This window comes from Leuciscus leuciscus, assembly GCF_965113295.1.
Source record: "Leuciscus leuciscus genome assembly, chromosome: 5".
NCBI classification, from domain to species: domain Eukaryota; kingdom Metazoa; phylum Chordata; class Actinopteri; order Cypriniformes; family Leuciscidae; genus Leuciscus; species Leuciscus leuciscus.
In genome coordinates, this window is record NC_138729.1 from 51,638,596 (window position 1) to 51,782,774 (window position 144,179).

Below are 144,179 nucleotides of genomic sequence, written 5' to 3' on the forward strand. Positions count from 1 at the left end.
GTATTTGTTTTAATACATTGTTTTATGTATTATACATTGTTTTAATTTGTTTAATTAATACATTGTTTTGTGCTAAGTATACTACAAATACATTTACATATTTATTTCCTTAATAAAAATACCCTGCAATTGTACTTTTGGAATACCAAACTGGTATACTTACAGTCTGCTAAACTGGAACAACTAATTTCATACTCAATGCACTTTAATTGTGAGGAAATAGTGCTGAGGTCCGAGATGTACTTAAGTATAGTTGATTGTGCTAAAGTGGAACAATTGTAAGTATACTTTAAGTACACTTTAAATATCATGCATTTAAAAACTGATATTATACAGCAATCATACAATCCTTATTAATAATGATATCAAAACACATTTTAGGCATAATATTAAGAAATGTGCAGTGAGAAATAAAGAAATACTCCAAAAGTTGAATTATAATTTTATATCAGTAAGTATTAAGTGATATGTCAATAAATATGTTAATGGATTTACATATACTTTAGTAGCTCTTCAGCAAGCGCTCTCTGTTCTGTCTGTTATATTTGGTGTTGTTTGTCACGTATCTGATCATTATTATGGCGAGTGAGCAGTTAAAAAAATGTGTGCACCCCTGCCCTAGATATATCACGGGTGGGGACACACATCAGTTATGTGTGGACTGTTTGGGAGTGCAGCACGCCCGGGCAGCTCTCAAGGGAGCTGCTTGCGGTCATTGTGAATCACTCCCTATCAGAGTGCTGCGCTCCCGCCTGGCTGTCTTTGATGAGGATGGCCAGGCTCGCGTTCCCCGCGGTTCGGGTGCCGCGTCCGTTGAGGCGGCGCGGCGACTCAGATCGTGGGGTTCGCAAAAGGACCTTGCAGACGAGAATGAGACTGCTGCGGCACCTTCTCATTCTTCGTCTGAAGGTTCTGAAGCCCGTGTTCATGGTGCAGAAGCCCGCGCTGCTCCTTCTTCTGCCCGTGACGAGGGTCCCATGCTTGAGTTGTCTGCTTCCGAGGAAGTGGATGTACTCAGCATCGAGGCGGACGAACGTGATTTAGACTCGCCAGTTCACGTTCCCGCTTATGAGGAGCTCGTTGAGGTTGTGACGCGTGCAGTGTCCAGACTCAACATCAACTGGCCACTTGATAAGCAGGAGGTGCAAAATAAAAGCAAGCTAGATGAGCGCTTCCAGCAGCACCGCTCACAATTGTGGATTATAGCCACGTGGTAGGCGCGAGAGAGTTGGGGTATGGGAAGATGCCGGAGATGGAGGAGGCTCTTGCCAGCTACCTCTCTCCTGAAGCGGCATCATCCCTAAAAGCCACGGTGCTGCCCAGCAAACCATGCAGAAATACCTCTGCATTGGTGGGCAGGGCATATATGGCGGCAGGTCGGGCTGGTTCATGTCTGCACACTATGGCCATCTTGCAGGCATACCAGGCCGACCTATTGAAGGATTTAGATGAGGGCGAGGGACCCACACCTCAAGATATTGCTGAACTTCGAAGAGCCACAGATTTTTTCTCTCCGGCTACTAAGGAGACGGCCCGTGCTATCGTCCACTTCATGTCAGCTCTGGTAGCCACGGACAGGCATCTGTGGCTGAATTTATCAGGTATAAAGGAAAAAGATAAGAGTTTTCTCCCGGATGCGCTGCTCTCGCCTTCTGGCCTGTTCTGGCCGCTCAAAATCTAAATCCTGGAAGGCTGGCCAGAGTGGCCCCCCTAAGCCGTCAACGAGCTCCTCATATCGGCAAGAACAGAAAGAGAGCGTTGCCTCTAGAGCCCCTCCCACAGGAGCCTGGCAACAGAGGAAACGCTCTCACCTGAAGTCATCTAGCCAGAAGGGCGACCTAAGGGACGTCCTTCAGGCGAAGAGGGCTTCGGGAAAGAGGTCCTAACTGGGGTGCTAGGATCTCTGAGGGCTGTTTCCCCCGCATGGAAAGGCAGCCCTCAGGAAATCGATGTCGGTTTCCCGCCGTCCACGACGCTTCGGGCCACATTAATTTCCAGCGAACGCACACGGTGTCGTTCGTCCCAAAAATTTGTAAACGAGCATCGATTATGGTCACAAAGTCAGTCTCAGCTAATTCCTGCCGGTCTTCCCCTTCAGGTGGTCGAGAACAGTGCTCGAAAAATACCCGAGGCCAGCCTCGAGAGGCTGGTTCCCTTAGTAGATTTTGTAGAAGCGTGGCAACGTCTTCCCAATGTATCTGCATGGGTCCTGTGTATAATAAAAATAGGGTACAGACTGCAGTTTGGTCACCGCCCCCCCAAGTTTGCTGGGGTGGTACAGACTGCAGTGGTTCCAGAGCAGGCTCAGGGTAATGGAACAAGAAGTACACTCTCTGCTGATCAAAGAGGCCATAGAACGTGTTCCTCCTCCAGACAGGGAGTCCGGGTTTTACAGCCGGTACTTTATAGTTCCAAAAAAGGATGGAGGGTTAAGACCGATTTTAGATCTGATGCACTTGAATCGTTCTCTGAGGAGGTTCAGGTTCAAGATGCTCACTATTCCCACCATTGTGAATCAAATCAGATCCGATGACTGGTTTGTCACGATATATCTAAAATACGCTTATTTCCATGTCTCCATCCTTCCATGTCACAGGAGATTCCTGAGGTTCGCTTTCGGGGGCAAAGCGTACCAATATCAGGTTCTTCCGTTCGGCCTAGCACTCTCTCCCCGCACCAAGTGTATGGATGGAGCTCTGGCTCCACTGAGGCTTCATATATCTCCCGTACGTATCGAGTCCATCCAAGCCATGGTGTCCGGGTTAAAGCTAGACCAGGCCATCACTGTAAAGCAATTTCAAAGACTGCTGGGCCTAATGGCAGCGGAATCCAACATAATACCTTTGGGCCTTCTACACATGAGGCCCCTTCAGTGGTGTCTGAAAGCCAAGGGGTTTTCCCCGAGGGGAAATCCGTTCCGTACAATCAGGGTCACGCGCAAATGCCTTCGTTCCCTATTAATATGGAAGAAACCTTGGTCCCTGTCCCAAGGGCCAGTGTTAGGAGCGTCATGTTGCCGGAAAACAGTTTCGACAGACACCTCCCTCACTGGCTGGGGCGCGGCCATGGAAGGCCGCTTTGTCAGGGGTCTGTGGCAGGACCATCATCGCTCTTGGCATATAAATTGCCTAGAGATGTTGGCTGTGTTCAGAGCTTTGAGGATCTTCCTCCCAGACATCAAAGGCTACCATGTCTTGATACGGTCAGACAATACGTCGGTGGTCGCTTATCTGAATCGACAGGGGGGTCTCAGATCGCACCCTCTATACAAACTGGTGCATCAGATTCTCTTCTGGTCCCAGAGCAATGTATGTCCCGGGGGTTCAGAATCAGGGAGCAGACATCCTGTCGAGACAGGGGCTGAGGCCCGGGTAATGGAGACTTCACCTGGATGTGGTGAGGTTGATATGGAAGAGGTTTGGACCTATGGAAGTGGACCTGTTTGCGTCTCAAGAGACGTCCCACTGTCCACTGTGGTTTTCCCTATCACATCCAGCTCCACTGGGGTTGGATGCCATGGTACAAGCGTGGCCGAGGCTACGCATGTACGCTTTTCCCCCAATCGCTCTGCTCCCGGGAGTTCTGTAGAGGGTCCGTCGAGAGGGAGTCAGTCTACTCCTAGTAGCCCCGTTTTGGCCGGCCCGAGTATGGTTCTCAGACATAATAGCACTCCTGATAGGTCCGCCATGGCAGATTCCCCTGAGGAGGGATCTGTTGTCTCAGGCGGAAGGCACGATATTCCACCCTCGCCAAGAGATGTGGAAGTTGTGGGTATGGCCCCTGAGGGGGTACAGTACCTAGATGCCGGCCTTTCAGCTGGAGTGGTCGAGACCATACTTGGCTCCAGAGCTCCTTCTACGAGGAGATTGTATGGCCTAAAGTGGAATGTGTTTTCCACTTGGTGTAGAGAACATGAGTTAGACTCAGTTAACTGCCCAGTGGCTTCAGTTCTGGAATTCCTTCAAGATAATTTCTCTGCTGGTCTCACCCCTTCCACACTTAAGGTGTACGTGGCTGCCATTGCGGCTTTCCATGCACCACTAAGTGATGGGCCGCTGGGGAGGAACCAGCTGGTCAAACGTTTTCTCCGTGGTACATGGAGGATGAGACCGACAACCAGGACCAGAGTTGCTGCATTGGATCTGGCGGTGGTTCTTGAAGGGTTATCCATGGCCCCCTTCGAACCACTTCAGTCGGCTTCACCTAAGGATTTGACGTTTAAGATGGCATTTCTCTTAGCCATTACCTCGCTTAAGAGGGTGGGAGATCTCCAAGCCCTGGCAGTTTCGCCAGCTTGCTTGGAGTTTGCTCCGGGAGGAGTTAAGGCCATCTTGCATCCGAGACCTGGCTATGTGCCCAAGGTGCCTTACAACGTGGCAAGGTCTATCGTCCTGCAGGCATTTCATCCTCCACCACATGTGTCGGCAGAAGAAGAGAGACTCCACGTGCTTTGTCCTGTCAGAGCACTGAGTTTTTACCTTGAGAGGTCCTCTTCTTGGAGGAGGTCGGACCAACTGTTAGTGTGTTTTGGGTCACCTAAGAAGGGGCTCCCTGCATCCAAGCAAACAATCAGTAACTGGATTATACAGGCTGTTGTCTCGGCTTACCAGGTGCACAATCTGCCTTCACCTTTGGCCATAAGGGCTCATTCCACTAGAGGCATGGCTTCCTCTAGGGCCCTCTACTCGGGGCTGCCCCTCCAGGAGATCTGTGAGGCAGCCGGTTGGGCTACCCCACACACTTTTATCAGATTTTATAGTCTGCACCTCCCTAACACGCCCAGTGCGCAGGTGGGTATTTGTTCCCCAAAGAGTCGTTTTTAACGACGCAGTGCGAGTTCCCTCGAAAGGGAACGTCTCGGGTTACGTCTGTAACCCTTGTTCCCTGAGAAGGGAACGAGACACTGCGTCGCCTTGCCACGCCCCTTCATGCCTGGGAGCGGCTTGCTTCATCACGAGGCTAACGCGTGTGTGTGCTGGTGTCTATTTATACTTCCGGGTATGCCGTCACATGTTACGTCATGACGCAACACCAATCAGGATTGGAATAGTTTCATTCATACTTCAGAGGCGCACGCTCAGGGAGCGTCCCCAAAGAGTCGTTTTTAACAACGCAGTGTCTCGTTCAAAAAACAAGAAAGAAAACCATTTAAAAATAAAAGCATGGGTTTTCATCTAACCATATTTATTTATAATACCTGAGTGCTGTCCGTTAGCATTTATCTCAGAGGGGATTTCTCATCTTGACGATTTTGGTGAATACTTTAAATTTAAACTTGAAATGTCTGTCTAACCCTTTTAATCAAACAATAATGGGCTGTTTTTCTACTGCAGACGGTGAGGGAAGCTGCTGAGACGTGCGGGAAACTAAACATCCCTTTCCCTGAGCTCAGCATTCCCAATGGACACTCAGAGAAACCGAAGGACTTCTATGTGTTCAAAGGCCAAAACACTCCAACCGTGATCCACGTCCCTCTCTTTAATGTGGTCAACTGTGGAGGCAAGTTATGATCTTACAATGTCCTGAATAAAACTGAAATATCAACTGTGTTCTGATTTAAGTGTGTTAATGTTTCATCAGATAAAATTGAGGAATGGAGGAATAAATATACCACTATACAAGGTTCTTACAGCGCTAAGATGATCACTGATCTTATGGAGGTCGCTGGAAAAAACATCACAAACAACAAAGATAATCTGCTGGAAGAGATTCGTCAGGCAATGAAAAACACAAAAGATGAATAATAAATATCAGTGGTGTGCAGCGTTCTGAAACAAGGCGGTAGAGTCCTCAATTTTTGTTTTAATGTAAATTCCAGTTACACTTAATGTGGACACATTTTTGACGCATGTGAAATGTGCATGAAAACATGCGGACGGAGCAATAAGCCAATCATTATGGGTTTTTTTCTGTTTAATGTTAAATAGTTTTTGCATGTTTCAGTCTGTTCATATAAACAGCTGATCATTAAAGGTGCTGTATGTAACTTTTTCACTCTACTAAAGCATACAAATACCATAATATGTTTGCAGATATTTGGGAAACATGCTAAGTTCACATACTAATTTCTCTGAAAAACACTTCTACAGCCAGTTATTTTACTTTGAAATGTGCGTTTCCAGGCTGGAATGTTTCTTTTTGTTTTGGTCTGTGATACTGCACGTTGCCAGTTTGGCAATTTTCATTGTCCATTGCGCCCATTCCTGTTGCGTGTGCTCAAACTGGCAACCAGAGTGAGCGCCGTCCAGTCTGAGGAGCAGGAGGCGGGAGAAACCACGATCTCTGATATTTTGAATAATACTGCAGTACCTGTTTCGACCACTAGCTGTCATTCTTACATACTGCACCTTTAATAATCAAATCAACCATAACACAGACTGATTTACAACTATGATTGATGATTAAAATATTGTATTACTTTGCTTCTGTTACAATTAATAAATAAATCATTCTCTACAGATATGGTTTTGTCCTGGTCATTTGATAATATTATTATTATTATTAGACTTTATTGTCCACCGTAGTGGAAATTTGTCTTTGACTTCTTCGAACAGAAATACATCAATGACACCACATTTAAACTTACATTAAAATACACACAGTTAAGAGTACGATACTACCACCGTCAACATACAACAACAGAAAATGGAAAACAGCGCAGCCAATTAAAATAAAGTAGGTTTCGACCTACAATAAACACACTTAAAAACTATTTCAGTTTAAATTAAGTTCCTGTATGGCCTGGGGAATAAAAGATCTCTTATAGATGTTCCGGCTCGCCCTTGGGACCCTGAATCTACGGCCGGATGGAAGCAACTCAAACTCTGAGTTTAGTGGGTGTAGGGTGTCTGCTGATATCTGGCTGGCCTTCCTGAGTACTGCCTTATCAAATACATCCCCAAGCTGCCTTTGTGACTTGCCAATCACCTTCCCTGCTGTATTAACAATTTTGGAAAGCTTGTTTTTATCTTTCACATTCAGGTTGCCATACCAAGCTGTTATATTAAACTGTAAAATACTTTCTACAAGGCCCCTATATGCCATCTCAAGAATGTGTTGACTGACCCTATTTTTCTAATTAAACTAGAAAGTTTTATAAAAAAAAAAAATCAGTTTTCTAATTAAAAACAATCGCTGGTTAGCTCTCTTAAAAATACTCTCTGAGTTAACATTAAAACTTAAAGTGCGATCAATGATTGTACCTAAGTACTTAAAGTTTTCGACTACTGCCACAGGCCGGTGTCACGGTTGTTGAATGCATTGTTTTCTTCTTGTCTCGTGTCATTGTTGTTTATGTGTGAGTGGGCGTTGTCCCGCTCACGTGTCCGTCAGCGCTCCAGCTGATCATCATCATCATCAATCACTGTTCACAGCTGCGATTCATTTCCGTTCCTATATATACTCACACCATTCTCTGTTCCAGTGTCGGATTGTTTGTTGATGTCCTGTGACTTGCCGTGTCTGTTTCCCCGTGGAGTTGCCGTGTCTGTGTTCGCCTTGCCTTGTCTTCCTGCCGTTGTGTTCGTCATCCTTGGGTTCACCGCACTCCAGCACCGGGATTGGGATTCACCACTATCACCGCACCAGCGCACCACAGACCATCAAGTCCCTGCCTGAGTCTGAATCGCCGCCTTCCTGTTCTTTCTGTTGTGTGTACTTTGGAGAATAAATTTCACTTTGAGTATCTGCGATTGCTTCCTGTTTATTCTATCATGACAGAACAATCCGACCATTCCATGGAAGCAGCAGGTGGCGCCGCAGCAACGATGGACGACTTTGTTCGTGCAAGTATTCAAAGGATGGACGCTCAGGACCGCCAGCAAGGAGAAGCGGCGCGCGCGATTCAGGCTCTCGTCACGCAGGTGTCCGAGCTGACCCAGCGTTTTCAACAGCTGCAACCTCCCGCTGCGCCAGCCGCACCGCCCGTCCCTCCCACACCACCGATGCCCGCCTCCCAGTCTGAGCCACGCCTCCCGACTCCTGAGCCATACTCTGGTGAGCCTAACTTTTGCCGGCCGTTTTTGACTCGATGCAGCATGCATTTTGCTCTCCAGCCCAGAACCTTTGAGGGAGAGAAATCTAAAGTGGCGTTTGTCCTCACGTTACTGACTGGGAGAGCGGCACTATGGGGGACGGCGGTGTGGGAGAACCAAGAACCATGCTGTTCCTCGTTCCAGGAGCTCTCTCTGGAGATGAGAAGAGTTTTTGACCGCGCGGTTGCGGGGAGAGAGGCTGCCAGGGTCTTGTCTGAACTACGTCAGCGAGAACGATCTGTTTCGGATTATGCCATTGAGTTCAAGACCCTGGTGGCCGAGTGTCGCTGGAACGAGGAAGCGCAGTGGGATAGGTTCCTGCATGGGCTGGCCGACCGCGTCCAGAGGGAGATCTACGCCCTGGACCTGCCCCCCTCACTGAACGGACTCATCGACCTGGCTCTGAGGGTGGACGCCCGATTAGCCCGGGTCGGACCACGCGCTCCACCCAGCCTGCCTCGTGGGGGGGTGGAACATCAATGGTCCAGCGGCATGGACGCGGCCGGTCCCTCCGATCCCGAGCCCATGCAGGTGGGTCGAGCTCGGCTTTCCCGGGAGGAGAGGGAGAGGCGGAGATCCCTTGGCCTTTGCCTGTACTGCGGGGGCACGGGACATTTCGCTAACAACTGCCCGGTAAAAGGCCAAGCCCGATAGTAAGCATGAGGCTACTATCGGGTGGGATCTCCGCCGAAAAGTCCTCATCTACGTCCACCATCCTCCCGGGAAGACTTAGATGGTCTGGTCACGATCATCACTGCACCGCACTGGTGGACTCCGGGGCTGAAGGTAATTTCATGGATCGCACCTTTGCACTGCAGTTTCAAGTCCCACTCAGAACACTTCCCCAGAGAATCACCGTACATGCACTCAATGGACAGTCACTACCTACCATCTCCCAGGCCACCGAGAACATCACGCTCATCACCTCAGGGAATCATGCAGAGACGATATCATTTTTCATCACGGACTCACATCACACACCCATTGTCCTGGGTCACCCCTGGCTCAACCAACACAACCCCCGCATTGACTGGAAACAAAGATCCATATCAGCCTGGAGCGCTGAGTGTCATGAGTCTTGTCTAGTGTCTGCCTGTTCTGTTGTCTCTGTTCCTGTGTTGCAGGAAGAAGCAGTGGATTTATCAAACGTGCCCGTGGAGTACCGTGACCTGAGGGAAGTGTTCAGTAAGTCAAGGGCTGCTTCTCTTCCTCCGCACCGTCCCTACGACTGTGCTATAGATTTACTGTCAGGTAAGTCTCCGCCTAAAGGCAAGATTTATTCACTCTCGGTTCCGGAGAGGGAGGCTATGGAGAAATATATTTCTGATTCTCTAGCATCCGGGTTCATCCAACCTTCCTCATCTCCAGCGGGGGCGGGGTTCTTTTTTGTGGGGAAGAAGGATGAATCGCTGCGACCTTGTATTGATTACCGGGGGCTGAACAACATCACGGTAAAGAATACTTATCCTTTGCCGTTGATGTCTTCAGCCTTCGAGAGGTTGCAGGGAGCATCCATCTTCACAAAACTGGACTTACGTAATGCTTATCATTTGGTCCGTATCAGGAAGGGGGATGAATGGAAGACTGCCTTCAACACCCCTAGGGGGCACTTTGAATACTTGGTCATGCCTTTCGGTTTGTCCAACAGTCCCGCAGTCTTCCAAGCGCTCGTCAATGACGTGCTGTGAGACATGATCGATCAGTTTATTTATGTTTACCTGGATGACATTCTGATCTTTTCCTCGTCTCTCCAGGAACACGTGCAGCACGTCCGACGGGTACTCCAAAGGTTGCTAGAGAATGGGCTTTTTGTCAAGGCGGAGAAATGCGCTTTTCATGCACAGTCGGTCCCTTTCTTAGGACACATCGTGTCGGCTGAGGGTATGCGTATGGATCCTGACAAAGTTAAGGCTGTGGTAGAGTGGCCAAACCCAGATTCCCGTAAGGCCCTACAGAGGTTTCTGGGGTTCGCCAATTTCTACCGGCGTTTTATTCGCAACTTTAGCCAACTAGCCGCACCTCTGACTGCCTTGACCTCCCCCAGAACTGCGTTCAGGTGGTCGGAAGCAGCCGAGACTGCTTTTTCCAACCTCAAGAGCCGCTTTGTTTCGGCTCCCATCTTAATCGCCCCTGATTCCTCACGTCAGTTTGTGGTGGAGGTCGACGCGTCAGAGGTGGGGGTAGGCGCAGTTCTTTCTCAACGCTCACCTTCAGACAACAAGATGCATCCATGCGCGTTTTTATCTCATCGTTTATCACCTGCTGAACAAAATTACGACATTGGCAACAGGGAGTTGTTGGCGGTCAAGCTAGCCTTGGAAGAATGGCGTCATTGGTTAGAGGGGTCCGGGGTACCCTTTATCGTCTGGACGGATCATAAGAATCTGGAGTACATTAGATCCGCCAAGAGGTTGAACTCCAGGCAGGCTCGGTGGGCACTTTTTTTCGGCCGTTTTGATTTTACCCTCTCGTATCGTCCGGGTTCCAAAAACGTCAAACCCGATTCTTTATAGCGTATTTTTGATAGATCCGAACACGCACCTACTCCCGAGCGTATTTTTCCTGAGACCCTAATTATCTCTACGCTCACTTGGGAGGTCGAAGCGAGAGTCAAGAAGGCTCTAGAAGGGGTAACGCCTCCGATCCGTTGCCCATCGAACCGCTTATTTGTGCCGGAGGAACTACGTCCAGACGTTATTCGGTGGGGTCATTGTTCTAGTCTAGCCTGTCATCCAGGAGTTAGTCGCACCCTTTATTTGGTCAAACAACGATTCTGGTGGCCGCTTATGGCTCGCGATGTTCACGATTTTGTTTTGGCTTGCTCAGTTTGTGCTATTGGCAAGTCGTCCAATCGACCCCCAGATGGGTTACTCCAACCGCTGTCGGTGCCTTCGAGACCCTGGTCCCATATCGCACTAGATTTTGTTACCGCCCTCCCACCCTCCCAGGGTAACACGGTAGTTTTAACCGTGGTGGACCGATTCTCGAAGGCAGCCCACTTTGTTCCCTTGCCCAAATTACCTTCAGCCAAGGAGACAGCGGTTGTAGTCGTTAATCACGTCTTTCGGTTACATGGCCTCCCGACAGACGTGGTTTCCGACAGGGGTCCCCAATTTGTGTCCAAATTTTGGCGAGAGTTTTGTAGGTTGCTGGGGGCGACGGTCAGTCTGTCTTCTGGGTTTCACCCCCAGAGCAATGGCCAAACTGAGAGAGCCAACCAAGACCTGGAGAGAACTTTGCGATGTACGGCTGCCAGGAATCCTTCCTCCTGGAGTCAACAACTGCCTATGGTGGAGTACGCCCACAATTCGTTGCCAGTGTCTGCTACGGGCCTATCTCCTTTTGAGTGTAGTATAGGATACCAGCCACCAGTTTTTCCCAGTCTGGAATCCGAAGGCGCGGTCCCCTCTGCTCACGCCTTCGTCCAGAGGTGTCACCACACATGGACAAGAGCCCGTGAGACTCTCCTCCGTGTGCGGGCGCGCACCAAGGCCAAAGCCGATCGCCACCGGTCTAGGCCTCCCGTATACGTCGTCGGTTCCAAAGTGTGGCTTTCTACTAAGAACATTCCGCTCCGCTCCGTATCCAATAAATTGGCTCCTAAATTCATTGGCCCGTTTTCTGTCACCAAAATTGTTAGTCCGGTGGCAGTCCGCCTCAAACTCCCTCCAGTGTACAGGAGAATTCATCCGGTATTCCATGTGTCCAAAATCAAACCCGTTTTTTTTTCCCGTATTAATCCGCCGGCCCCGGTTCCCCCACCGCCGCGTCTCGTAGACGGGGAACCAACCTATTCGGTACGTCGCATCCTGGACTCTAGGCGGAGGGGACGCGGATTCCAGTACCTGGTGGATTGGGAGGGTTACGGTCCGGAGGAGAGAAGTTGGGTTCCGGCTCGTGACATCCTGGATCACTCTCTTATCGATGATTACAATCGACAGGTAAGGGAGTCTGGGAACGCCGTGAGGCGTTCCTAGAGGAGGGGGTACTGTCACGGTTGTTGAATGCATTGTTTTCTTCTTGTCTCGTGTCATTGTTGTTTATGTGTGAGTGGGCGTTGTCCCGCTCACGTGTCCGTCAGCGCTCCAGCTGATCATCATCATCATCAATCACTGTTCACAGCTGCGATTCATTTCCGTTCCTATATATACTCACACCATTCTCTGTTCCAGTGTCGGATTGTTTGTTGATGTCCTGTGACTTGCCGTGTCTGTTTCCCCGTGGAGTTGCCGTGTCTGTGTTCGCCTTGCCTTGTCTTCCTGCCGTTGTGTTCGTCATCCTTGGGTTCACCGCACTCCAGCACCGGGATTGGGATTCACCACTATCACCGCACCAGCGCACCACAGACCATCAAGTCCCTGCCTGAGTCTGAATCGCCGCCTTCCTGTTCTTTCTGTTGTGTGTACTTTGGAGAATAAATATCACTTTGAGTATCTGCGATTGCTTCCTGTTTATTCTATCATGACAGCCGGCTGTTAAATACAACAGGGTTGATGTTACTGGCCCCTCTTGGTTTCGTTTGTATTATAAGTTCTTTTGTTTTAGTCACGTTAATTTCCAATTTAACAGTCTGACACCAGTCCTGCAGTAAAGTGACTTGGCTAAAGTAAGCTTCCTCATGTGCTGCAATATTTTCTGTAAGAAGTCCTACCAAGGCCATGTCATCAGCATATTTAAGTAAACTAACATTGGTGCTGTGCACAGTCATATCATTTATATAAATTGAAAACAACAGAGGTGACAACACACAGCCTTGTGGTGCTCCAGTATTTACAACAAGCTCATCTGAGTAAACCCCATTCATTAAAGGAGAACTTGGTAACTTTTTTAACTTAATAAAACTGTCTAGAAATCATTTGGATGGTTAAACAACCTGTTCTGGTGATATTGGTGACTTTCCCAGCTCCCCCCAGCGTTCCCAGGCGGAAAACCAACCTTGCAACTTGGGGACTACCGTCCCGGCAAGTTAGAAATTGGAAGTCTCGTGATAAGCGAGAACTAGAACGAGAACGAGCGCGAAACACAAATTGCTTTACGGCAATTCGACATAAACACACGCACGTATGATGTATTACCAGATTACCCACCTCGGTAGACATAGCTCCACGCGATACAGTTGGCTTGCTCCGATCAAAACAAACGCACATGAGCAGCGGTAGAGAGGGGGAGGAGGCCGCCGCAAGTGAGTTTTTTACGACTGTGTTGTGAAATATACGCCCCCCCACAGCTGTAGGGGGAGCTCGTGGGGAAAACATGCGACAACAAAAGGGAAAATCAGCGAAGAAGTGACAAGAGTTCGCTAGAGTTACAGAGTTCTCCTTTAAGATTCTCTGAGGGCGGTCAGTTAAGAAACTTCTAATCCAGTGAATGAGCCCACCATTCACATTCATCCTATGAAGTTGTTCTAAAAGAATGTCAATTTGCATAGTATTAAAAGCAGAAGTAAAATCAATAAAAAGAACCCAAGCAAGTGATTTTGGTTGTTGCAAATGTTTAGCTATTTGATTTACAAGAGTAAGAGTTGCGTCCTCTGTGCCCCTGTGTGACCTACTGTATAGGCAAATTGAAGGGGGTCAAGTTGATTCCCAACAGAAGACATAAGGTGGGTGCTGACCACTCTCTCCATACACTTGGCTAAGAGTGGAGTGAGTGCCACTGGTCTAAAGTCTCCAAGGGCTACCTAGCAAACACATTTACGGCAACGTCTGTGGCACGTTGCATTTCTGCTATGGCATCGTCGCTGTCTACGTGCTCGCAACATTGTAACAACGTAGAATTGTAAGACGCGACAGGGCTGTAGCAACGTTGTTGCGCGACATTCAGCAACTGAGAGACGACGTTCTGACAATATTTTTATATGCTGCTATATCCCCCATTTAGCATTTTGTTAGATAAATATATACTTTTTATCGTTTATTGTTTATCTATATTATTATTTAATGGGGCTATCAACACCTGCAAGTGTACACTTTGAAGAGTAAAAATGACAGAAGGTTTCGTTCATTCAACTTTATTAAAACTGCATAATATGGTAATCAAATTGCACTTCCAAAAGTAATACATTTGTGAAAAAAGAAATAAACGAATATACAAATTTATTTTAATAGCGGAAAAATCAAATGACAAACTAAACAGTGCAAGGGAGGCTACATTAATCACATTAGAAATTAAAGTTGTAGGTTGTGTTTGATAGCTGAGGTAGGATAAATTAAACGCAATACTCACGTATCCTTGCTCGATGATGAATGAGAACACAATGAGCCCAACCAGTGTTGCCAACTATTTTCAAAGGAAAGTAGCTAGCTAACGCCTCCCCTAAAAGTCGCTAAATGTCGCTAGATGACGTCATACGTCAATTAGCATATTCATGACGTCAACGCGGCTTACTTGCGTTCTGCCTGCCTAATGTTTTTTTCTCATTAAAATCATGCTCACATACTGTATTTTAATATAATATAATATAATATAATACAATATAATATAGCCGAATGTCCAATAAAGCTGTTCTCATTTACTATATTTTTTTGTCAGACAGAACGAGTAGCTGTTGAATGACTATTTTTTTATATGTGTAAAATGATCTGAATTGAGAGAGTTCAGGAACTGGGTGAAGCACTGTGATAGTGAGTATTACAAGTGATAAGCACAAGTAATAAAATAAAATGGTCAAACTAAATTGTTTACATATAAAACAAAAGATAAGTGATAAGTCCGTGGAAACAACACTGCTCATTCACGTCTGTTCCGTGCTGCTGCTCCTCTCTCAGCCATTCACTGAACAGGGTAGACGCAGAGAGAGGTGTGTGACGGCAAGGAGAACGCAAACCTCGCGCTCTCAGGACTGTGCTGGCAACATTTGGAGGTTACTGAGGTTTGTCCAAAAAGTAGCTAGATTTGTCGCTAGTCGCTATTTTGAAAAAAATTCGCTAAAGGGGTCTGAAAAGTCGCTAAAAATAGCGACAAATGCGCTAAGTTGGCAACACTGAGCCCAACAGGTGGTTGGGATTTAAAAGGCTGATTTTCGCGCTTCAGGGCAGTGACGAGTACATTATGTAGTCCAGTGGTTGTCAAGACACCGTTGGCACAACCTTAAGCAATGGCCCTGAACGATGGTTTAATGTCAACATTGTGACAACGCTGTAACAACCTTCACCACACAACGTAGTTATAGCAACCTTTTGGACATGTTGATAAAACGTTGTTAGAAGGTTGGCTACGTTGTGCCAACGTTCTGTGTTTGCTGGGTATAGCCTTAGAGACTTTAGGCACAGGTATTATTGTGGATTTCTTCCATGAATTTGGAAAAACACCACAATTCAGTAAAATTTTAAACAGCTGAGTGAGAACCCCTTTTAGCTGTTGAGAGCATACCTTTAAAACCCTTCCTTGGAGGCCATCAGGCCCAGGGGCTTTGTTTGGTCTAATTTTAGAGAGACACATGGCCACTTCTTCAGAAAGCTGTATATGTTCATAGCTACCAATCTGATCACAGGTAATACTACAGCCTATTTTTGGGTCTCTCACATCGTATCTTCCATAGAACATGTTTAAATCATTAACAAATTTACCACAATCTGCCACGTTTACACTTTGTTTTTTTCCTTCCCTACCCATTATTGTGTTTAATCCCTCCCATGCTTGTTTTGCATTGCCTGTACAGAATCTTTGTTCAACCTTATTCTTAAAATCTATTTTTGCTGTAAAAACTTTACGCTTAAATTCCTTCTCTTTCTCCTTTACTACATCATTTTCTCCTCTCAAAAATGCAGCCCTTTTCTCATTCAGACACGTTTTAAGATCCTTTGAGAGCCATGGCTTGTTGTTACTAAACACCTGAACTATCTTAGAGGTGATAACAGTTTCTTCACAAAACTTGATATAGCATGTGATTGTGTCTGTCAATTCGTGATGATCAGAGCATGCGTCAAAAAACATGCGCCAATCCGTAGAGTCAAAACAATCTCTGAGCTCCTCCTCCCCATCCTCAGTCCATTGACGTACATTTCCCTTTCGAAGGGAACTCAACAATACGTCATAACGACGCCTGAGGCGTTCCCCATAGCGTCGTTATGACGTATTGTCTCGTTCCCTGTTCTCAGGGAACATAGGTTACATTCGTAACCTGAGATGTTTTCAGGAGTGTTCTTTCACGCCTGACTTTCTGTCTGTATGTTGGAAGGAGATGAATGACGTTGTGATCTGACTTACCAAGAGGAGGGCGACTCACTGCCTTATATGCGTCTGGGATGTTACCGAAGCACTGGTCCAGTATGCGAGTGGGCGTGGTGACATACTGCTGCAGAGTGGGTAGATGAGGTGACAGCTGACATGTGTTGAAATCCCCCAAAATAAAAACCGGCTGATCTGCCGATCGGGAGAGAGCAGCATTGAAGCTGTCAGTTATTATTTCCGCAGCTTCTTTATTGTTAGGCCCTGGAACATAGGCAAGAATGATGGTGATTTGCCCGAACTCCCGCGGAAGGTAAAACGGCCTGATAGATACAGACAGCAGCTCATAGTCTCTAGTGCAGAGTGCTCTTGAGCACTTTGAATTGTGAGGCCCAAGCGCTGTCAATAAACATGCAGAGTCCGCCCCCGATGGATTTTTGAGATGACACCTTATCACGATCTGCTCTTATAACTGTAAATCCCTCCATGTCAATGCATGTGCTGTCCTCGTGAAGCCACGTCTCTGTGAAACAGAGCAAATTACTCCTCCTAAAATCCTCATCAAACCGGAGGCGTGTTGTGATCTCATCCAGTTTATTATTTAATGATCTGACGTTTGACAGAGTTATGATGGGAAGCAGGTGTCTGTTTCCTCGCCTTCTCAACCTGTTACGAATGCCCCCCCTCGAGCCTCTTTTCTTCCTTTTCCTACCTTGGGCTTTTCCATGAGGGGTTGATGATGATACATGATTTAAGTCCACAGACACAGCTTTATTCCGTAGGGCAAGAAGAAAATCCCTCAAGTATGTAATCAATGGCGACGTTCGTATCTGGTGTTCACTTCCCTCATTGTTCCCGGCTAGGGCAAACAGCACAAATGCTCATTATTATGAAACTGATAGTTGTGGTCCTGGATGCTGATTGGACAATCCAGAGTTCCAGTGTACAATCTCATCTCGCGCCGCCATCTAATGAAACCAAGATGGCGGCGCGAGTACATCGCGAGGCTCGCGGTCTCTCCAGATTCTGCAATTTAGCAGTATTTTTCTTGCTCATTTCGGGTCTGTTCGTGCAGAACAGTTGTGCCTTAACATCGTACACCCAAGGTGAGCTTTTGGATATTGGTTTGCGAATTTCCGACAGTTTTATGGACAACCTTCGACTCCTTCCTGAGATCGCCAAAACACCCGAGGCTATGCACTCTGCCCGGCCGGGCGGAAGTGCTCGCAGGCGGCGTCGAGATCGTAAACAAAGGCGGGGGAAGCGCGGAGGACTAAGAGCTAAGCTAAAGCTAACACCACACCGGCTCTCTTTACCCAGCATTTTCCTTGCCAATGTACGGTCGCTGTTGAACAAAATGGAGGAGATTCGACTCAACATCACATACAGCAAGAGACTTTTGAACTGTAATGTTCTAATTTTCACGGAAACATGGTTAAACAGCGGAATACCGGACAACGCTATTGAGCTAGCGGGACGCCATACATTCCGGGCGGATAGAACATTAGATGGCTCCGGTAAGACCAGAGGTGGTGGATTGTGCATTTACATTAACAAAGCTTGGTGCACAAACTCTGCTATTGTTGGGAGACATTGTTCAGCTAACCTTGAGTTTCTCATGGTTAAATGTAGACCGTTTTATCTACCGCGGGAGTTCACTTCCACTATTATAACTGCAGCCTATATTCCCCCGGATGCTGATGCCAAGTTTGCTATGAAAGAACTTCACGCAGCCATCAGTAAACAACAGACCGTTCACCCGGAAGCTGCGTTTATTGTTGCGGGTGATTTTAATCATTCAAACTTAAAGTCAGTGCTACCGAAATTTCACCAGCATGTTTCCTGTCACACCAGAGGAAACAAAACCTTAGACCATGTTTACACAAACATGGCTGGAGCTTACGTCGCGACACCCCTCCCCCACCTGGGACAGTCAGATCACCTTTCTTTGTTCCTCACCCCCAAATATGCACCTCTCATCAATCGCGTGAAGCCATCAGTGAAGACCATCAAGGTGTGGCCTGTGGGGGCAGATTCCTCACTCCAGGAAAGGTTTCTACACACAGACTGGAGTATGTTTGCTTCTCAAGCCACCAGTGGCTCTCACACGGACATTGACTGCTACACCTCCTCTGTACTGGATTATATCAATACCACCATTGACAGTGTTACAACCCAGAAGCAGATCACCACATACCCAAATCAGAAGCCATGGATGAACAGGGAAGTGCGACTCCTATTGAAGACACGCAACACTGCCTTCAGATCAGGAGATGCACAAGCCTATAGCACATCCAGAGCAAATCTGAAAAGGGGCATCAAAGAGGCCAAGCACTGCTACAAGCTTAAGATAGAGGGACACTTTTCCAACGCTGACCCTCGGCGCATGTGGCAGGGCATTCAGGCCATCAGTGACTACAAACCCTCTCACTCCACCCCCGCAGCCACTGATGTCAACTTCCTGAACGAGCTAAATGACTTTTATGCTCGCTTTGAAAGAGACAACAGAGAAACTGCCACCAAGCTCAAATCCTCAGCTGACCACCCGCCGATCACACTCTCCTCCACAGATGTCTGCAATGCACTGAGCAGGATCAGCACGCACAAGGCTGCTGGACCAGACAACATCCCTGGACGCGTACTCAGGGCATGTGCGGAGCAGCTCGCTGGGGTTTTTACAGACATTTTCAACCTGTCTCTTGCCCAAGCAGCTGTACCAACATGCTTTAAATGCACTTCCATTGTGCCAGTGCCAAAACACTCCAGCCCGAAGTGCCTTAACGACTACCGCCCTGTAGCACTCACACCCATCGTAATGAAGTGCTTTGAGCGGCTGGTCCTGGCACACCTAAAAGACTCTCTTCCATCCACATTGGACTCACACCAGTTTGCCTACCGTAGCAATAGGAGCACAGAGGATGCAGTTTCCATGGCACTGCACTCTGTGCTCACACATCTGGACAATAAGAACACTTATGCACGCATGCTGTTTGTTGACTTCAGCTCAGCATTCAACACTGTCATCCCAACTAAGTTAATAGCCAAACTTGGAGACCTGGGCATCAACACCTCCATGTGCAACTGGATTTTGGACTTTTTGACCAACAGACCCCAGAATGTTCGATCAGGCTCCAACTGCTCCACGTCCATCACACTCAACACTGGTGTACCACAGGGCTGTGTGCTAAGCCCGTTTCTCTACTCCCTCTTCACCTCCGACTGCAAGCCTGTGTACGGATCTAATTCCATCGTCAAGTTTGCGGACGACACTACGGTGATTGGTCTCATCAGCAACAACGATGAGACTGCCTATAGGGAGGAGATCAAGCACCTGGCCACATGGTGCACTGAAAATAACCAGCTCCTCAACACCACCAAAACGAAGGAGCTCATCGTGGACTTCAGGAAAGTGTCAAGAGGCACACACGACACCATCCACATCAATGGAATGGCTGTTGAGCGTGTCTCCAGTTTCAAGTTCCTGGGGACCCACATCTCGGCGGACATGACCTGGACAACCAACACCTCCAGCCTGGTCAAGAAGGCTCACCAGCGCCTTTTCTTCCTGAGGACACTGAGGAAGAATCAGCTTTCCTCCACTATCCTGGTGAACTTCTATCGCTGTGCAATAGAAAGCATCCTGACCAACTGTGCTACAGTGTGGTATGGGAGCTGTTCTGTTGCAGAGCGCAAGGCACTGCAGCGGGTGGTGAAAACCGCCCAGCGCATCACTGGGACTCCACTACCTGCCATCGAGCACATCCAGAGGAAACGCTGTCTGCATCGAGCTCGCAGCATCCTTAAGGACTCCTCTCACCCAGCCCACAGACTGTTTTCTCTCCTGCCCTCCGGCAGGCGTTTCAGGTGCCTACGGACCAGGACCAGCAGACTAAAGAACAGTTTTTTCCCCAGAGCTGTCTCTTTATTAAACTCTAACCCTCATTGATCCCACTCCCCTCATATACTGATTGACTCTCCTCTCCCTCCTCACACCTGCCTCCATTTTGTTATTTGCAATACTATAATGTTCATTTGCACTGCTGACTGTTATTATAGAAACAACTGTTTACATATGCATCTTGCACTACTACCTTGACTGGAATATGCTCAATTTGCACTGCCGACTGTTTATTTACAGTACCGACTGTTTACATATACATTTGCAATACCGTACTTTAACTGTAATATGCAATTACTTCCACTGCACTTTCACTCGGATAGCTTCTGTCCAAACTTTATTTGCACTACTTTAAATCCATTGTTATACTGCTCATTTTAGCCTAACTTATACATATATCTATTTGTAAAATTCTGTTTATAGTAATAGCCATCTGTATATTATGCTCACATTCTGTTTATAGTAACACCCATCTGTATATATATTCATAGTACATATCTATCTGTAAAATTCTGTTTATAGTAATAGCCATCTGTATATTATGCTCACATTCTGTTTATAGTAACAGCCATCTGTATATATATTCATAGTACATATCTATCTGTAAAATTCTGTTTATAGTAACAGTCATCTGTATATTATATTCAGTACATATCTATCTGTAAAAATTCTGTTTATAGTAATAGCCATCTGTATATTATATTCAGTACATATCTATCTGTAAAAACTCTGTTTATAGTAATAGCCATCTGTATATTATATTCAGTACATATCTAGCTGTAAATTCTGTTCACAGTAATAGTTATCTGTATATTATATTCATAGGACAAATCTATCTGTAATTTTTTGTTTATAATAGTATTCAACTCTATATTTATTCAGTACATATCCATGTTCTGCACTTATGGAACCACTGTATATCCTGCACTTGCTGCTATTGCACTTCTGGTTAGACCTAAACTGCATTTCGTTGCCTTGTACCTGTACTTGTGTAATAACAATAAAGTTGAATCTAATCTAATCTAATAACTCTCTATAATTTATAGAGAGAGAGAGAGAGAGAGAGAGAGAGAGAGAGAGAGAGAGAATAAACCGGTCGCCCTGCCCCAAACTCACCCCATTGGCTAAATCAATGATACCATTGAAAGTCCACTCGCGTCTCACCTCCCTCTGCCATTGAATGCTACCGCGACAAAGCACGTAAGCGAAAAATGACGTCAGAAAAGCGTCAGCACATTATAATCGGTTATGGTCTATTAATGAACCGATACCGAATCGTCCTCGTCTGCATCGCGATGCATCATAGAAACGATTAATTTTTACACCCCTAATATATATATGTGTATAAATATATATATATATATATAGATGGATTGACCAATCAGCATCCAGCATCAGAACTATCAGTTCTATTACAATCAGCATTTAAGGATAACATTTATTTTCCAGAGGAACAGTTTATTAATAAATTGGAACAGAAGCAAAGTAATACAATATTTTAATAAGCAGTCTCCCAAACTATGTTATTGAGTAAATGTCAAGCATGAAGAAACAGCAGAAACATTTTGAACATATTAAACAGAAATATAATGAAGACATAATATCCCATGCTCTTCTAATGCCACACAAATCACAATTTGTAGAAAAAAAAGAGAAAAAAGCTGATTTATCTTAAGTGTTGATTAAGATAAAACATCTTTTGAATTGTATGCACTGTTAATTTGTATACACTAGAATCTATATGTTCACTAAACTATAAAATCAAATAAAAATTTTTTATTTAAATATAAAAGATAAAATGCATTAAAAAATACAGTAAAAATGTAAACATCTGCATGTATAAATATATAAAATCCAGTTTAATGTTTAGTGATTCATACCATTAAAATAAAAAGAACCTTAAAGTTTCCGTCAGGCACTGTATATTTTAGGGGTTCCATCATGGGACCCTTGTATTAATTTAGTTTTAATTAATTATTTTCATTCATTTTTAATTTTAGTTACATTTTATGCAGCTCATAAAGTTCTAAATAGAATCCCAGTGAACCCTTTTTCTAAGACTGAGGTCATTTATTGTTTCATTTAATGACAATAATAATCAAACATTCATTGTAGACTTTTTTTCTCTTTTTTTTTTTTCTTCAGTGAATTCATGGTAGTGTGTGATTTTTCTTCTGTGTGATTGTGGAAACAGCCGCACTTGGAAGAACATTTTTAATTTGTCTGTTCATTTTTAAACAGTTAATAGCTGTTGTTATGAAAGTAGCACGTGAATAACCATAATCATACATATTTAACTCAAATCACTCAGACATAAAGACATTTGTATATGTCTCTGAAGCAGCCAGAGGAGAAATCTAACGTTAGTTTCCTAATGAAGGATTTAGTCTTTTGCTGCTCTTCTGAGCACTTTTAGCACTTGACATTTAAACAGTTTAGAGTTAGGGTAGGATTAGGGTTTGGTTGAGGGTTAGTTGCATGTAATTATGCATAATTTACTGTTATTACTATGTTAAGTACATGTAACATATTTAACAAGGACACTGTAAAATAAAGTGTTACCAAAAATGATAATGCTCAATGTCAATAGAAAAGTAAGTAAGTAAAGTGAATAAACAGTCATGTTTGGTATCATTTAAAGGTCCCGTTCTTCGTGATCCCATGTTTCAAACTTTAGTTAGTGTGTAACTGATCCGAAACAGCAGACTTGTAGGCTATTAAATAGGAAAAATATTGAAACTCTTTGGTCATTTTGAAAGAAATGCTACTGGACTCGTCAGAATCAATGATCTATGCTAAGCTATGCTAAAAGTGGTACCGTCAGACCCGGAGTTCGGCTGAATGGATTCGAAAACGGTAAAACTCAACTGTTTAACTCTGGGGGAGTTGTAAAATGAGCATATTTCCGAAAAAAGTGGAGTATCCCTTTAAAGCAGCACTCAGTAGCTTCGGGATTTCTTCGCTGTATTCTCGCTTTTTGCTCGCAGGTTTCTCTCTAGAGCTCCCCCACAGCTTCGGAATAGATATTTGACAACACTGTTGTAAAAACTCGTTGGTGATTCTCAGACACCAGAGGCTATAGATCAACGACATCAAAGCAGATGGGACGTTCTTTAAAACGTCTTCTTCATTCGGGTTCAAACAGCGTGAGGGAGCGCAATAATGACAGCATTTTAGCAGATTTCTTTTGGCCGTAAAGCAATTGTTTACATCTCGAGACCTGATATCACGCGAGACTTCCTGACGCAGCGGCCGGCGGCCCGCCGGCTCAAAGTTGCAAGTGCGTATTTTCCGCTCACGGGCACCAGGGGGGTGCGAAACGACCACCATTCAACCCGAAATAAGTAATATAACCATTCCAATGACTCCGAAGCTGTTCAGTTAAGGTAAAAAAAGTTACTTAGTTCACCTTTAATGCACAGGTAAGTCCAAGTCAGTTTAATCACCGAAAAAATTGTTTGTTCAAAAACACTGATTTGTTCACAAACGTAACATCATTACAGGAGAGAGCGTCATTACATTACAAACATAACATCATTATGTTTGCGCTTCACAATTTCTGTATGTTTTGATATGTTCCTTCATGCTTGAATAAGCTGATCATTAATAATCAAATCAACAATAACTCAGATTGGATTAGAATCATGTTTGTCGATTAAAATATTGTATTACTTTGCTTCTGTTCCAATTAAATAAACTCTTCTCTAAAAATACTGTTTTGTCCTGGCCATTTAAAACATACATAACTCTTATTAAATACACAAGACTAATGACTAGACGAAGGACATCTGTGAACAATGAAACAATGAACAAATGAGAACATGACAACACCGAACACATGGCACATGACAGACATGAAACAAAACCAAAACGTGACATAGTACTAATAAACTGAATGTTTTAAATACACAATCAGCAGGTTTATATATTTATCATTAAATCTATTTATTAAACAAAATGTCTAGGAAATAGTTTAAATAAGTGTAAGCAATAATAATAAATACTAGCTTATACACAGTAGCTGTTTTATTAAAAACTCTGGATTGTCCAATCAGCGTCTCAGACCAAAAATATCAGTTTATAACAATGACAAAGAGTATAGAGGCCCAAGAGGCGAAACTCAATAGAACGCTCCATAGCAACAGTTGCCCCCATGACCATTATGGACTGAAAACTGAAGGAAAACGCCGAAAAATAATGGGAGTCAATGGCACTGAACCAACTTAACATAACAAAAACTTAACATAACTTAATTTTTTCTGGCCGTCATATCTAAATCTAAAAACAATTTAAAATACATTAATGAGGATGACCGACGTTAAATGACAGAAAATTTTACGTTTATGTGTTGGTTATGCATGGCCTAATTACCCTTAGGAAAATAGTATTTTGGGATAAAATATTACTATAGAAGGACTATAAGACTACTATAGAAATACTATAGCGGCTCGTATTCCTATAAGATTACTATAATATTTTGTCCCAAAATACTATAAGATTCCTATAGTACTTTTTCGTAAGGGTATGTCCCCCACCGAATCGGCTTCATTAGCCTACCACTTACGGTTTGCAAAGATACAATTATAAAATTACTGCAAACCTTTAATCTATCAATATTTATGTTCTATTATGCATTTTCCTTGTTATATGAATAACAGAAATTCATGAAATAATATATAGGAAGACACACAGTAATAAGATATTTATTCAAATGTTGATTTTGAAATTAGTGAACATCACCATATGATTTGGAAAAATAAATAAAAAAATAAATAAATAAAATTATAAATGAAAATTTCTAAAGACAGTTAATCTCTTACATAGAATATCACACAAATATTAACAACTTGTTTTTTCAACATCTTCAGTGAAAGTGCACACAGTGAACGTTTCAATGGCAAGAATAAAAACAATCTATGAATGTCCTATTACAGGCGGAAAGGTAGGCTACAAAAAAGATGTGCAATCTAGCAAGTGCACACATGAACTATAAACAGTGTCAGTACTAAAATGGAAGTGGTGCCATAAGATCTCAGTAATTAATCAGACACCACCATCTATTATGTGTGCATTTGTGTATGAGACGTTTTTTTGTATTTTTTTCTTTTTGTGAGAGAAGAGGCATTGATTTTGTCATTGACTGGCGCTAACGATTTCAGCAGCTTTCAGTCCATAATGGCGGACGCGCCTCCGCAGCGCCATCTACAGACTGTTACCCATAACACAACAGAGTTTCGCCTCTTGGGCTTCTATACTCTTTGACAATGAGCATTTCTGCCGTTTGCTGTATAATATCAAATGACCAGGACAAAACCTTGTTTATACAGTTTATTAATATAATGGAATAGAAGCAGATTAATATGGTTTCCAAATACAGATTTGTTGCTAAAAGATAATAATTCTAAACATTTTTATTATCCGATTTATTGAATACGACACATTATTGAACAATTACATTGTATGTATTTTCTTAAACAGTAAAACTACACATTCTGAACAGCTATAGTTTTAAGAGGCATATTGATAATTAGTTGACATGCTACCTAACTGATCAACACTTATAGGTATGTATTAGTAATGTATATATCATGACTTGTGCCAGGCTATTGAGCAGAAACTACTGCTGATGTCATTTACAATGCAGTTTTGCAGCCAGGCAGAATGACCATGTGTTGTGACAGAGATGTTGTTTTTGTGCAATTTAGTGGAAAAATGTGTGCATGCCTCCAGCTAAATGTTTAGCATTTGAGTAACCTTTCAATAATTTCTAAAGGTTCTAAATAAACTTTGAAAATTGCTAAATTTGTTTCCAGATGCAAATTTCCCAAAAGGAGAAAAAGTTGTCAGGGTAGCCTGATAAGTTGTTAAATCTAACAACAAAATGACCAAGTTGCAAGCAAAAATATTTGTAACATATGTAGCATATTGTTTAAACAGAAATTACTAACATAATGATATTTCCACACAAATCCCATTTTGCAGAAGTAATGATTATGAAACTATAAAATAACTTCTATGGAGAGCAGTTTAGCCTATATTCTTATTCTCATTTGTTCAATAAAAAAAAAGTACACTGTCAAACAATTGTGCTGTTTACTCTCCATTTCCAGCCATTTCCTTAAAAAATGATTATCAGTGAAATGTTCTCAGTATTTTCTATAGAAAACTGAACCACAATTTTACCACTCTAAATTACAACCTTAACTTTTCTAAAGAAAATTGGCCAATGATTCATTTCGTGCCTTGGACATTCTTTTATTAGTGACCGCAAAAATCTCTTCCACCAGTTTCACTCTGTTGTTTGTGATGTTTTTTCCAGCGACCTCCATAAGACCAGTGATCATCTCAGCGCTGTAAGAACCTTGAAAAGTGGCATATTTGTTCCTCCACTCCTCAATTTTATCTGATGAAACATTAACACACTTAAATCAGAACACAGTTGATATTTCAGTTTTATTCAGGACATTGTAAAATTATAACTTGCCTCCACAGTTGACCACATTAAAGAGAGGGATGTGTATCACGGTTGGAGTGTTTTGGCCTTTGAACACATAGAAGTCCTTCGGTTTCTCTGCGTCTTCATCAGGAATGTTGACCTCCGGGAAAGGGATCTTTAGTTTCTTGCACGTCTCAGCAGCTTCCCTCACTGTCTGTGGTAGAAAAGTATATTGCAGTATAACTTTATTAAAAGGGTTAGAGGAGTTGTGTGAATGGGACATTTCAATGTGGTTGTCAATCCCCAAAACGGACAGTGTTAACATAGCTTTTGGGAATAGCATTTGAGCATTTAAGTAAACACAAAAGAAAACTGACGTCTGAAGTTACCGAAACCATACACAAAAACCCCACAACACATTGTAGACATGCGTTTGCACTGCGTAGAGTGGCACTCTCGCAATGCATGGCCATGTTCATACAGCAGCAGAAGAGACCTTATTCACTGTAGCGCCATCTTTGATTTTTAACTGGAATGAAAGCGAGGCTGTGAGGGATTGACATACATCTCTTCAGTGGGTCATACTGTTATTTAATGTGTTCATATCTTGCCAATGAGTTTCAGACAATATGAACGGTGAAAAAAAAGAAAAGATTTATATATATATATATATAGTAATCAGGGAGTATATCCGTCACAGCCTCGCTTTCAGCCTTTCCTGTCATGGTGGCGCTCTGAATAAGATCTATACGGTTGTATTTTAGTTCTTAAAGGGATAGTTAATCCAAAAATGAAAATTCTGTCTCAACCTCAACTTGTTCCAACCTGCATGAATTTCTTCTGCTGAACACAAAAGAAGATATTTGGAAGAATATCATAACATAGTATGGGGCTAATCAATTGTTTGGTTACCAAAATTCTTCAAAATATCTTCTTTTGTGTTTAGTAGAAGAAAGAAACTGAAACAGGTTTGGAAAAAGTTTCACAGGAGGTTACAGCAAGGCAGACTAAGACGAAGAGTAAAGTTCCAATACAAATTTTAATGAGAATAATACAAATAGCAGCCAGACAGGCAGGGCAACACACACTAAATACAACGGTGACCAGACCAACACTGAGTAAACAAGAGGAACTTAAATACACGTGATGATTAACTAAAAGACGAACATCTGTGATGATAGAGTTAGTGCCCATAGTAACAGATGTGACTAGAGAATACAAACTAAAAGTCTAAAACTAAACAAACTGAACTTAACAGTGACATTACTCCCCCCTCCGGCAGGACGCGACCTAACGCCTTAACTGACAAACGAGCAGAGGGAGGGATGGAGGGGGTTTTGGAGGTGGACGAGGATGTGGTGAAGGGATGGTGACAGAAGGCGGTGACTGGATGGTGACGGACTGTGGTGAAGACAGAAGGATAGTGGCAGATAGACGACGATGATCCCCTGGCGGTAAAGGTGGAGAATGTCCGTTGGCACAGACCCAGAGCTCAGCAGTGCTGACAACCCACAGCGAAGTTGAGGGTGGGAGGATGGGAGCCGATGGAAACGAGCGAAATCGCTGGCACTGGAGACCTAGGCGATGCCGCAGCGATGAGCGTCAGAGGCGGAGCCAGAGTAACCAAGGGCTGGGGCGGAGCTGGTGTGACGGAGGACAGAGGCGACGCCGAAGGAAATGAGGAACCCGCTGCAGCCATTGGGGTGGAGGGGACAGAGCACAGCGGATGTCCCGTAAGTCTGTGGCGGAAGAAGAGTGACGACTAGAGGGTCTCCGGTGTAGCCAAAGGTGGGAGGAGCCGACAGGCCGAGATGGAGTGAAGAGATCCCCGGAGACGGTGCAGGGCTGTAGACATCCGGCAGGGCAGGAGGACTGCCTGAGCTTCGCGTGATGGTGGCAGTAAGAATCTCGACAGAATGATGGTAAGTATGACACAGTCCATGAAATGAATAACTCATAGTTCACACAGTCTTTCGTGCTGTCTAGAAACAGCGATGATGAAGGTACCGGGTGGGATCGGGTGGGATGGGGTGGGGTGGGAGTCAAAACCTCTATATTGAAGTTCTTCAGCCAGTCCAAATTTTCCACATGAACTACTCCCTCGTCCGCTGATGTCGTGGGCTCAAACCCGTGGTCAGATTCAATATGGCACTCCACTTCCGGGGTGAGGGTCAGCTCTGTCCTCTTGTCCTCTGGCTCTGGCTGACGCATTGCGGCGGGCTCACACGATTCTTCTGTGGTTGAAGGTGGTAATTCGGTCTGGCTGTGTCCTGGATCAGGGAAGGACGCTCTCCAGACTCCGGATGGTGTTTGGGAAGTCATCAGGATGATGGTTATTTGCCCCGATCCAGAACAGTGACTTCACGGTTTCGTCGTCTTAAAATGGCAGGTGACGCAAGACGATAAATACATTCAGTAAAATCCAAAAGGTTGTGGCTCATTTGAGCCAACGCATTAACCTTAGCCTATTGTTGTGGGTCCAGTCATCTGTCACGGGAGGTTGCAGGAATGCAGACTAAGGAGAAGAGTTAAGTTCCAGTACAAAGGCAGGGCAAAACACACTAAATGCAACGGTGACCAGACCAACACTGAAGCTGCGTTTACACTGGCACAACAAATCCGATCTTTTACTCACTTCTGACACAGATCGGAATTGGTTGCCCACGTGTAAACACAAAAATCCGATTTTTCCGCATCCGATCTGAGCCACTTCCAAATGTGGTTTTAAATCAGATACATATCCGATATCTGGACATCCGACCATACATATCCGATTCCCGTTTGAATTCCAAGCCACTACAAGGCGAGGACGACACGTTTATTCACAAAGAGAGCTTTTTAATGTTGTTTTATGAGGCAGATGTGCCTGTGTGCGCTCGCTCACAGCTTTATATTGAGGTGGAAACTTTATATTTATCTTTGTAAACAAAACGAAAAAATCTATCTGTAAATACCAAAAATCATTGTTTTGTATCTGTATGTACAATTAATGTAAATACAGATATCAGATAAAAGTCCTGTCTAAAGTGAGTGTAAACAGTCGGGCCAAAAAGTCGGATCTGGTTAAAAGATCGGATCTGTGGATTAAGACTTGCAGTGTAAATGCAGCTGGCAGCTTTCGCGCTTGGCTAGGTGACTAAGAGGAACTTAAATACACGTGATGATTAACTAAAAGAAGAACATCTGTGATGATAGAGTCAGTGCCCATAGTAACAGATGAGTGGCGGGAAAATCAAACAAAGGAAAACACGTGACTAGAGAATACAAACTAAAAGTCCATGAAAACTAAGCAAACTGAACATAACTGTGATGACAAGTTAAGGGTGAGTAAATTACAGAAATTTTTTGGGGGGCGAACTATACCTTTAATACAGTTACATTCTCACACAGTTTATTTACTGGAATGACAACCGCATTCTATAACCAAACTCACGGCCAAACTTTTCTGAACTCACAACTGCATTCTCGGAAAACCTGCGTTGTGTGAATGGAACTGAACTGGAAAACTCGTCTGTCACTTCATACAGTTTAAGACAGCTACTCCGCACTGCACAAACGTCTAGGTCAGTGGTTTTCAACCCGAGTGGGCCTCAGTGATCCTCCAGGGGGGCTGCGAGATAACTTAAAATTAATTTTTAATATTAATACGTCGAATAAAAAAAAAGATAAATTAAATGAATTAAATCAAATTAAATTCAAATTAAAACAAAGCACCACCTTTCTTGTAAGTATTCTGTGATTGTTTCGAAGCAGCCCAAGCCATTTTCATCGCGCTGTGTGAATACAGACTGAGCGGTGACTCAAAACACCCAACCGCTTCATTAACATAGCCAAGATAAAGAGACTGAGAAAAGAAGAAAGAGAGAAGGTGATTGAGATGAGAGGGGAGAGCAGGTAGCCTATTAAAATGTGCCCAGAATGAGATTAACTTTATTACAATGGATTCCTATTTCACACAGATATACTGTACATACTGTATGTTCTTTGCCAAAGACTGTGGAAACTATAAGCTCAATTTAACAACACAAGCACCTATTAAATATATTGCCATTATTATTGTCTGTGTTTGCGCAACTTATATCATTAAGCCAGTAGGTGGTGACAAGTGACTGTCTTCATGAGTGAACAATTGAACCATTAAATGAACAGGGGTGCGTTTCCTAAAAGCATTGTTAGCAAACCATGTTCGCAAGTTCCGTTGTTATCAGCATAGTTCAACAAGTCGGTGTTTCCCGAAACCATAGTTCCAACGAACATTCGCAAACAGCATCGCAAACTTGTGTGTTTGGAACGTCTCGGTTACGTATGTAACCCTCGTTCCCTGACGTTACGTCAGTGACGACGAATGGGGTTTCACTTAGAAAGCCTATCACTTTCGAGTATATAAAACAAGCTAATGGCAATGAACTGCCATGGGTCTGCGGAATTTGCATAGCGTAACTCCACCCCACCTCGTAGGTATATAAGGAAGTACGCCGGCAACATGCAGATATGTCTTTGCTGAGGAGCCGAGACTGAACTCAGGCGTTCCAGCGGTACAGCGGAAGTGGCAGGGAGATGTAACGTCTCCGTTCCCTACTCAGGGAACGAGGGTTACATACGCAACCGAGACGTTCCCTTTCGTGGTCACTACGAGTTACGTCAGTGACGACGAATGGGGTTCCCAGTCTAATCACACCACCTCGGCTGTCTTTCAGTGCCCTGCGTAAGTCTGAGCTCCCTGTCGTGAGGCTAGCACAGACGAAAGACTCCTACTTAACGGGGGGGATGTGTATCGCGATGGTCAATACACATATGACCCGGAAGGGCTGCATATGGAGTATCACAGGGGTGTCCAGCCGCAGGTGGAATTTTTCAACTCCAGGGGTGGCAAGGTGGCTTGCCGAGGGAAAGACATGTGCTCAGAGAGGTTTACAGTGGAAATACACACGTGGGGGTCACCCAGAGTGGGAACCATGCACATGGAGGCACCTAGCCAAGCGCGAAAGCTGCCGGTGGCATAACTCTGGCGTTGGCGTCAACAGCTCTGAAGGAACTCAGGGCCTGCGGGGAGGCTCACCTGAGGAGAATATCGCTCATATCCTGTCCGCGGAGAGGAATGGCGAGCAAGCGAAGACACCTGAGCAGAATCTAGTACAGGCTGGTTGAAACGAGTACATGAGAAGAAACTGGCTCCACTCGGAGATTGTAGAATCTCACGAATGTGTTAGGTGTCGCCCAGCCTGCAGCCAGCAGATATCTGTTAGTGAGGCGCCATGCGCTAGAGCTCAAGAGAAGGCCACACTCCGGGTGGAGTGGGCCTTCACACCAAGGGGGCACGGTCGACCTTGCTGCTGGTATGCCAAAGCCATGGCGTCCACTAATCCAGTGAGACAACCTTTGCTGGGAGAGAGCCTTTCCCTTCAGCTTCCCACCATAAAAGACAAAGAGCTGGTCTAAGGTCATGAAACACTGCGTTCTGTCTACGTAAGCACGGAGGGCGCGTACTGGACAGAGCTGGGTCTGCCTCCTCCGAGGGCAGCGCTTGCAGGTTCACCACCTGATCTCGAAAGGGAGTGGTGGGAACCTTGGGCACATATCCAGGCTGGGGTCTGAGGATCACGTGAGAGTTAGCCGGCCCGAATTCCAGGCACGCTTCGTCAACCGAGAATGCCTGCAGGTCCTCTACCCTCTTGATGGAGGCCAATGCAACTAGGAGCGCTGTCTTAATTGACAGGAACTTAAGCTCCACTGATTGCAGAGGCTCAAAGGGAGCACTCTGCAGGGCAGTTAGCACCACTGAGAGGTTCCACTTCAACACATAGGCCTGTCTCGTGGACGATGCTCTAGTGGAAGTGATGTAGCCACCACCGCTGGTGGTAGGGTACTCAAACCTGCCTTGTCCCGTCCAGGAGCCACATGTGGAGGTTCCAGAGATCAGGACGAGGGTGCCATAGGGTGCCCCGTCCCTGAGAAAGGAGGTCCTTCCTCAGAGGGATTGGCCAGGGAAGTGCTGTCGCGAGGAATACTAGTTCGGGGAACCAGGTCCGGTTGTGCCAATACAGGGCAACCAATATGACCTGCTCCTCGTCCTCCCTGATCTTGCGCAGGGTCTGCATACTTGCGGAGGCCGCGGCCAGCTGTGCGCCAGTGCATCCGTGCTGAGCGTACCCTCGGTCAGGGAATAAAACAGGTCGCAATGGGACGAGTCGTGGGAGGCAAACAGGTCACCTGTGCGTCCCCGAACTGATCCCAAATCAGCTGAACCGACTGGGGATGGAGACTCCATTCTCCAGGGAGAGGTCCCTGTGTTCGCAAATCTGGTCTCGAGAGTGAGCTAGGATCAGCCAGTCGTGAAGACGCGAGGAGACAGGTCTAGCCCGAATGGGAGAACCACGTACTGGTATGCCTGCCCCTCGAAAGCAAACCGTAGGAACGGTCTGTGTTGAGGAAAAATGGAGACATGGAAGTAGGCATCCTTCAGGTCGATCGCTGCAAACCAATCCTGCGGCCGCATGCATTCGAAAATGCGTTTGGCCGTGAGCATCTTGAACGGCATCCAGTGAAGGGAGCGGTTCAAGATGCGCAGGTCCAGGGTTGGTCGTAACCCACCGGATTTCTTGGGTACAATAAAGTAGGGGCTGTAGAAGCCGGACTTCATTTCGGCTGGAGGGACAGTCTCGATCGCACCCTTCGCCAGTAGGGTGGCGACCTCCGCACTCATGACAGGGGCATTGCCACCGACCAGAGATGGGGACTCGAGTTTGAGACTCGGACTCCAGTGCGACTTAAGGCGCACACAGCGTGACTTCAGACTCGACTTGAGACTCGTCCTCGAAACACTTCAGACTCGACTCGGACTCGAGCTGCGGGACTCGTGAACAATATTTATTATTAGGAAACGTCTGACGAGCTCGCTGTTATTCCCCTCCCTCCGTTACCTATAACCTGCCTACGTAACTGCTGCGCGCGGCCACACATGAGAGGACAACAAACATGTCGACTGCACCGGCCGCTGGCTGCTGTGCCATTCATCGTAAGCTTTGGGTTTAAAAACTTCAACAGAGCTGCCAACTGTCACGCATTCACCGTGAGACTCACGCGATTGACACTTTTCACACGCTCTCACGCCTGTAACGTAAACGACTCGGGGTAAATGTGAATTAGCTCAAGAATATAGGGAATATTAATATTTATAACGCATGGTCATAATTCATAAGTCGCATGTACATTTATTTTATCAATTTTCGAGATTACCTTGTTCTGTACTGTCTGATCATTACAGTTAAGAAGGGGTATCCCTTTTAAACTCCACGAAAGTTTTATCTTCTGGCCGCGAATATCAAACTTTCTGAGTTTATGAATTAAAACTACTCAAGGTAGTCAATATCGAGCTTGTAGCTTAGATCTTGAAGTTTCATTGACTTTTATAAGGTGGGTTTTCAAACACAGAGACAATTAAAAGTATAAATGGGTTTATTAATAAAATGGCACACACTAGAGATTATATAAACTACAAACATAAACGTACGTAAAAATGCAAACAAACCAATAAACATTTAACCGAACACAAAAACATGAAATGAAAGAAAGAAAGATATAGAGGGAAGATAGAGGGTAACTTAGTCCACAGACCTAAGACCTAGACACCTGGAACAGCTTTTATAGGAATCAATATACTTGCGAGTGCTCTTTTTGGTCAGGCTGAAGCTGATGCAAGAAGCGAGGATGGTGTCCTGTTTCTGCTGCGTCTTCCGGTGTCGCGGGAAGCTTGAAAGGCTCACTGAATGTGATGTTACCGAGAAAGTTCAGATTCGTCTCCCGGGATGGGAGAGGCTGGAAATCTTAGTTGCAGAGACCGGCAGCTACGACTGGAACATGGGTTCGTTCGATGGAGAAGGCCAGGGCCTCCTTCAGATGTTCCTTGGAGAAGCGCTGCGCCGGGGAGGAGGGTCCAGAGAAGTTGGATGAGTTGGAAGCGGAAGGATGAGAGAAGGAAGAGAAGAGAGAATCTTCCTTTTAACAGACATCTGTTTACGCCCTGTTTTGGGGACAGAGCGAATCAACACTTCTGATTTGTAGCGGGAAGAAGTCTTCTTTGTGTGAAGAAAAACACGCCCCCTTTTACCATATGTCTTATGAGGGAAAGGATTCATACTTAGAAATATGATATTTCCTGGAATCAAATGCATATTATTGTACCTTGCAGTCAAGATTCGTCTCCGTGAGAGGGAGAGGATTACAGAGATATTAATTATGACAGGTAAAGATTGGGGACACATAACGTTACACTTATATGCATAATTACACACAAATAAAGTTTGATTAAACACACAATAAAGTTGTCAGTGTTTCCGTTACGGCAAGTGACGACACTTTGAGAAACATAGGAATACATATCAACATTCAGTGGCTTGTTATGTGGAAGAATATCTGTTTCCAAAGTTCCAGAGTGTGTGTGTGTGTGTGTGTGTGTGTGTGTGTGTGTGTGTGTGTTCTGGAATGCCTTTGAGGCTTGGGTCGTAAAGTTTTATGGTCTGAGTTAGGGTTACAACACTATGGAGTGAATATTCTTTCAATGAATCTTCAGAATTAAAGATTTTACTCTAGCAAAACACACCTCTATTATAAGGCAAAGCTAATCACACACATACATATCGGAAAGTATACATTCAAGAGCCATATTTCTGCATGACGTTGCACTTTAGTGGCTTTCGTGTGTGTGTGTGTGTGTGTGTACGTGTGTGTGTGTTCAGAGCGGGTTTTCTGTTGAGATCGGAATGTCAGTAATGTCTTTGAAGCTCACACTGTCGAGAGGGGGGAAGCGAGTCGTAAACGGGGGTTCAGTTACAGAGTTCGCCAAGTCTGTGGGACTTAGAAAGTGTTTTCACTTTAATTAGTATATAAATTAAAAGCTCAATTTTTTTTACCCATCGAGCCATAGTCGTTACATATCCCCCTTTTTGTTAGATAAAGACCTCGGAAGGACTTTATCGAACAACAAATTAGCGCAATGGTCGATGGCAAGCGGCTGATGACTGAGGACTCAGGTCAAATGAGGTTTAGGCGAGCCCCGGATCGGGACCCCCTTTTTGCGGTTCCATAGGAAACCACCAGACACGGCTTTGTGAGCTTTGCTGTGGCTGCTCACATTTGGTAGGGTCTGGTACAGGGTGAAAGCCAAGACGGGAGTCAGGGCGTGGTCGGTTGCTGTGGAGGTACACAGCGCAGCGTCAGCTGCGGTCCAGGTATGGACACAGGTGAGGTGTTCAGGCTGGGCGGTTGCCCATGCTTGGAGGGACTGTGTTGAGTGCGAGTCCTGCCTTGGTGTTCAGGACTCAGGGTTGCTCTCTCCGTGCGATGCCGGATGCCAGACCTGGTGAGTGTGGCTGCTTTCTCGCGAACCACTGCGGCCTGCATCCTGTTAGAGGCGATAGGGAGAGAGAGAGAGAGAAGGAGAGAAAAAAAAAAAATTCCAGCGATGGAGGTCCTTAGTTGGTTTAGGACAGTCTTTTTGGTTCGCTGAGGTTGGTATGCCACATGCTTTGATGTCCCATGCATGGCTTTTTGGCACATGTGGCGTCATTGTTACGCCTGCCCCCCCCCCTTGTGCTTTGTGGCTTTACGAGCTGTGGCGCTGTGATGGCAACAGGTGCACAATGCGTATTGAAGTCTTGTGAACGCAACATGTGCGTGGTGGCAGACAGCTGTCTGAGGCACTGGTTGTCAGTGAGCTCGGATGGCCTGCGAGGGTGGTGGAGGGGTAAGTGGTGGCATAGGAAAAGTCTGTTCATCAGAGGCCCGCATGACTTTCTTTGTACACAGCGGAGGTAGCGTTTTAGCGGCTCTGAGGCGTGCAGTGTAGTTGGTAAAGTTCGTTTGTGCTGTGTAATCACTGCAATGGTTAGGGTGGGTGGGTGGGTTGTCTGTATGTGGCGCAGACATTGGTTTGGTTACTCAACTGCAGGTCAGTCAGGACCTTGAAGCAGTAGGTGTCAGTGTTCGTTTTCTGTGTCTGTGTCAGACGTGGCTGCACTGTCTTCATCTGTGATGTAAGAAGACTCTGCCTCACCAGTGTTCTGGAGAGAGTGGTTACAGGTTCGACGGTCTGGGCTTGGAGTTCTGGACGGCGGGTGATGCTGGTTCCAGAATCTTTCCGAGCGGTCGGTCCGACGCTTTGGACGGGCACCGTCACAGTCGTGCCGCCACCTGCTGGCCTGGAACGGTGTTGATTCTCTGTGGTAAGGTCTGTGTGCCGACGAAGATCGTCCAGGGCATTTTGAAGTCTTTCAACTTCCTGTTGTAGCGTTGTGTCCGTCTCGTCCTCTTCCTCGGTCAGGAAGATTAGCTGGTCTAGCCGACTCTGTGTGTGGGCTCGGTCCTTCCGGGCTTCTGTGGCCTGGAGCTGTAGTGCGGCTGTCTTTTGCTGCAGGTCGGCGTTGCTCCTTTCGCTGTCCCGGGCCCTGGCGACGAGTTTGAGTGCGAGGTCTCCGAAGATTTTGGACAGCTGCTCGTGGCTGTATGTCTGGGCTGGATCATGGGGCTCGAACTGGCTCAGGTCTGTGTCCCGTTGCTCTTGGCTCGAGCGATGTGGGTCCTGGGGCAGCACGGTCTTTGTTATGTCCCTCAGCCATGCCTCAAGGTCGTCCCAGCGGACTGCAGGACAGGGTGAGCTCGACATCTCGGCTTACTGTTGGCGAGAGAAGCACAGCACACACAAAAAGAGACAAAATGCAAGTTTGTTTTAGGGTCAAATGAGCTATACTCATACGGGCTATGCCGTTTATGAGAATTTCGGGGCTAACTGATGCCGACAGTTAGCTGAGCCAATTTCGTGGGTATGGATGAAACCCACAATAGAAATTTGGACAGGCGGTAGCCTGGGGGTCGTTTTAGCGACGCCCGCTTTGATCGTCACTCTATTATTCAGCTTTTCCTGGGGTCTCTCTTAGGTTCTGTGTCTAAGTGAAATGAAAGAAACAAATCACAACAGAGTGGAGAAAGAGACAAGGTTGAAGGTAGGGAAGATCAGAGGGAAACACAACACAAGGAAGTGAATTGGTCTGCAATGAAATGTCACAAACAATAACACGGGGAGCGTTATTTAAGGAAAATAAATCAAATAAGATAAAATAAAATAAAATAAAGAGGCCTAAGCCTTATTAACACTGCGAGAGTTCCTGATCGGGCCAGGAGATGCGTGGGTTATCGGGACAGGACCTCGAAAGAAAGTGTGTCTTAGAGAGAGAAAGGTGAGTCCAAGCACTTAAAATACACCCGAAGGAATAGCTAGTATTCTGTGGTTCCTAATAAGTGGATGGGTTCTATCAAATTTTAGTTCACCTGGGGTGAATAGAGGTCATCCAGGTGGAAACCAGCGGGCGCGGTCAGACCCTCCGACGGTCCCAACACCAGAAGGAGTGCAGTGTCAGTAACGTCGGACAGATGATCCCCGCCCACCGGAAACCAACCAGTGATGACGTCTCATTCACCACAGTGCACTGACTGAGTCCTGCCAATAGATACACAATGAGGGATTACAATGTTAGACTTAAAGTAAATTAAGGCTTTCTGGTTTCATCAAATTGAGTAAATAGGTATGCAGGAGTCAGAGGCAAAGGCTTTACTAAAATAATGATACAACAAAGGAAATTACGATAATTGGTTGTAATTATCAGAATAACCTACCCCCCCCCCCTTGGAGAGACTGGAGAAAGAGGGAAGAGAAAAATAATTATCAATGAAATAAAATTTGAATAAACAACACAGGTTTGAGACGCAGGCAGAGGAAAAGGCCCCGGCAGTGGGTTTGTGCCACAAGGGTGAGGGCCGTGTTTCCTCTCAGTGGTCCACCTGGTTGAATAGACACAATTTGAAAAATGCAAACTTGTTTAAATTAAAATTCAAATAAGCATGCAATGAGAGGTCCAAAATAATAATAATAAGGAAGGAAAGAAAATTAGAATGATAACAGTGATGTATCAATACTAAAAATAATCAAAACTGAAATTCAGAATGACTTCCTATAATCCTTACAATAACACTGAGGTTATTAGTATGGATCATAAAAATAATCAAACGAAAAGGGGAGCAAGGAGACACTTCAATTGCAGACTGGGGGTTAAACAGATATTGATAAGTCGACCCAAGATCGCCACACGGTGGCGTGCTTCTTCCTAGGTGGCCCTTATCAATGAACTGAGTGACTCAAATCTAAGCTTTAATTCAAAACGTTTTTTTTTTTTTCGAACTTCACTTGAGGTGTGAAAATCAAAACAGAAAAGAGAATTGTCTAACTCCAAATAACATCAGCATAAGCTAAGCTTTGAATGCAGGTAAGTATTTGGGAGCTAGACTCGGGGAAAAGGAGAGAAAATTAAATTGAAAGCAGGTATTATCTTAGAACGCCACGAGATGGCGTAGTTGCGCTCGCGCAGGCTGACGTCAGTGGGAGGCGACGCTCACGCAGGATGACGTCGGTTGGGGGCGCGTAATTTGAGAACTGCCCCAGACTTAGAGGCTGCCCTCTAGTGTTGGTCAGTGGCGTAATTCAGCAGATTTTTTTTTTTGAATCACGTGGTGTTTTGCGCTTCTGTTGCATGCGGAAGACTGACGCGAGTTTCACAACATGTGACTAACAGGAATTACACATTATGCATTACACATTGAGACGGTTTTAGAATAAGAACAGGGATTATCATCTTTTCTTAATTCATAAAACTGGTCTCCAATTTACACATTATATATTATACACATGAGACGGTTTAAAGAAGGAGAACAGGGATTATCATCCGTTTTCTTAATTCATAAAACTGGCCTCCAATTACATATTATACATATAAAACGGTTTACATAACAACAGGTATTAAAACTTCGTGTTTTAATCACTAGAAACTGTGAGCAAACAGGCGTTGAACATCTATTTACTTAAGCTGTGAGCACAACAGGCATCAGAACAGCTGTGAGCAGGACTTATCATCTGCTCATCTCCCATAAGCATTAATCAAAATAGCACTTTTATGATTTTTGCGTAGGTTTACGAAATTGGATCGCGAGGCCAATTTCTGACCAGGAGTTATCGTTAACGTATTAATAAGGCCTATTACGACTGAAAAACTATCAGATTTACGTCTTCGTCCTAAAAGAGATCCTTCGTCTTCATTTAGTCGGTTTAAATCATGTTACATGTATCAACTGCAAAGAGTTTTGCTTCGTCTTTACAGAGACAGATGTAATGTCATGAACTGCAGTTTTAGCAGAGCTGGGCTGGCTTTGTGCCCGCGATCAGCTGGGTGAGTTCGCCTTGGCGACTTATCTCACACTTCAAAACGCGCGTATAGCCTACAATTATTAATACCAATAATACACATTCAACTGAAACTGAATTTGCCCACAAAAATGAAGTTTGAAACTGCCCGCATTCTCCACCATAATAATGTAACGTAAACGACTCGGGGTAAATGTGAATTAGCTCAAGAATATAGGGAATATTAATATTTATAACGCATGGTCATAATTCATAAGTCGCATGTACATTTATTTTATCAATTTTCGAGATTACCTTGTTCTGTACTGTCTGATCATTACAGTTAAGAAGGGGTATCCCTTTTAAACTCCACGAAAGTTTTATCTTCTGGCCGCGAATATCAAACTTTCTGAGTTTATGAATTAAAACTACTCAAGGTAGTCAATATCGAGCTTGTAGCTTAGATCTTGAAGTTTCATTGACTTTTATAAGGTGGGTTTTCAAACACAGAGACAATTAAAAGTATAAATGGGTTTATTAATAAAATGGCACACACTAGAGATTATATAAACTACAAACATAAACGTACGTAAAAATGCAAACAAACCAATAAACATTTAACCGAACACAAAAACATGAAATGAAAGAAAGAAAGATATAGAGGGAAGATAGAGGGTAACTTAGTCCACAGACCTAAGACCTAGACACCTGGAACAGCTTTTATAGGAATCAATATACTTGCGAGTGCTCTTTTTGGTCAGGCTGAAGCTGATGCAAGAAGCGAGGATGGTGTCCTGTTTCTGCTGCGTCTTCCGGTGTCGCGGGAAGCTTGAAAGGCTCACTGAATGTGATGTTACCGAGAAAGTTCAGATTCGTCTCCCGGGATGGGAGAGGCTGGAAATCTTAGTTGCAGAGACCGGCAGCTACGACTGGAACATGGGTTCGTTCGATGGAGAAGGCCAGGGCCTCCTTCAGATGTTCCTTGGAGAAGCGCTGCGCCGGGGAGGAGGGTCCAGAGAAGTTGGATGAGTTGGAAGCGGAAGGATGAGAGAAGGAAGAGAAGAGAGAATCTTCCTTTTAACAGACATCTGTTTACGCCCTGTTTTGGGGACAGAGCGAATCAACACTTCTGATTTGTAGCGGGAAGAAGTCTTCTTTGTGTGAAGAAAAACACGCCCCCTTTTACCATATGTCTTATGAGGGAAAGGATTCATACTTAGAAATATGATATTTCCTGGAATCAAATGCATATTATTGTACCTTGCAGTCAAGATTCGTCTCCGTGAGAGGGAGAGGATTACAGAGATATTAATTATGACAGGTAAAGATTGGGGACACATAACGTTACACTTATATGCATAATTACACACAAATAAAGTTTGATTAAACACACAATAAAGTTGTCAGTGTTTCCGTTACGGCAAGTGACGACACTTTGAGAAACATAGGAATACATATCAACATTCAGTGGCTTGTTATGTGGAAGAATATCTGTTTCCAAAGTTCCAGAGTGTGTGTGTGTGTGTGTGTGTGTGTGTGTGTGTGTGTGTGTGTGTGTGTGTTCTGGAATGCCTTTGAGGCTTGGGTCGTAAAGTTTTATGGTCTGAGTTAGGGTTACAACACTATGGAGTGAATATTCTTTCAATGAATCTTCAGAATTAAAGATTTTACTCTAGCAAAACACACCTCTATTATAAGGCAAAGCTAATCACACACATACATATCGGAAGGTATACATTCAAGAGCCATATTTCTGCATGACGTTGCACTTTAGTGGCTTTCGTGTGTGTGTGTGTGTGTGTGTACGTGTGTGTGTGTTCAGAGCGGGTTTTCTGTTGAGATCGGAATGTCAGTAATGTCTTTGAAGCTCACACTGTCGAGAGGGGGGAAGCGAGTCGTAAACGGGGGTTCAGTTACAGAGTTCGCCAAGTCTGTGGGACTTAGAAAGTGTTTTCACTTTAATTAGTATATAAATTAAAAGCTCAATTTTTTTTACCCATCGAGCCATAGTCGTTACACGCCACACATCCATTTTCTCACGCACAGAAAAATCGCGAAGCAAAGAGGACACGGAGACCGACAGACTAGACAGAGTAGGTTACTTATGATAGAAAAAAATCTCAGCTCTCAAATTCTGTCAATTCTATTACGAAATTCAAACAATAAATACAGTTTTGGCGCTTGTAAATGTGACGTGACATATCCCTAACGGCACGTGAACCGATCCTTTCTACTAGCTAATAGTAAATAAACACGAACGCTGTTGAAAGATACAGTACAACTTACCGAAATGTATATTCCTCATACATGATATCGATCAATCAGTGTTTTTCAGTGTTTTTCATCCACGGAAAGGGGTCAATAAAAGTATATTTTTATAATAGTATATTTCACATAATTTGGTTCATTGCAATAGTGTTTTGCATTTAGCTACAATGTGATGTTTTGCAGTTTTGCACTAAATAGGAGTATGTCAATTTTAGTACTGTAAGTGTAAGGTATAACATTTTTATATATTTGGTCTTATAGCCCTACAGAGCCAGCACAATAGGAGCCAAGGCCTTTCATTATAATTCAGCGACAGACAAGAGAGTCCTTTTTCTTCAGAAACTAAATTTTTGGTCTGTACTGTATGTTCATGCTACAAGGCAAAATACAGATATTAACTTAAAAGTAAAGCATTCTTGGTGTTTTTGTCATGTTGCAATAGCCTGTTTACATTGATTATATACCAAAATCAAAGCTGATACTGTAATAAATAAAGGAGTCATAATAACATATTACATGCTTTGAATTCCTTATATATAGCTATGCAGTGTTCTAAGCAGCCTGGATGGGTCGCTGTACGTGATGCAACACTTATTATAACCACAATAGACTTGAGACTTGACTTGGACTCTAGCTCAAAGACTTGAGACTTGACTTGGACTCTAGCTCAGAGACTTGAGACTTGACTTGGACTCTAGCTCAAAGACTTGAGACTTGTGAGCATCTCTGCCACCGACCATAGTGAAGCGGACTCCTCTGAAGCGGGGAGGAGACCGTGCGAACTGAATCGCGTAGCCGAGCCTGATGGTTCTCGCAACCCAGCAGGACAGCCTGGAAAGCTCTAGCCAGGCTCCCAGGAACTGTACTAGCGGGGTCATGCGAACCACAGATGTACTCTCGGTGGTGCAGCGAGGCAGAATGACCGGCCCAGGCGTGGGTGGCATAGCGGCCCGGTGCGGGGACACGGTCATCAGCCGACGCCCTGCCAGAGGAGGCCAGGGAAGGACCAGCGTTCCACGGGGCGTGCTCTGGCAGGGGTCTGGCGACAGAGGGGGAAGAGAGTGGCGAGGCTCGTGAGCGGCACGCACTGTCATCCGAGAACTCTGTGCACTCAGAGATGGGTGTGTCAGTTGGGAAGGAGCGGCCCTGCTACCGTCTCCTGGAAAGAACTGATCGCCATCTCTGAGCAGCCCGTCTCAGGAGCACCGCTTAGCCTGGTGTTTAGCGGTGCGCGAGGCGCGGGGCGGGAGAGGGCTGTGGTGCCTTCCTGCGGCTTCCTCCACGACGCGGCCTGGATGAAGGCTGCTGCTGGGGCCGTGCGGGAGGGGTGGGAGCCGCGGGAGTGTGCCCTCGGCGGTGAGCGGACTGAGGCACCTTTGCCGACGGCTGGGTGGAGGCAGCAGCGGGGGCAGGACATGTTTTAGAGCCTCAGTCTGCTTCTGGGCAGTCGAGAACTGCTGGCCGCCGAAGAGGCCAGCCTGGGATATAGGGATGTGGAGGAAACGAGTTCGCTCGGCCTCCCGCATATCGGCCAGGTTTGGCCACAGGTGTCTCTCCTGGATCACACATGTGGACATCACCTGACCCAGGGAGTGTGCGGTCACTTTCGTTGCTCGGAGAGCAAAGTCGGTGGCGGCACGCAGCTCATCAAAAAGCCCTGGGTCAGTCCTCCCCTCGTGCATGACCCTGAGCATCTGGGCCTGGTAGACCTGCAGAGTGGCCATGGCATGCAGTGAGACGGCTGCTGCCCCGCGGCTCTATAGGCCTTCGCCACGAGAGTGGAGGAGAACCTACAGGCTTTGGAGGGGTGCTTTCGGTCGCCGCGGGAAGAAGCACTCTGTGGACACAGTTGCATTGCAACAGAGAGTTTCAAGACCTCGTGACCTCCTCATGCACATCCAGGAAGAAAGGTATTGGGGTTGGACGCTGACGGCGGTCAGCAGCCGCACCCAAAAACCAATCGACCAGTCACGAGCGCACAGGGCCGGGTGGCGGGGACCACTCGAGCCCAATGGCTGCGGCTGCCCGGGAAAGCATGGCCGTCAGCTCGGGATCAGACTCGGGCAATGCTGGCACGCCCGAAGGCGGCAGCACAGCCGAATCGTCATCTCCCGAGGACTCCTGCCCACCTTGCGATGCAGCGATTGACATCGTCTCATAATCTGGAGTGCCGAAAGAGACCCGCGGCATCGTCCCTCGGCGTGCCGCGGGTCTCTTTCGGCACTCCAGATTATGAGACGATGTCAATTGGGCAGGGCTCAATCGGGACGCTCTCGGGTTGCGCTGTATGAGATGGGGGTGTGGAGCATGGAAGAGTCGGCGCTTTATTCCACACCGTCACCCTCAGGTCACCCTGGCCACCAGCCGAAGTAACAACTCTCGTGGAGGAGGTAGATCGTGGTGTGGATGAGGGGACTCTCCCTCGAATGAGATCATTGAGTCTCGACTGTAACAGCGCGATGGTCATGTTCCCGCAGTGGGAACTCGTAGTGACCACGAAAGGGAACGACAGCTCTCGACCTGTGGTTAGAAGCAGAGTTTATAGTTTGCATGACATGTGGACTCAATAAATCCTTATCTTGAGCAAAATAAGCAAGCTGACATTCAGTACAACCTGTGTCTTTTATTTAGAATACATACAGATGTCATTTACGTCTTTTATTTTGTCAAGAGATTTAAAGCACCATTTTTGAAGAGTGCGCATGTGCGAACGTGCTCTACTATGTAAGAACGAGCCAATGATTGAGTCTGGAAATAAAGCAAAATAACTGAGAAAAATGAGAAATAGTCCTCAGATGTCATGTCTGTAATTTATATCAAAACATCTAGCGTTAATTCGATCTCAAACAGTTTAATTAAAATAAGTTATTACTCCACCACGTGCGTGAATTAATAAATGTTGATATATAACAGCCCCATACTGTTAAAACTAATCGTGGTGTTGATATATTTTTATACTGCTGACTCTATAGAACAGTGGCATGGAAAACTAACTTTATCGCGCTCCGAGAGCCAAGGCCGCATTAATGCACGGGCTTACCTGGGCTGAAGCCCAGGGGCCTCCCAAGTTCAAGTCAAGTCAAGTTTATTTGTATAGCGCTTTTCACAATACAGATTGTATCAAAGCAGCTTCACAGTATTAAGTTAAAATAATACAACAAAGTTTGTTTCAAGAGGAATTTATTGATTGATAAAATTAAATTAAATATCCCCAAAATATCCCCAACTGAGCAAGCCAAAGACAACAGTGGCAAGGAACCGAAAAACTCCATCAAGTGACCTAATGGTGTCCTAAAACTCCATCAGGTGACCTAATGGAGAAAAAAAACCTTGGGAGAACCCAGGCTCAGTCGGGGGCCAGTTCTCCTCTGGCATTTATGAGCTAGAGGCCGGATTGTAGTTTGAACTGTATGATTATATGAATGCCTGGCTGAAGAGATGCGACTTTAATCTAGTTTTAAACTGGGAGAGCGAGTCTGAGCAACGAACAGTATCAGGAAGACTATTCCAGAGTTTTGGAGCCAAAGTTCAGTTCTGCTGAACTTTTCATGCCCTAGTCGGTACGTGGGAAGCGGTCCTGACACAATGATCGTTGTTTCAGGCGATGTGCTGCGTACCGTATCGATTAGATTCCTGAAGTCTTTCTTCAGAATCTCCGTCTGGCGCAGCCTGATGTCGTTCACTCCCGCGTGCAGGACCACAGTTCCGACGTGCTCGTCACCGTTCAGGATCTCGGGAACGCGAGCAGCGATTTCAGAAACACGAGCACCAGGAAAGCAGTGACTGTGCACCTTACTTTTACCTAACGTAGCGTGTACGTGCCGAACGATGGAATCGCTGATGATCACAGCATCGCGTTCTGTTTCGCGTAGAGGGGAGAAGCGGTTTTGTGTGGATAACTCGAAAACTGGGAGGGTCGGAGAAAGTCTTGGTCTAAACCTGACTCGCGTCTTCCGCTGCGGAACCACCCAGGCTTCGTGGTGGCGTGTTGGAGCCGGAGTGAACGAGACCATGGCTGATTGCGACCGATGCTGAGGAACGCACGGAGTAGACGCGGTCGGAGTCAGCGGGTTAGTAACGTTAAACACTGATTTGTGTGCATCGGCGCGTGATGTTTCAAGAGCCAAACACCGGTCTCTCAGCTCGGCCTGTCTCAATAAAAGGTTGTGGATCTGTTTCTCAACAGCTTCCAGCTCAGACTGCAGTGCGTGAAGCTCAAATGTGTCCTCACCTGCACCAAACGGTAGACTACTTACATCTGATATATTCGCCATTTTAACAGATGGACAGTGAGTTAGCAACGAAGCTACCAGTGATGCTATCAATATTAATACTAATTTATATTATAAGTTTGTTTGTAAGTGAGTGTGGAGAAGACGCGTTCAGCCGTGATCCACGGACGTAACCTTTAAGAGTATGCAGCGTTGGATCACTAATAGGCTTGAGACGCGTCTGCTCAACAGTCCGCGTTGTAACAATGAGGTTTGAGCAGTAGTGCTTCTCAGTGAGGAAAAGTAGAAAATGTTCGTTGTAAGCGAGTTTAAAGAGAAAAATCAAGAATTATAAATCAAATCGATAGAGCTCCAAAAACAACAACGCATTCAGACGCAACGCATGATAATAACAGGACAAGACATTACTCACCGTGTTTGTTGAGTGTTTCTTACTCACCTGAGCTTTTATGAACTCAAAGGCGCGAGCGAAAATAAATAAATAAAAATAGCTGAGCGCACGGGTGGCGAGTTAACAGGCTAGCGAATTACTAGCGTGTTGTGCTAGTAGTAACGGAAGCTAGCGATGTCAGGGTTGGGTAAGCTGTATTTAGTAGTAATATAAACAACTAGAAATTGTAGTAAATGATGGTTCAAAACAAGGAAATACGAGGCTAAGACGGAGCTTACAGCACCGAAGCAAACACACTCACAGCAGGCAGCGAGGCAGACAGGAGCAAAATGAAGTTCAGGGGCCTCCCATGTTCAGGTTCATGATGAGCTGAAATGGTCATATTGTTTTAACTTGTCAGATTTTGTCGCTGTATGTCGCTAGTCGCTTGTGGACGTTGGTAGTGCTTTCGCTCTAATGTTATTGTTATGGTGCGTTCACACCAAACGCGAATAGCGCGTCAGGCGCGAGTGATTTCAATGTTAAGTCAATGCAAAGACGCGTTTACGCACGTCTAGAGGTCCCGCGGCGCGAATGAGGCGTTACGGTGCGTGTCCACTACAGCGGCAAAAGTCCGCTCAGTGCCGCTGGCAACGCTGTAACGTCTCCGCTTTGGGGTGTGTCTGTTGCAAGTGTGTTTAATCTAAGTTTTTTTTCAACACACGGACAGTATAATCATCAGCGATGTACGCGATTACATTTAGAAATAGACAAGCTTTGTTTCCAAATGTACCAAGCAATGATCCTTTCAATTTTATAAACTTTTATAAACCCAGCCAATATAATCACAATTAAACACATCCAAAATAAAATCTTTAACATGTATAAAACAACTGCAAAGCGTCTAATTTGTAAACAAAATGATTTACGCACTAAATCCAGCATAAACTCACTGAGACTGTCGACAGTCGAAAATATCCCGTTACAGTTCAGTAGTAATGATTTCATGAACTTCTTCACTGAGAAAATAGAAAGCATCAGAACCACAATTGTAAACGTTCAATCTTCAATTGCGCCTTATAATTCAGCTTCAATTATCACCCCGCAAGAACAATTACAGTGCTTTACAACTATAGAACAAAAAGAGTTAAATAAACGTATCACTACATCTAAAACAACAACATGTTTATTAGATCCTATACCAACTAAACTACTGAAAGAAGTGTTACCTGTAGTGGAAGAGCCTCTCCTCAATATTATTAACTCGTCTTTATCTTTAGGTCATGTTCCAAGAACATTTAAACTGGCAGTTATAAAACCTCTCATTAAGAAACCATAATTAGATCATAATAATCTAGCAAATTATAGACCCATTTCAAATCTTCCATTTATGTCTAAAATATTAGAAAAAGTGGTGTCCGCTCAACTGGGCTCTTTCTTGCAACAAAATGATATCTATGAAAAGTTTCAGTCTGGATTCAGACCGCATCATAGCACTGAAACTGCGCTCGTTAAAATCACAAATGATTTACTTTTAGCTTCTGACCAAGGCTGTATCTCAATACTAGTTTTACTTGATCTTAGTGCTGCGTTCGATACTATAGATCACACATTACTCTTAGATCGACTACAAAATTATACTGGTGTTCAAGGACAAGCATTAAGCTGGTTCAAATCATACCTATCTGACCGCTACCATTTTGTCTATTTAAATGGAGAAAAATCGATCATAACTCCAGTAAACTATGGAGTGCCCTCTGTTATTCTCAATATATATTATGCCACTTGGAAATATTATAAGGAAACATGGAATTAGTTTCCATTGTTATGCTGATGACACTCAAATATATATTTCATCACGGCCGGATGAAAACGCTAAATTTTCCAAATTGACAGACTGTGTTAAAGATATAAAAGATTGGATGACGCGTAATTTTCTTTTATTAAATCCAGACAAGACAGAGGTAATACTTATCGGTTCAAAAAACCGCCCACAAAACCTTGCACAATACAACTTTAACATCATAGGATGTCCTGTTACTTTATCCTCTACAGTAAAAGACCTGCGTGTTATTCTCGATTGCAACCTGTCTTTTGAAAATCATATTTCATATGTTACAAAAACAGCCTTTTTCCACCTTAGAAACATTGCTAAGCTACGTAATATGCTATCAGTTTCTGATGCAGAAAAGTTAGTTCATGCATTCATGACCTCGAGACTGGATTACTGTAATGCTTTATTAGCTGGTTGTCCTGCATCCTCAATAAACAAGCTACAGTTAGTCCAAAATGCTGCCGCTAGAGTTCTTACGAGATCAAGAAAATATGATCATATAACACCGATTTTATCATCACTGCATTGGTTACCTATAAAGTTCCGTATTAATTATAAGATATTGCTACTGACTTATAAAGCCCTAAACGGCTTAGCTCCAGTCTATTTAACGGATCTTCTATCACCCTATAATCCATCGCGCTCTTTAAGATCACTAAATTCAAGGCTTTTGGTCATACCTAGGATATCCAGAACCACCAAAGGAGGGAGAGCATTTTCACATTTGGCTCCAAAACTCTGGAATAGTCTTCCTGATACTGTTCGTTGCTCAGACTCGCTCTCCCAGTTTAAAACTAGATTAAAGTCGCATCTCTTCAGCCAGGCATTCATATAATCCTACAGTTCAAACTACAATCCGGCCTCTAACTCATAAATGCCAGAGGAGAACTGGCCCCCGACTGAGCCTGGGTTCTCCCAAGGTTTTTTTTTTCTCCATTAGGTCACCTGATGGAGTTTTAGGACACCATTAGGTCACTTGATGGAGTTTTTCGGTTCCTTGCCACTGTTGCCTTTGGCTTGCTCAGTTGGGGATATTTTGGGGATATTTAATTTAATTTTATCAATCAATAAATTCCTCTTGAAACAAACTTTGTTGTATTATTTTAATTTAATACTGTGAAGCTGCTTTGATACAATCTGTATTGTGAAAAGCGCTATACAAATAAACTTGACTTGACTTGACTTCACAGTTTCTTTTCCATGCATCATTTTATTATATCCATGTTTGTGGTTAGTTACAGTAAATCATATAAAACCGTGAAATCGCCCTCGAACTCCTCTGTCTTGCATGCACTGCACTCGAGACGGTGACGGGAGCTGAGCTTCACTGAAAGGCTTCTTTCCTATTGGTTGTCGCTCGCGAAAATCGCTTCTCATTTGCATAAAGTTGAAATTTAGTTGCTGTGTGTGGTTGTTAAATAAAATGTCTTGTGTTTATGTGCTCTGTGATATGTTAATAACAATGTTAAAATTGAAAACAATATTAAAAAAGTTACTATTGTAGGTCTCGAAAGAAATTAATGCATTCTGTGATGTAGATTACCTAGATATTACACTTTTTTTAAAATGAGACTATAAATCGAGGGGATGGGGGGCCTACAAAACCTCTCAGCCCCGGGGCCTTACATTAGGTTAAGGCGGCTCTGCCGAGAGCCCTCTGGTGGTCAGGAATATTTCCGTTGTGTTGCGGCTTTATTTCATGTGAGTTGGGGCTTTATTTCATTGTGTTGCAGCTTATTTCCGTTGAGCCACAACACAACGGTTTAAGTTTGTTGTGTTGTGAACTTATGTTTGCTTTTTAAATTTCGTTGTGTTGTGCACTACTGGGCCACTGTAACTAACCCTTTAAGCTCAAGCAGCGCGATCGAAAAAAAATGCTAACTGCGCCAATTATTGTGCAGAACATACACACTGGAGTCAGTCAGCATTTGGTTACCGTGTTTTTATTGTTGCATGTTTATGTTGAGAAAAACAATCACATGCTTGAGTGAGAAAACAAGCTGCGCTGTGCTGCGAGACGTTTCAGAGACACGGATATCGGTGTGCTAAGCGAAGTTTCTAACAGCACTTTACATTTTCTGTTCTTAAACTGATCAAAAGTAATTCCATTTTGTAAGATCATTTAGTTAGATAATTTTCATCAAAGTAATTCCAACCTTCGCGAGGCAGACGACAACATTATGTGATGAAATACAATCAACTTGTTAACACGCTCCACAGCGCCACCCAGTGGATTTAATTATAACAGCGAGTTAGTGCTGAGTATTTATCATGGATTCACTGCATTTACGGCCGGCAAAGCAACGTAGTAAAATTAAAATAGTATTTTATTTTTCGAATAATAATTAGAGATCGAAAATTTGAATATTCGTGCACCCCCCTAGTGTCTACCATGTGCTGCGGGTTTTCATGTGTGGTATCGGTAACTTGCAACGATGGAGATATGAGCTGTGTGTCATCTGAAGGTTTCAGATCCAGTCTTTAGATCCAAACAGACGCTACTGTAAGATCATTTTGCGGCTCACACACCTGTAAGTAAATGCGGTTGTCAATCCCAAAAAATGACAGTGTGAACATAGTTATTTACAGGAGTGACAACTGCATTCTATGGCTGAGATGTGTGTAAATGTAACCGTATTAAGGACTCATACAGTACTGAGTGACAATCGTATTATGCTGCTGTGTGAATGTGGCCACATTTTAAACTTTTTTTATTTATTTCATAATGGAAATAAGCTCTCCAGGTATTAGGCCTAGAACTCATTAAGATATATGCCACATAAAAATGGCTAAAATGAAAATGGTTTTCTTTCTTGTTTTTACTGTAAATCATGCACAGTGTTTGTAATTACCTGTCAATGTCAAAAATCTATTTTTGTGCCCCACTGAATAAAGTTATACAGGTTTGGAACAACATGAGTGCAAATAAAGGATGATTGAATTTACATTTATAGTGGATCCATTCCTTTAAATCAGATTTTATGAGAGCATTATTATATAGAGAGAATTATATAATACCGTGAAAGGATCACCGTCACTGAAATCCAGGGAAATGATGAGGTCGATGTCTCTCTCTTTTCTCAGCACTGAGAAGTAGGGTGAGTTCAGTAACAGTCCAGCGTCTTCATAGTCTCTCGTCTCACTTTCCATAAGAGCGGCGGGCACTGCTTCATCTGACAGTATTGGAGTGATAGATCACAGTGTGAAATGAGTCTGTTTATTATTCGCACTGAATTGCCAGTTAACAAACGAGTCTGTTCTCACCTTTCATGCCGTAAAGGAAGTTATAGTTCCTGCCCCAGACCCACTGATTCTGCCGGCCAATATCTGTAGTGCCGACAACAAATACACTATTCAGATTAAAGGATTATTCTAAGAATAATCTCTTGATTACTCTAAGGTTCTAATCAAATACCATTTTTGGCTGTATATTTTTTCTCAACGGACAATATGGTTCTTTGGAGATAAAATGTTTCATCATAAGTTCTTCCGTTTTTAACTTTAAACACACAATTTGGTTCCTAAGGAATTAGAAAATAAAAACAACTTGGTGGAAAGCAGTAGTTTCATTTGAAACAGTCACTTGTCACTTGATGCGTCTCACAACCGAAGGGGCCTCCTCTCGGAGATTGCATGTAAATGAAGATGTGTGTAAATGTACGTGTTTTACCAACTTTTTCCAATTTTGAAGTTATTTCTAGCAAGACATTACTATTGAAGCATTTACAATATTTGCTTGCTCTATTTTGTTGTTGATCATTAAAGCATTATGCTGCCTCAGAAGCCTGTCTGAAATCAGTTTTGAGGTAGTATCTTTGTGTGCAAACACTGCCTACAAAGTCATTGCCTGATAGAACTGGCCTCAGAATGCAAAGGCCACCTCTGGTGAAAAGGTTCTTCTTTGACATCAGGCTGTAAATCTCGTTTTGGTTCTGATCACGATCAAAAGTTTTATGGAAACTTATAAAGTACATCTCTGTTGCTTACAAGATGAAAATTATTTGTTGGTTAAAGTGGTTTACAAAATCAAATGAGAAGCAGTACAATATGCAGTTTGCATCATATTAGAGACAATTAAGAAAAAAAGAAAATTAAACTAGGGCCAAAACCTGTAATTGGCTTAAATAAATGGCTGACTGGATCTAGGATGTAAGATTTCAAGTTATCCAGCAGACTTTTCAATCCAGAGAACTCTGTAAAGGAGAAGAGAACATTATTAAAAGGTTAGTTCACCCAAAAATGAAAATTCTGTCAGTAATTACTCTCCCTCATGTTGTTCAACCCCGTAAGACCTTCGTTCATCTTCGGAACACAAATTAAGATTTTTTTGATGAAATCTGAGAGCTGTCTCACTCCTTCATAGGCTGCTAGGTAATTGCATATGCCGGCCCAGAAAGTTAGTAAAGACATCGTTAAAATAGTCCAAGTGACTACAGTCTTTCGGATGAGACGTAAAACCGAGATCCTGACTCTCTGTGGTCATTAAAAATCCCATGGCACTTCTCGTAAAGAGTAGGGGTGTAACCCCGGTGTCCTGGCCACATTCCACTCATTGGCCCTTACCAATCATGGCCTCCTAATAATCCCCTTACATTGAATTGGCTCTATCACTCTCTCTCCTCTCTCCACCTATAGCTGGTGTGTGGTGAGCGCACTGGCGCCGTTGTACTGTGGCTGCCGTCGCATCATCCAAGTGGATGCTACACACTGGTGGTGGTTGAGGAGAGATCCCCTGATATGATTGTAAAGCGCTTTGGGTGTACAGTAGTACATATGAAAGCGCTATATAAATGCTTCATTCATTCATTCATTCATTCATACATACAGTGGCTCAGTGGGTTGTACGTCAGAACATAAGCTCACTATTGGCCGACGCTGATGCTGGCCAATAGTGAGCCTCCGTTCTGACGTACAACGCAGAAGCGCTGCGCTGTTACACTACGTCTACAGCTTAGGAGAACGACATGGAAGAGAAGAGATGGTTGAATAAAGTTGTTATTTTTCTTTTCTTTTTTTTTGCACACAAAAAGTATTCTCGTCGCTTGATAAACTTAAGGTTGAGCCACTGTAGTCACTTGGACTATTTTAACAATGTCTTTACTAATTTTCTGGGCCGGCAGATGCAATTACCTAGCAGCCTATGAAGGAGTGAGAAAACTCTCAGATTTAATCAAATATATATTAATTTGTGTTCCGAAGATGAACGAAAGTTTTACGGGGTTGGAACAACATTTCTGAGTGAACTAACCCTTTAAGTGCTTCTTATCAGACAACATAGAATTCTAGTTTGTATTTTTTTTTTTTCAAAACTGAAATAATGTTACCTTATTAGTATTTCTTATTTATTTAAGAAATTTAAGAAAGACAGTAGTTCTGTCTTTTAAGCAAATTATATCAGTTGCACCTTTTATTTTTTCCCAGATGAATTTGTCATTCTCGTCTTCATCAGCTATAGCGCTGCCACACAGAGCTGCAGAAAACACAGTTAAGTGTTTAAAATAAAAAAAAATAAAAAAAACAGCCTCTATTTAGGCTGTGACTCTACGTGTCCTCACCACATTTTCACACACCTTATTTTGACCCCACTATTTTAATGACACATTAAATATTTTAACTGGATATTCATTTAATTTGTGTTTGTCTCATAATGAGAAGCAGTCTGATGCTGATTATGTAATTTGAGCCCTTAAAATGTTCAGCAGGAATAATTGCCTTTTTGAACATCTCTAATTGTAATGTTATTGTTAATATTTCAGTTTAGAAAATTAGCAGATACTACAGCCCTGATCACAGAGACTATTGATCTATTTTAAACTATTCTCTAATTCAGGTCAATGTACAATAGACCATCTGTATAAAGTAATTTTATATAATAAATATGAATAAACTCTCCTTTAAAACAGAGTTTGTTACCTTGCAGGTACAGCATGTCAATCTCAGGCTGGTCCTTGATCTTACAGCCATTTTCAAACTTGCTGCCAAAGTTGGATGTTTTCACAAACGCTCCAGTGAGGGAATAACCGGCTTCATATGGAGTGATCTCAAACCAGGGGTCTGCAGACAGAAACACATCCATATAACAGCTGACACAAACACAGTAACCGTATGTCTTTCTCTCACACACACACACACACACACACACACACACACACACACACACACACACACACACACACACACACACACACACACACACACACACACACACACACACACACACACACACACAGACCTGCATCATTGTTCTGTTTGCATTGCTTGTCGATCGCTGTGTAGATTGGACACGGGTCTTTACTCTGTTGGTTCCACTGATCTGAGAGTGTGTGTTCATTTATCTGAAGAAAACATTTTTTTGCAGCATCATGTTATAATAAGATGACTGTAAGACATTCAATTTCTTCAATTATCAACAACTTCAAGCGATACAACAATAGGTTACTGTCGTAACCCTGGTTCTCTGAAAGATCGAGTGGAGAGATCCACCTATGGGAAGGGCATCCGTACCTGACCTCTGCAGAAGCATCCAATTGCACCAAGACTGGCTAGACAGACAGAAGCGCGCAGCCAATGCCAGTAAGGCCCATCCCCCTTACCTGAGAGCATATAACGACTGCAAGCGCTGCTATTCTCCAGTAAGTATATACGCTTCTCGTGCGGCAAGCGGGGCAAAGCTGGTAGATCTCTCCACTCGATGTTTCAGAGAACCGGGGTTACGACAGTAACCTATTGTTCTCTTTCATCACCTCGTGTTCGAGATCCACCTATGGGAGAGACATGGACAGCTCCCCGATTGCCCAAAATACTCACAGTGAGGTTCTGAAAGCCAGAGAAGGACGGTCGCCCCAGGGAGGCGGTGCCTGACACGTCCCATAATCATGAACCTGCAATCCTGATGCACACACGACTGCTGTGCACATGCAGGACATGAAACACGTATGCAGCACACACACGATAATAACCCCAGCAACACCAATGTGCATATAAATACACCCAGAATAGGAATGGAAATGCATGCTTGGTGACAGGAATGTGCATGGCCTGCCGGCCTGCTTCCCCCATACCTTCAATGGCGCCACGGCTCGGCATATAACAGAGGGATTATCTCCGCCAGCCATGGTGCTTTGGGCCACCTGGGTGCTATCAGAATGATAGACAGGCCCTGCTCTCTCACCCTGGCCAGTGTGGGAATTAACAGGCACAGGGGAGGAAAAGCATACAGCAGCACTCTGGGCCACGGGTGGGCCAGTGCATCTACCCCGAGGGGTGCGTCCACGTCCTTTAGCGAAAAGAACATAGGACAATGGTAGTTTTCGCGCGAGGCAAATAGATCTACGGTTACCTGTCCGAATCTCATCCATAACATATCCACTATCTGCGGGTGAAGGCGCCAATCTCCGTAGATTGGGTTCCCCTCGATAGAAGATCCGCGCCTCTGTTTAGAATGCCCGGAACATGAGTCGCGCGTAACGACAGGAAAACCCGTCTGCTCCACACCAAAAGCTTGTAAGCTAGAGCGTGAAGTTTCGACGAACGCACGCCGCCCTGACGGTTGATATAAGCAACTGCCGTGGTATTGTCGCAGCATACGAGCACATGATGTCCCTGCAGGCGAGGCAGAAAATGATTCAGAGCTTTCCATACAGTCATAAGCTCTAAATAATTTATGTGCGCTGAACGTAGTCTGCTCAGCCACAGACCATTCACCGTTCTGCCCTCCTGGGTGGCACCCCAGCCTGCAACACTTTCTCCTTCGATTCGGCTATAATGAGCCAATCATCTATGTATGTCAGAATCCTCAGACCTGACATTCTCATGGGAGCTAAGCCCGCCTCCGCACACAAACAGAAGCACCGGGGGCTTAGACTGAGCCCAAACTGCAGAACTGTGAATTCGTAACATGTGCCCTGGTAGGCGAAACGAAGAAACTTCCTATGTGGCGGATAAATGCTTATATGGAAGAAAGCATCTTTCAGGTCGACCAATGTGAACCAGTCGTTCTGTTTTATGGCGCGGGCGAGTGAACCATGAGTTAGCATTCTGAAATTGTATTTACTCAAATGTTTGTTCAACACACGAAGGTCCAAGATAGGGCGGAGAGAGCCTAGCCTGGGGGACGCCAGAGGGCGGGATGGCCTCCTCGTCCTCTGAGACCCCAAGAAGGGCCGTGTCATCCTCATCGCCAAAACCGGCCGGTTCGTCGACGAGCGTGAGGTTGCCCACGAAGATGTCCTCTTCGGGGAAAGCGGGATTGGCCCAAATAAGTGAGGAGGCACCCCGGGAGTCCCTCGGTAGTGTGTCGTTGTCACCGTGTCCCCCATCCGAGTCAGAAAGGCCGAGCTCGGAGCACTGGGTTCGCTGCAACTTTGAGAAGGCGTCGTAAAAGCTTCTTGGGCAGCATAAGGCAATGACTGCAATTTTCCGGGTTCTCCAAGGCTTCTTGAGCGTGTTTAAGGCCCAAGCAGACCACGCAGAATGGGTGAAGGTCCTTAGCGGCGATGAGCGCACCACACGCAGCCGGGCAGGCCCGTGATAGGCTGTTCCCCGGAAAAGCGGCGGGTTTAGACAGCGACATACCGGAGAAGAACTCGTGGAAGAAAAATCCGTGGCGAGCAGCTGTGGAAGGAGGAGCAGGTGAAAAATGGTGAGAGCACGGGCGGCTCCGACTATCGACTGTCACGTCTGGCGGAGGCTGATCAGGCGATATGTCCTCCTGAAGACACGAAGGTGAGCAGCGTAATCCAACCGAACTGTGTCAGTGCAGATATCGCGAGAAGCGAATGTCAACTGGAGAATAGCAGCGCTTGCAGCCGTTATATGCCCCTAGGTAAGGGGGCGGGGCCTTACCTGGCATTGGCTGCGCGCTTCTGTCTGTCTAGCCAGACTTGGTGCAATTGGATGCTTCTGCAGAGGTCAGGTACGTATGCCCTTCCCATAGGTGGATTTCGAACACGAGATGATGAAAGAGAACCTACTCATAAAACCTTTTCTCTGAAAGTTCTCTTTATAAAGTGCCAGTATGGCAATCTGAGGAACACAAAAAGGAGCCTCAAGTATCTTCATTTTACAGTGAGATATTATATATATATATATATATATATATATATATATATATATATATAAATATATAATTAGATTTTAAATGATATCTTCTGCCATCTAAAGTTTGGAATTTTTAACTCTCATCTCTCAGTAGGTTGTTGGTTAAAAATGCATGCATGACATTGTCCACACTATCACTATATTTTCAGTTATAGTTGTAGCTGTGAGTTGAAACATTGTTTATTTCCAGGATAAAAAAAAAGATTTCTAAGACTTTGGACCCCTGTAGCAGAGGTTGATTTTCAACAGTTTGATATCTGATCAATGTTACAGTAGTGTTACAGTATTGTTTCCCTTGAGCTTCAAGGGCAATTCCCATTTTCAACAATCTTTTTAAAATAGTCAACATTAGCACATTTACTCAATATGACCACCCAATTAAGATCATGAAATCATGTAAGTCATGAAGGTTGTCATAAATTGTGTAATAAATTGTTACGGACCTCTTTCACATAATTCGTGATGATCATCGCTGCCCAGATGTCAGTCGAACAGTAGAAGTCTTTACCATGGTAATATTTGTACAGTTTAGAAACTTTAACTCCCAAGCTGACTGCAGGACCGCTGAGTCTCTGGATGATCTTGTCTTTCACAGTCTCTAGTTTGGTGGACCAGTCTAGCTCCTGATATAAGGAGGCCATGCACCTTCAGAAGAACAACATGTGCTCTCATTTATGACATTCAACCTGTGTGTGTGTGTGTGTGTGTGTGTGTGTGTGTGTGTGTGTGTGTGTGTGTGTGTGTGTGTGTGTGTAACCGGTTCTACTCGACCTGCTCCGAGTGGGATTCCAAACGTGGTCTCCGGCGTGTGAGGCGGGCGCGCTAACAAGGAGGCTAAAGACCGCAGCCTCTAGTGTCAGTCATAGGTCAAGAGTGCCTCTTGAGATTAGGGAACTCATTTATTAAAGCAGTAGAGAGTGTCATTCTTGTTTTGTAAAGAAAATGAAAACATTGTATAATGCTGATTGTTTTTTGTTTTATGAGTGTGTTCGTTGGGTGAAACCTTTGCTAGTGTTCGTAGGAAGAATAAGTTGATTTGAGACGTGATCACGTGAATTAAAGGAACACGCTGACTTTTTGGGACTTAGCTTATTCACTGTATCCCCCAGAGTTAGATAAGTCCATACATACCCTTCTCATCTCCGTGCGGCCGTAACTCTGTCTGACTCACCCTCCGCTAGCCTAGCTTAGCACAAAGACTGGAGGTAAACGGCTCCAGCTAGCATACTGCTCCCAATAAGTGACAAAATAACGGCAACATTTTCCTATTTACATGTTGTGATTTGTATAGTCACAGCGTGTACAAATAAGAAGGTCAAATAACTCTGGGGGATACGGGGATTAAGCTAAAGTCCCAAAAAGTCGGTGTGTTTTAGTGCATTTAGTTTTAGTGCATTTAGAATGTGAAATTAACTGCTATGTCAAGCTGAAAGTTGCTTGACAGAGTTCTGAAAAAGTAACCAAACTAAGTATTGATAAATGTGTCCTAGCAATTGTAAAAAAAAAAAAAAAAAAAAAAAAATGTAAAGCACAATAGTTTGTTTTTATTGTGATTATACACAAATAAAAGTAAATCATTGACAGTTTCGACATTTCGGTTTCTCTCAACGCAATTTTGACTTATCTTATATTTTGAAAAATATCTTAAATTACTTAAATTAGGCTACTTTATTTTTTTCTACTTTCTTGAGTATAATTACACTTTTACTTGAGTTGAATAAAAATAAATATTTTATAAATTAACCTTAAATTATACGTCTATCTCTGTAAAGCTGCTTTGAAACAATCTACATTGATAAAAGCGCTATATAAATGAAGATGACTTGACTTGATAAATATATTATACAAATAAAATTTATTTTCCACCAAACATAAAAAGTGCTTTGACAAAGATGCCGACGGAGCAACAGGACGAGCTGGACCATTTCAAATTACTGCGGTGGAGCCAATAACAGACAGGTCTGACTCGGGTGCAAAGCCAATCAAAACTTCCAGTCCAGCTGGGGGGCGGGGCGTTCAAACCGCGCTTTGACAGTCAATCACTAGCGCTTGCATTTTGATCACTGATCTATATAGATTGACTGGATAGCTCATGACGTCATAAACAGTGAAGCCACCGCGCCGCCATATTGGTATTCCCTAGTGAGCACCTGAGACCCGCAGTAATGGATTAAAGGGATAGTTCACTTTGAAATTAATTTTTGGTATGTTTTAGCTTACCTCAAGGGCATCCAAGATGTAGGTGTCTTTTTTTCCGCAGTAGTTTCAATTTTGATATTTTTAGGTCAAACCGTTCTTGTCTGTCAGTCATATAATGCAGGTCTATGGTCACGGTCTCAAAACACAAGCACAGAGTCCAAATTAAAACAATTCCCCGTCGTCCAAATTAAACAATTCCCCATCGTAAGTACACATTGATGGCCTAAGACACGAAACGAGCGGTTTGTGTGAGAAAACGAACAGTATTTATATCGTTTTTACCTCTTATACGCAGACATGTCCGAGTGATCTGATCTGACGTGTACGCAGACTGGTGTAAGTCTGTTTGACGCACCCACCGCTAGCCTAGCTTAGCACAAAGACTGGAGGTAAATGGCTACAGCTAGCATACTAATCCCAATAAGTGACAAAATAACGCTAACATTTTCCTATTTACATGTTGTGATTTGTATAGCCACAGTGTGTACAAATAACAAGGTCATATGAGACACAGACATTTTTTAAACGTTTAAATACTGGGAACTATTTTCTCAGAAGGCGAAGCACTACTACTTGGGCGGAGTGATTAGCGCAGCACCCGAGAAGCGCCGTTCCGTCAACAAAACCAACGTGACTAACTAGCTAGTAGCGAACGTGATTCGTGATCATGGCTGACTTTGAGGAATTGTCAGAGGATTTTTATTTGGTATCAAACCAAGATCCAGAACCATATCGTTTTGAGCCAGAATACACAGACGAGGAGTTACAAACTTTGGAAGCTCATAGACAAGATGCCGAACAGACTGAGGTCGAGGGGAGAATCAGAACGGGAGTAGCCTACTATTTCACAAACAAGGTCACTGTTTCTCAAAAATGAAAACTGCCCATCCCCCCCTCCAATTCATTAGCAAGTTGAAGGCTACAGTCCTGAAAGTTACCATTAGCGCCGCTTATTTGTTACTGGGACGATAGAGCGCGTTTGTGACAACACAATACTAACATTACAGGGGATACATGGAGCCCGGGAACAACTGTAATAGTAGTGAGCACCCTATTCATGTAATAGTGTCACTAAGGTTACATTACATCTAGCTAATGGCACTGTAACAGTAGGCTAGTCATCTAAAAACATAACGGAACACTTACCGCAGCCACAGGTGATCCACTTTGTCCTGTCTTTACTATCGATGGGATGGCCGTATCCTTCAGCACACGTTTCATGGTCCGTGTGGCAAATTCCATTTTTTTAAAATAGTCGTCCTCAGTGAAATGTTCTGAGCAAACGCGATAGTCCTTGATGATGTCTACAGGTGTGTTTGGATCTATATCCAGAGCAAGTAGCCATTGATTCATCAGGTCAGCGTTTTTGGTTGGAATTCTATGAAACATCATGGTATTACCTGGTCTCCCCTGTTTATTGTCGCAGCTCTTTACAATACAGCGAACACCCATGATTGTAAACTTTGCATTTACTATCTAGTAATTGCTGACTCTATTACTCCAACTCTTCGCAAACTCTCTGCTCCTCACCACGGCGCTTCTCGGGTGCTGCGCTAATCACTCCGCCTAAGTAGCAGTGCTTCGCCTTCTGAGAAAATAGTTCCCAGTATTTAAACGTTTAAAAAATGGCTGTGTCTCATATGACCTTGTTATTTGTACACACTGTGACTATACAAATCACAACATGTAAATAGGAAAATGTTGGCGTTATTTTGTCACTTATTGGGATTAGTATGCTAGCTGTAGCCATTTACATCCAGTCTTTGTGCAAAGCTAGGCTAGCGGTGGGTGCGTCAAACAGACTTACAGCACGCACGGAGATGAAAAAGGTATGTATGGACTTAAGCTAAAGTCCCAAAAAGTCGAAGTGTTCCTTTAATTGTGATTATTGCTGCTCTGAGGTTTCTTATAGGCTACTGTTGACTGTTTTATTGTTTTATTTGTTTTTGTTTTTTGAAGAAGCATTACTCTTGCCTCGGAGAAAACAACACGGGAATAGCGACAATTGTGCATATAAATTACTACTTACAGGGCTTGAATTACAACCTGTGGGCAGTTTTTCTACATCCTTTTGTGAATGTCGTTTTACACTTGGATGTTGCACACATAGACAGTAAAAGAAATGGACACAGCTACCCCATTGGATTCAACGGAGAAAAGTGAAGTCAATTAGAAGCACTCACTTCCTGATGGCTGAGTGTACTGCGCAGACTCAAACTGAGCTTGACGACGTAGATGTGACGTGAGTAACCTGTCTGTCTTTCAGTAGCTGTGCCAAGAGAAATCTGAATCATTCCCTTCCGAAACTTGCAGAGACGGAGAGCGTGAGTAAGAGGTGTCCATGAGCTAGGAGCAGGAGCAACTTTTGCTAAGTATTCTGATTAATTATTTTGTCATTTTGCCTCCACGTCCCCCCGATTGCCCGCGAGCTTCTCCTCCTGTCCATACGGTAATTTCTCTACTGTGCGACAGAGAGTCGCGTGGTTGTGACGCAATCATCATTAGCCTATTTTTACAAAAACTGCTTCTACGGGGCCATAACGTAAGATTCAAGGTAATGGAGCCTTTTATACATTTTCGTGTTTCTTTAGAAATAAATAATGGACAAATGGAATCTTTAAACGCCTCAGATGTAAAGTTATTCGTTGTCAATGTGACGCCAAAATGAATGGGAATCATTGGAATGCTAACAGCAGGTGATGGTCTGCTAATCAATGGCGGCGCCCGGGGAAGCTTCAGTTTTTTCTGAAACATTACCCCCTTGGATGCACAGCGGGTCATCTTAAAATTGCCGTCGGAACTACCAGTCTCTGTATAACAGCCGTTGGAGCCCTCTGCTGGTAGGGAATCATAAGATGGCCGCTGGAACACTTCCGGTGGCTTCACTGCCTACTGGCAGTTTAGAACGTCATGAGCTTATGGCATATTACTTAACAATTAGTTAATAGTCATGTGCCTCAACAAGTAAAGTCATAACATAATGTTAACTGAATCATAATAACATAAACATAATTTGCAAATCATTAGTTAATGATTAATTAAAGCAGACAACTGGAAGTTGAAGTACATTGTTTTGACCAACTGTGGTAATTAACGCATTAATTTTCACTTTTTTATAAATTTCACTTTTAGTTAATAAAATAAGTTATTAAGGAATTAATACATTATGACACATTTAATTAATAACAATTCATATATTACTTAATCTATTAATCATTTAGAATCTTTATTAGTTGGTGATGCAGTAATCATTAATTAATGGTTTAGTTCTTCATGAGTCATACATTAACACATGATTATCTGTGCATTAGTTAATGTAAGCATGAATTACAGTTTTTCTCGATTGTTTACACACATTTTCTGGTACTTGAGACACAATGACCACAACATGTAACTCATTCACCAACCCCTGAACCAATTCTGCTAAACTACAAGAACAATTCCTGCTTTACACTCAAATTGCAGTTCTAAAACACACTTTTTTCAAAACACTACACACAATTCACACTGCACTTTTGGCACAATTTTCATGCAGAAAATCTCTTGTTTTCACAAGGAACACACTGCCATTCAAATATGCACACTGACTCATCACATGGGCAAACACCCGTCACACAGTTTTACAGTTATAATCAGAGCTTTAGCATAAAGGGCAACAGGTCAGCTCTTCAGTGGAGCAATGGATGCCAACATTGGATTATTTTTTTTTTTTACTGTAACTGTATACAGTAAATTCTTCTGTTGTTTTGTATGTAGACCACTGTATGTACAACTTTGTGTTGGTTGGGATGTACACTGTGTACATTGTTTTTGTGGGAAAAATAAAATATATTTGTTACCATGTATTTGTGTGTTATGAGTATAAAAACAATATTCTCACATATTTTACAACACACTTATGTATGTACTGTCTGTAGTAAGTGTAACACTGAACAAAAAAAGGCCTAAGTCATTATGATGAATGGAGAAGAAGTGTTTTCCATTCATTATAGTGTTTTACATTGAGCACATCAGTGTTCAACTGGTTCTTATAAATGTCTATTCATTTGATGGTTTGTGTGTGTCATTTGAAAACAAAATACCATTTTGAGAAGAAATAACATTGTTTTGAATGTAAAGTTTCATTTTGCAGGAGAATTGAGGGGTTTTGCCCATTGTGTGTGTTTTTTTGGATTTGTGTGTAGAGTTCTGAGAATATGAGGCATGCTTTCAGAAAATGTGTGTAAACAATCGAGAAAAACTGTAATGCAGATGAGTGCACCTGTATTGTAAAGTGTTACCATTATTTCTTAAGTAGCAATACTTTTACCTAAGTACAGTTTTTAGTACTCTTTCCACCACTGGGCTAATCCTCCAACAGGACCCCGATTTCGGCCTCTCTAAAATTATTTTCCTTGCCGCTTGCCATTCTTAAAGGACAAGTTCGGTATTTTACACTTAAAGCCCTGTTTACAGATCGTATCTGATGAAATAGAACGGTTAAGATTAAAATTTGGACACATGCTCCTGTCCCGAGAATTTTAGGTTTATTTCGCTTTTGTGGACCTATTTTGCCAAACGCGTCACACCCGTGATTCTTCCGTTGAGAGCTTGAATAATAGACACTCCAGCCCAGTTGGTGGCGATAATGCACCTTTGCCAATTGCAAGCAAACCACAGGCATTTCATTGAATACACAGAAGAAGCAGAAGAAGATGCGGCGGAGTAATACCGTAAAGGTGCTGCGGTCTCACAGCACGTCCTATTAAGTCAATGGAGTTGGACAAAAACTACGATAAAACCTGTTGGAATGCATATTTTTCAGCGATTTTTGAGTGAACATATCAGTGAACACCCCTGACCACTCGGTGAGTTTCACGTCTTTGTAAACGAAAGTTTAATGTGTTTTTAGGACGGAATCTTCCAGTGCACATAGACAACCATTGTGGGGGTGGGGGGGTGAAGCGAAATAAACCTAAAATTCTCGGGACAGCAGCATGTGTCCAAATTTTAATCTTAACCGTTCTATTTCATCAGATACGATCTGTAAACAGGGCTTTAAGTGTAAAATACCGAACTTGTCCTTTAAGTAAAGGATTTGGATGTTAATGATATTAATTAGGGGGCATTTACATGTCTGAAACCATTCAGCTGAGCACAATTTCAAGATAATTTGCGATGTATAGAAGACAGGCGTATGCACGTTTTTTTTAACGTTCTTTTTATCGGAATCACATGTACGCACATTTGAGAAGTGATCATGAATCAAATGTAGGACGGTTTCTACGCAAGATTTTATAAATGAGGCCCCAGGGAGCAGGGCCGGAGCGTGCACTTCTGCCGCTCTAGGCGAAAAACATTTGTGCCGCCCCTAGGGCTGGTCCGAATACCATGTTTTGAGCTTCGAAGCTGCGGTAGTAATGAACATCGAATATTCAAAGCTTCGAGAGGGTGCTGTCTGAACATATTATTCTCTCTAATAAAGGCAGGAATCTCTATGTGTCTATATGTCCGTTTGCATTTTGATTATTTCGAGAACCGTTCATCCAATCGACTTCACAAGGGAGTGCAGTGTCGCATTTGGTGGTGCAATATAGATGGACACGCGAGACACGACACGTTCAGAATTAATAAACTTTTAGTAAACTACAGAACACCGCGAGCGGGAAGCGGCGCACCTCAAGCGGGCAGGGCTTATATACTTGACGCACGCTGCACTAGCAATATAAAACGCACACACACATGTCTGTTAAATTAAGCAATACTTTAAGGTAGTCTATATTTTTCTGACTAACAAATTACTGACACAGTAAAGGGTAGATTTAAATAAAGAAAAACAAAATTTAAATAAAGAAAAACACTAAATGTAAAATTTAAATAAAGAAAAAACTCAATTTAAATAAAGAAAAAACCCATTTAAATAAAGAAAAAACTAAATTTAAAATTTAAATAAAGAAAAAACTAAATTTAAAATTTAAATAAAGAAAAAACTAAATTTAAATAAAGTAAAACTCAATTTAAATAAAGAAAAAACCCATTTAAATAAAGAAAAAACTAAATTTAAAATTTAAATAAAGAAAAAACTAAATTTAAATAAAGTAAAACGAAATTTAAATAAAGAAAAACGAAATTTACATAAAGAAAAACGAAATTAAGTTAAATTAAAATCGAGATTAATTTAGATTGATAATAATGGGTAAAAAGGCTAATAGCCTATATTTTGTTTCTATTGTTATATTTTCCACAATGTCAAAGCAACGGAGCTTAACCCAAAACACAAGCTCAGGCATGCACTTCTGTCCATACAAACTCCGCTGTTCTGCGCTCTAGCCAGAGAACACTCCCGTTGCAGGAACACTTTAGGCCAAGAGGAAGCAAATATATACATATACTATATGCGTAGGTGGATGTGATCGGGGATTTTGGCTGTGTAACATTTAAAGCCACTTAAATGAACGAAATGACTCAAATAAAGATTCGTTCATTTTAATGAACGAGATCGAACAAGAGAGTCAGTAAAATTATCCGAACTTCCCATCACTCAGTCATGAGTCATGACTCGTGAGAGCAGGGGGCGGGGCGGGGCGGCGCGGGGCGGCGCAGGGCGGCGCAGCGGCAGCTCAGCAAATCATATAGCCTATTTTGTGAATTGTTCATTCCCGATTGGCACACATTTTGCCGCCCTTACAAAAGTGCCGCTCTAGGCAATTGCCTAGTTCGCCTATATGGACGCGCCGGCCCTGCCAGGGTTTACACGCACAGCTCTTACTAGACAGTTATCTGTGTGTGTGTGAGTGAGTGTATGTAACTGTCTGTGTGTGTGTGAGTGAGTGTATGTAACTGTCTGTGTGTGTGTGTGTGTGTGTGTGTGTGTGTGTGTGTGTGTGTGTGTGAGTGAGTGTGAGTGTGAGTGTGAGTGTGTGTGAGTGTGAGTGTGAGTGTGAGTGCGTGTGTGTGTGTGTGTGTGTGTGTGTGTGTGTGTGTGTACCACGTGGATCCAGAGACTCCGCTCAGATAAAGCACACAGTCCAGAAGACCTGCTTTCTGGAGTTGATCCAGGGATCCCAGCAAACCCACCATGGCTCTTTGACCTCCTCCAGAACCCAGTAATGCAATGTTTGGCACCTCCCTCTGAAATGCATACAGATTGTTTAGCAAACATCTGATGTTCATTGACTATGGAACCATTTGTCAGTCATTTCAAGAAGGCAGAGTATATCTAGACATATATGTAAAGGACACAGTCCAGAAGACCTACTTCAGAGAGTTGATCCAGGGATTCAAGAACACACAGTTTGATTCTTCGTCCAATTTCAAAACCCAATGAATTCCTTTGGATCTCATTCTGAAATGCACACAGATTGTTTTGCAAACATCTGATGTTCACTGGCTATGGAACCATTTGTCAGTAATTTCAAGAAGGCAGAGTACATCTAGACATATATATAAAGGACACAGTCCAGAAGACCTACTTCAGAGAGTTGACACAGGGATTCCTGAACACACAGCTTGACTCTTCGTCCACTTTCAAAAACCAATAAATTCCTTGGGATCTCAATCTGAAATGCACACAGATTGTTTTGCAAACATCTGATGTTCATCAGCTATGGAACCATTTGTCAGTCATTTCAAGTATATCTAGACAGATATATAGGATTCTCAGATAAAGGACACGGTCCAGAAGACCTGCTTTAGGGAGCTGGAGCACTGTAAAAATGAATGGATCCGGGAGGAACCTTTTGGGGTTCTTCACTTTGCCAAACCAAAAGAACCCTCTGTGGATACTCTAGGCACCCTTTCAAGAGGGGCAGTTCTCCGAGGAACCACCCAGGCTTCCTGAGGAACTCTTATTTGAAGCATTGTGTGGAACTGCTTTGGCTGCTTCAGTACACCACTTGTAAACGGTACATAAATCATTAACCCTCAGGTGCTCCTCATTTGGGTGTAGCACTTGTTATCTTCCCGGTCAGAAGTGACCGGACACCTAAAAATGAAACTTCCTCCACCCCAGTAAAACCAATGTAATTTATTTTTGTTCAATATAATTTTTTCAATTAATGCAGTATTTCAGATTAAATATCAGAAAAGTCAGATTAGCACCATCTGTTGATAGAAAACAAAATAAAACATGTCATTTCATGGTGTTACCACTAGAGGTATGTATAGCTCTCTATGGAGAGGCTTGTGAATTCTCTAGTTGTTTTTAGACAAAATTACTTACTTTTAAGATGTGGATTTGAATGTATTTTTTAGAAATTCTCAAATAATACTTTTTGTTAAGGTTTATAAAAAAATTTAAAATAAATTTGATGTGAAGTGTACACGTTTTTGCATTATTATTTCTTCAGTCAAACCTGAATACAGAGAAAGCAAAATTCAATAAAAAATTACAAAAATAAACAGGAATGCTTTATATATTATTATTATGATTAATAATTATATTCATTATATATATATATATATATATGTACAGTATATATATATATATATATATATATATATATATATATATGTATATGTATATATAAATGTAAGGATTCCTGTCTTGTATTCCCCTCGTCTTGTGTGGACTTAAGTTATTTCCTGTTCTGTGCCATGTTTTGTTCTCCTTTGTAAGTTTTTCCGCTTTATTAGTCTCCCAGGTGTTTCTAACCAGCCACGCCCCCTTGTTACCTTGTTATCTTGTTTAGCTTGTCTGCCTCTTTACTTAAACCCTGTGTCTTGTGTTAGTGTTTGTGGGTTCTTGATCTTGATGTTGGTTGTTCTGTTTCCCAGTCCTGTTCCTTAGTCCTAGTCTGGAGTTTGTTTAAATAAATTACCGCTGTATGTGGATTCTGCTTCCTCTTGTTTCAACTGCATCATCACAATATATATATATATATATATATATATATATATATATATTAGTATAATTATTAATTATATTAATTATTATTTATATATTATTATTATAATTACAGCTTAATCCATCTGGATCTGATCTCATTTCAACCTCTTATTTCAGTCTTCTGACGCAATTATGCTGTATGGTAATTGCCCTACCAGTTCATTTGTGTTTATAATTGTGTGTGTGTTTGTGTGTGAGTGGGTGGGTCTGTTTCTCACTATTGATGTTTTAGAGTTTCACCCCTTCATTGCTGAGCACTTTTTTTCTGCATCGTGGCCGATTTGTAGAGAATTTTTGTGTTTTTGTCGATTTCCCATTAATTTCCTATGGTGTTTTTTTTTTTTTTTTTATGACAACTTAGCCTGCTCAAATCATGCTCTCAATTTTTTTGTGTTCACATTCCAAATGCCATTCGTAACATTCCGTGAAATTCTAAACAGAAAATTTTCTGGTCAGAAATGACAGAAGAGTAACATTCTGTGTTCTTTTTTAGGCAAGTTGATGACACTGCATTTTGATGCACTATGTAGCATATTCATATATTACAAGGTTGTTTGGCTTGTCTTTTATTTTTGTAGCTGAGAGTTGAAAACTGTTCATCTTTCGGAAAAACGCCCTGATTGCGTATGCAACCCACCGTTCCCTGAAGGAGGGAACAGAGGACGTAGTCGACGTCGACTGAATGGAGATCACGCTTAGGGAGCCTGTCTTCTTCGTACTACTATTTAATCAAGCCAATTCAACATTGTCGTGCGTGATTACATGCTCCGCCCCGCAGCGTGGGTATAAAAACGGAAGTGGACGCACGCACCAGTTGCTTTTTCCCTGAGGAGCCGAGCGGCCCCCGGAGTCAGCGGTGGTCCAGCAGTAGTGGCAAGGGGATTACATCCTCCATTCCCTCCTTCAGGGAACGGTGGGTTGCACACGTAACCAGGACGTTCCCTTTCAGTCGAGAACGTCAGACGTAGTCGACGTCGACTAAATGGGGATACATATTAAAAACTCCACAAGTGCTGCCACGTTCCAGTGCCTAGACAGAAGCCTCCTGATCCCCCTGCGGAGGCGGAGATTTAAGGCGGAGAAGGGACAGGGCTTTAGGCCAGGGAAGTCATTGCTATTCCTACAGGACCACTGGGAAAGCGTTCCCTGTACATGGAAGGAAGGGACGCTGTGGAAGCTACATCCTGCTCACAGGGAGTTAACGTGGAGAATACACATATGGACTGGGCGAATTGACGGGCAGTACAACATATGGAATATCACTGGGGAGGCTCCAGCCTATAACCGGGGGGGGGGAGCTACTCACCAGACAGTGACGGCAGAAAGCTCTGCCAAGGGAAGACACGGGCTCGCCGTATCGTGGAAGAAAACACATATGTGACACCGTGGGGATCGCAACATATGGACCCAGCCTAGTACAAGTTCCACCAGTGCATACGAGTGGTAGGCCTAGCTTCGGACGCTCCGCCGCAACAGTCGCTGGAGGGTGTGGAGGAACTCAACAGGATTCGGTTTAAGAGGGAATTCTACTGGAGCAAGAATTGCACACGTATCCAGTCCATAGGAGGGGAATGGCGCAGCAAGCCGACACTTTGAACCGGGCTCAAGTGAAACTGGCTTCATGAGAAGGGAGCCCACGAGAAGCAGCGGTTCGACTATAGGTGTTGCCCAGCCCCCAACTCTAGAATATCTGTCAGCGAAGCACTCTGTGTCAACACCTAGGCGGGAGCACACACTCACTTCCGAGGAGCTCACCACCTAAGTGGACACGTGCATCTCGGGATTTTCACCAAGATGAAGGCAGCCACCATTCAGTGGGCCAACCTCGCTTGGAAACAGCCTTCCCTTTCTGCTGATTTCCTTAACAGACAAGAGCTGGTCTGAGGTCCTAAGGCTTGCGTTCTCTTCATGTATAACCGCAATGAAGCGGACGGACAGAGAAAGCCAGGGATGGGTTTGGCTCCTCCGGGGCAGTGCTTGCAGGCTCACCACCTGGTCCCACCTTTAGGGAGAGGTAGGAACCTTGGGCACATATCCAGGCCGTATCAGGTAGTGAGTGTTAGCCGGCCCGAATTCTAGGCACAACTAGTTGACTGAAAGCGAGCAAGTCCCTACCCTAGAGTTCTCAACGGGTCGGGTCGGGGCTCAGGGGCGGTCTCTGCAATGCAGTAGCACCAGAGATAAAGCCCAAGAGGATAAAGAGGGGCACAAGGCAGAATCCTTTGCTCCCTCAGGAACCTCACGATCAAGACGTGCTTCCCATGCTACTGCATCATGATGTGCGTCAATAGAAAAAATAGAGGAAATATAATTTTGAGGGTGGAGGACACAGCCCTACTCCAACCCATCTCACAGGAAAGAAAGCACTGAAATGACCGAATGTCTTTCAGGATCTCCTCACGAAGAGAAGACTCACTCAACGAATAGGTTCCACTTCTATTTGGCGTGAGCAACAGCTCCTCTTAAGGGATGCTCTCGCAGAAGTGATGCTCAACACTAGGTGTGAAGAAAATCACTGAGCTTCAGGAGCATCTCTGCTCAACACCTGAGTGTGATGAAATTCACCGAGCTTCTGAAGCATCTCTGCTCAACACCTGAGTGTGATGAAAATCACTGAACTTGAGCGGGCGCCAAGCGACAATGAATTGCATAGCCGAGTCTGATGGTCACAGTCTGGTCGGGACCAGTTGGGAAGCTTTTTCTGCTTCTAAGAACCAGGCCCAGGCCCAGAAGACCACAGACGTACCCGAGGTGGGGCAGCGAGGTGGAGGACAGGGATGTGAGTGTGCAGTGCAACACTTACCTGCAGAGGTGTAGTGGTAAAAAAAGAGGTGGGTAAACTATAAATTCTGGTGGACCACGACGTGGTCACCCGGTAAGGTTGGCCACTGCCTACCAGTGTATGTGTATCCTGATGACATCGCTATAGGCTATCATTTGATGGTACTACCAAGGGTATCACTGGTTTTTCCCTCATCATAGGTCACACAATCACTATTCAAATCATACATTAATCTAAATTCTTGTTAAAGAGACTCAAGAAGGAATAATATGGTTGAAATCTATAAAGTTTACTAAATGACAAAACAGAGAGAAGAAAAATATTTAGGAGAGATGTAGAGGGAGGCTTATATCCAGGGCTTCCAATGCAATGCACTTGTACATAATGATTAGGGATTTGGGATTATTTTCATAGTCGATTAATCTATTGAATATTTTTTTACAGATTACAGTTTTTTCCAATTGCTAATGTAGCAGGTGCAGATTAATGACAGAAGGATGTATCTGGTGCCACATATTTTAATTTAAAGAAAACTCAGTTTCTGTAATTAACAGAAGAAAGACATTATAAGTTGCACTGTAGTTTCCACAAGTGGTAATGGCTGCCGATTAACAGACGATTTTGCAAAACTTAAAAACAATAAAACAATTTTTTTTTTCATTTGAACACAAAATACACTGCATCATTACAGCTGCCTCAGTTACATAATATACAGTGGTTCTAAACACATAAGTTTAACAGATTATATTCAGATATCCATTTCAAACATCTGGCATTGAATAACAAAAAGATACCTAATCACAACTGCTCACACGCCACGTTAGCCAAACAGAAAAATCACTGACTTAACCAGCTAGCTAAGAGTAGTGCTAGTGTGTGTGTGATGCTAACGGTTTAAACCTTTTAAATGCATTATACTCCTGTATTTGTCTTTTTTACAGAATGTTCAAGTACATTCTCACAGGTGATAAACAAGTAAACAAATACAATATATTGAATTGAACATGGGCTCACATCTCACATGAAGGTATTCTGTATGTAGCCCTGTAGAGGGAAAAGTCTTTAACCTGGTGCAGGCTTGATTCCCTCTGAATCTCAATCTACAGTTGGGTTTCGACATGCTCCCTACATTAAACCAGCTGCCTGTAATGAATAAAAAAAAACCCCACTTTTTTTGCCTCGTTTTAATGATTTCCTGTTGCGGCTGCTATTGAAAAGGCTGAAAATATGCCGTCCCGCCCCTCCGTGTTCGGCGATCAGGTTTCATTCTTGCGCAGCTTGTTTAGTAACTTCACGAGCATGTCTTTTCCACTCTGTGTGTGCGCCGTTCTCTTTGTTCCGTGTGTGTGTGTGTGTGTGTGTGTGTGTGTGTGTGAGTGTGTGTGTGTGTTGGCGCGCTGCGCTCTCTGCTCAATGTTCCGCTCCGTGTTCTGCTCTGTCGTTAACGGCCCAAATGCTCGAATCATGTAGCCTACCGATCACGCGCTGGAAAAGCAAAGTCCGCTCAAATAACGTGAAATTTAGAGGTGGATAAACACAATTTAGGAACAGACACACACATTACAAAAAAAAGGGAGTGGATCGGTGGCCACTCCAAGAGCAACCCCCCCATCCCTGGGTGGCCCGTCCATGTTTCCGCTGTTGCTTACCACCAGGCTTGGCAGCACCTAGAGCGGGCTGGGCAGCCCTCCTGCGGCCGACTCCACGTCGAGACCTGGGTGGAGGCTGCTGCGATGATCCGGCGGGAGTGGAGGCGGCTGTAGGCGGAGGCCCTCGGCAACGGGCAGGCGGAGGATCTGCCCCCGGTGGACGGGTGAAGGCAGCAGCGGGCCGCCGGGGCAGGATGTGCCGGATGGCCTCCGTCTGCCTCTGGGCGGCAGAGAACTGTTGGGCGAAATTCTCCACCGCGTCGCTGAATAACCCAACCTGAGAAATGGGAGAGTCCAGGAATCGAACCTTGTCCGCTTCTCTCATATCAGCCATGTTGAGCCAGAGATGGCATTCCTGGTTCTCAGAAACCAATCATCCAACCGAGACGGTTCGGGACACGGTGGAGGGTTCCACGTGAGCCCTACCGTCTCGGCGGCCTTTTTCAGCATAGCTGTCATCTCTGGATCTGGCTCGGGCAATGCTGGTCTCCCAGAGAGAGGCAGCTCAGCCGAGTTGTCATCTCCAGAGCCCAGCTCCCCTTCTGATGCTGCGATAGACATCCTGTCCTCTGGAGGGGCCCCGAATGAAACGGCTGGTCGGTCCACTACAGAGGGACCAGCACCTTCATCGGGGAGCTCCACTGGTTGCGGTGTCAAAGAGGAGTGAGGGATCCACGGGGCTTTGCCGGGCAGATTACCCCTCACTGTGATCCTCAGATAACCCAGCTCGTACGGCACCCTAGCCCTCCTCTGGGAAGGTAGCCCAGAGGAAAGACTAGGCAGGGCCCAGAGGCAGGGACTGCACCCACGCTTTTGGCGAAGGCGAGTCTCGATCTCAACACCGAGATGGTCATATTCCCGCAATGGGATCATGACTCATTCACGAAAGCTGCCTTAGCGTGCTGTAAGCCCAAACACGCGATACAGCTCTCGTGACCGTCAGAGGGGGACAGAACCTTGGCATCTTGAGAAGGACTCACTCACACCCGTGTTGCTCTTTTAGGAAATGGGACCGTCACCAGTGCCGGAGCACACAGGGAACGACCGCGGCAACACTGAATCAGCGAACTGAAACAGTGAAGCACTCACTTCTCGCCCTCTAACCAACCGTCAAACAAACAAACAAACAGAAATTTTATGGTGTTAAAACAGCATTTGAGAGCTCAAGAAGCTCGCGATCACCGCTGCACTCGCGCTGTGGAAACACCAACACTTGGAGGTCTTCCCGCAAGAACACGGAAACACTCGCTGACACGCTTGCTGTATAATCAGCAGTAACTCTTCAGAGACATCCGATCGGCTCCGAAGTGAAAGGCAACTGGTGCGTGCATCCACTTCCGTGTTTATACCCGCGCTGCGGGGCGGAGCGTGTAATCACGCATGCCAATGTTGAATTGGCTTGATTAAATAGTAGTACGAAGAAGACAGGCTCCCTAAGCGTGTTCTCGACTGAAAGGGAACAGTGTCACTTTTTTACCCAGCCGTCCCATCACAGTGGAGGAAGGACGGGACAAATACTACACCGACCAATCATCCTACTTGTACAACGACTGAACAACAATGGAGTAGTTGGTTGGTTACTGCATTTTTAAATTCAGTAATACTCTTCAAAATAAGATACTAGTGATAAGATACTAGTAACACGTTACTAACTTACGTTTGTGATGTTCGTGGGTCAATTTGATTAACATACACTTTTAAGGCAACTGTACAGACCCAAAATTAATAACATTTCTTGGGTATATTTTGTTATTGTAGTTTTTTTACTACTAATATAAAAATATTTTGGCAGCCACAGATGGTAAAAATGAGTGTATAAAAAATATCTTAAATACTATTTAACCTATGTTTTTTTTTTTTTTTTGCCATTTAGGGCCATGAATATGCATGCACAGTTTCAACACGCCAATGTATAGTGAAATGAGCATGCAGAAATTGTTATACACAGACACATTTACGTTGTGGCAATGTCTGTGGCACGTTGCATTTCTACTATGGCAACATCGCTGCTGTCTACGTGCTCGCAACATTGTAACAACGTAGAATTGTGAGACGCTACAGGGCTGTAGTAGCAACGTTGTTGCGCGACATTCAGCAAAAGCGAGACGACGTTCTGACAGTTTTCTTTTTATGCTAGATTTAGCTATCCCCTATTTAGCATGTTATGTTTTGTGGACCTAACAGTAAATTGATTATAATCAACACCTGCAAGTGTATACTTTGAAGAGTAAGAATGACATAGAAGGTTAGCTAATATAACTTTATAAAAACTGCATATGGTAATCAAATTGCACTTCCAAAACTCATACATTTGTGAAAAACTGAAAAAAAAGAGTAAATATACAAATGTATAGATTTCTTTTAAGTATAATAAAAATAAAAGCAAAGGCAGATCAGAACATTTAATAATCAAAACCGGGTTCTGTACATGGCAGACAGGGATGCGTAGATTAAAGCCGGGTGATAAAGGTCCGTACGCACTTAAGTCGCTGTCTATTCAATAAGTTCTGAAATGTCAATTACTCATTAAAGTCATTTTGGCTTCATTATGGCTTATAACCTTTGGCATAAAGTTAAAATATTTGTCATACCTGACTAGAAGATGTTCAACACTTTTCCTAATGGTAAGGATTAAAGGATATCTTGAAAGCACTATATAAATGCAGTCCATTTACCATTTATCTGAATACTAAAAAAATATAGCTAACGTTATCAGTGCTGGTACTACTCGACCTCAGTGCTGCATTTGACACTGTCGATCATAACATACTTCTTGACAGGCTGGAAAACTGGGTGGGGCTTTCTGGGATAGTCCTAAAATGGTTCAAGTCATACTTAGAAGGGAGAGGTTATTATGTGAGTATAGGAGACCATAAGTCTGAGTGGACATCCATGACATGCGGAGTCCCTCAAGGCTCAATTCTTGCGCCACTCCTGTTCAACCTGTACATGCTCCCCAATGAGCCAAATAATGAGAAAGAACCAAATTGCTTACCACAGCTATGCAGACGACACACAGCTGTACTTAGCCCTATCGCCTAACGATTACAGCCCCATTGACTCCCTGTGCCGATGCATTGATGAAGTCAACAGTTGGATGTGTCAAAACTTTCTTCAGTTAAACAAAGACAAAACTGAAGTCATTACATTTGGAAACAAAGATGAAGTTCTCAAGGTGAACGCATACCTTCACTCTAGGGGTCAAACAACTAAAAATCAAGTCAGGAATCTTGGTGTGACACTAGAGTCAGACCTTAGTTTCAGTAGTCATGTCAAAGCAATAACTAAATCAGCATACTATCATCTCAAAAATATTGCAAGAATTAGATGCTTTGTTTCCAGACAAGACTTAGAGAAACTTGTGCATGCTTTCATCACCAGCAGGGTGGATTATTGTAATGGACTCCTCACTGGCCTTCCCAGAAAGACCATAAGACAGTTGCAGCTCATACAGAACGCTGCCGCTAGGATTCTGAGCAGAACCAGGAAATATGAACATATCACACCAGTCCTCAGGTCTTTACACTGGCTCCCACCAGTCCTCAGGTCTTTACACTGGCTCCCAGTTAGATTTAGGATTGATTTTAAAGTATTATTACTGGTATACAAATCATTCAATGGCCTAGGACCTCAATACATTGCAGATATGCTCACTGAATATAAACCCAACAGATCTCTCAGATCATTAGGATCATATCAGCTAGAAATACCAAGGGTTCACTCTAAGCATGGCGAGTCCGCTTTTTGCTATTATGCCAGCCGCAGCTGGAACCAGCTTCCAGAAGAGATCAGATGTGCTCCTACAGTGGTCACATTCAAATCCAGACTCAAAACACTTCTGTTTAGCTATGCATTTACTGAATGAGCACTGTGCCGCTGTTCGTCCGACTGTTTGTTTTGCTTTTAAAAGTAAGCTCAATGATCAAACTATAGGCAAGGTGACAGAGAGGGTTTTAATTATGGTCAGCAGGGCATTTAAACCCGTAACTGTAAATGCCCACTCAGAAGGTGTAAAAGAAAGTGACAATGTGAAAGTGACGTGTATTAATGTGGGTTTGAAAGTAGAACAGTATTTAAATGACGATATTAAAGTTTTCGTCTGAGAAAGAATGTGAACGCAGTGCTAAAGAAAGTGAAAAGAACGTGCGAGTAAATGAGGGAGAAAAGAAAGTTAAAGGAAAGTTGATAGATGGAAGTTGTAAGAAGATTGAAGGTTAAGGGTCTTAAGGGAATCCTTTTGAAGGAAAGATCTATAATAATATTCTTTTTTATATATTTTTTTTATAAGCACTGTATTTTATTTAATTTTTCTAAACTGTTTTAATTATTCTTATTTCTTTTTATTATTTTAATTTCTTCTATGTAAAGCACTTTCAATTGCCATTGTGTATGAAATGTGCTATATAAATAAACTTGCCTTGCCTAAATGAAGTGCAAAACTCACGTATCCTTGCTCGATGAAGAATAACAACATTTATTTGTTGTATGTCAGAGCCCTTCCTGAAGTTTTTTTCAAGTTTGTGAAAAAACCTGTTTAAATTGTTAATTGTCAGTCCCACTTTGAGCATAGACATTAAATTGATATAAATCTTGAATACTTCAGACCACAAACTCCACCAGTTGGGTTCTCTCAGAGCCAACCGCCTGTCTCAAGTCAGGATAAAGGAGGAGAGTTGGAGGTGGGGCTAGCAACCCCGCACCGTAAAAACAAGCTCACTGCAGAAACGTCAACAACAGAAATAACAGAGATTTGTCCTGGACGAGGAAGGTTCTGCTATTTGAAGAAGCTTGACACAAGGTGGGGAAAGCCATAAGGATGCCACCAAGCCGAATTTCCTTCTTTCGAACAGGAGGATAAATATCAGGCAAGACCACGCAGTTTGCAGAGATGAGGAACAACAACCTGACACTACTAAGTGTAAGTGAAACCAGATGGACGCAGTCAGGCCAGAGGTGACTGAGGACAGGAGAGCTGCTACTGTACTCTGGTCATGAAAACAGCGGTGCACACCACACACAGGGAGTAGGCTTCATGTTGTCCAAACAAGGCGCAGGGGGCACTGACTGGTTGGCAAACGCATGGCTCAAGAATAATTACAGCATCATTTAAAAAGCAAGAAAAAGAAAATCAATCTGAACGTCATCCACTGCTGTCAGGCACTGAAGGCGAAAGACTGCAGCCTCTAGCGTCAGTCGCTAGAGCGCATCTTGAGATCAGAGGAGTGAGGTTTCCTCACGAAGCATCTACTAGCTGGCCTCCGTTACACTCCAACTAATGACAGTGAAGATGAGGATAAAGACCAGTTCTACAGTAGACTGCAGTAGACCCTGGGAATATTCCCAGACAGAGAAATCATTATCCTTATCCATCATTCAAGATTGGATCTGATAACACCGAATATGAGCAAGTCATGGAGACTCATGGACTGGGAACTATTATTGAGAATGCAGAGATATTTGCAACCATGTGTGCAATCAACAACCTGGTCACTGGAGGTAACGTCTTTCCCCACAAACGGATCCACAAGAGCACCTGGGTATCTCCAAACAGCAAGAAAGAAATTCAGATAGATCCTGTCTGTATTAGCAAGAGGATTAGGAGACCCCTGCAGAATGTTAGAGTTAGAAGAGGAGCAGACGTGGTGTCCGACCATCACCTGGTGGTGGCCAGACTGAAGCTGAAACTGAAGAAGAACTGGACTGCCATGGAAGAGTAAAGAGTGAAATATAACATCAGCCTTCTAAAGGATTTCAAAACTGGGGCAGAGTTCGGACTGATGCTCCAGAACAGATTTGAAGTACTGCAGGGAACTGCATGAAGAAGGCAAAATAATCGGTGGATGGCAGCCAGTAAAAGAGGCACCAGAAGTCCAAAAAACAGAAATCAGACAACACCTGCATAAAGAGTGGATTACGGTGGAGACCTCTACCAAGATAGAGGCTAGGAAGAAGAAAGCGGCGGTCAATAGCAGTTGGACTAGAGCAGAAAAACCCAAGGCTCAAATAGATCATGCAAAAGCAAACAAAGCAGTGAAGAGGAGTATCAAGAATGATAAGAAAGACCATGTGAGTAGACTGGCAGCTGAAGCAGAGCAGGCAACACACAACGGCAATGTGAAACAAATGTGTCAGGAAGAGAAGATGGGGCTGGATAGGGCACAGTCTTCGTAAACCATCAACCAATATCAACAGGCAGGCATTGAAGTAGAACCCTTAAGGAAAGCAGAGAAGAGGTCATCCAAGAAACACCTGTCGTCGTGACCTCGAGGCTGACATCACAAAGATGGGCTATACCTGGAACCAGTTGGAAAGAATGGCCAAATACAGATGAATCTGGAGGTCTTTGGTTGGCGGTCCATACCCGGGCAAAGGTGACTGGCATGATTAAGTACTTCGAAGCTCAGACTTAAGTTTGGTATCTCACAGATTATTGTAGAAGTAAAAAAAAAAAAACAGTTATAAAGGTATAGATAGTTATAGAAGTTTCTGAAAATTTAAAATACAAAATATATATATATTTTGATAAAATATATATTTTACAAAACATGTTTAACTCTATATCTAAGAAAATCAAAGCAAAACATCTTAAGTTCTGTGCTAAATTTGAGGTTGATCTAAAATAAATTCACTTTTAAAGATGTTTTGGGCATAGTACCAAACTTTTCCACTAGATGACATCCAGGCTCCACTGGTGACCAGGACTCTTTGATTTCCAAATATGGTTTGAGTTATCTGAACCATATATTTGCTCAATTTGTTTCATGGTCCTTTTTTGGCCCTCTTCCATTGTAACATTGTGGAAAAGAAAACGAGGTTGAGTCACTCCACTCAAAGAGGCTGCTTGCTTGTTTTTGTATTATATCAGGAGGAAAAAAAGATCCAAGTAAACCGCCACCTGTTGCGAGCCACCAGTTACACGTGTGACGAATTATAATTGAAGGAACTGTACTATAATGGGAATGGTTCAGGTGAAGTGAGGGTTTGGTGAGCAAACAGAGTCTCGGTCAGAAGACGTCAGATGATATAGAGTGATGATGGAAGCAAGGAGAAGGCAAGGTTTATTGCAACACCAGTAGTAGTTTATTTATTGTTACGGTTGTCTTTGGTTGAGATGCATGGTTTGTGTGCTGCAAAATTAAATATAAGGAGAGATAACAATTAATTGACAGTTGTCAATCCACATAAATTAAACAATACAAATAAACAAAAGAGATATGAGTTTACTAATCACAACTAAACAGGCTGTTAAAACATGAATCAAACAAACAATCGTCCCACATGGTTCATGGCACATGTCTGGCAAACAAAGAAATCAACCAACAGTGCACATGTTAACAGTTGACAGTAAATCATAAAAAGAAGACAGTCAAATGGAAACAAATTAACTCACGTTAACTGATGAAGACACACACAGTATACATCAGAGTGCCAGGAGAAAGTGCAAAGAGTGAGCCAAGAGGTGTAGAAGCAATTTATAGACAACAGGTGAGGCGGGCGTGGTCAGGTGGCGAGTGGGAAAGTATCTTGGAAAGAGCGAAATGTAGTAGAAAGGGAATGGAATGGCCGGAGTCTTTTCATAGCCGCCCCGGAATTGAGATCAATTCCTCCTGATAAAAAGACTCACTCGTCTACCAGCTCAGGAAGCACCATCAAACGTGACACTGGTCTTGTGTAAATCCGACCGCCAACTTGGACGTCCACTGACCGGACACGACCATCCCTCCCGGTCGTGACGGTGGTGACACGCCCGGTTGGCCAAGAAGCCCGAGGCAGTTGTGGGTCAAAGATTAGAACAGTCTTCCCTACTTCGAGATTCTGGACCTCCCTCAGCCACTTTCCTCTAGGTTGCAGGTTAGGCAAATAGTCACGAATGAATCGTGTCCAGAAGTGGTCAGCTAAAATCTGGCTATGACGCCACTTCCTTCGCCCAAGGAGCTTACTGCTGACAAACATGGCTTGTGGCAGAGAGGCATCACGCCGCCCCATCAGGAGCAAATTGGGAGTGACCGGATCAGGATCCGCAACATTGGAGGAAAGATAACCTAAAGGCTTGGAATTCATGATGCCTTCTACCTCGATCAGGACAGTTTGAAGGACAACTTCAGAGATGGTTTGCTTTCCAAGAATCACTCGCAGGGCATTCTTAACTGATCTGATTTCACGCTCCCAGACTCCACCGAAGTGTGGAGCCCCTGGTGGATTGAAGTTAAATGAAATCTGCTGATCGGCTAAGTGTTCCTGGAGCTTGGGTTCCATCTCCTGGAAGCATTTACTCAGTTCTCTGTCTCCAGCACGGAAGTTTGTTCCTCTGTCTGCCCAGATCTCCAAGGGCTTGCCACGACGGGATATAAAGCGACGGAGAGCTAGAAGAAAGGCATCAACATCCAAACTTCCGAGCAAGTCGAGATGTAAACAACGAGTAGTCAAGCACTTAAAGATGATTCCCCATCGCTTTTCTGTTCTACGGCCCTGGTGGATAACAAAGGGTCCAAAGCAATCTACCCCGGTGGACCAGAATGGTGGTTTAAAGAGACGCAGCCTCGCTGGGGGCAGATCAGCCATCTTCGGTACTTCAGGAGAGGATTTCCATCTCTGACACTCCCGACAGCTGTGCTGATGTTTACGGATAGCTGGTCTTCCTCCCATGATCCAATACTTGCGTCTCAATTCTCCAAAGACCCTCTCTGGGCCCGGATGCAGCAGGGACTCATCATAGTCCTTAATGATGAGCTGCGTAGTAGGATGCTTCGGGTCTAGAATAATTGGGTGAATGATGTCGGGGTCCAAGTCCTGGGATCGACGGAGTCTTCCTCCTACTCTCATCAGCCCCACATCTGGATCCAGTTCAGGAGACAATGAGAGGAGACGACTCTGCCTAGGGAGAGGTTTCCCTTTCTGGAGAGCGTCAAGTTCTTCAGGGAAACATGACGCCTGAGCTTGCCGTAAGATTAAGGTTTCGGCTGCTGCTCCTTTAGAGACTTGGTCTGACTGAGTTCGTGCCTGCTCAGTGGCGACGATTAAGTCACCCCAGTTTTGATACTGGGAGACATCTGGTAAGATACAGGTAGCAGAAACATTCAGACACAGAACAGCTTTCTTCAATTCAGTACTGTCTGCGAGTGGTGATGGTTGGGCAACAGTAGGGGCAACTGGCCAGCAATTTTCAGACTTCTGCAAGAAGAACGGCCCGGCCATCCAGCAGTTGGGTTGAGCCAAATCACTCAGTTTCTTGCCTCGGGTCAGGGCATCCGCTGGGTTGTTTGAGCTGTCGACATATCTCCAGTCATCACTGTCGGTAAGTTCCTGTATTTCTGCGATCCGGGTGCCAACGAAGACCTTATAGTGGCACGACTCGGATTTCAACCAGGTCAGCACCGTTGTGGAGTCACTCCAGAGGATAGTTTGAGCTAACGACAAGGTAAGTTCCGACCTCAAGGTCGTGGCTAACTGTGACCCTAATAAGGCAGCACTCAGTTCAAGTCGGGGTATTGACAACTGTCTCTTCGGTGACACTCTGGAACGGGCCATGATGAAGGCCACATGAATGTGATTTTGATTGTCCTGGACACGCAGATAAGCCACAGCACCATAGGCCCGTTCCGCGGCATCACAGAAGACATGAAGCTCTCGGTATATACCTGACTGGTCCGCACAAGGGGGCACATAACAGCGGGGCAGTCTGATGCTGGGGAGCTCCGACAGTTCCTGTTCCCACTTTAGCCATTGATCTGCTAGTTCGGACGGAGTGATGGGGTCATCCCAACCTTGTTTGAGTTTCCACAAGTCCTGCACCAGCACTTTAGCCCGGGTGGTATAAGGTAAGATGTACCCTAATGGGTCATATTGACTGGCAAGAGTGCGGTAGATGAGACGGAGTGTGGGAATCCTGATTGGCGTCACCCTGTGTTTGTATCCCAGGCTATCAGGAAGGCAGCGCCAACACAAGCCTAGGGTGGATTCTTGAGGATCAACACCCAATTGAGAGAGCCACAAGTCAGTGCTCACAGATCTTGCCTCAGGGGGAAGATGTTCTACCACACTGGAGTCATTACTTGCCCACTGACGGATTTCGAATCCTCCTCGAGACAGTGTGGCGCGAAGTTTGTCCAACAGAGCTTTGGCGGTGGCTGATGTATCAAAGCTCTGCAGACAATTGTCAACATAGAAAGCTCTTAGCACTGAGTTCAACACTTCATGGTCACTCTCAGGGTGCTCCTTCACGTGACGTTGCAGGGCGTAAATGGCGCAGCAAGGACTGCAAGCTGTGCCAAAAGGTAACACTTGCCACTCATAGGTTTTTGGGGGAGTTGTCTTAGCCATAGCTCGCCAGAGAAACCCGAGTAATGGCCGGTCAGCAGGGAGTAGATGCACTTGGTGGAACATAGATTTTATATCACCACTGATGGCCACACTATGTTCACGGAAACGGAGGAGCACACCAAGAAGAGAGGGACCGAGAGTTGGACCAGGAAGAAGACTACAATTCAGGCTGAGACTATGAAGCTGGAAAGAGCAGTTGAACACCAGTCGGTGTTTCCCACTGGCTTGTTTGATAACATGATGTGGGACTAGCCAAGATTCTGACCCTGGCTGGTCATCTTTGGGATCCACCTCCTTCACATACTCCATATCAACGAGCTTCTGAATCTCCTGGTGGTAAATCTCAATTAGATCTGGGTCCTTATTCAATCTGCGCTCGGTTCCCCGGAGCCATGGCAACAAAGTATGGGCTGAGGAGGATAACCTAGGACTATTGGGTGCTCTTAGCAGTGGGGTAGCATACCGCAAGACCTCACCTACTTCTTTGACGGCAGTCTTAGTCTCAAGCAGTTCCAGGCAATAATGGTCTTGTTTAGATCGGGTTACATCCTTCTCCTTACGATGTGGGAAGGAATCCAGTCTCCACAGTCTCTCCACATTCTCCATCAACTCCGCAGTAGCTGGGCAGGATACACGATCACAAATAGTAAACAAAGCTTGTGCATCTGAAGGAGGAGATCGAGGTAAGGCATTGGATGGGCCTTGAACAGCCCATCCCAGGGCAGTATGAATGGCGATAGGTCCCCCATAAAGTCCAATGCGGACAGGCTCTTTGGGCACCAACAAGTGGGAATGATCTGAGCCTATTAGGATTAATGGCCGAGCATGGACAAAGTCCGGTAAGGGTAAGCCTCGCAAGTGGGAATATTCCCTCTGCAGGTCAGAGGCACAACAAGAATGCTCAGCCAAATTGAGGACTGGGGCAGTAAAGGCATTGGCTATATGAAACCTAATCTTCTTCCTCTGGCTCACAGGGGAGATATAACAGGAGATGGTCTCACCACTCATGGGAATTACTTCATGTCGCACGGTTCTGAGATTAAGGGTCTCTTTTGGCCCTGTAAGTTGTAGCTGGGACGCTGCTGAGGTCAGAATGATTGTTCTTTCTGAGCCATCATCGAGTATGGCATACGTCTGCAGCCTCTTCCGGCCATTGATTAATAAGACCGGAACTACCTTCAACATCACCCGAGGAGATCGGTTTTGCTGATCGATGTACAGTGTGTCGTCAATGCAGGGTGCACGGACGAGCACATTGAGAATGTCTGCCGTAGCCAATTTCTCTGGGCTTTGTGGGTGTGTGGCCAGTTGACGTGCAATGCTATGCAGGATGGTGAGATGCAGTTCGTTACAAATGTTGCAAGGCTTTTTTAGGGTGCATTTATCCGGCTTATGGCAGCGGGCACATCTGTAACAACGATCATTCTTCTCTATCCAAGTTTTCAGTTCTGATGGACTGAACTCCTTCACCTTTGGACAGGTTCCCAAGAAGTGGTTGTTATTGTTAAAGTATGGACAAAAAGGTTGGAATTTGGGTTTACCAAGGATGGTCATCCCTTTTCCACGGCCTCCTTGGACACTAGGCTTGTGTTGGCGCTGCCTTCCTGATAGCCTGGGATACAAACACAGGGTGACGCCAATCAGGATTCCCACACTCCGTCTCATCTACCGCACTCTTGCCAGTCAATATGACCCATTAGGGTACATCTTACCTTATACCACCCGGGCTAAAGTGCTGGTGCAGGACTTGTGGAAACTCAAACAAGGTTGGGATGACCCCATCACTCCGTCCGAACTAGCAGATCAATGGCTAAAGTGGGAACAGGAACTGTCGGAGCTCCCCAGCATCAGACTGCCCCGCTGTTATGTGCCCCCTTGTGCGGACCAGTCAGGTATATACCGAGAGCTTCATGTCTTCTGTGATGCCGCGGAACGGGCCTATGGTGCTGTGGCTTATCTGCGTGTCCAGGACAATCAAAATCACATTCATGTGGCCTTCATCATGGCCCGTTCCAGAGTGTCACCGAAGAGACAGTTGTCAATACCCCGACTTGAACTGAGTGCTGCCTTATTAGGGTCACAGTTAGCCACGACCTTGAGGTCGGAACTTACCTTGTCGTTAGCTCAAACTATCCTCTGGAGTGACTCCACAACGGTGCTGACCTGGTTGAAATCCGAGTCGTGCCACTATAAGGTCTTCGTTGGCACCCGGATCGCAGAAATACAGGAACTTACCGACAGTGATGACTGGAGATATGTCGACAGCTCAAACAACCCAGCGGATGCCCTGACCCGAGGCAAGAAACTGAGTGATTTGGCTCAACCCAACTGCTGGATGGCCGGGCCGTTCTTCTTGCAGAAGTCTGAAAATTGCTGGCCAGTTGCCCCTACTGTTGCCCAACCATCACCACTCGCAGACAGTACTGAAATGAAGAAAGCTGTTCTGTGTCTGAATGTTTCTGCTACCTGTATCTTACCAGATGTCTCCCAGTATCAAAACTGGGGTGACTTAATCGTCGCCACTGAGCAGGCACGAACTCAGTCAGACCAAGTCTCTAAAGGAGCAGCAGCCGAAACCTTAATCTTACGGCAAGCTCAGGCGTCATGTTTCCCTGAAGAACTTGACGCTCTCCAGAAAGGGAAACCTCTCCCTAGGCAGAGTCGTCTCCTCTCATTGTCTCCTGAACTGGATCCAGATGTGGGGCTGATGAGAGTAGGAGGAAGACTCCGTCGATCCCAGGACTTGGACCCCGACATCATTCACCCAATTATTCTAGACCCGAAGCATCCTACTACGCAGCTCATCATTAAGGACTATGATGAGTCCCTGCTGCATCCGGGCCCAGAGAGGGTCTTTGGAGAATTGAGACGCAAGTATTGGATCATGGGAGGAAGACCAGCTATCCGTAAACATCAGCACAGCTGTCGGGAGTGTCAGAGATGGAAATCCTCTCCTGAAGTACCGAAGATGGCTGATCTGCCCCCAGCGAGGCTGCGTCTCTTTAAACCACCATTCTGGTCCACCGGGGTAGATTGCTTTGGACCCTTTGTTATCCACCAGGGCCGTAGAACAGAAAAGCGATGGGGAATCATCTTTAAGTGCTTGACTACTCGTTGTTTACATCTCGACTTGCTCGGAAGTTTGGATGTTGATGCCTTTCTTCTAGCTCTCCGTCGCTTTATATCCCGTCGTGGCAAGCCCTTGGAGATCTGGGCAGACAGAGGAACAAACTTCCGTGCTGGAGACAGAGAACTGAGTAAATGCTTCCAGGAGATGGAACCCAAGCTCCAGGAACACTTAGCCGATCAGCAGATTTCATTTAACTTCAATCCACCAGGGGCTCCACACTTCGGTGGAGTCTGGGAGCGTGAAATCAGATCAGTTAAGAATGCCCTGCGAGTGATTCTTGGAAAGCAAACCATCTCTGAAGTTGTCCTTCAAACTGTCCTGATCGAGGTAGAAGGCATCATGAATTCCAAGCCTTTAGGTTATCTTTCCTCCAATGTTGCGGATCCTGATCCGGTCACTCCCAATTTGCTCCTGATGGGGCGGCGTGATGCCTCTCTGCCACAAGCCATGTTTGTCAGCAGTAAGCTCCTTGGGCGAAGGAAGTGGCGTCATAGCCAGATTTTAGCTGACCACTTCTAGACACGATTCATTCGTGACTATTTGCCTAACCTGCAACCTAGAGGAAAGTGGCTGAGGGAGGTCCAGAATCTCGAAGTAGGGAAGACTGTTCTAATCTTTGACTGTACAAGGCTGTACATCTTATTGTGGCCTAAGAGAAATTTCAGGTTCCTGTGCAGATGCTGGCTTTTACAAAGGAGATATTCCAGGAACCATTTAAATGTTTACAGAACTAACAATAACCATTTTATCCACCCTTTTCCTACACACCCCATGACGCTTTGCACGAATTATGGGTGTAACTTCTATTAAACTGTAAACAATCAGTGAAATTTTCACTCTAGGGGCCTCATTCATGAAACTTTCGTAAATATACAAGCAAATTCGGTGTAGTTCAAGCATAAAATGGACCTTTACGAAAAACAATCTTCCGAATTCACAAACGTTTCGTATACCACAGATTCGGTACTTAAGTGTGTGTATATTAAAGGTGCACGGTGTAATTTTAGCGGCATCTAGTGGTGAGGTTGCGAATTGCACCCAACAGAAGTTATGATGGCCGACAGGAAGTGATGTCGTCATCTGAGACAGCAGAGAGTAACCAGTTAAACAATGAGGTTTCTTTAAAAAGTTTAATTAAGAAATTAGGTTTACTTAATTATTCAGTAAAACAATGGGCCCTATTTTAACGATCTGAAACGCAAGTGTCAAAGCGCAAAGCGCAAGTAACTTTGTGGGCGGGTCTCGGCGCTGTTGCTATTTTCCCGGCGGGATAAATGACTCTTGCGCCAGGCGCAAATCTAAAAGGGGTTGGTCTGAAGTAGCTTCATTATTCATAGGTGTGGTTTGGGCGTAACGTGAAATAAACCAATCAGAGCGTCATCTCACATTCCCTTTAAGAGCAGATGCGCTTTTTCCATAGCGGATTGCTATTGTAACGGCGGATTTGCCAGGCGCGCGCCAGCAGCGGTTCACAGCCAAGGAGAGCAACGCTCTCGTCACGGCCGTAAAAGAGAGAAGTTACATTGAAATGGAGAAATCCACCCAAATTAACTTCGGTTAATTTGGGTAAATGTGTAAGCTAGATGTATGCTTTTATAATAAATTGTTTATCTATCTATCTATCTATCTATCTATCGTAATAATGTATGATTTGCAAAAATGAAAACTGCTGCTTCTGTGTAGATGAGAGAATCAAAGTGCGCGTTGTGCACACGCTACATTGATTATGGCCAAGCATGCGCCCTTAAAATAGCCTATGAATAACATGCGCAACGCGCCACTGACTTTAAACTATTTTTTCCTGGTTAGTGGCGCAATTGTTTTCTAAACCTGCAAAATAGCAAGAAGCAACGTTTGCGCCGGAACACGCCTCCTCTTTGCGCTGAACCGCCCCCGGGAGCGCAAGTGTATTTCTTAGTTAACCGACGTGCTTCTGTGGAGGGAAAAGTCCGCTTTGCGCGGGTGCAAAATAGGAATGATACATGCGTCGGTGTACAAAGTCACTTGCGCTGGGTGCAAGATAGGGCCCCATGTGTTATTGTGAATATTATTGTTACTTCATTGTGTCAGTGTTTTATTCGCTGACTTTAGCTAGCTTCTTTGCACGAAGAACAACATAGTGACGAAGCGCGTTTGTCCGTTTAGGGCCACTGTAGAAACCATGGTAGAAACATGTCGATGTAAGGGGACCCGCGATGTGTGTATATAGAAATGCCTCATTCTAAGGTAATAAAAACATAACGGTTCATTAAGTAAGGTCTTTATACACCACTGAAACCATAGTTATGTATATGATATTGCCATCTTGTCCGGAGACACTGGCTCGGCGGCGGCCATCTTGTCCGGAGACACTGGCTCGGCGGACGTGACGTGAACAGCGGCAACCATCTCTGCTGAGGGCTCAGGCGGCGGCCATCTTGTCCGGAGACACTGGCTCGGCGGACGTGACGTGAACGGTCTCTGGATCGGCAGACGTGACGTGAACAGTCTCTGGATCGGCAGACGTGACGTGAACAGTCTCTGGATCGGCAGACGTGACGGGACGAGGCTGTGGAATGAGGGCTAATGTGGGAGTACCACGTTTCTCCTCCGTGATCCCCACAGCATATACAGAACCACTCAGTTGCAGGGCCAAGTAAATATAAAATTCTAAAGTCCAATTGGGATTGTGCAGTGGCATGGCTGACCCAATTGGCTCTGATAATCCCCCTCTAAAAAAAAAAACATGAGGCACAGAGAGTCCATAGAAGTTACATTTGCCAGATCGATAAAGTCTCTTACGTAATCCTCGATGGGTCGATCTCCTTGACAGAGACAAATAATCCGTGCTGCTGGATTCATGGTTGGTGGGTTCTTCTGTGATGATGCGGTTGAAACAAGAGGAAGCAGAATCCACATGCAGCGGTAATTTATTTAAACAAACTCAAAACTAGACAGACTAGGACTAAGGACCAGGACTGGGGAACAGAACAACCAACATCAAGATCAAGAACCCACAAACACTTCTTCTTCTTCTTCTTCTGTAAATTTTATTGGCAGCTTGCAATCATTGTGCATTACCGCCATCTACTGGTCTGAGGTGTGATCCCAGCAAACACAGAACGTTGGCACAACGTACCCAATCTTCTAACAACGTTTTAACAACATCGTCAAAAGGTTGCTATAACTACGTTGTGTGGTGAAGGTTGTTACAGCGTTGTCACAATGTTGACATTAAACCACCGTTCAGGTACTCGTCACTGCCTTGAAGCACGAAAATCAGCCTTTTAAAGTTCAACTGCCCGTTGGGCTCATTGTGTGTTGTCTCGTTCTTCATCGAGCAAGGATACGTGAGTATTGCATTTAATTTATCCACTAAATAAGATACGTAATTATTCAAACACAACCTACAACTTAATTTTCTAATATGACTAATGTAGCCTTGCTTCAACTGTTTAGTTTTTCATTTCATTTGTCTGCTATTTAGTCTCATTCGTTTCTTTGTTCCTCTGGATTTGTGGATGTTTCCTGGACTGACTCCGTTTACCGAACTTTATCATCTCGCTTTCGACTACTGTCTGCCATGTACAGAACCGGTTTTGTTCATTAAATGTTCTGATCTTTGCTTTTTATGTTTTATTTATTATACTTAAAAGAAATTTGTATATTCATTTATTTAGTTTTTTTTCTTTTTTTCACAAATGTATGACTTTTGGAAGTGCAATTTGATTACCATGCAGTTAGTTTTAATAAAGTTGAATTAACGTAACCTTCTGTAATTTTTACTCTTCAAAGTGTACACTTGCAGGTGTTGATTATAATTAGGCCAATTACCCGATAGCCCCATTAAATAATAATAAGGATAAACAATATTTAAAAAAACGAACATCTGACTAATAAAAAAATAACCTCAAAACATAAAATGCTAAATGGGGGATATCTATAAGCCTATCTAGCATAAAAACAAAAAAAATGTCAGAACGTCATCTCTCAGTTGCTGAATGTCGCGCAACAGCGTTGCTACAGCCCTGTTGCGTCTTACAATTCTACGTTGTTACAATGTTGCGAGCACGTAGACAGCGACGTTGCCATAGCAGAAATGCAACGTGCCACAGACGTTACCACAATGTAAATGTGTTTGCTGGGATCACATTGGGACATCATCATAAAAAATTTTGTTTTATTATTAAAAAACTTTAACATCCTATAGGACCAAAGCCCAAGCTTCAGCTGGCGCTGCGTGTTCAGCTCCTCCAGCTTCCACCCTGAGCTCCTCAACCTCCAGGAAAAAAAAAAAATTCTACTTGCTAGTTGGGTTTCTTTAAGAAAAGTTATAACCACCCTAACTGTGGACTGTGTGCTCGTTATACTCAATACATTTTCCATTGTTAAGTCTTTCTTTACCGCTCTCTTCATATTTTCCCTTTCTCTGGTGTATTGTGTACAATCTAGAAGTATGTGTTTTACATGTTCTATTACTCCACAATTTGTGCATACTCCAGTCTGATGTTTCCCTATAATATGTAATCCACTATTTAAACTTGTATTTCCCATCCTCAGTCTGGTAAACCATGTTTCCTCCTGCCTTTCCAATCCACTTATTTTACTAGCTGTAACCTCTTTGTGTATGTTATACAAATGTCTGCCTTTTCCCTCCTTATCCCATCTCTCCTGCCACATTTTGTTAATTTTGTCCTTAATAATACTTTTAATTTCTGACCTGCTTAATTTGATATCCAGTTCAACCAGTTCTGATGTAACAGCTTCCTTCGCCAGCATGTCTGCCTTCTCGTTCCCCTCCACTCCCCTGTGTGCAGGAACCCATAAATCCTACGCTTATGCTCTGTTGGTTTATTTTAAAAATGAGTTGATTAATTTCACCTAGTAGATCCTGTCTACATGTACTTTCCACTCTGAATGCATGCTAGTGAGGACATTGAGTCTGAACAGATGATCACCTTATTAGGTTTTACTTCTTCCACCTAGCCTGGCAAGCCAGACCTACATCAAGATATTAGGTCTGGAAACTCACCATAGACACGCTCAATCCGAGGGGCGGGATAAACGACTGTCTTTCAAATTCCCTCTGCACGCAATAGGACAGCGCTTCAACCAACCAGAGCGTTTTCCCAACAGCGGAGCTTAGTTGATAGATTCAACTTTTGCCATATCTGGCCGGCAAAACGACGAACACATCTTCCTTTTTTTAAGAATGACTTAAGTGCCGTTCTTTGCTCTTTTTTCAAAGAAAAATGTAACTCCAAGTCCTCCAGAGTCGCGGCCAAAGCCGATTCGAAAGACCATTGTTCTCCATCAGCAGCCGTCATTCTTTGTTTTCAAGTGGCAGCCGTCGCAACTCTGTCGTCATATGTTAAGCCCGCCCCCGCCTACTCTATACACGACGTGATTGGCCTGACCCAATTTAGGTTTTTGCAGCTAGAAGGTCTATTGAGAGTTGCTAGACCCACCTGGCTGCAAAATACATTTTGCTGCCGCTAGGGTGCGTCTAGATTTCTAGGCTATCTTCCACCCATTGTAAAGCCAGAATTATTGCTAACATTTCTGCTGTAAAAATGGCCAGATGGTCTGTTGTCCTTTTTTTAATATTAACATTATACTTTAAAATGTGGACTGCAACCCCTGTTTTTCCAGTCTGATCTTTTGATGCGTCTGTGAAAATCTGAACTGTGTCATCATCATTTATGTCAATATATTGCTGAACGTTTTGATTTTTCCCTGATTTAATTATGTTCTTAGCTTCCAAATCTACCCTGGGAGCCCACAAACACTACCACAAGACACAGGGTTTAAGTAAAGAGGCAGAAAAGCTAAACAAGATAACAAGGTAACAAGGGGTGTGGCTGGTTAGAAACACCTGGGAAACTAATAAACAGGAAAAACCTACAAAGGAGAACAAAACATGGCACAGAACAGGAAATAACTAAAGTCCACACAAGACGAGGGGAATACAAGACAGGAATCATTACACTTTACACGTGGTAGGGAGCAGGTATAAATTTCTGTCTGTTTTGAAAATACTAACAGTTTCGTGAATCTGAAAATTTACATCAAAACGTTTTTTCAAATGATTTACACTAATTTCATCTGCTCGTTTTTCATGAATGCAATAATGCGCTTAAAAAAAACTCGGCACAATGAGACAAGTGGTACTCACTGCAGAGTCAAATGACGTCCAGCTCCTCCTCTCTGGATGTCTAATGGGGTGGAGGGATAGAGTTGTGGGTGGGGTTAGGGTGTCTTTGGATATACAAGCTCTACCCATTAGGCCCAAATTACATTCGCTCCTCCTTGCTGGACGTCTAGCGAGGAGGAGCTAGACGTAAGCTCCACCCATTTGCTCTGCAGTAAGCAAGCAGTCTCTGACAAAGTACTTTCAACAGACCATGAATAACGGGTTAAATATCACTGTGGTAATCTGTATTATGCAACATATGTTGCCTTAATCAAAAATCAACTTTAGCATTGCATGATGTTTTAAAGTTCTGTCATTTTGACAGATAATAAATTGTATTTACCTGCTTTAGAAACATCCAGTAAACACTTCTAATATGATTAGAAGTTAAAAGGGGAGACAATTACCTTTTAAAGAGTCTGTGTGGAAAATGTGAAAGGATACTTGAGGATTTGGGGAGAAAAATTTAGAGATTCTTTGTGCATTCCAGTGAATTTTAAATGGGATACTGTATATCGTAAATTAAATCGGGAGAACAGACCACAAATGCATGAGTGTTGTTTTTTTTAGGGTGATTTTTTTTTTTTTTTTTTTTTTTTTTTTTACCAAATCAAAGTATATCCGAAGCTTCTGCAGGCTTTGTTGAACAGTTTTTCTCCTCATGGCAACAAATTCCTCCTCCTCCTTATTCAGAGAGTGTCCGATTCTCACTTCACGGTTTCTGCAGCTACACAGACAGACAGACAGACAGACTGAATTTAACATCCCATTCTATTATTTCATATATTTTTGACTTAAAATTCAAATACAATTTAGCCCGCAGTTCATTTTTTTCAGTTTGCCATAAACTTTAATTAAGTATTGCAGTACAGTAGCCTAATAATTTTACTGCTACCGTGAATCTGAGCAGAATTACCTTGAATTGGATCCACCCATCTATAAAACAGTTCACATTAGTTAAAATCTATAAATAATTTGATTCGAACTCATGAAAGTTTCACTTATTCATAAAAGCTTCTTTTAAGGATGTTGCAAAAGCTTTAAAACATATACTCACTGTTCTTGTATAGTTTAGTAAAACCTGAGACTTCACCGATATCAGCACAGAAGTCGTCGTCTCTCAGATCAGACTGAGGAAGGGCTCTAAAACCACTCCCAAATCTAGACATCAACATTAGAGGTGGAGATGAGGGACATTAACTCAAAAACACAGAGAGATGAGGAAACTGTTCTTCCATGCAATTCCCTTGTAACCCTCCAATGTTGGGGTTGGGTTGCCATATTTCATCCATGATTGTGTTCCCTTAACATTCTTTACATTATCATCAACAGACACTTTTATGTCACAGTCCCAAGGGATCATTTTGATTTTAACTTACAGAAACGTTTTATCTTTATGCCCACATAATTTATTTCTGCTATTATACATTTATGTATAGATTATATTGTTTTACCCTTTCAATTTTAAATAATGAAAATCTACAATAAAACTATAAAATATTATTGCACTTTTGAAACCATTATAATCTGGCCAAATAGTATTGTAAACATAAATATTTATAGTTTGAAAATTATTTATATTGTTTTCATGCATAAATATTAAGTTTAAAATGTAATGTACCTGTTTCTCAGGTGTGAAACCTGGTGTGAACAGTGTGAAAAGCTGGAGATGAAACATGAGGCATGTGATGTGTGTAAGAAAAAGATTATGAAGATGTTGAAGATCTCGATGAAGAAGTTTATTGCCGTGCAACAGTGACAAAGTACTGTTGTGGAAACTGTTTATTTAAAGGGGTGATGAACTGAGTTTTGACATATAAGAGGTCATCATACAATAAGAATATCCTGTAAGTTTCAGAACTGAAAACTTCCTTGTTAGTCCAATTAAAGCATTTATTGACACCAGGCACAGCGAACGACAGGTTTTTCAAAGTGGAGATCTATGTTGTCAAAGGGTATCAAACCTCGGCTCCGCAGAAGAAGATCAACGCCTACTTCAACACTGCCTGTTTAGCCCCACCCACCGATTCGCGCATTACATGAAACCCATTATAATATGCAAAACTTTTATCCAATTATAGCAGTGGGCGTTTACTTCCAGGTCTTCAATGCGGCACGCCTATAAAAACGTCTCGGGTTACGACTGTAACCCTTGTTCCCTGAGAAAGGGAATGAGAACTGCGTCGATAAGACACTTTGGGGAACGCCCTAAGCGTAGCAGCTCGGAAGCATGAATGAAACTAAGCCAATCTTGATTGGTGTTGCGTCATGACGTAACGTGTGACGGCATACACGGAAGCTACAAAGGGACGCCAGCACACAACAGAGTTAGCTTCTGCGATGAAGCAAGTCGCTCCCAGGCAGGGGAAGGCGTGGCGGAGGGACGCAGTTCTCGTTCCCTTTCTCAGGGAACAAGGGTTACAGTCGTAACCTGAGACGTTCCATTTCGAGGGAACTCGAACTGCGTCGACAAGACACTTTGGGGAACGAGTACCCACTATGCCACAACGAGCCCTGTCTGTCCCATTGTGAAGCTGCACACAGGCACACTTAGGACGAGAGCACTAGAGTGCCTGGCGTAGAAGGAATGTCCAGGCTGTAGAATCTGATGAAAGTATGAGGGATGGCCCATCCTGCTGCATCGCACACTTCTTGGATCGGGGCCCCTGAAATGAGGGCTCTTGACGCCATGCCTCTGGTTGAATGAGCCCTCACGGCCAAAGGGGAAGGCAAGCTGCGCACCTGATAGGCCATAGAGATAGCCCAGTTACTGAACGACCCAGTTACTGATGGTCTGTTTGGATGCGGGAAGCCCCTTCTTGGGCAACCCGATGCACACCAGCAACTGGTCTGACTTCCGCCATGAAGAAGACCTCTGAATATATATTTGAGAGCTCTGACAGGGCAGAGTAAATGAAGTCTTTCTTCATCCGCCGTCACGTGAGGTGGAGGATGAAAAACCTGCAGAACCGTAAGCCGTGCCACATTAAACGGCACTTTGGCACATTGGCCAGGATGGACTCGATCCGTGCAGGAGACAATCGTGCCCGCATCGTGACCGAGTCCCACGCCACTCCCAGGAATGTGGTTCTCTGGGCTGGTGCCAACACGTTTTTTTTTTTCGTGTTGAGTCTAAACCCCAGGCTCTGGATGTGGGCAAGGACGACATCTCGATGCCGAACTGCCAGCTCTTGTGACTGGGCCATAATAAGCCAGTCATCGATATAATTTAGCACCCTGACACCCCTTTTTGAAGCCTCAGCGGAGCTAGAGCTGCATCCATAGCTAGGCCATACAGAAGAACCCAATATTGGAACGCTTCGCCCCCGAAAGCGAACCTCAGGAAATTCCTGTGAGATGGAAGGATGGATATGTGGAAGTATGCGTCCCTCAGATTTTATCTGACTCACGATGATGGAAATAGTGAGCATCTTAAACCTGAATCTACTCAGAGACCGATTCAAATGCCTTAGATCTAAAGTTGGCGCAATCCTCCATCCTTCTTGGGAACTATGAAGTAGCGGCTGTAGAACCCGGACTCCCTGTCCGGCAGAGGAACACGCTCTATGGCCTCTTTTACCAGCAGGGAGTTTACTTCCTGTTCCAATACCCGACCCTGCACTGGGTCAGCTGCATTCCACAGAAACCCGTTGAATTTTGGTGGGCGGAATAGAACTGCCCATTGTATGCAGGACCCTGGATACATACCCTGGATTATAAGGAGAAATATTTGGCAGGTCTTGCCATGCTTTGACATATTCTTCTAAGGGAACCAGCCTCTCGAGACTGATTTCGGGTATTATTCGAGATTCGTTCTCAATCCCCTGAAGCGGCTCTCCGGCAGGGTTTAGTCGAAACGATTCTTGATGTGCGGACGCGGACGCGAACGCTGCCTGGCCGCAAGCCCGTGGGACAGACAGAGCAGCATGCGTTTGCTGGAAACCGATGTGTCCCGAAGCGCACTTTACGGCGGGATACAGATTTCCTGAAGGCTCCCCAGAGGGGAGGCTCTTTCAGTTTCGTTCTCGACACCCTGAAGCGGAGGACCGGCAGGGAATAATCGAAAACAGTTTCCGATGTGCGGACGCGAACACTGCCTGGCCGCACGCCTTTTGGGCGGGCACCACAGCGTGCATTCGCTGAAAACCGATGTGTCCTGAAGCGCACTTGACACTGGATACTAACATCGATTTCCTGAGGGCTCCGCGGAGGAGCGATTCTCGCTCGTCCCTCCACGGGGGGGACAGCCATTTTCATCTCGTTTTCGATACCCTGAAGCGGAGGACCGGCAGAGAAAAATCTAAAATGATTTTCGACGTTTGCTGCTCATCATTTTAATTCCCCAGAATGAAATGCAGCCAAAAACACTGGATAAGTGAAACACGGTCTGGATGGTAGGCTGAATTAAAATATTTAACTTCTTAAAGTCAGATAATATTCCATCATTTTAATTAGAATTAAATTACCATAGAATTAAATACAGCCATAATCACCAGACAATACTGTTTTAATATTTATTTATACGGTCTTGTAATCTACACGCTGCCTCGGCAAACGCGAGATTCGAGTCGTTCACAATATATTTGGCTTTCATCTCTCGAGAAGAATGCCAACGGGAGCGAGGCTGAAACACCCGAAAACGCACGGCTGTGTGCGTCGAGATATTTCTCAATGAACACAGCCAGCACCCTCAGGAGCTGACTGTGCATGCCTCGCACCCACAAAGAATCTTTATTGCAAAGTAGCCCCGTAATCTACGTGCTGCCTCGGCAAACGCGAGATCCGAGCCACTGTAGATTCTGTATTGCAATGCAGACCTTTAATCTACGCGCTGCCTCAGCAACGCGAAATCTCAGCCACAGAATTTTTATTGCAGAGTAGACTCATAATCTACGCGCTGCCTCGGCAAACGCGAGATCCGAGCCACTATAGATTCTGTATTGCAATGCAGACCTTTAATCTATGCGCTGCCTCGGCAACTGCGAGATCCCAGCCACAGAATATTCTTGGCAGAGTAGACTCGTAATCTACGCGCTGCCTCGGCAAAACGCGAGATCCGAGCCACTAGATTCTATATTGCAATGTAGACTTTATTTGGGACAATTCTTATGGGACAAACAACACCAAATAGGACAGACAGTTTGACACAGAGCGCTTGCTGAAGAGCAAAAAGCTAACTCTGTTGTGTGCCGGCGTCCACTTGTAGCTTCCGTGTATGCCGTCACACGTTACGTCATGATGCAACACCAATCAAGACTGGCTTAGTTTCATTCATGCTTCAGAGCCGCTATGCTAAGGGCGTTCCCCAAAGTGTCTAATCGACGCAGTTCGAGTTCCCTCGAAAGGGAATCGAGCGTTTCACGAGCTAGGCTCAAAACCAGGGTAGAAAATAGCCTATTACTTATTCATTTTGATGTTTTTGAATGTAAAAACCAAGCGAACATCATAAGTTGACCTCAGACAACAAAATAAAAAATATAAAAAAGCCAGTTCATGACCCCTTTAATGGTGACTCCATTAACCAAATTACTCAGAAAATGCCTTTGAGTATTTTATTCTTGCAAGAATGGTCATTCACACACAGACTCATTCTTTTCTTCTCAACTCGTCTTTCAACTATAAACGTCCTTTGTGTTTCCTCTACTACCGCTCACTAAGCCCTGTTAGATATGTACATGTTTATGTGTTTTAAGTCTATATTAGTATATTCTTCTATATTCTTCTCTTCTGTTGTAAAGCTCCACCCATCCGTCTTGATTGACACGACTGGGTAAGTGCATCATCTGCAGTTGGGTTATTGTTTGTCCTGTTATATTTCAAATTATGTTGGTGTCGTACTGAATTGATTATGAAAATTAAATGTCAAACTCCTTTTTTTTCTTCACCATATATGGAAATGAAATTAGGCATTTAATGGATCATTTGAACCTCTTTGCACCTTTGAAGTTAAGAAATGTGGTAATCTAGATTCAAACGTTGTGGTAGCATTTAGGATTTTTGCCTCAAAAGCTGATGTTTAGTGCTGATTATGACTCATAATCAGTATTAAACTTCAGCTTTTTATTTTTGTTATAGTTCAAATTATTTTAGAACTTGGATTCTTTAAAGATGAATTCTTTTTGATTACTTGTTTGAAAGGATAAACATGGATAATATTCTGAACCTGACCGAACATTAAACATTTTGAACCAGCTCTATTATATCACATTTATGCACTACTTAAGGTGAACTGAATTAAACGGTTTTCTTTAAAAAAGAAAAGAAAAACTTTATAGAAATGATTGTTAGAGTCACTTACCCTTGAGTCGTGTGTAATAGCATATGTTAACACATTCTTGGAAGAGCTGAGAAAGAAACAGTCCTTTGCTCTCTGTAATAAAAAGACTGGCTAAAGATTGACAACATTCAGTCATTTAACTTCAGAATGTGAACTAGTACTTTTATTGTGTTCCTGTTGCTCATGGTGGTCTAAGGTCATGGGTTTCATTCCCAGGAAATGCATGAACTGATGAAATATCTATACCTTGAATGCAATGTAAGCTGCTTTCTATTGTTGTATAGTATCAAGAAAATGCAATTACCTGCCTCCTTATTTATTATAGATGCCTTTTTGTTACACATATTTAGCCAGTGTAATGCATTGCATTCAATGTTGTTATTTATTTTGTTTGTAAAAGATGGCTTATATTGTTTTGGCATAGATGTACAGTAATTGGTTATGTATGTATATGTGACTGTGCCAACCCATGTTAAGAGGAGCAGAAAATTGCGATTATGTGTGTGCGCTAGACTCCTAGAACTTTAAATGAACTCAGCCATCTTAGCTGAGTTTACTGTAGTTCAAGGACATGAAGAGGTGGACCGCTTGCACCTGACTGGAGAAGGATCTGGGAAACTTTGGAGGAGTGTCAACCAAATGCCAGTTGTAAACAAGGAGTATAAAAGACTGATGAACTGACTGCCTCTTGGGATACTGATACGCCAGTGCCCCCGACGCCTAGAAGCCCAGAGCTGAGGACAAGAAACCCCAAGCAGAAGAGAAGAAGCCCAGAGCTTACTATACCTTTGTTTCAAAACATGACTATTGTATTTTATACTTAAACGATTAAGTTGTATTCGCCTTTTATATTTTTGTTTATTATAAAAAGAAAAGTAACCAATTAAAAGAAATTTAATTGATTACAAAATCTGCCTACTGAGACTTAGATTTATGATGCTGGAAGACTTTTAATGAGAACATACCACAGAGGAGTCTTCTGACCAAATTGTAAGTACCTTTTGAACGCTTACGGTTTAGGTCAGATTTGACTTTCTTTACCTTACCTGAGAATAATAAATAAATAGGTAAAAGGTGTTAAGAGTAAAGTACACACCGTAAAACATGGCGCCCAACGTTTTAGGGGCATTGATCCATCGACCCCTGGCCACGGTCGATCGAGCAATGCTTGCCCATTCGCTTCCGCACTCGTACGCTTGAGTATAGGAGTACGAATTTTGAAAGCTAGTAAATTACCAACTAAAAGGCAACCTGTAAGACCCCAACAATGTTAATAATCTAGAAAAGATTATTGAAAGGAACAACCCAGAAAGGGTTAAAATAAAAGACGTCTAAGAGAAACTTCTGGAAAAGATAGTATTTAAAGATACAGCCCAGAAAAGGATGTAGATAATATTTATAGATTAAACCCAGAAAGGGTAAAGATTAATATAAAAAAAAAATTCCGTGAGAGTGGAAAAAATTAATGCTATAATGCATACCCAGAAAGGGCAAAGATTAATGTAATAATAATAAAACCCAGAAGGGTTAAAACAAAAGTCGACTAAGAGAAATTTAGCCAGAAAGTAATAATCTAGAAAATATTATTTAAAGGAAACGCGCGAGAACAAATAACTTTATGAGCGAGAGAGCCGTAAAGATTGAGAAAGCCGTGAAAAAGGAGAGACAGAAAGTCTCAAAAGGCTGGCCTCAGAGAGTAAGAGGCAGAGACTGGCTAAAAGATAAGACCTGTTAGTGGAGGACGCTTCGCTTATGACAGGGCAAGCAGTAAAATCCAGCAATGTAGATATTTAACTTGAGGAGATTCTCATGTATTAAAATGAAAACTAGCCTTCCAGGCAGACACAACGGTTCTAGAAAATGGAACGAGGCTTCTCTATAGTGATAGACCAAAATGGTTAAAACTTAAAGACTGAGGTAGGTCTAACATGAAGTGGAAACATGTGTACATGTAATAACATTACTGAATAAGACTTCTAGACAAGGAATAATGGTTAATAATGATTAATGACTGTTAACAAACAGCTAAGAAATGTCTTTCTACATATTACGAATGATAGAGTGCTAAACGAATTTAAACCACCGGACTTGGATAGACAGGCTGTATATCAAGTTGATATTAATATCTTTAAACAAACAGAAGAAATGTGCCTAACATTGTCAGAAGACAGTTTTATGAAGTGGAAATATGCAGGCTAAAAGTAGGACTTATAATCTGTAACAATATGTGTTAGGAAAAATGGGATGTTATCTGGCATATTAAAATAAAAATAAAAAGTGTAATGAAAGTATAATTATTGGTCCTGGAACAGCCAGGATGATTTTATTGTAAAATAGGTGTACCGGTTAAAGAGACAGAGTCTGTGAACATAGCTCAGACTCGAAAAGCCAACAGGGGTGCGTGCCAGATCGTCTCCCACACTGTATTACAGAGAATAACGATAATTATGAAAACCTAAGGGAGGCACTGACAAAAAAATAAGTCAGGTAAACTTTATTTTAATATAAAGTTAACTAATAGTTTATGATGGAGTAAAAATGGTAATTGAAGGAATATAATTACAAATAACAGACAATGAAGAAAATGGGAGATAAACTATTAACAATAAACTTGTTAACAATGCAAAGAGTAACAACTTTAGAAACGGGAAAAGATGTCCCGCAAGGACTCTCTCGGCCGTCCACGCCTCCGTATGAGAGTTTTACCACAGAGTCAGGGTGAGTTAGAGGGTTCAGAGAACTCCAATACCTCTGATACACAACACAGAAAGTGAAAGCAGGAAATCAAATAATATTATGTTAAATGTAGCTATTATATACTTTTAATATTGAATGATTAGTCAGGGGTTAATGTAGTAAATACAGAGGACTAAATACAAATATTCTGATAGAAAGAAATGAAGTAGGATGCTTTTAAGAGGAAAACAATAAAAATTATAATAAATAAAAAAATAAAAAAATTGTGCCTATAGAAATTTTACTTACAGAGATATAAAGACAGCCAGTCTATAATGGGAACCCATTTACTGAGGGTTTAAGTAGAATAGTGACAATTTAGAACAAGTAATAGTGTCATCAAAAACAAAAAAATAGTTTCTGAAGCGAGACTTAGGTACCGTAAGAAGTCAAGTAAGAACTTCAAAAGACAAGAGAGCGTTAATATTGGTAAAGAGAAGTTCCAGAGTCCAGAAGAAGAGATGGAAAAAGACACTGGGACTTTTAGCCCAAAATTCAATGAAGAATAGTTTATAAGCAGGAATATTAGACTTATAAATCATGTCAAGTCATACTGCAAACATAAGTAAACAGGTAGGAGTTAAAAATTATATAACCATATAGTGCCTATGCTGGCAGGAGGTTAAAGCATTAGAAAATGCATATAGGTGAGCCGAGATTTCACTACAAGACAAACGTGTATCTGTCTTAGATATAAAGACAAATATAATGACCGATTACTGAGAGAGATATAGGTAAAAAAATAGAAATAAAATAAAAAAGAAAAGATAGTAATAACTAAATAATATGAATAATACGAAGTAATATGTAAATTACATAAGTGGGCAAACAAACAAACATAAATAGAATATTTCATATCTTATAGGCTACTTTAGTCTTGAACTAAATTTTAAATAATGTCTACAGCAGAGAAAATGATAAATACTTCAGTAACTTAGAACAGGGCTTGGTATATGCTGATAAATGTTAAAAAATGGAGATGTGATTGAGACTGAACTATAACGGATTTTCTACAAGAAAACTTTGCTACTCTAAGGTAAGAAAATATAATTTATTTAAAAATATGTAATTAAGGGCTAGCAGCAAGAAATTGTTAATTAATTTATTAAAATAACAAGATAAGGCAAGGCAAAGCAAGCTTATTTATATAGCACATTTCATACACAATGGTAATTCAAAGTGCTTTACATATAAGAAAATATTATAAAAGAAATAAGAATAAATATTACAGTTTAGACAAAAATAAAATAAAATACTGTACAAACAGTCGGACCAACAGATAAGCAAGAAGGATGAGCTATAATTAGTAAAAAGTTAATTATAACTATACATGAAGTATGGATTTTTATACAGATATTTATACAAAAACTTATATTGTAAACTTCTTAGATTAGGAGAGCTGTTAAAAATAGTGAATTCAAAGAGCATTATTAAATGGAATGTTTAAGTTAGCGACAAGATACAATGTTTTGGACCGAAGGAAAAAAGCTGATAGATGTTTTATTAACATCTGAGAAACTAAGAATAATAGATGGAAAATTGATCTAATAAATACGTTTAGATAAGAGAGGTCTATACCAATTGAAGAAGTTGTGAAAGAAGGCAAAGCTGTTTTTATGTATATATAGGCTATATATATCATTTTTTAATACTATTATACTAATGGCAGAAGGTTTTAAAGGAGTCGAAATACCTACCATTCCAGCCGCTCAAGATAGCTAAGGAAACACCCTGGACAGTGACATTTAGAATGAATAATTTGATTGAGGACTCAATAAAGCAAAAACTGTTTAAAAGCTGTAGAAGTTGTGTTAAAATTGCCTAGGAAGTCAAGTTTGAGGATTTAATAAGTATATATACAAAAGATTATTAATGTTTGACGAGTTTGAGTTTAAGAGTTTTAGGTTTTGTAATTTGAAGTGGTTTACGCATAAAATACATAGCTTAATGGGTTACATTAAAGCATGTTATTGCTAGCAAATGATGAAGCATTACATATTAGAAAAAAAAAAATTTGATTAAACTAAACGGGAATAAGCTGAAATGTTAGTGCACTTAAAGCAGCCATGTGAAAGATGTTGAGTTATATAGAGGAAAAATAACAAACAAATGTGTTGTAGTTTGTGCCGAATGTGTGAATATAAAACCAGCTTTACCCAAGTATTAATAATAATACATTTAGTTTATATAGCACCTTTAAAAGTTGCTTTCTCAAAGTGCTTTACAGGCAAACACAAGAGTGAAAACTACACATTTTAAATACAAATATAAACAAATAAAATGGAAAATCAAGTAAAACCTGAAATAAAATGTTTTAAGAAGAGATTTAAGTCACTAAAGTGTTGCTTCACTGTCGCTGTATTGTCAGTAACTTTACCCTAAGTATCTAGTGCAATTATAACTAGACTAATGAGATAAAAAACATTAGGGCATTTGAATATTGATATTGATAAAATATTATATCAATTATTAAAATAAAATAATAATAAAAACATACCTTGCTTCTGAGAAAAAGTTTAGTAGTTCTGTGCAAAAGATATTCCAAGTTGAAATTTCTGACGAGGTCAAAAGATATGCTTCATCTGACCAACAACTACAGTTAGAGAGCCTCAAATGTGGAAACATTGCAGTGAGGAATAAAAAAAAAAATAAAAAAAATAAAAGCAAAACATTATAATAAAAGCACGATTGATATATTATGTTGTAACAACTATTAATAGCCAGATAAAAAGTCATAAAAAAGGAAAAAGGTTTCTTAAAAACGTACAATTGTTTGTAAAACTATGTGCACTGAAGACTGAAGATTTGAGTTTGAAGTTAGAGAAAGCAGCATGTTAGGGGGAGTAATGTTTCTCCTGGTACAGCCTAGCACACAGAGCTCACGGGAGTATCTCAAGGTCACTCAGCAGGAGTTTCACCAGACAAACCCAGCAATACATGGAGAAACAGGGTTTGATTTAAACTGTTTTGAGAAACGGGAAAATAGACCGCCAGGTAAACAAACTGATTTAGCTCTAAAGCTTTAGAAAATGTTGGGGGGATTTAACCTCTCATATAGACTAAGCCTTTTTCTGAACCTTTTAGTCCAACCAGACAATTTTAAAGAAAACACAGTGATATGATATTAATACAGCTGATAAGCTAGCTTGACTTAGAGAAAAGTAGAGAAACGGAAACAGAATGTATAATATATAATAGATATTGGACCAAATTTAAGTTTTAACTGATAACAAGATACATATTCCTACATGGGGACAGACATTATAATATTACTATTGTTTAAGTTACAGATATAATACTATTGCATATGTTAAAGATATGCAACAATTATAATGGGGTTATTTAAAAGTCAAATATGTATGTTAAATATAGTGAACAAGAAATAAGATATTAAAGTAATTAAGTGGGTTACATATTATAGTAGTTCATGGATTTTTAGGAAGTCCTAGCGCCTGCTGTTGCATGAGTGCACTCCCAATGCTGGGTCGCACAAGGGAAGGAATTTGTTGTTAACTTCAATGCCAAACAGATATGCGGATAATCCACTGTGGTGACCCCTATAACGGGAGAAGCCGGAAGAAAAATAGAGAGAGAAAGTGGATGGATCGTCGGAATGAATTTAGAAAAAATAATAATAATAAAATAATAATGTACATAACAAAAGTAAATGTATAATTATTACTACGGTGGAAGAGATAGTGACTGCTTTAGACTGAGCAAATAGTTTTAGGATATTTAGAACAAAGACAAGGTTTGAATATTGATTACTTGAAATTGGTTTTAATATAAAATATTAAGATATGCGGCAGAGTGATCAAAATACAAGAACAGCTGTTAATAGCCTACTAATAAAAGTTGCAGGCAAGATGCGATAAATGAAATTAATATTTTTCATTTTACAGCTATTTAACAAACTGAAAATCAACAAGTACTGCATACAGAGTGACTGTAAGAAATGTCTGAATAAGCTTACATGGAGATTAGCCATTTACAGATGTAAAAATAATAATAAACGTGAGGATAGTTGATTAAGAAACTTTGAATTATTAGAACATTTCCTCTGATTTAAAAGGAATTTGATCCTTGCTATAAAAAACAAGGTTACAAATGAAATTGAAATTAACAATAAAAGTATGATTAAGATGAAGAAAAGCTTCTTAAGTTAGAGATAACTAGAGAGGTATTATCAGGACTGAGGTTAATTTAATGATGAATTGAAAAAGAAGATTGTCAACAAACAATGAGAGAACCTAGTGTGTTGTTGTCTGCCGGGACTGTAGGATGAGTTCTCCTCAAAGTAATAATGAATGACCCAGTGACTATCAGCGAGCACATGGATGCATAGGACTGTTTATAGTATGTACCAGGGTTGCTGTGGACTAAATGCGATGAATGTTTGAAAGACATTAACCAAAGTATTTTGCTGGTATATATGGTAGGCAATAGGCATAGAATTTGGGGCATGGACCTTTGGTGGATTAACCATTTAAGGCAAAAGTACGGAACAAAGGTGTACAAAGAAATCAGACTTGGAAACAGCTGGGTATTTCTAGCGTCGTAAATATGGTCATAATGTATTGAGATAAATACAAATGACGTAGAAAGCAAGTGGCTGCTGGTTTTGTCCCAGGAGACGTGGGAGAAAACTAGAGAGCCTAAAATCTTGCTTTGAAGAAGGAAATATTCCAACCAAAGTGAGAAATGGTTAATGGAAACGCTATTTACAATATAGCGTAAGAATGTATCACAATAAAAAAATCTCCCAAAAAGGGGGAATGTGATTTAAAAAGAAAAAGAAAGAAAAAAAAAAGTCCCAAATACATGATTGAAAGGCAGAGGTGATCCTGTGTGCCAGTGAACTTCTGGAAGGGGGAGAGCCTGCTAGCAGAGGTTCACTCAGCACGACAGGCTGGTCTTCAAGGAAATAGTGAACAAGACCACCAGCAAAGCACCTCGAGTGCCTGTGCCAAGAGAAAGAGCTGGCACAAGATTAACAAAACAGTAAAATATTAAAAGTTGTTGATGTGGGTAGAGTGATACTTTGGAATCTACTTATCAAAAACAATTAAAGTAAATAGTCCAAAAAGAGGAAGAATAATGCTGAAATATAGAAAAATCCTGCTAATATAAATCAATTGCTGTGGGTAAATGATAATTATTGATTGTTTAAATTATTATGGATGTAGCAGCAATTTGGAATTTTGTTGATTTTACTGTAGCCTAACTGTACAAGTGATTTAAGTGAACTAAAGCTTTTTGGGAGCAAAAGAAAGCAGGAAGTTGAACTATAAAGCTAATGTGGAAAATCTACAAGCATAAAATATAGAAAGTGGAAAAATATATTTAATAGTACATAAAGGAAGAACATTTGAATATTGCATTATGGAACTACTGAAATTATGGGATTCTCATATCTGCATAATCTTGCCTGATGAATCCACCGTATAAAGCACTAGAATATAGGTGAAGGAAATTAGGGTCAAAAATTGGAGAAAAACCCCCAATGATATTAGAATTACAAACGAAAAGAACAAGATGGTTTAAAGTGAATGTCCTGATAGAAATATTTAATAGGAAGGTAAACGGAGATTATTCACTGTAAGGTGAATCTACCCTAAAGGAACATTACAGGAAATTAAGATTTTGACGATAAGAGAGAAAAGTATACATTTGGTTAGAACTGGAATATTTGGGGAAAATGGAAAGACATCTGTAAACACTGCAACAGTATAGTCAGTCTTAGCAACGTTTAAGAACATCATTCATGGACAAATTAAATATGAATTGTGTAAGAATGTAATTTAGAAAATGGCATAGAAGCAAATCCTAAAAGTCTTAATACAGTTATGGAGACTTATTTGGTGATAATGAAACTAATATTTTGAAAACTATTAAATAATGTGAAGAATATTGAAGAATATTCTAGCATTGGCTAGAAGGAAAAATAACCAAGAGATAATGGTAATATAAGATAAAATACATGGAGGCTAATACCTCCTACTTGTAGTAAGAGTGAGAAATGAAAAATGATATAAAACATAGGTTATTTTTAAACATCATCCTAAATATCATGATAAAATTAAAAATTAAAATAGACAGTATTTCTTTTTAGAGGAAAAAAAAAAATGTGTGCACGTACTTGGCAGCAGAAACGAAGAGTGATATTAAATCACGAATATGATAGCATATGGAGCATGTAGGCCAATAATATTTAATGAGAGTCACATAAAATAGATTAGGATTATGGAAAATATTGAAGTATCTGTTATATTAATGCATTCTAATATGCAGAAAGAAGACTAGAAAGACTAGAAAAATTGGGAGAGAAACTGGACAAGGATGGTCAATCAACTTGTAGAAGAGTTGAGAAAACAACTTAAAGTTAATTTAGTATGTTTCCATAACAAACAAAAAGAAATGAATAATTGAAAATGAGCTCATTATGAATAATAGGTGCTAGTAGACATATTGTAATGTTGACCTGATTGACACTTCTGGATGCAGGCTTATCATGGAAGTGTTTGAGAACAGCAAGAGAACAGATGAGGACAAACAAGCTCTCATTATGATCCATGCAAGAGCACCAAATGGCCTTGACTGAATCTGGAACCCTTCCAAAGAAGGGGGTGGAAATAGCAGAAGAAGTCCTATATAGTTTATATATGCCTCTTATTCAGTCACAAAATAGACTGTAAAACAAGATAGACTGTAATAGTAAGAAACGTCCGCTCTGCATCCACCAACACTGAGACTTTAGCTGGGGTCAGTTAAACCTTTTGGGAAATCCTGGTAAATATTATTACTTTATTATTTTAATGATTTATAATAAATAAATCAAATAAGAACCGTAGAACTAAAAGGACTATTATGAAGTGGGTGTTTGATATTGTAAACATAAAATGTAATAATTTTATGTCATCTATAATGCCAGTTGTGTTTATGGTTTTTACTGACTGATAAATACATGATTTAAGAAAACGAAATATATTATTGTAAATGAATAAAGAATAATTTAATTGTATTATGTGAAAAGGTATTATACTATAGTAACAAACAAATCTGGGGTTAGAAAAGATTATACCTTAGATTTAACTAAGGAGACGTTTAGGGTAAGAACTTCTGATAAGATGATTTAATTATTGGGTTAATTTTTGAGGATTTAAAATGTGTGTGATGCCACCAAATACTGATGTAACAAAGTGTGAACCTTATTATAATGGGGATGTAAAGATCATTTATAGTAAGAACTTACTGAAAATAATGTTGTTGTTTTTGCTTTTGAAATATTTTTAAATCTTTATGAATTAAAGAATTCATTGGCTTCAGTGGACTTTGAATGTATATAATATATTAAGGAAATTAAAATATATGCTATGCTAATTGAAGAAGAAACTCTTGTGACCGTAGGGCATGTTAAAAGATGAACTTGTACATTTAATTTAAAATATAAAATGTTTAAAGATGGACATTATTAACTTGAGAGATTGTTTGCAAACTTTACAATGGGAACCATATGTATAACAGGGAACAAATTGATTTATTGACTTATATAATTTATGTTTGAATACATAGTGTTCTCAGATATTAAGGGAAACATTAGAAGAATTACTCTGGATACAAAGGTTTAATAACTGGATTATTCTGATTATAGTAAATGTATGAAATGTAACCATAATTAACCAGATAAATAATTGTAGGATGTTATATGTTTATGCAACAATTACTACAAAAGTTTTTTTTTTAATATTTGATGGTACAATTATGATATCTGAGAATCTGTTAATGCTTAAGAAATGATGGATTTAGTGTAAGATATTTGAATGAGAAAATGAGTTGCATGACAATATTTGACCCAGAGGTTTGGAACTGGACGTTTCAAGCAATAATAAAAAAAAGAAACATTGTGCACTGTTTGAACATTGAATAAATTTCAAGACTGGTACAAACCAAGGGGGATGTTTAAACTAGTAGTTTGGGCAAGAAAACCCATCATACCCCAGAGATACTAACTTTGTGCCCTAAAGACCCTAGGAGATGTCAGCGGCTCACGTTTCCACGTTTCACCTGGAAGCGCATCCACTAGCTGGGCTAGGGGAGGAGCCGCGCCTCTAAGGGGAGACCGGGTGCTTGAAGTACTGGATTTTTGTTGAGATCCAAATTGGCCTAATACATGATAAACAAGCAGAGCACAAAGTTTTGCCCCTTGATAAATAAATAATTTTAATACAATTACAAAAGAAATATAATTGATTATTTCTGTTATGGGAACCAGAAAACAAAACTGGGTGAAATATTGCATGAACTGTAACAAACCAATCTATTTAAGAATGATGGACAAATGTCTATGTTATTGGTAAAGTTTGATGAAGTGAACAAAGTCTGTGCTACAATTATGAGAAGGAAGGATAAAGAATCAGGATAATTGCATGAAGGGGGTGTTGTATAATATCAAGAAAATGCAATTACCTGCCTCCTTATTTATTATAGATGCCTTTTTGTTACACATATTTAGCCAGTGTAATGCATTGCATTCAATGTTGTTATTTATTTTGTTTGTAAAAGATGGCTTATATTGTTTTGGCATAGATGTACAGTAATTGGTTATGTATGTATATGTGACTGTGCCAACCCATGTTAAGAGGAGCAGAAAATTGCGATTATGTCTGTGCGCTAGACTCCTAGAACTTTAAATGAACTCAGCCATCTTAGCTGAGTTTACTGTAGTTCAAGGACATGAAGAGGTGGACCGCTTGCACCTGACTGGAGAAGGATCTGGGAAACTTTGGAGGAGTGTCAACCAAATGCCAGTTGTAAACAAGGAGTATAAAAGACTGATGAACTGACTGCCTCTTGGGATACTGATACGCCAGTGCCCCCGACGCCTAGAAGCCCAGAGCTGAGGACAAGAAACCCCAAGCAGAAGAGAAGAAGCCCAGAGCTTACTATACCTTTGTTTCAAAACATGACTATTGTATTTTATACTTAAACGATTAAGTTGTATTCGCCTTTTATATTTTTGTTTATTATAAAAAGAAAAGTAACCAATTAAAAGAAATTTAATTGATTACAAAATCTGCCTACTGAGACTTAGATTTATGATGCTGGAAGACTTTTAATGAGAACATACCACAGAGGAGTCTTCTGACCAAATTGTAAGTACCTTTTGAACGCTTACGGTTTAGGTCAGATTTGACTTTCTTTACCTTACCTGAGAATAATAAATAATTATTTATTACTTTCATGTCTCCATTCTTCCTCGACAGACCGTTTCTACTGTTTGCTTTCGAGGGGCAGGCATACCAGTACACGGTACTTCCATTCGGGCTAGCCCTGTCTTCCCGCCTCTTCACGAAAGTCGTCGAAGCTGTCCTGGACAGGACCCCAGCGCCTTTGGCATGTCAATTGCCTCGTGTTGCTGGCAGTATGTTTTTGCACCATTTTCGAACATTGCTCAAGGACCAACACGTACTTGTCTGTTCAGACAGCACAGCAACTGTAGCGTAGATCAACTGACAAGGTGGTCTGCGCTCCCGCCGTATGTCGCAACTCGACCGCCATCTCACCTTATTGAGTCAGAAGCATATGAGGTTGCTTCGAGCCATTTACATTCCGGGAGAGCTGAATCGTGCAGCCGACGGGTTCTCACGATTTCGGCCACATCCCGGGGAATGGAGACTCCATCCCCAGATGGTTCAGCTGATTTGGGAACAGTTCGGCGACACACAGGTATATCTGTTTGCCTTCCCAGACACTTCCCACTGCCTCTGGTTTTATTCCCTGACCGAGGGGACCCTTGGCTCGGATGCACTAGCTCACAGCTGGCCGCGGGGCCTACGCAAGTATGCGTTTCCCCCAGTGAGCCTTGTTGCACAGGTCCTGTGCTCTGTCCAGTACGTGCACTCCATGCTTACGTAGACAGAACGCAGTGTTTCAGAACCTTAGACCAGCTCTTTGTCTGTTTTTGTGGGAAGCTGAAGGGAAAGGCTCTCTCCAAGCAAAGGTTGTCTCACTGGTTAGTGGACGCCATTGTCTTGGCTTACTAGATGCAGGGTTGACCATGCCCCCTAGGGGTGAGGGCTCACTCCACCCGGAGTGTGGCTTCCTCCTGGGCCTTAGCGCATGGCGCCTCGCTAACAGACATCTGTAGAGCTGCTATGCGAAGAGAGCACACGGGAAGCAATTGGCTCGACATGTAGGCTATAGAATCTAGCAAACATGTTAGGTGTCGCCCAGCCCGCAGCTCTACATACTTCTGTCAGCGAGGCTAACCCCGTAGAATAGAATAAGATCTGAGTGCGCAATGCAGCACTGACCTGTTTCCACTGATCGGCATTGGGTACGGAGAAGGCATAATTGAGTCCTTGGACCATACCCGTCTGCCGGCTGGCGACACAAGAGAGGATCGATGGTTGCAAGGCTTTACAGGGTCGCACACCATCAATCTGACCCTCTTGGAATCCAGGGATAGAGGAATTTATTCTTCTGACAATTCGGGGAGCCAGCGGTGGAACAGAAACTATCTGAAAAACTCCTCCCTCCATCCCTGAGTGGCCTGTATCAGGGACGCTTAGTCTTTCTCTTACCATCTGGTTTGGCAGCGTCTGATACAAGCTGGGCGGCCTGCCTGCGGCTAGCTCTCCGCTGAGGCCTGAGTGAAGGCTGCTGTGGTGGCCCAGCGGGAATGTCGGCAACGTGCAGGTGAAGGAACTACCACCAGCGGTGATATGACAGCAGCGGACCGCTGGGGCAGGATGTGTCGGACCTCCTCCAACTGCTCATGAAGAGTACAGAACTGTTGGGTGCAGTTCTCCGCTGCGTTGCCGAACAACCCAGCCTGGGAAATTGGGGAGTCCAGGAACCGAACCTTGTCCGCATCTGCCATATCAACCAGGCTGAGCCAACTATGATGTTTCTGAACCACCAGGGTGGACAATGCTAGACCTATCGCGCAGGCCGCAATGCTTGTGCTCCGGAGAGCCAAGTCAGTTGCAGTGCGGAGCTCACTCATGAGCGCACGGTCTAGACTACCCTCGTGCATATCCATGAGTGTTTTGGCCTGATATACCTGTAACAACACCATGGCATGCAGTCTGCAGAGAGGAAGCAGCTTGCCCGTAAGCTCTATAAGCTCCGTCCGTAAGAACAGACAAAAACTCTGAGGCCTGCGAGGGGAAACGAGGCTCCCCCAAGCCAGATGCAGGAGCCGCCGGACACAGGTGTGCCGCGACAGATCTCTCCACTGGAGGGACAGGCACGTAACCTCTCTGCTCCTCCATCAAGGGTAGTGAGGGGGGAGAAACTATCCAGATCGTTTCCAGCAGTAAAAGGTGCCATACATGATCTAGTCAGTTCTCCATGCACCTCTGGATAGAAAGGCACTGGGGCGGCGGGCTGAGAACCAGCACGGCCTGCCCCGAGAAACCAATCATCCAACCGTGACTGAGCGGGACACGGTGGAGGGTTCCACTCAAGCCCAACAGCTGCGGCGGCCCGTTTCAGCATAGCTGATAACTGTGGATCCGGCTCAGGCAACATTGAACTCCCTGAAGGAGACAACGCCGCTGAGTCATCATCTCCAGAGCCCAGCTGACCCTCCGATGTTGCAATCAGCATCCTATCCTCCTGGGGAATTTCCAATGGAACCTCTGGCCCGTCCATTACAGACAGGCCAGCGTGCTCAACAAAGGAATCCATTGGTATCGGTGTGATAGAATCGTGAGGAGTCCACAGGGAATGGTTACCGGGCAGAATCTCCGTCACTATCCTACGATCACCCAAATCACAAGGCACCCAACTGACCGTCAGACAAACAAACACAAAAATTTTTTTTTGCTTTGCAGCAGTTGAGAGCTTAGAAAGCTTGCTATCACCGCTGACATGTGCTATAATCACCAACACCGGGAAAGACTTCCTGAAGAAGCACCGACACACGCGCTCGATGTAATACAACACCTCTCTTCAAAGATATCGACATAAAGACCGATCGGCTCCGAAGCGAAAGACAACTGGTGCGTGCATCCACTTCCGTAATTATACCCACGCTGCGGGGGCGGGGCGTGTGATGTAATTCACGCACTTCAATGTCCATTGGCTCGTTTTTACAATACTCGAAGATAATAGGCTCCCTGGCGTGATCCCAATCAAAAAGAAAGGGAACTGGTATTCCATCGGATTTCAAACATTTCCTGTGCTTTCATAAAGCTCCAAAAGCCCAAAAGCAGAATATTTATATATATTCCTACATACAAGAGCGTTTTAAGGACAAAAACCTGACAAATGTCTTGAAATACATCATCTGAACAATGTTTTGAGGTGTGGTAACTGTAGTAGAAGTGGAATAAATTACTCCGGGCCCTTGAATTAGTGCACACAGGGGAAAGAGTCAATACTCGGGCGAGGGTGCCCTCTGGCCGCCAGAAGAGGGAATCACGGAGTTCCTCCCTGTGACAGTGGTAAATTGTTGCTCAGTTAATTTAAACGTGCTGTGATTTTTCATCAATTCTTTAACATTCTTTTTATTATTATTTACAGCCACTTTGATTTTCCAGAGTTATTTGGATTTAAACTAAAAGATTTCAACTTTTGTCACAAATGTTGTCAAGGTAATGAGTTTAATTATGTCTGAACTGATCAAATGTATGCCTTGAATGCAATTTAAGATACTTTAGATAAATCCATGTAAATTAATGTGTACTTGTTTACCGAGAAGGTATCAGTGCAGTGAAGAGCTTGCGATAAAACATGAGATGTGAAGAAAATCAAGGTAAACATCATTTGGGAACACAGTTTCCCTTTCGAATGGGAACTCTCACTGCATCCGGAGACACTTTGAAGCACACGATTCAAACGCAACAATGACATTGGGAGGGATCGAGTCGAGAGCAGGGGTTGTGGACGGATTATTTTTGTTTGAGCTCCTCTTGCTATCTCTGGTTCTTGCAAGATCTAATTCTGAGGGATTAGATGCAGAAATAGCGCGTTTATGTAAATTCAGTCTTTTGTCCAGACTGAGTTTTCTTGTATGGTTTATCTTTGGCTGAATTTTTCTTTGAGAAATTAAATGGTAAATACTCATCTGATTTTGAAAATGTAGATGTTTATTAATACACTATATTCAGCCTTTCATCCAGACCGTTCTACTTGTCTGGTTGATATTGGCTGCAATTAAAATATGGTTGGCCTCCTCTCACTATAGAGAGTCGTTCTGCGGAGGCCTCTGTTCTCCTGAGCTCCAGCTAGACTGAGATATCAAATGTGTCGGCCATCTGTGGGCCACTGTGATAAGCTGTCTTTAAGGTTGAGCTCCTCTCGTTATAGAGAGTCGTTCTACTGAGGTCTCCGCTTATCTGAGCTCTACTTAGTCAGTGACATCAAGTGTTTAGCCCTCCATGAGGTCGCCTTGATAAACTATCTTTGAGTATGATTGGCCTACTCTTGCTATAGAGCAGGGGTGGGGAACGTCCGGCCCCCGGGCCGTAACCGGCCCGCAAAACAGTTTGATGCGGCCCGCGAGTCAATTCCTCAAAAAAAAAAAAAAAAAAAAAAAATTCAGAAACAAAAATCTCAGCAATTACTTTTCCTGTGATAGAAAACACAAAATAGGCAAAGTGGCAAGCAGCACGAGTCCACGAGCCGTGAGAGCAGGACGAGGCCAGTAGCGCGAGTGTTAATGAGTCACCTGCGTGCCGCACCGGTTTCAAGTTTCTCACGGATGAGCTTCGGGGGCGCGCGCGCCGTACCGGTTTCAAGTTTTTCACTGATCAGCTTCGGGGCGCATAAAAGGATCGGAACGAAGACAGCGGAGGACCAGACATGGACTTTGTGTGTGTGTGTGTGTGTGTGTGTGTGTGCAGACTAAATCACACGACTGTGTGTGTGTGTGTTGCGTGTGCGTGTGTGTGGTAGTCGTCCACGAGGGGCTGCTGCTTTTACTTTCGTTTTGTAATTTGCGTATTAAAGTGGAATGAGTGGCCGACTAAAAGTGGCCGACAGCAAGTAGAATGTGTGGCCGACTAAAAAAAAAATATTTTAACTATAAGCAACCCAATTTGTCTAGATCTGTATTATTTCCTTTGTATAATGAGCTTAAATATTTCTGCGCAGTCGTGTGAATTAGTCTGCTTGATTAACATTATTACAATGTATTCCTATTTAACTCTGATATGTAGCCTATATATATATATATATATATAAGGTCCTCGAATGTGTTCGAATATTTCACCAGCATCAGCCTTTTCACAGTTTGTATCACTCCGCTTGTCTGTGTTTGCGCAACTTGCATCATTAAGCCAGTAGGTGGTGACAAGTGACTGTCTTTATGAGTGAACAATTGAAATTTAATTGAACTGATTTAATAGTGCCAAAAACATTGATTAACTCAAGAAAGAAACAAGTTGCTGAAACCAATCTTTAATGCTAAAAAGTTTACATCTATGCAAAATAATCCTTGAAAGATTTCTCATTTAAGGCCATTCCTGTTTGGAATATGTGGTTGTGTATTGTCAACAATAAGCAGAAACATTTTGCATTTCCATTTTGTATCATTCATTTCAACATTTATCCTCATTCTCATGTTTAAGAATCATGTTATCTTGTTACCCACCCCCAGCCCCTGATGTTTCGGACTCAGCCCCTGATGTTTTTAAAACCTAGAAACGCCCCTGCTCATTACAATGGCCCTTAAAGAATGTAAAAAAATTGCAAATGGCCCTTTATAGGAAAAAGGTTCCCCACCCCTGCTATAGAGAGTCGTTCTGCTATGGCTCCGCTCACTAGGCCGTCTTGGTGAGCTGCTCCTCATTATGAAACAATTACAAATTAAATGAATGTTCAGTTAAAAAAATACGAGATTCCTCCTCAGTTTAGATCTCCCCTTACTTGAGCTGTGTCATCAAAATAGTGGGGTCAAAATAAGTTATGGCAACATGTTGTAAGAACTGATTTTCCTGCTAAGACAAAACTCAGCCTGCAATAAAGCCATAAAACGCACCCTGGACAGAAGATAGCAAAGAGCACAGGACATTGTCCTGTCCAAACTTTTCTTCTTCCTTATCTCTGCAACCCCCTCTCCCTCCTCCCTTCCTCTTCTCGCGAGTCAAGTCACCAAAAGTTCACTGAGAATGTCTATATATCACATATGATGTATCTTGTGAATCTATTGTTTTTCCTTTTCATGTTTGGTATAATTTTAAGTGTCTCAGTGCGATTGGTAAAATGGTCTTAATTTCATTGCAGTCATTGGTTTAATGAGAAAGATTGAGAACTTAGGAGAATCCTGTTCTCCTCTCTGGGTGATGTCTCTTCATGATATCTCCCGAAACCAGGTGCTACCCCCTGGGGTACATGAATTGACCCAAAAATATTGGTACACCCCTTTTGTTCTGGTCTGGGTTTTTAAGGGTAGGTGACAGAGCAGTCTGGGGGAAGCCTGTAACCAGGAACAACCCCCATACAGTGCTGTTTCAGTGTTTTCCCATTGGAAAACACTCACACACCACTGTGTGTCTCTGTCAGGAATGCATTGCTTACTTTTAGAGTCATCTTTGAGTAACTGATGTTATGTATTTATTATTTCTGAATTGGCTTTTAATCATTTACTTGTGTAATTGGCATGATACATTTTTACCTGACAAATAAATGTTACATCTTGATTTATTCTGAAGTTTTCTGAAATCATTATTTTAGTAGACTATGAGGAGGCTGGTGCTACCGCAGCTCTGTGTCCAGGATAGGTCAAACTAAAGGCACATATGAACGGAGCAGTAGGCACGTCATCTGAAGACCTTTTGATTTCTGTCTATCACTGACTTGGCAAGTTGTACGGAAGTGGCTAAATAAACTACACTTTTTGGTATGAGTGAGCAGTAGGCAACCGACTTAAGAGGTATTAGCAAACCCTGCACCCTCTGACCAAGATCAGACTGGCGAGGCTGTGTCCGGGAGATCCACATAAACCCGGGCGTGTGACTCTGTGCGGCATCGGGTCCCTTAATGAATGAATAACAGAAATTATGGGATGCTCATAATAATCAAAGATCTAAATTAATTCATAATCAATATTTATTGCTATTTTCTAATAAGAAATAAGATCTAAATTTGATTATCGTTTGAAATTGGAGTCAGATTAAGCACAGAGCTAAAGTTATATTGAAACTAAATTCCATTAAATTAAGTGAACTTCACTGGAGCGCTGAAAAGACATACACGCATTATCCCTTCGCCCACCGTTGGATTCCGTCATTGGGCCAATGGGTGGTCTTTACAATGTGGTGAGGACACGTCCCACCCGTCTCCACTGTAAAAAAAAAAAAATAGAGGCTGTTTTCCCCCCAATTATTTTAAACACTTAACTGTGTTTTCTGCAGCTCTGTGAGGCAGCGCTCTAGCTGATGAAGACGAGAATGACAAATTTATCTGTGAAAAAATAAAAGGTGCAACTGATATAATTTGTTTGTTTTTTGTTTTTGAGGGGCGATAATTGAGGCTGGATCATAAAACGCTGTCAAAAGTTGTAAATTTACAATTTCTAATTCCTAAATGAATTCTAAAATAAAATTAGTGAAAGTGTAAGAAATGTTTTAAGAGAGATTATTTTCTTCAAGTCCACAGGGCCAAATGTGCCCATAGACAAAGATATACCGTCTGGTATACTAATTCAGCCTAGTATAGGGATTTTGCTTTGATTTTGTTTTATTCTTTTGTATGACTGATACTGTGCTGCAATCATTCATTTCTTTCGTTCATTTAGTTTGGGAGGTTCTCTCTGCTAAAGCGAGCTGAGATTTGCTCTCATGGACACTGATTTCTCTTTAAAGGGGAGTTTTTGAGCATAATCTGCTGCTGCTCTACTGCTCACTCATAATCACATTGTGTTGGTGAATTTAACGTCTTACACAATTCAAAACAGGGAACTACTTGCTGTGAGAAAACAGTAAATGTTCACACGTTACATCAAACTACCCTAAATTCAAGGTTTCCACTGGATTTGTGGTTTTAAGGACGAATTTTATTACTGGAAGGTAAGTATCTCAAATTTAACCAATAATTACACTATATAACTTGTATAAATATGCAGAAGACTTGGCTTCCCTTAATCTGAGGAAGAGATTACAATGATATCATAAATAAGTGGAATCTCCTAGTGTGTGTGTGTGTGTGTGTGTGTGTGCATTATCCCGGTGGGGACTTAATACACAGATTGATCATCATCATCTTTTTCTCCTTCCCTTCAATATATATGTGACAATATATATCTTAAAAATTAAAACAGTTAAAATATAAATGTTAAATAAATGTATTATTTAGCCTATAATAAAAAAGTATCAATATTTACATTTTACTATTTATGTTTCCAATTGAATGTTTGATTATCTGTGGTATTAGGTATTATTTAATAATCTAATGCCAATAATTAGTGTGTGTTCAGTGACCAAAAATTTTGTGTGATGGTGGAAACAGCCACAAGAACATTAATAATCACCTGTTAATAACTGAACTTCAACCTTAACCAAGCAGACATGTTCTGAGCTTCATTAATTCGTTATTGTGTTTAACATGAATAGCCTTTGTGTTTAAATGTAGCACATAAATAACAATATTCATAAACTCGTACAATCCTTTAACTCAAACTGCATATAATGATTTACAAAAATCAAAAAGCTTAGTTAATATATAGTCAATGAGTTTTGTTTGAGAGTTCAGAGGAAATTGATTTCATTGCTGATTTGCATGATTTACATTTACATTTATTCATTTAGCTGACGCTTTTATCCAAAGCGACTTACATTTGCTATATATGTCAGAGGTCGCACGCCTCTGGAGCAACTAGGGGTTAAGTGTCTTGCTCAGGGACACATTGGTGTCGAACCCGGGTCTCTCACACCAAAGGCATGTGTCTTATCCATTGCGCCACCACCACCACTGATTTGAAAATAGAAATACTTTCACTGATTTAAAAATTTCACATAGACTGGGAATATTTGGATAATTGAACATCGAAATAGGCATGTAAAATAAGCACTGCCTGTTTAAACTATTTAAGAGAGCTAAAAGTTCCACATCATTCAGTCGCGTTCAACGTTACGTCAGAAATGAACTGACGAATTGGATCTCGTCTAGCCCAATCATCTACGAGTGTAAACAAAACAAGCTAATGGACATTGGAGTGAGAGATTTGCATTGCAAACCACACCCATAGACTGTATAAAACAATGGACGTAGTGTCCGTGACGTCACCCGTAGGTTTCTGAAGAGAATTTTTTAAGCCCAAAGTGGGCGGAGACGACCGTCGCCATCTTGGCACAGCGTCACTCCCGGATAAACGAAAATGGGCAAAGAGGCAGGACATGGGTGGACAAAACAGTAATTTTGGTGAAAGACATAACATTTAAAGTATTTTTTTTTAACCCTGTTACATGAAGTCCTCAACAGTGTTGCAGAAGAGGATGTCTTGGGTGATGGGGGTGTCAAGAAAGCAAAACCTTCTTGCCGACCTTCATCAATGCAAGGTTAAGCCACAGGTGGCGCTCCTGGACCACTAACATGGATATCGCCCAACCCAGGGCCTGCGCAGTAACCTTCATAGTCAGTTGCCGAACACAGTTCCTGGGTCAGGATTATCCTTGTACAGGTCTTTCAACACTTTGGCCAGGTGTACCTGCAGGTTGGTGGAGGTGGCCTGGCCAGGAGCAATGTAAGCCCTCATCTCCAGAGATGAGGTAAACTTACACGCTTTGGACAGGAGCCTTGGCCAATTCCCCCAGTTGGCGTCGTTTTGCTGGCATAAATGCACCGCAATCACATGCTCAACCTGTGGAATGTCCCAGTACCACCGCGCCGCCCCACCATCAAGGGTGGTGAGGACAGAGGAAGCAGCGAGGCGTGTTTTGGCTGAGAATGGTGCTTTTCATGTCTTAGTTATTTCCTTGTACACCTCCGGGAAGAATTGAACTGGGGCGGGGCACGACATTCATCGTGTGCTTGGTTGAGGGCAGTGGTAAGTACTCAAGTCCAATGCACTCTCGCACTTATCTGTGCACAATGAGAGAGACCGCTGAAACGTGCCATATTTCTTGCAGCATTGAGAGAAAATGCTTCTCTTTCTGCTTTCAGTAGCGCCTTATATACCCGTATGTCCGGGGGCGTGGCATGCAAATTCCACACACCAATTCCATTGGCCTTTTCTGATACTTTCAGAGGTGATTGGGGCTCCCAAGGACGACCCCATTAGTGTTACATGTCTGTGTGTTTTTGGACTTCGTTCAGTTTCCGCCACTCCTTGTTTCCATCATCACTGTCATCATTAGTTCATTAGTTCCGTTTGCGCTCTGGAGACGCGTTCAGTATTTCCACTATCAAATTCCGTCATGTAAATAGCGAATCTGCCATGACACGAGCACAATTGGCATTTAAAGGGAATGGGAGATTTGACTCTGAATGGTTTAACACACGTAAATCCCCAAACATACCCATTACTCATTAAGAGAATAGGGACAACCCTTTTAGACCATGCGCCGGGAGCGCCGACCATTTTTCCCGTCATTAAACTAGCAGAAGTGGATTCGGACACGACCTAAGTGAACTTGTGCCCTGCGCTTTAGACCATGCGCTTAGATCGTTAAAATAGGGCCCTTAGTGTCAGTTCGACACCACGCTGAACGTGACTGACAGAAAGGGAACTACAAGTTTTCCTGCACTAATACTTTCAGTTCCACTCGTTTGCGCATTGTCTCGAGGACAAGCCCACAACAGGGGAAGTATCATGAATATTAATGAATACTCAACCCACTGGAATAGTTTCTAATGGGAACTGAAAATTACACAAAACCGGCTTTATCCGAAACGGAAGAAAGGAGTGGTATACAGCAGAACCAAATCAAAATCAAATCAAAACCAATATAGCCTCCTTGTAAAATATCCATTTGAATGTACAAGCAGGTAAAATCATTATGAAATTAATATTATATGTATTTTATATGCATTACTATGTGTGTCTATATGTGAATGAGTTTACAAGTGTGTCTTCAACTATATGGGCATGTTTGAACCAGTGGACTTCTCTATAATAAACACTTTTCATACTTTCATTCATAGATGCAGAGGTAATGCCTCCATCACACAACAAAAACATCCCAAAAAAGTATTTTTGCTTGTGTATTTAAGTGTTCATTTTATTTTATCTGTTTCTGATTTTTATCTATTACAGATAGATAGGTTTTACAAGACTGTCACTGTACAAGAACAGTGAGTATATGTTTTAAAGCTTTTACAACAGGGAAATTAATAGCCTTAATGTTATTATAAGTGACAACAGTAGTATGAATCAATCTAATGCTTTGATTCTTAATTAAAGCTTTGCCAAAACCTGATGCAAACTATTAAACACTATAACTTCCACTGTTAGCAACTTACATTAAAAACAAAAACACACGCTTAATAATTGACATTTGATGTAAAACAAATTTTGATCAACAGAATTATATAAGATGATCAAAAGATTTTCAAAAGTTCTATTAGTTTTGGAATTATAGATTTTAACTTTAATGTTGACTCCATTGTTTTATAGATGAGTGCATCCAAACCCCAGGAAAGGTAGTTCTGCTCAGATTACTTCACAATTAACATCAATTACAAACTGGATAATTCTGCAAATAAGACTTATTCTTTATTTATTAAGACTTCAATGTATTTAAATTCTAAAATAAAAATATGAAATAGCAGTATGTGGTGTTAAATTCAGCACTGGTCTGTCTGTCACTGCAGTGGTTCTGTTAGAATCGAACACTCTCTGAATAAGAAGGAGAAGGAGTTTGTAGACAATAGGAGAAAAGATGTTCTACAAAGCCTGAAGAAGCTTCAGATACACTGCAGTGAGGTAAAACCTTATTGTATAGGCTACTTTATATCTACCTGGCTATTCCTTTTTCTTACAAATGATGCCATAACTGATAAACATCAAATGTTTGCAAAGTCAAACTGTGTGTGTTTCAGAATGAGGTGCCAAACATTGCATTACTGGGATCTGGAGGAGGAGAAAGAGCCATGGTGGGTTTGCTGGGATCCCTGGATCAACTCCAGAAAGCAGGTCTTCTGGACTGTGTGCTTTATCTGAGCGGAGTCTCTGGATCCACCTGGTACACACACACACACACACACACACACACACACACACACACACACACACACACACACACACACACACACACACACACACACACACTGGCTGAATGAGAGCATATGTTGTTCTTCTGAAGGTGCATGGCCTCCTTATATCAGGAGCCAGACTGGTCCACCAAACTAGAGACTGTGAAAGACAAGATCATCGAGAGACTCAGTGGTCCTGCAGTCAGCTGGGGAGATGCTTATGACAAACTGAAGAAATATTACAAGAAGAAAGACATATTCAGCTTGACTGACGTCTGGGCAGCGATGTTCGTTACAGGTTATGTGAAAGAGGTCTGTAACTATTCATAATACAATCCTGTATGATCTTAATGAGCTGCTCACATTCAGTATAAAAAAGTGCTATATTTTTAGTAGGCTATTGATATGTATGACACACTAAATTAAAATATGATTTTATAAGATATAATAACGAGAAACTTTTTTCGTAATTATTAGCAGGGCAAACCATAATAGCACACAGTGATATCAGCTGGTCAAAGCTGTGTAGAACATATGTATGTATTGTGTATATATTTAATAATAAAAAAATATATAATTAAAGTAAACAATTGGACACAAAATATTGATTTAAAATATTATATTAGCTAATTAAATGCAAAGCTTCCACAAAAACAATTTCCACTTGAGCTTGTTTGTCACTGAAGAAATTATTCTCTTCAGATAGACGAACACACACTCTCAGATCAGTGGGACCAGAAGAGTAAAGACCCGTTTCCAGTCTACACAGCGATCGACAAGCACTGCAAACAGAGCAATGATGGAGGTCTGTGTGTGTGTGTGTGTGTGTGTGCGTGCGTGCGTGCGTGCGTGCGTGCGTGTGTGTGTGTGTGTGTGTGTGTGTGAAAGACAGACAGAGTTAATGAGTTTGTTTCAGCTGTTATATGGATGTGTTCTCTTTCATCTCGTGTTCGAGATCCATCTATGGGAAGGGCATCCGTACCTGACCTCTGCAGAAGCATCCAATTGCACCAAGTCTGGCTAGACAGACAGAAGCGCGCAGCCAATGCCAGGTAAGGCCCCTCCCCCTTACCTGAGAGCATATAAGGCCTGCATGCTGTTCTCCAGTTGACATTCGCTTCTCGCGACCTCTGGACATCTTTCTCACAGCTCGTGGATTTGTTCGGACGTGCACATTTGTCTTCAGGAGGACATATCATTCACATCAGCTTCCGCCGGACGTGATTGTCTCGCTCTCCATTTCAGCTGTGTCGTCCTGCAAGCTGCCCACGCTGCACTTCACATTAGACTGTCCACCTTTTTTCTTGCTCGTTCCCTCTTCCCCGAAAATTGCAGCCATTGCCTGGCTTTCCAAGAAGCTACTGCCGCTACTAAGAGTGTGGATTTCGAACAGTCGGACTCTGACAGGGGAAATGGCGACGAGATCGCGCACCCTGGGGACTCCAGTGGAGCGCCAGCTTTGAGTTGGACTGACCGCTCGAAGTCCGCTTTCCTTGAGGACTTCTTAGCGGGTGAACCCTCATTGGCAATGCAGGGTTCGGAGGATGAGGAGGCTATTGTAAGCAAGCGGCCGCTCGCCTCAATATTGAATGGCTGGCATTGCAAAGTGCCACCGACCAGTAGAGGGACATCTATGGTGTGATTTTCCTGGGCTTGGAGCTGAACTTATTCTCCATGAGAGCGCGTCTCTCTCAAGAGCGTGTTCTCTCTCTAATGAACTGTCTGTCATAGTTCAGAGAGGGGGCGAAAGTACAATATCACACATGCCTCAAACTGGATGGTCTTATGGCTTCATCTAGCCAAGTCTTGCCCCTGGGACTCCTGAGAATGCAGGCGTTCATGAAATGGGTTTTGTCACTACATTTCAGCCCAACACGTGATCTTTGCCGCTCTGTAACAGTCGGCCGCATGCACGGCAACTCTGCGCCACTGGAAGAGCGTGGATTTTTACGCACAGGGAATCCCTCTGGGGATGGTTATGATGCAAAAAACAACCACTGTCCTATGTTCTTCTCACTAAAGGACGTGAACGCGCCCCGCGGGGGTTGACGCACTGGCCCACCCATGGCCCAAAGTGCTGCTGTATTGAACCTCACTGTGAGTGTATTGGGCAATCAGGGAGCTGTCCATGTCCCATAGGTGGATCTCGAACACGAGATGATGAAAGAGAACAATAGGTTACTGTCATAATCCCGGTTCTCTGAAACATCTAGTGGAGAGATCCACCAGCTTTGCCCCGCTTACCACACGAGAAGCGAATATACTTACTGGAGAACAACAGCGCATGCAGGCCTTATATGCTCTCAGGTAAGGGGGAGGGGCCTTACCTGGCATTGGCTGCGCGCTTCTGTCTGTCTAGCCAGACTTGGTGCCATTGGATGCTTCTGCAGAGGTCAGGTACGGATGCCCTTCCCATAGATGGATCTCTCCATTCGATGTTTCAGAGAACAGGAGTTACGACAGTAACCTATTTTTTCTGTCTGCAGACCCCTGGTTTGAGTTCACTCCATATGAAGCAGGTTATTCCCTCATTAGAGCATTTGTGGAAACATCCAGCTTTGGCAGCAAGTTTGAAAATGGCCGTAAAATCGAGAACCAGCCTGAGATTGACATGCTGTACCTGCAAGGTAACAAACTCTGTTTTAAAGGAGAGTTTATTCATATTTATAATATCAACTTCAACAGATTGTCTATTGTACACTGTACATTGACCTGAATTAAAGAATAGTCTAAAATTGATCAATAGTCTCTGGGATGTATATTGATCTGGAGATCAGGGGCCTCATGTACAAAGACTTGCGTTGAATTCATACTAAAACATTGCGTACGGACAAAGCTGTAAATGTGCGTACGCACAAAAAAACCCAGATGTTTGAATCTCTGCGTACGAAGGATCCCACGCATATTCTCTTTGTACATCCCAGTTAACGTAAAATTGAGCGCACATGCACGAGCACAACGCCCCACCCAGTCTCCTCCCTTAATTAAATTAATTTAAATATGGTAATGAGTCCACTTTGGCAAAATAAAACAGTAAGAAAATGGGGGCAAGAAACGAAACTTTACAGAGAGTGAATTGGAGGTAGAAACGAAAAAAAAAATGTATTTGGAATTTTGTCCTCCGGAATTAATAACAAAAGGAAAAAATATGAGTGGGAGAGTTTGGCTGATGCCGTCAATGTGGTGGGTTCTGAAAGTCGCACTGTAGAGTAGACTGAGTACAGTTGAGACACTTGCGTTTTGATTTTTCACACAAAAAATAGACACTGAAAAGAAGTGAATTTCCACATGACACGCCACATGACATTTCATTACCTTGTAGACTAAGATATTATCAATTAGTTTATATTAGTTTATATTAGTTTATATTAGTTTATATTTAGTTTATATTTTCCAGAATTAGCTCATAAAAATAAGGTGCTTTTTGTCTCAACTTTGTCTCAACTGTACCCATAATATCATGTGGTACAGTTGAGATACCCCATTTTTAATGATGTGAAGGTAACTAACCATTCATTGTAAAAAAATTAAAAAATAAAGACAAATAAAGAAAATAACAATTGTGCAACATTTTTGTTTATTCATCCATTTATATTCATTCATTTTATTTAAATTAGCACTGGTTAAAATGTATAAAGCAGGAACAAGATATGTAACAATATTTATTAATAATACACAGTTTAAATATCACAAATATCACATTTTATTTTCATTTGCATCCTATGCTGGCTAATTACGGCGTTTAAACTGTTATCATAACACTGAACAACTAAACAATGTGTTTCCTAATAGAACTCTATCGGGGCTACAGTAGATATGTGTCTCAACTATCCCCCGCTGGCCACCTCGCACATTTCTCTAGATTTTGCAATTACCTTGCATGACACAATACCATGAAATACAGAATAACGTTTGTGGTGATACCAGTTACGTTTTACAGTCACATAAGGATAATAAGCTATATTCATTGTGGAGAGTGCATGGTGAAGTGAACGTCATATCTTAGAGAAAAAAAAACGTTCCCCGATATCTTCGGATCGGAGATGCGTCCGTTGTTCAAATTTCCCACGATCAAAGAGGACACTAATACGCACGTGCACAGCAAAAATCACAACTTGTGCTTGCTGCGAACGCAAGTTATTTAAGGTGTCTCAACTGTACACATGTCTCAACTGTACACAGTCTACCCTAAATGACCTTAAAAAGAAATGGTCTGATATAAAGGTGGACATTACACCAAAGCTGCCATTGCCATAGACTAAGGGTTGTATCAATTTGCATCATGCTTTTATATGTTCTTACTTAATTGCAAAATTGATAGAATATTCCCATAAGGCTCGACAATATATGTCAATTATTTTATAAATTGCAAATTAATAGCAATGCTTCCCACAGGTGGTGGTGCGGTAGACTTGTAGAACAATTCGTTGTGTAATGTTTGCAACTTCACTTCATTGCCTGTAAGAGTCGCCAACGGACAAAAACAATGAGAAATGTACGTACGCCAGACATGAAATTGGCGTGGAGGAACGCACATTCTCGCGTTAATTTCACTGTTAGTACATACGACCGTAAGCGTGAAAGCTGGCGTACGCAACGTTTTTGTGCGTACGCAAGATTGATACATGAGGCCCCTGGTCTGTCAAAACTGAAATATAAACATTACAGTCAGAAATATTGAAAATCATTTACAATACAATTACAATTCAACACAATGAGGTGCTGCTTTTTAACATAAAACTTCTCATTACACAGTGATTTTGTCATGATTCCTGTCTTGTGTTCCTCTTGTCTTGTGTGGATTTTTGTTATTTCCTGTTCTGTGCCATGTTTTGTAGTCCTTTGTAGTCCTTTGTAGTTTTTCTTGTTTATTAGTCTCTCCAGGTGTTTCTAATTAGCCCCGCCCCCTTGTTATCTTGTTTAGCTTGTTTGCCTGTGTATTTAAACCTCTGTGCTTCAGTTGTTGTTTGTTGGTCGTTGTAGCTGTTCCGTGTTCCTTTTATTAAAGTAGTGCGTGCATGTGGATTCTCTCTCCGCTTCGTTCCTACCTCATTGTTACAGATTTAAAGTAACGATCCTTAACAATAAAAGCTTAAATGATAACTTTATGCATCAGACTGTTTGATGATACATGATGCAATGATACATTTTGGTTTATTGTAAACAGTTCTAAACTTAAATGTGTTTTTCTGCAGCTCTGTGCGGCAGCATTTTAGCCGATGGAGACGAGGATAAGAAATTCCTCTGGGAACGAATAAAAGGTGCAACTTCATTTCTTCTCAGGATTTAGTTCTGTCTAAAGTTGACAGAAATTTCATTATCATGTGAACCTTAATTCCATTCCATCCCCATCCCCCAGATTTCTTTCATAATTTCCTGCTTATAAGAGAAACAGGGATGTTTGAGGAAATGAGTAAAGGTAAAGCATTTCTTACAGCTTTTATTTATTGACAAGTTGATCAATCTTTTGTGTCTAATGATCTGTTCATGAAAATCTGCTGATGAATAAAAAGTTAAACTCTTTAAAGCTAAAATGCTAAAATGATGATTATCACCAGAAAACACCTGATATCTGAATGTCATAAATTTGGGGACACATGTTTGTTCAATATGTGTTTTCTTCAGAAGACAAATGTCTCCAGGTGCTCATGGATCTCGTGGACATGAATCTCTCTGTTTTGAATGGCATCGATCCGTCAGCTCTTGATGAATCCATCAGAACAAAGCTGAACGGTAAGATTTTCCTAAAGTGTGCTAGAAAATGTATCTTTAATGGCTTTTCAGCAACACTTAAACAAGCTAATTGATGAAACCACTATTAACATGCAAAAACATCCATTTTGGCCAACAAAAACTCTAACTCAAGATAGATAAATGCTTTACCTGCATCAGATAACAAGAACTCAATCATGTTTCCCTCTTTTCCCAGAGCTCACTGGAGGCAAACATCAGCAGGTTATTCAAAAGAAAAAACTAAATCTCACTGATAAAGAAGCTGCAAAACAGTATATGAAACAATACACTGAGGATGTGTGTAATGATTTGAGTCATTCCTTCAGTTTCTGGCCTTTTGGTAGGTTAAACTGTCTTTACAATGTGTTGATTTGTATAATGTACTTACTTAGTGATTTTCTAGCCAGATTAATGCATAAACCAAATGTGCTTTACTCTAAGCTTCCATAAAGCTTCAATTAGCTTCAACAAAACCGGTTTTAACAGACTGATGCCACAGAAGAACCACAGAAGAACCTTTAGACATCCAATTATGTACTTTTGAAGAAACTATAATGAAACATCAAAACCTTTTCTCCCAAAAAATATAGTCAACTAAAAACATACTGTATACAGAATATAAAACTATATCAGAATATTTACTGAATTTAAGAACCACTGTGTATTTGTTTTACAGGTCTTTGGGCGAGTATTTTGAAATGCATGGCTCAGTGGATCTGGGGCAGGAAATATGACTTTCTTTACAACATGAAAGGTGAGAACAGAAACTCATAGACAGATGCTAACTGGAAATTCATTGTAAATAGTATAATAATGCTGTGATCTCTCAGATGAACCAGTGCCCCCTGCTCTTCTGGAAAGTGAGACGAGAGACTATATAGACGGAGGACTGTTGCTGAACTCCCCCTACTTCTCAGTGCTGAGAGAAGAGAGAGACATCGACCTCATCATTTCACTGGATTTCAGTGACGATAATGATCCTTTCACGGTATTATACACACAGAGAATTCACTCATAGAAGTTCATTTAGAGAGATAAATCCCCTAGAAATCGTCATTTACTCCCTCTCATGTCGTTCCAAACCCGTGACTTGTTTCTTCTGTAGAACACAACAGGAGATTTTTTTTTAAATAATCTTGCTGCTTTTTTTCATTCTTATTGACCACCAGAATTCACACTAACCTAAAATGTACAGGATTTTAAACACATTAACAGATAATTACAAATATGTTTTGTTTTAGTTCCGTTTTACCAATTTCTCTGAGATTGTTAGTTTTCATTGTTATTCATTTGTTCCTAGCCTGTTCGTAGTTCCTTTGAGTCAAGTCATCTTCATTTATACAGCGCTTTTAACAATGTAGATTGTTTCAAAGCAGCTTTACAGTGATAATAGGAAATTAAAGTAACAGAGATTGTTTTGGCTTTATAGCCACTCTAGAATAAAGTTATTGTCCAGCTAAAGTTAGTTTGATTGATTCACTTCCGTCGCAACGATCATTAGTTATTAACTTAGGGGCCGCTAACACGACACCGTTTTATCAGAAATCTCTTAAGTTCTTTTTGCGCAAACTTAAAAAATGCTTATGGCGTGCACATGCGTATTACGAGTTCAGTCTATAGGTATGTGTGTTTGAATATATGTGCGCAGGAGTGTAGTCCTTCCCTACAAACCAACCCTCAACAAACTACTTGTCTGGCCTTAAAATTTATAATACAGAATTTTTATCGCTTCTGCGTAGCCAAGCGAACCGGAATTATCCCGACCATGCTTTATCTGTAGAGCGGTAAAGGGAGGGGAGGGAGGCCTTCACAGGGGAGAGACTAGTTGACACTTCAGGACTGTGTTGTCTTCGTGTCCAGGCGCAGGTCCTTCATCAGATCTGGATACGGCCTGGAGCCGGCGGACTGCGGTAAACCTCGGGATAAACAAAGAGACTAATATTAGCGTAGACGCCATTCTTCTTATGATGTAACGAGTACATCAGGATTTATGGGAAGTGTTCCCGGTTCCGGCTGACCTAATCTATGCAGCCTAACATTGAATTATAGAAGTCTATAATGTGTTATGTGTATGCTAGGTCAAAGAGATGTGTTTTTAGTCTAGCTTTGAACTGACAGAGTGTGTGCTTCCCAGACAATATTAGGAAGACTGTTCCAGAGTTTTGGTGCTAAGGGGGAAAAGGATCTACCGCCAGCAGTCAATTTTGATATTCTAGGTATTATCAACTGGCCAGAATTTTGAGATCGCAGTAGACGTGAAGGACTATAATGCGTTGAGAGCTCGCTCAAGTACTGCGGAGCTAAACCATTTAGTGCTTTGTAAGTAATCAGCAATATTTTAAAATGTATACGATGTTTAATAGGGAGCCAATGCAGTGTTGACAGAACTGGGCTAATATGGTCATACTTACTGGTTAAGCTGTAATATGTTTATTAAGCGTGCAGGGCAACCACCCAGTAGAGCATTACAGTAATCTATCCTTGAGGTCATGAACGCATGGACTAATTGTTCTGCATTTGTCATTGAGACCATATGACATAATTTAGATATATTTTTAAGATGGAAAAATGCGGTTTTATAGATACTAGACACGTGACTTTCAAATGAAAGATTGGTATCAAAGAGCATTGGTATTTGATTACTCTGTCTGTGTATTTAAACCCTCAGTTTTCTCTGTTCATTGTTCCGTGTTGTCTTAGTTTTAACTTGGTTGATGTCTATATTTTCCTGTGTTCTCCTGCGTGCCCTGAACATTATTATTTAAAGGTATAGTTCACCCCAAAATGAACATTTTCCCCTGATTTACTCACCCTGAAGCCATCCTAAGTGTGACATTCTTCTTTCAGACGAATACAATCGTCGTAAAATGTCCTGGCTCTTCCAAGCATTATAATGGGAGATTTTTTTTTTTTTAAGTCCATACAACTGCATCTATCCATCATAAAAGTGTCCCAAACGGCTCAGAGGGGTTAATAAAGGCCTTCTGAAGCGAAGCGTTGTGTTTTTGTATGAAAAATATCCATATTTAAAACTTTATCGTCTAAAATAACTAGCTTTCGGCAAACGGCCGTACTTTGACTTTGACGTCACAAGAGTAACACTTGACGATGTATGACGTAGGAGCAGGGCTGGACTGGCCATCGGGCATACCGGGCACTTTCCCGGTGGTCCGACGTGCTTTTTGGGCCGATACATCTCATACTCATATATAATTTTTTATTATTATTATTATTTCTTTTCTTTTTTTAACGGCCCATAAAATTTGTACATCAGCGGCCCATTCGTTTTGCTTAATTGGTGGCGCTGGGTTTGTGCCGTATGATGCATTGGTCAAAAAAAGTCAGCGTTAGTTTTCTTTTCTTTTTCTGACAGACCAGTCCATGAAACGCGTAGATCAGCGGCCCATTGGTTCTTTTCTTGATTGACACTGGGCTGGCCCAATCACAACTTTAAACGAGTGAGCGAGCGTGCAGAAGTGTCAGTTGTATCTGTCAAAATAGTCTGCGAGATGGAGAAGAAACGCAAGGAATGTGCAGAGAAATAGCGTGAAAAAATAGAACAAAGCTTAAAGCAGACACTGTAAAATGTGTCAAAATATATGTTTTCTGACCTTCATCAGCTCCTGTGATGATGATGATAGTGAGGAGGATCAGGAGAGAGATGAGAAAGTGTAGAGCCTGCGGTAAGCAGAACTACTTTCAAAACACTTAGGCTATGTCATGAGTGTGTAGGAACCCATAACTCAGTTACAGATTATTTCCACATCTGTTGACAATTTCCGCAATTCACTAGAAATTTAATGAGAGGCGTTTGTAAACCATGTTTTCCGCCAAAATAAAAGCTTGATGCAGTTTCCGTCAAAATAAAAGATCATGTGCTTATCTCTTTCAAGTATAGAAATTGGTACAAAACTAATTATGAAAGTTTACTTTATTTTTTAGTGCATTTGTTTTACAAAATATGGCTATTACTGTCATTGGATTAATATTATAACTATTAATATGTAGGTGTAATGTAAACAGGCTTGGGAGGGTTACTTTAAAAATGTATTCCGTTAAATTACTTCATAAAAAAAGTATTCAATAACGTAATCCAAGAACTATAATATGAAAGTAATGTAACTGATTACTTTTGGATTACTTAAAGGTCACTTATATAAATAAAGTCAAGCAAGAAGAAATATTATTAAAAATATATATTTTTTTACTTTATTTATTAAGAATTTGGTCCAGTGTACAATATTTGCAAAATATACACGCATGCCTGAATATATATTTATAAAAAGGGCTATACAGACATCTAATGGCTAATGTATGGTATTACAGATTGTTTTGTTTTATTTTTAACTAATTTTTAAATAAAAAATAAAAACACAACATTTAACATTTTTACACACTCTACATATTAGTTTATTTTAAAATAGGCCTACATGTTGACTAAAGCCGTGATCTTTCTTAATTTGCCTGACTGGACGTGGGGCGTTGGCAGTGGGAGTTCCCCTACGTTACCTAGACAGCGAACATCCCGTTACGTGAGAAAAGATAAGAAAGGACATTTTGGGTAGCCTACTAAAAAAGCTACTCTCCTAATTTCTACAAAATAGAATTTTGTAGAATAGAAAAGCGATTTTACCCGCAGGCAGCATCGTTTCTACTAGCAGCAGTGATTCACTCTGCTTCTGAGGAGATTGTAGACAGCTGTTATTTGCACATGCACCAGCGGGTGGCACACGTGAGTCATTACTGGCAACAGAACCAGGAACTACTGTATAATCAAGCAGCGCTTAATATAGTGTTATTATGCCAAAAGACTTATTTATTTAGTTTTAAATGAAACCATTGTAATCCTGAAAGTATTCCCCCTTTTTTCAAAATGTAACTTTAATCTGATTACTACGTTTTTTGACGTAACCGTAACGGATTACAGTTACTGGATTTTTGTATCCTGATTACATAACGCTGTTACATGTATTCCATTACTCCCCAACCCTGAATGTAAATAGACACTGTAACTAAAAGAGGTTTGAATTTTTCATTGTTTAATTTGCACACTGAGTATGGGTTGGAGCTTTTAATTTTGAACTCTCAAAGTGCACCAGATTGATGAATTTAACATTAAAATGCACAACATTTTCTTATGGGGGGGCATTCCCCCAAACCCCCCTAGAAGGACCGAGGTCCACCCACGACAGTTTTACCAAAAATCCTGTGAGAAACACTGCTATGCCAATGCAGCTAATAGCTTGTTCTCTTACGAGAGGTTCTCTCGTACTTGCGTAAGTATCTTACGCTAGGGGAAAACCTCTTTTCCTCGAGATATTGAAGCCAAAAATTATCCTTAATTTTGCAATAATGTAAAACGCATTGCAGCAGCATGCAGACATGGGCGAGACAGCTAGCGCGCCCATAGGCTGCTCTGCGGCAACTGCACCAGCCTATCGATAGAGGCCCCTCATGACGTCAGGACCAATGAGGGTGCTTCGCGCCCAATACGTCATGTCCCGCCGAAAGCGGGTGGGGCTAGGGCTATAAATACGGCCCAGAGAGGCTGGTTTGGTCAGTTTTTTTATCTCTTCAGCGAGCTACGCATCGCTGGATCCTGAGAGGAAGCCGCGCGGTCTGACTCAAGCACCCAGCGGGATTTATCTGCATCTGAAGCTGCCGGTCGACAACTCGCCGCCTTCAGTCGCCGTTCCTGCTGACGCTTTCCGGCGTATATATCCTTTTCTCTGTTACTGTGTTTTGTGTATGTTCGCCGCCGCGACACACACTCTCATTGCACTAAAAGAGCCGGGCGTCTTTTTCAAGACGCCCCTTTCCCCCCCAACCCGCAAAGCTTGCCGGTGAGCCCGCTTGCCTTGCCTGCTTGGAGGATCATACCTGCTCTCCCTCTGTTCGAGCCGCGCAAACCGCGCCGTTCACAGGGGATGTCAGGAGCGGACGGTCACGGGGCTAGCTTTCTCTCTCCCTCTGTTCGAGCCGCGCAAAATGCGCCGTTCACAGGGGAGGCTGGAAGCGGACGGTCGGGGTTAGTTTTTCTTTACATACAAGAAAGCTACCCTGCCTCTGCGCCCCATTCACGCGTCAATCACCAGCGAAAGGAGAAAATAGCGTTTTAGTCCCGCCGAGGCTGGACTGACCTGAATTTTCTCACACATTTCTCAGTTCCCTGATCAGGCGACTGGAAATATAAATATTGCAGCGCCGGCAAGCAAACGCCGAAGAAAACATGTTGACGCTCTTATATGCTCGTGCATCTGAAAGCCTTTGTGTTCCCCCCTGTGGCTCAGTGGCGGAATCTTTGGTTTTTCACACGAGAGACCGGGGTTCGAATCTCGGTCTAACGGCAGATTAATTATGCCTCCAATGCTTCGCTCTGTCAGTTCCCTGAAAGGCGACTGCAGATGTGCATTTTGCAGCCAACGAGCGCGTTGTACAACCCGCTCGCCTGCACCCAAACACCGTTTCTATGGTTCCCGTGCGTCACTGGCGAAAGGAGAAAAGAGTGATAATGTCCCGCTGCGGCCGGGCCGAATTCTATTTATCACACATTTCTCATTCCCCTCTGAAGTTCAGGCGACTGGAAATGTCATACTGCAGTGAGCGAGCCTGTTGTAATGCACGCACGCCTGCAAACAAACGCCAGCATGTTGACGCTCTCTGTTTCTATGGCAACTTCTCGCTCGTTCAGTTCCAGTAAATGCGACTGTTCCAGTGTATTCTGCAGTAAACAAGTCGGCGACACAGCCCGCTTGCCTGCACACAAACGCCGCTTTACGGCTACCCAGATAAATCCCATAGAGTGTATTTTCTGGTGTTTTCCGGCCACGGCCGATGGTGTTATGAGTATAAACAAAATGCCCACTGCCCAGTGCTCATTCCTACACAGAAACACAGGTTTCTCTGATAATACTCTCGCTATATAAATGTCTTTGTGTCTTCCCCTGTTGCCCAGTGGCAGATTCTCAGGTTTTCACGCGATAGACCCGTGTTCGATCCCAGGTCAAAAAAAAAATAAATAATAATTTTTGCCGTCAATGCTCGCTCTGTCAGTTCCCTGAAAAGGCGACTGCAGATGTGTATTTTTGCAGCCAACGAGCGCGTTGTACAACCCGCTCGCCTGCACCCAAGCACCGTTTCTATGGTTTCCGTGCGTCACTACCTCCATTCTCACACATTTCTCTGGAAATGTCAATATTGCAGTGCACGAGCCTGTTGTAATACACGCACACCTGCAAACAAACGCCAGCATGTTGACGCTCTCTGTTTCTATGGCAACTTCTCGCTCGTTCAGTTCCAGTAAATGCGACTGTTCCAGTGTATTCTGCAGTAAACAAGTCGGCGACACAGCCCGCTTGCCTGCACACAAACGCCGCTTTACGGCTACCCAGATAAATCCCATAGAGTGTATTTTCTGGTGTTCCGGCCACGGCCGATGGTGTTATGAGTGTAGACAAAATGCCCACTGCCCAGTGCTCATTCCTACACAGAAACACAGCCCGTCGCACAGGGCTCGCGCACATGAAATCGACCCAGATCGATTGCGCATTAAATGTGGTAAATGTGCCCACTGCCCAGTGTCCACAAACACTACGTTCTGCATGTCTCAAGGTTTCTGTAAAACGAAACCAACATGCATTCGCTCTGCTAAGGCAGACAATGCTCTCAGAGTTGTAAATGTGCCCGCTATCCCACGCCCACATTCACACATAGACATGACAGGTCTTACGGGACTCGCCCAGCCCTCCCCCTCTCGGTTGACCACCGCAGAGGAGTCGAGCGCGGGCAATCTGCCTGCTGTTATCAGCGCGCCCCCTGCCTCAAATGTCATAAGCGCGACGCTTATGTTGCAGCACACTGAAGCCCCTCTGTCGCTGAGCGACCAGAGCGCGCTTCGCATTCAACCCCTAGCCATTCGTGCAAACGCATGGGCAAGGCTACCCGGGGTTTCGAAGTGGGTGCTAGACATTATAGAAAGAGGCTATTCGCTACAGTTCGGTTGACGCCCGCAACGCAAAGCGGCGCGAATCGATACTACGGTGAAAAAGGAAGTAGCACACCTACTTCGGGCCGAAATAGCGAAGTTACTGAGCAAAGGGGCTATAGAACCCCTATCACAAGCTCAGAGCGAAGGGGGCATGTACAGCAGATATTTTCTGGTACCCAAAAAAGACGGAGGTCTCAGACCCATTTTAGATCTAAGACGACTAAACAAAGCACTTCTGAAACGACGGTTCAGAATGCTCACGACCAAGAAAATCCTCTCGCAAATTTGCCAAGGGGACTGGTTCATGTCGATAGATCTGAAAGACGCTTATTTTCAAATACAAATAGCGTCACGTCACAGGCGATTTTTGAGATTCGCCTTCGAGGGCCAGGCATATCAGTACACAGTCCTGCCATTTGGCCTATCCCTGGCACCTCGCGTATTCACGATGTGCATGAATGCAGCGCTCGCACCCCTCAGGCTCCGAGGCATACGAGTGCTGAATTATTTGGACGATTGGCTGGTTCTAGCTCGATCACAGTCGGAGCTCATAGAACACAGGACCATATTACTCGATCACCTCGAGAATGTAGGTCTCACAGTCAATTGGGCAAAGAGTTCACTGTCTCCCAGTCAGAAAATATCTTTTCTGGGCACAGATCTGGACTCGCTGTCTATGACAACACAGCTGTCGCCGCAGCGCAGACTAAGTATTCAGCGCATGACAGAGATTTTTCGCCACGACGCTTTAGTCCCGCTCAAAAAGTTTCAAAGGATGCTGGGTCTCATGGCTTCAGCATCCTCAGTGCTTCAGCTGGGTCTGCAGTATTGGTTGAAAGCGCGCGCCGCGCAGAGCTTGGACCTCCGGTCTCGCGCGCCTCAAGGTCGATCAGAAATGCGTCGCAGCTCTGAAACCTTGGACAGTGACCGACTGGTACCGGTCAGGTGTAAGCCTGGGGACTTCCTCGAGTGTGAAGGTGGTGTCTACGGACGCCTCAACCTCGGGATGGGGAGCGCTGCTCGAGGGCAGACCGTTATTCGGCCAGTGGTCGGAACGGGAAAAGCTTCTGCATATAAACTGCCTGGAAATGATGGCAGTCGAAAACGCGCTGAGGCGCTTTTGTCCCCAGATAAAAAGACACCACGTCTTGGTCCGTTCGGACAACATGTCAGTGGTGGCTTATATAAATCACCAAGGAGGTATCAGATCCAGAATCCTTCACAGGCTGACGGAACGCCTCCTGGTCTGGGCTCAGCACAATCTGCGCTCGCTCAGGGCAGCGCATGTGCCCGGCCATCTGAATGTGGGACCAGACAGACTGTCCAGAAAGACTGTCCAGAAACAATCTGCCGACAGGAGAATGGTCTTTACATCCACAGACAGTCAAAATGCTATGGAGGACATTTGGCAGAGCGGAAATAGACCTATTTGCGTCTCAAGAGAACGCTCATTGTCAGGAATTCTTCTCCAAGAGCAGGGATGCGCTGGCTCACGTCTGGCCCCGCTGCCCGCTCTATGCGTTTCCCCCTGTCACGCTCCTACCCCAGGTGTTAGAGCGAATCAGGGAGAGCGGATGCCCAGTGCTACTCGTCGCCCCATTTTGGACAAACCAAGTCTGGTTTCCAGTCCTGATGCAGCTGACGAGTACCGCCCCGTGGCCGATACCGGTGAGGAGGGATCTCCTCTCGCAGGCGAACGGCTCGATCTGGCATCCTCGCCCGGAGCTTTGGTCCCTACATGTGTGGGCCATCAACGGGTACCCGTTAACCTCCCAGCGGGAGTGTTAAACACGATCACGCAGGCAAGAGCTCCATCTACGAGGCGGCTCTATTCCTCAAAATGGTCTGTGTTCACTAGCTGGTGTACAGCGAGTGGCACTTCACCCTCACGCTGTGGGGTGCCGGAGGTTCTCTCCTTTTTACAAGAGCTTCTGGATAAGGGCAGAACCCCATCCACGCTTAAAGTTTATGTGGCGGCCATAGCAGCGTTCGCTGAACCACCGCTTGGCCAGTCATTAGGAAGGAACGATCTGGTAATTCGCTTCCTTAGAGGAGCTAAGAGGCTGAACCCTCCCAGACCACCCTCAGTTCCCGTTTGGGACCTTTCCACGGTTCTGGAAGCCATGAAAGGTGCCCCATTCGAGCCAATACAGTCAACCTGAAACTCTTGTCTTTCAAAACAGTGTTTCTTCTGGCTCTCGCTTCAGTGAAGCGCATAGGGGATTTGCAAGCGCTCTCAGTGAGCGCGATGTGTATGGAGTTTGGGCCGAATGACTCGAGAGTCATACTCAAACCAAAGCACGGATATGTTCCTAAATCCCTCAACACACCGTTTAGGGCACAGGTTATCTCCCTGTCGGCCCTGCCGGTATCTGAGGAGGAAGGGGACGCAGGCTTCCTTTGCCCGGTCAGGGCGTTAAGAGCCTATGTGTCTCGCTCATCTGTTTTCAGACAGACGGAGCAGCTCTTTGTTTTGTTCAGCGGACGTTCTAAGGGACTAGCTGCGTCAAAACAGACTCTATCCAGATGGATAGTTGATGCTATAGCGCTAGCTTACACATCCAAGGGCCTGCAATGCCCGATAGGTGTCAAAGCGCACTCCACAAGAGGCATGGCCTCGTCGTGGGCTTGGTCCAGTGGGATTGCCTTGCAAGATATCTGTATGGCGGCAGGCTGGGCCTCCCCGTCTACATTTATAAGGTTTTATAACCTCGAGGTTCCCGCTTTACAAGCTAGGTTGCTCTCGGTTTAAATTTTCAGTATTGCCCGCCCGAATCCTATCGGCTCAGGATGCTGAAACCGCTAGAGCGTCGAACACTGATCGTATATATACTTCTGTGGGCAGTGCGTAAGTCCCTCATATCTATCAGTCCAGGCCGTGTTCGCCCTGGCTGTGTGGAACACTTGATATAATATGCTCTTATCAGAGCTCTATATTACAGGAATGATGCTATTCTAGCCCCTCTTCCCGGATTCTCTGTGAGTCCCTTGTGATTAGGCACTGTATGAGCCCCGGGCACCTGCCCTTGGGACTTTAGTGTTATGTCTCAAGCACGCACGGCGTTTTACACTGTGTTCCCCTAGCGTAAGATACTTACGCAAGTACGAGAGAACCTCTCGTAAGAGAACGTACTCGGTTACTAACGTAACCTCGGTTCTCTCTAGAAGAGGGAACGAGTACTTGCGTATCTTGCCGTGCATGCGTCACGTTCTGATTCGCTTCAGCGATGAAAAAACTGACCAAACCAGCCTCTCTGGGCCGTATTTATAGCCCTAGCCCCACCCGCTTTCGGCGGGACATGACGTATTGGGCGCGAAGCACCCTCATTGGTCCTGACGTCATGAGGGGCCTCTATCGATAGGCTGGTGCAGTTGCCGCAGAGCAGCCTATGGGCGCGCGAGCTGTCTCGCCCATGTCTGCATGCTGCTGCAATGCGTTTTACATTATTGCAAAATTAAGGATAATTTTTGGCTTCAATATCTCGAGGAAAAGAGGTTTTCCCCTAGCGTAAGATACTTACGCAAGTACTCGTTCCCTCTTCTAGAGAGAACCGAGGTTACGTTAGTAACCGAGTACGTTTTAGGATTCATCACTGTGGGCTGGAGTATAGTTCAACAGTATTAATAAAAGTCGAATTTTTACTTATTCATCTGTTAACTCTCACTCGTTCCTTCTCACTCATTACATGGCATTAGTGGTTTTAAGGAATAGGAGTCGGTATGCATATATTTAAGGGCGTGCAAAGATGGGTAGTGTTTATGATCATATAGTGGGCCAGTCTGGGCCAAAATGCCAGGGCCGATTTTTTTTTTTTGTCCCAGTCCAGCCCTGCGTAGGAGTAGCGTAAGCTTCGACGCCTCTCGTGGTTCAAACAAACAGGGCTGGGCAACTGCATTCGTCATTACGTTGTGCGTCAAGTTCAAGGGCTACTCTTTAGATATTTTTCTTACACCAACGCAGCGCTTCACTTCAGAAGGCCTTTATTAACCCCTCGGAGCCGTTTGGGACACTTTTATGATGGATAGATGCACTTGTATGGACTTAAAAAAAATTGTGCCCATTCACTCCCCATTATAAAGCTTGGAAGAGCCAGGACATTTTACTCCGATTGTATTCGTCTGAAAGAAGGATGTCATATACACCTAGGCGGGCTTCAGGGTGAGTAAATCAGGGGAAAATTTTCATTTTTGGGTGAATTATCCCTTTAAGACTTATTCTAGTATTTTCCTGTTCGTACGATTCACAACAACCAAGACACCTGACAACATAATTTAAACAGATAAAAGAAAAACATTTAAAAATAAGTGCATGGGTTTTCATGTAACCATATTATGATACCTAAAGAGTGCTATCCGTTAGCATTCCCATTTATCTCAGAGGGGTTTCTCATCCTGACAATTTCAAACGACATTTCTTAAATTTAAACAGTCTAACCTTTTTAATCAACATAATAATGAGCTGTTTTTCCACTGCAGACAGTGAAGAAAGCTGCTGAGACGTGCGGGAAACTAAACATCCCTTTCCCTGAGGTCAACATACCAAGTGAAGAAGTAAAGAAACCGAAGGACTTCTATGTGTTCAACGGCCAAAATGTTCCAACCGTGATTCACATCCCTCTCTTTAATGTGGTCAACTGTGGAGGCAAGTTATGATCTTACAATGTCCTGAATAAAACAATGCAATGTTCTGATTTAAGTGTGTTAATGTTTCTTCAGATGATTTTGAGGAACGCAAGGAAAAATATCACACTTTTCAAGGTCCTTACAGCGCTGAGATGATCACTGAACTGATTGAGGTCGCTGGAAAAAACATCACAAACAACAGAGAGAAACTTCTGGATCAGATCCGTCTGGCCATATGGCAAAAAAATACACTAAATAATGAATGATAAATATCAGAGCGTGGTGTGTTCTGAAATGAGGTGGCAAAGTCCTCACTTTTTGTTTTAATGTTTTGAATGTAAATTCTTGTTCCAGTTACACTAAATGTCGACACATATGGAATGTGAATGAAAATGAAAGGCGGGATTTATTGTGTGACCAGAACAATAGGCCAGACAGACAATATTCACAGTGTCATCTTTGATTTTTAAAGGGAATGAAATTGAGACTGTGAGGGATAGACATACATCTCTTCAGTGGGTTGTACTGTTATTTAATGTGTTTTTGAAATGAAAAACGGCAAAATAACTTTCCAAGAAATTTCATTAGTCAAAAAACTCCAGACAACATGAGCTGCAGAAAATTATAAGTGATACAGGACCTTTATACAGCTTTTTACAGTGGATGCCATTGAAAACATGGTACGTCTCCCAGAGCTTTGCTTTTATTCGTCCTGACACTGCTCTGAAAAAGCTCTATAGGCCAATCATTATGTTACTTTTTGATTAATATGATAAACATGTTTCAGTCTGTTCATTAAGCAATAAATTGCTAATCATTAATAATCAAATCAACCACAACACAGACTGATTTACAAATATGATTGTTGATAATAAAATAAAATAAAAGTAATATTTCGTTTCTGTTCCAATTAATTAATAAACTGTTCTCTAAAAACAAGGTTTAGTCCTGGTCATTTGATATCAAACAGCACAAATGCTCATCATTTTAAAACTGATAGTTGTGGACCTGGATGCTGATTGGACAATTCAGAGTTTGAGTGTACAACCTTATAACCCTTTATAATGTTTACCTTTTTTCTTGTATTTTGGACATACAGTATTTGATGACAAAAAGGTAAGATAAAACAAACTAAGGTAATCCAATGCAGGAAGGCAGTGTAACAGAGTGTTTTACACATACACAAACAATACCAGACAACAACTGAATGAAAAGGAGGAACTTAAATACACATGGTGATTGAATGACAAACAGGTGGCGACTCATTCATCAGAAACCATAGTAAGAAACGAGGAGCGGGAACCTGGAACAAAGGGAAACAGGTAACTGATAGAAACAATAAGAAAGGTCATGAAACGAAACAAAAACATTTAAACAAAAACTATATAGTAGGTGAAAAACAGTGTGTGACAAAAAAAGTATGTCTGAATTTACTGAACTCATAAAAGAGTAGGCAAAAGTACCTGGATGACCTACAACTTCTGGTGAGATTCTGAAGTGTGCCTGCGATGGACACTTTACAATCCCATGAGGCCACAGGAGAGGATTTGTGAATGGCACATGATAATGACAACATGGCGAATGTAGTAGGCCTATTCATACTACACACATACATACTATATAGAATGTTTTAGCTGTCATGTATGAGGTTGCATTTGTGCCAAAAATTAGTCGACTGCTTTGTGCTTCGTACTATACATTTGTCTTTGTCTACAGTCATTGCCTAGTTGTTCAGATAAATTAGTATGTTGATGTGTATGTTTATGTCGTCTTTACTGTCATCCTTCTGTCCTCTTGTTCTGTAGTCCTGTTCAGTCGTTTATGAAACGACTTCTACTGTATATATATTTTTTTAAACATTTTACATTTACATTTATGCATTTGGCAGACGCTTTTATCCAAAGCGATTTACATTGCATTTCAAGGTAGACGTTTACATTCTTATCAGTTCTTGCTTTCCCTGGGAATCGAACCCATGACCTTGGCGTTGCAAGCGCCAACGCTCTACTATTTGAGCTACACATTTCCAAAATGTGTTGAGAAGCAGAAGGACGACAGAAACATTTTAATGGAAATGAGCTGCTGGTCCGCCCCGCCTCACTTTCCAGAAGAGGGCGAAGCCTGTACAGCTCGTGCCTTGGATACTCAGCAAAAACCAAAACATCTGTTTGGTTTTGATTATGCAGTTCTCGTGAGTATTAAACCAAGTTCTCTTTCATGTCTTATTGCGCTTAAACTGTTTGTGAACTGTGTTTTTGACATATGCTGATATATGCTGTTGATATGAATCAAACAAAAGAAAAACAGAAAATCCCTCACTGTACAGCTCACTGAGGGCAGAGTCTATACTAATAGGGCGGAGTCTATCACCAGTAGTGGGCGGGGCCTATGGCTGACTCAGGGTAGAGTGTGCTAATAGGGCGGAGTCTATCACCGGTAGTGGGCGGGGCCTATGGCTAACTCAGGGTAGAGTATGCTAATAGGGTGGAGTCTATCACCAGTAGTGGATGGGGCCTAATCATGTGACATCACATTGCACAGAAACTGCAAACAGCTTATTATGAGACCCTGCTTATGATTTATGGGGATTTTTTTTTTTTTTTTAAGTGGATGGATTTTTACCATTATACTAGTTGGATGTGTACACACTGCCAACACATTTACGTTCAAACACCATGTAAAAGTGGATTTTGCATAATAGGTCCCTAAAAAACTCCTGTTGTTAACAGAGGAAACAAGTCACGGGTTTGGAATGATATGAGAGGGAATAAACAATGATTTCTAGGGGATTTTTTCCCTTTAAATGAACTAGGAGTCATTCTCTGAGCGTATAATACCGTGAAAGGATCATTATCGTCACTGAAATCCAGTGAAATGATGAGGTCGATGTCTCTCTCTTCTCTCAGCACTGAGAAGTAGGGGGAGTTCAGCAACAGTGCAGTGTCTATATAGTCTCTCGTCTCACTTTCCAGAAGAGCAGGGGGAACTGCTTTATCTGAG

General features: G+C 42.7%; 3 protein-coding genes across 4 annotated transcripts; 1 reads left to right on the forward strand and 2 right to left on the reverse strand.

Moving 5' to 3' along the window:
* Positions 1-22,824: 22,824 nt before the first annotated feature.
* On the reverse strand, positions 22,825-100,351 carry LOC309499786 (cytosolic phospholipase A2 gamma-like). Its single transcript, XM_082171258.1, has 13 exons — positions 93,289-100,351; positions 67,215-67,301; positions 67,001-67,087; positions 66,731-66,873; positions 58,008-58,209; positions 54,698-54,800; positions 54,379-54,519; positions 53,870-53,935; positions 52,575-52,658; positions 51,730-51,792; positions 51,484-51,638; positions 26,585-26,750; positions 22,825-26,503 (listed from the first exon to the last, which is right to left on the reverse strand). Exons 1-13 carry the CDS (start codon positions 93,445-93,447, stop codon positions 26,310-26,312), a joined length of 1,650 nt encoding a protein of 549 aa, XP_082027384.1. The 5' UTR covers positions 93,448-100,351; the 3' UTR covers positions 22,825-26,309.
* LOC309499594 (uncharacterized protein) lies at positions 33,665-41,702 on the reverse strand. The gene is made up of 2 exons (XM_082170887.1): positions 35,446-41,702; positions 33,665-35,322 (listed from the first exon to the last, which is right to left on the reverse strand). Exon 1 carries the CDS (start codon positions 37,194-37,196, stop codon positions 36,420-36,422), a length of 777 nt encoding a protein of 258 aa, XP_082027013.1. The 5' UTR covers positions 37,197-41,702; the 3' UTR covers positions 33,665-35,322; positions 35,446-36,419.
* An 18,279-nt stretch (positions 100,352-118,630) lies between the features above and the next one.
* On the forward strand, positions 118,631-142,118 carry LOC309499789 (cytosolic phospholipase A2 gamma-like). Of its 2 annotated transcripts, none has more exons than XM_082171264.1 (15): positions 118,631-118,713; positions 122,259-122,284; positions 122,456-122,567; positions 122,684-122,826; positions 122,947-123,148; positions 123,539-123,641; positions 125,323-125,463; positions 128,032-128,097; positions 128,196-128,255; positions 128,462-128,569; positions 128,766-128,909; positions 129,246-129,323; positions 129,400-129,557; positions 141,033-141,198; positions 141,273-142,118. In XM_082171264.1, exons 2-15 carry the CDS (start codon positions 122,259-122,261, stop codon positions 141,443-141,445), a joined length of 1,680 nt encoding a protein of 559 aa, XP_082027390.1. In that variant the 5' UTR covers positions 118,631-118,713; the 3' UTR covers positions 141,446-142,118. The 2 variants fall into 2 exon arrangements, with proteins under 2 accessions (XP_082027390.1, XP_082027389.1); XM_082171263.1 differs by lacking the exon at positions 118,631-118,713 and adding an exon at positions 121,604-121,630.
* The last annotated feature ends 2,061 nt before the right edge of the window (positions 142,119-144,179 follow it).

Bases quoted from the DNA above. Each gene is read 5' to 3' on its own strand.
- LOC309499594 (XM_082170887.1), bottom strand. From the start codon at position 37,196: ATGTCGAGCTCACCCTGTCCTGCAGTCCGCTGGGACGACCTTGAGGCA.
- LOC309499786 (XM_082171258.1), bottom strand. From the start codon at position 93,447: ATGTTAAATTCAGTCTGTCTGTCTGTCTGTCTGTGTAGCTGCAGAAAC. The intron at 54,801-58,007 runs GTCCGTAACAAT...TGTTTTCTTCAG, and splicing joins TCACGAATTATGTGAAAGAG to ATAAATGAACACACACTCTC. The intron at 26,751-51,483 runs GTATTATATAAT...TTTCTACCACAG, and splicing joins GTGACGGTGATCCTTTCACG to ACAGTGAGGGAAGCTGCTGA.
- LOC309499789 (XM_082171263.1), top strand. The intron at 128,256-128,461 runs GTAAAGCATTTC...TGTTTTCTTCAG, and splicing joins GTTTGAGGAAATGAGTAAAG to AAGACAAATGTCTCCAGGTG. The intron at 141,199-141,272 runs GCAAGTTATGAT...ATGTTTCTTCAG, and splicing joins TAATGTGGTCAACTGTGGAG to ATGATTTTGAGGAACGCAAG.